General features: G+C 49.6%; 3 protein-coding genes and 1 long non-coding RNA gene across 4 annotated transcripts; all 4 read left to right on the plus strand.

Annotated features, from left to right (window-relative positions):
- The first annotated feature begins 25587 nt into the window (after positions 1 to 25587).
- FSTL1 (follistatin like 1) lies at positions 25588 to 73303 on the plus strand. The gene is made up of 11 exons (XM_034074149.1): positions 25588 to 25718; positions 25819 to 25878; positions 61324 to 61428; positions 62635 to 62764; positions 63224 to 63256; positions 64865 to 64995; positions 67163 to 67281; positions 68032 to 68144; positions 69295 to 69405; positions 71079 to 71176; positions 71404 to 73303. The coding sequence occupies exons 1-11, from the start codon at positions 25716 to 25718 to the stop codon at positions 71446 to 71448; spliced, it is 948 nt and encodes a 315-aa protein (XP_033930040.1). The 5' UTR covers positions 25588 to 25715; the 3' UTR covers positions 71449 to 73303.
- A 3261-nt stretch (positions 73304 to 76564) lies between these two features.
- LRRC58 (leucine rich repeat containing 58) lies at positions 76565 to 90330 on the plus strand. Its single transcript, XM_034060010.1, has 4 exons — positions 76565 to 77096; positions 84911 to 85039; positions 86291 to 86568; positions 87954 to 90330. Exons 1-4 carry the CDS (start codon positions 76603 to 76605, stop codon positions 88160 to 88162), a joined length of 1110 nt encoding a protein of 369 aa, XP_033915901.1. The 5' UTR covers positions 76565 to 76602; the 3' UTR covers positions 88163 to 90330.
- Positions 90331 to 100355: 10025 nt separating this feature from the next.
- LOC117438978 (uncharacterized) lies at positions 100356 to 107491 on the plus strand. The gene is made up of 4 exons (XR_004551120.1): positions 100356 to 100413; positions 105437 to 105439; positions 106107 to 106252; positions 107351 to 107491. It is a non-coding gene; the product is annotated as an uncharacterized lncRNA (long non-coding RNA).
- Positions 107492 to 107649: 158 nt separating this feature from the next.
- Positions 107650 to 122983, plus strand: GPR156 (G protein-coupled receptor 156). The gene is made up of 9 exons (XM_034060109.1): positions 107650 to 107754; positions 110089 to 110225; positions 112407 to 112542; positions 113691 to 113801; positions 114429 to 114554; positions 115004 to 115099; positions 118263 to 118499; positions 120282 to 120440; positions 120946 to 122983. The coding sequence occupies exons 1-9, from the start codon at positions 107650 to 107652 to the stop codon at positions 122131 to 122133; spliced, it is 2295 nt and encodes a 764-aa protein (XP_033916000.1). The 3' UTR covers positions 122134 to 122983.
- Positions 122984 to 123833: the final 850 nt, after the last annotated feature.

The raw sequence follows: 123833 nt of genomic DNA on the forward strand, positions 1-123833 counted from the left end.
GAGGAGGTCAGCTGTGCCCTTTCTGCTGCAAAATCTCCACTGCTGAATGCTCCCCTCCTTCATCTTCCTTTGCACAGAGAGTTAGATGCAGATCACAGTGTGTCATGCCGGGACTCAGTGTGTGGAGTAAGAAGAGGATAGAGAGAGGGCAGTAATTCCTAAGCAGCAGGTACCTGGGTCTGTTTCCTTATCAGTACAGTGGAATGGTATCACTAGCTATAGTTGGATACAGTAGACCTGCTGACTTTGAAAGGACTTTCCAAGTGAAAACTCCCCTTTTCTGCCTTACCCTCAGCATTTCAGCAGCATGGAGCAAAAGAGCAAGGACAGCTTTCAGCACAAGGGACTTCTGGGCCCTGGTTTTGATTTTCAGCTCAAGCAAACCCAGGACTTGTTGCTTGGCATAACTCTTGTTACTGATGCTGGAGGGACACGAAACATGTTCATATATATCTGAAAAGGTCTCCATATCACTGTGGCTGCAAAGATATGAAGCAGAGCTCTCTGTACTTGTACATTTTGGAGGTTATGAGGATGTTCTGTTGTGAAGAGCTCAAGAGAGCTTAGGTATGCACATAGCAGTCTGTGAAATGATTAAAACAGCTCATGTAAAAAGACTATATGGTCAGTCACACCTCAAATTAATTGCCAGAGAAGGCTGGTGCAATAGTCTGTTAGCTGGGAAATGATTTCTTTAGCTCCATGCTCAGGAGGCTGCTCAGCTCACAAAACCCAGTGGACTTGGGAAGATTGGTTTCAAACGATAAAATAATAGATTGAGATTTATGTTGTAGGTGTCCCACAGAAAGGAGCAAAGTGCAATCATGGGCTTCTTTTTTCTTCACCAAGTGTGTTAAAAGACTGAAAACTGTTGCCTTGTTGGTGTAGTATTTTGTTCTGCTTAATTTTGCTGCCAGGTGGGAATGCAAAGCCTGAAGTTCCATTAACTTGGTAGAGGTTTTGCTGAAGCTTCTGCGGTGAAAGAGTAATGGTGTCAGATCTGAACTGAAAGGCTAGCAAAACGTAGCTATTCCCATGATGGCTTGCCATTGGATCTGAACTGTTTTAACATAAACAAAAATCATTTTAACAGATTGATAGCAATAGAAATGACTTCTCAATGGAAATCTCAATGGAAATAGTGTAGTATGTTTGTGGTAACGCTACTCATTTTTGTGTTGCCCATAGAAAGTTCAAGAAAACAAAAAGCAGGAAATCCAGAATTGGAGGAGGACTTTCAGCTTCTCCTTTTGTACAAGGAGCAAAAGCTATTCTTGCCCTTTGGAAGCAACTTTTAAGGATCCGGAACTACTAGAAAGGAATGCTTCCAGTTTCCATGTTATCCTTCAGTTTTGATAGATTTTTGTTTGTGGCCTGTATTTTGGCACATGCAGTCAGTACGTTAATCCCTTCAATTATTTGTGTATTATTTTGTGATAGATTTGGAGCCAGCCTTTCCCACCCAAACATACATCTGGCTTATGTAGTTTCAACTTGCAAAGAGGTAACTAGATATCAAAATACTGCCTGGTTTGCTGGTCCCCACAGAACCATAGCAACGATGCTGTAGCAAAACACAGAGCATGTCTGTGTCTCCTTGCAGCTGATGGGGAATCAGGATTGTGTATAAGATGCTCCTGCTGTGTGGAGTGGAGGACTGCAGGCAGCAGACTGTGACTGAGAGGGTTTTGTGTCTGAGAGGTAACATGGCTGATGGTTCTGCTACCTTAGACTATGTTTACTTGCAGTGCCTGCTTCAGCCACACAAAACCACCCCTTCTAGTGCCAGACCAGTCACTCACAGGCAGTCTGTTGCACATGAGACATTAGAAAGTAGCTTAATAAACAGTACCATTCGTTCCAGGAAGAGTCCTGCGTTTCCTATAGTGCCCTATAGACTATATGCTCCTATAGACTCCTGTATTTGTGTTCGAATTACCTACACGGAGACAGCAGGAACAGGAAGTCCTTGTCTCACTGAGGTTTAAATTCATGCTCTTTAGCCGATGTTGCAAAGTTGTGTCATCTTCTCACTCTAGAAGAACACTTTCAATTTCTGAAAGAAACTTCACACTTCTTTCTGGCCATTTTCACCTGCTTCAGCTGTGAAAAGGCAAAGAGTAGATTGGGAACATCAGGTTCAGTTCCTTGCCCTGCTGAAAATTCCCTTTGTGGTGCTCGGGAAATTGTTTGCTCTTGCTGTGACTTGGTTGCTGATCTGTGATACAGCATATTACTAACCAATCTCCTGGCGTGCAGGGAGCGAAAGTACATGGCTCAGTTACTATAGCAATGAGACCCTGAATTCAGGAGTGTGTTTTCGTGGGCACAGTGCTAGACATCCAGAGCAGTCCTCAGTGCTCTGCAAAGCCCTGCACAGGCCTGGCTGCTGCCTCATCTCACCCCTTTCTCTCAGCAGATGTGTGTGCAATGCAGCCAGCTGCATCAGAAGCACATCATGTCTTGCAAGAGCAAGGTAGCAGAGTCCAGCCAGGCTGTTGCTGCCTCATACATGCAGAACAGGATGGGACAGGGGAGAGAAGACATCAGGGAATTACTTTGGTCTGTGGGAGAAAAAGAGAGAGAACAGGAGGACCTCAGAGGAGAAGAAGGTAACAAAGAAATGTTACTAAAGAAGGTTTATGTTTAAAGCAAAGCTAGGCTGCCCTACACACCCATTCCCTTTGCACTCCGTGCTGCTCTGGGGATGCACCCAAGCTTCTGCAGAAGTGGCTGACTGTTGAAAGTCTTCATCAGGCTTGAACATGAGTTTAGAGAGGGGAACTGTCTTGGCTCCTCTGTCACTTGCATCCTGAACATTTCCATTCTCTGCACCATGTGGTTCCAGCACAGGGACCTTGAGAGAGCTGGCATCCACCTGCCTGGACTGTCACATCCACATGGGCAGGCAGGCAGGCTTGTCTCTAAGGGTGAAATACCTCCTTTTCCAAGGCTCCCTTTTGCACTGTAACAGGGTGGTGAAGAGGGGTGTGCAATGCCTAGAGAGCCCCAGGCAGCTTGGCTGGAGGAAAGGTAAAAGATACAGCTGCTCTGTGCTTCCATCTCGTGTCTGACTCTGCACTGCAGGGGTGGACTTAGCAGAAGTGAGGGATGGAGTGCATCAGCAGAGGTTGGTGAAGAAGTCTGCAAAAGGTCTTCTCCTCCTGTGCATGAGCAGCTCTTCACCTCCCTGAGAGCAGAGTAGGGCAGAACTTTTGTTTCAACAGCCTGTACTGACTAGGAGGGAAAAGGTAGCATTTGAAGGAAAAAGAAATGTTTTTGGAGCTGCTCCTTGTTTCAAACAGGCCAGCCTGTTTCCAGTCTTACACAACCACTTTGTTCAGAAGGCTGGGACATTTTCCTTGTCCAGGAGGAAGCTGAGACACGTCAATTTGCAACTAGTGCTTGGCATGTGGTTTTGCTGTTGCACACAGAAGAATGAATGAAATCAGCTTTGGGCTTCCAGATCTCATAGCATGGCAGCCAGGGATATTTATTCTGCCTTCCCTGTGCTAAGCAGTGCTGGTTGGCACAGACACCCCCCTATGGTTTAGGTTTTAAGGTGAGTTGGTTTTCTTTTAAATATGTTGCAAGAAAAGGATGTGTTTGCTGTTATAGCCTGCTTTCTGGGGCACAGCTTGCCCTTGGCCAAGTGCACTGGGTTGCCATGCAGTCAGAGTTCCTGCACAAGTGCACCAGGTTTGGCCAGCTGTGTTGGCAGAGGTTTTGTCTATGCTAGTAAATCTGAACATCTGCATGGATTAATGGTTAATGTGGTCCTTGGTCATGTTTAGGCCTGTGCCAATCAGTATCAGCCTAGAAAAGGCCTGGGCACGGTTTGAGTAAGAGCTTGTGAAGGGACAGTTCCAATTTATTTATTCAGGAACCAATTAACCCTGAGTTTGGTCTCAGTTGCTGTTCACATAAGAGCCCCCTGAACAGGTCTGGCATAAACCCCAGGATTCACTTTTAAGCCTCTGAAGAACATATTGCATGAGTATAGGTAGCACCTCTCTTGGTATTTGACAATGTCTGTGGGCATATCAGCAGGCAAGAGGGGTTTGGCCATAGCCATCCTATTCTGGTGGAGCATTTAGGTGGCTCAGCATGACTCACACCATTCCCCTCAGCACCTGGACCTCTCATCCTGTTTTAGTTAATAACAGGTGCAACCAGATATGGAGTGGACAATTGCTGGTCTAGAGCAGTGGCAAAGACAACAGCTCCTGGGTAGTCCTGCTGCTACCAGAGACACAACCCATTCATGCATGGAGGGGTGGTAAAGGCCTTTGTTTACTCACACACAGGCAGCATTGGGGCCAATGCAGGAGACTTGTCTGCCCGCCACACAGCAGTTTGCTGCAGGTCTCATTTCACCCTATAGCACCAGGATGGCAATTTCTGTGATGGATTTTTGGGAAGATACTTCTTTTTCATTTCCCATTTGGCCTCACCAGTGCAGATGTAAGTCTCTATGCATCAGACTCTTCATGGCCTAAACAGAGATAAGTTTACACAGGTGACATTTCAACACAAACAAAATCTGAGGAGATGATAGGATTAATGTTCACATGAAGGCAGCAGGGGCTGCTGAGCCTCTCAATGAGAAGATCAGGTTAAGAAAACCAGCTCTGCTTCTCCCAATTAGAAAAATTCAGTTGAGCAAGCCTGCAAGGATGGCAGAGATTCAAGCATAGCAAATGTTCTTGCTATTGCCTGGCCTCAGCTCACTTATACCCTTAATAAATAGCGCAGCCTGGAGAAGAGGCTGGTGGCAAGGAGCAGAGGCAGATGCTATAGCTGGTAGAGTGCCAGCCCCAGCACTGAGTTGGATGTCCCTGGCTGTGGTAAGGAAGCAGGCAGGAGGAGAGCCAGGGTTGAGCTGCTGCTGTAGGACAGCTCTCTTTCTACTACCACTGTCTTTCTCAGACTCACTGAACGTAGTCGATGAGCAGAGCTGATGTTTGTTCTGCTCCCACCTGCTCTTTGCAGAGCTTTCAGTGGCAAATCCAGTTATAAAAGCCTGATAATGCTTCACAAAATTAGCTCCCAAATGCTCTGGGGCAGCTGCCAAAGGGAGAGTTTCACCTCAAAGAGTGGTACAAAGCTGCCAAGAAGAGGGGTGGGATTGCTACATATCTACAACATATGGGCACATTGGCCATAGGCTTCCTTGACCCAGAGTGGATGCAGTCAGCTCTCTGCTCCCTGCAGAAAACCATAGCCTGGGTTATGTCCTCTGGGCAGTATCCAGCCCAACAAGCTTTTGGTTTTCAGTTTGGTTTCTGAGATATTGGTGACATATAACCAGAGCTACCTTCATCTCTACCTTCTATGAAAAGAGGTGTTTTGAAAGACTCCTTGCCATCTACAACAAGCATTACTGTCTTCTCCTTTCATATCTTGCCCATGGCATGGTCCAGTGATCTGATCTCCACCTGCACAATGGAAACACAGGTGCTTTGCTATGAATGTCAAGGCTGAAGCTACAACCACAGTATTCCTCCAGTTCCTCCAAGCTAGTGATAAGGGCTAAACTTAAGCAAGCAGACCATGTAATCTCACAAAAAAGCTTTTTCTCTCAAACTAACTGGTGTGGATGTACAGCAAGCTGGCCAATCTTCACAGCCCACATACTTTTCAGATAGCTATTTGGCTTCCATCGTCCATCAAATGAATGTATTGAAGCAGATGAGATTGTCCCAGATTTACACAGGTAGGAATGAAAGCATTGGGATTTTCAGATGAGTAAAGTGACTTTGTGTTTTCAGATCAATCTGCCAGACAGTGACAGATGCAGTGGAGAGAAAGCAAGTTTTATACTGGGATGTCACTACACAAATCAACTGAACTCAAGATTATAAGAGCAAAGCAATAGAAAGGAGTTTGAGAAGGGAGAGAAAGGGTAAGTCATTTCTTCAGTCTGTGTACAGACTTTTATTAATGTGGTATTGAAAAGAAGTGCTATTCTCCCCTCCCTTTGTAATGTCCTTTGCACAAAACCTTAAGGAAAAATTGCTTTGGCTCTGTCAACATGGAAATTGCTTCTGCTTTTGGTCAGAACCGGCACTGGTGGCACTGGGCACTCGAGGTTTCTTGTTGCACATCTGTCCAGCCCCATGACACATTCTGGCTGTGTGGGTCCTTGATTGCCTCTTGAGACCTAAGGGGGGACCTGCACAGGTACCCATGGTGATACAGAGGTGTAGGTGATAGTAGATGACCCTTCTGTTACCATGGCTCTGCTATGGAAAAAGCTACTCAGTAGAAGACCATGAGATGGGGGCAGGAGCATGGTAGGAGTGTGATCCTCATCTGCTGGATCAGGCCTCTGAGTGATGGAAACTTTTCTCACTGCAGCCTTTGAATGTCACCTCCATCTAGCTGTACCAACCCTGCTCCCTCCTGGGGCACAATCCAGTCAGCAGGAGGGCTTTGGCCTGTGCAGATTTTGCTGTTTCCTCAAACAGAGCAAAACCTCTCTCCTTCAGCTCCCTGGCTGAAAGGATCTCCTGGCCAGCACAATCACATTTACATGAAGCCTGCTGCCAGCTTTGCTATATTGGTCTGGGACAGAGAGTGGGCTGAGGGTAAATGACACTCTCAGAGATAGAGCTTTGCCAGGAAAACTTTCAGCTTGGCTTAGTCTTAACAGCTGCTGTTCTGATGCTTTATCTCTGGCTATTATTAGTTTGCCTTTGCAATAGACAGACCCATACCTTTCTCATGAATAATTTGCAATTTGCCAAGTTCAGAGTGCACATTTTAATTAACTCAGTGTTTGCTCGAAAGAAAATGATATTGCTGCACTTTCATTTCATAATGCAAGTAATACTCGCTGAGTGTTCACTCCTGACCTGCAAGGCCTCATGTTTAAAACAAGCTGGGAGGCGGTGGGGGAAGAAAGGCATTTTTTGGCAAGGAAACTGCTGCCTTCAGGCTATTAATGCATCTTAATCCTGAGCAGAAGATGAAATCACTTTGGGCAGGTGCCAAGCAATACAATGACTTTCCTCTGATTTCAGGGAGTTCTTCCTCAACAGCCTTTTCTGCATGAAGTAAGAGCCATGCTTCTAGGGTTTCATTCTGCTCTCACTTTACACTCATTGTATACCCCTATCAAGGCAGTGTCCCAGCAGAGTTTCCCCACATTAACAAAAGAAAAGCAAACCTCATTGGTCCTTTTATTTATTATCTGTATTATCATCCAGGGCCCATATTTACTGGTGCTGACACTGGACTTTGTGCTTGCAGAGCCAGAGGGCACATTTTTTATTCTGATTGTGCTTTTGAGCAAAATTACCTTTAAACTGCATCATTTGCCAGTCCCCTGATAGTGTTACTCAGCAAGAAAGATGTCTGAACCTCTCCCTGCAAGGCTGAGGACCCATGATAGTCATTGAGCTGCTCAAAGAAGCCAAATAGCATGCCCTTGTTGCTGATTTGTCCCAAGGTGTATAGTCCTGTTTAGCTCCCCTGGTGCTGCAGTGCTGACAAAATGGGCTGTTCCAATTCTCTTCTCCTGCTCCTCTGGGTGCTTCTGGCCATCTCTTATTCCCCCACATGGACCTGACACACAAGGCTGCAGGATGATTCAGATCAGCTCACTTATCTAACTGGAAATTAACCCAGGAAAACATCTGTGATGCTGGTCTGAGTGGCTACCCAGATGTGCAATGATGGGGAGAGGTGCAGGAGCAGGAGGGATTCAGTTGCTGGCAGCTAACACTCAAATGTCCTCCAAGTAGTAGCTGGTATGATGCTGGCTGTCTCCTTAATGCAGGCAAACCCACAGGCATTGCACAAAGGGGAGAAAGACGGGAGGGGAAGGAACAGAAGAGAGCAAAAGAGGTGAGCTGGAGCCTAATGAGTTGTGGGCAGTGGGGACTGGTGAGGAACTTAGTGATGGACAGGAGACAAAATGAGCTCAGAGGGAAAGGACTGGAAGGGAGCAGTGCACAAATAGTGGGGGTGGTGATGAGGTGGTAGTCTGGTGGGGAAAAAGTGCTAAAGAAGGCATCCAGAGCATAACAAAAGTGTGAACAGACGGATGTGATGGGGAATGGATGCTGCTCCCTGCAGGCCTGATCCTGACCCTGACTTGCTGACTCTCCTCCGCAGATGCCCCTCCTGCTCCCTGCCACAGAGTGAGAAAGGCTGGAGTGAAGGAGAGCTTTGATGGGTGCTCCTGCAGAGGGGGAAGCACTGTCTGCAAGGGCAGAGGATGAGAGCAGGGTCCTGGGGGGATGGAGGGTGTGACCAGAGCTCTGGAGGGGAACAGCACACACGTGGAAGCTCTCCAAAGGAAAGCATTTCTGCACAAACACAAATGATACAGGAGAACAGACAAACTGGGCAGGATGAGGCTATAAGGAAAACTCTGCTTTGACAGGAATGATGTGATGAAGGAGAAGGTCTTAGCAGGGTCAAACCAGAAAGAGGCACAAAGAAAATTAGTGATGAAGAGTCATTTAGTACTTGAATGGAGGGTGCTCAGAGAGCACAGGCTTCTAGAAGAATGTGGGGGAGTGGTACCTCATCAAGTGGAGAGGCAGGGACAGCTGAGTGCCATAGGCATTGCTGAGAGAGGAAGGAGGAAGCGGAGGGCCTGAGCTACATCCAGCAGTTCAAGTGAAGCAGAGGTACGTCAGTGAGACGCTGGTGCAATGCATTGCACTGCGCAAAGCAACAGGCAGACCTAGCTCTTGGGAGTGCAGGTGAGAGCTTGTCACTCGAGCAGATGGAAAGGTACCTGGCTCTACCCACACGTGTGACTGCAGAGCACCTCCGAGGACAGCAATTCAGCAGCAGTAGCACTGCTGTCTTCCCTGGCACGGCACAGAGCAAGAGGAAAGCAGTGAGGCATCACTCATTCTGGTAACATGACCTAGGAGACATGCTGCTGACAGTGGATTTTCTTATCAGGGCACAGGGCAGCCACCACCCTATGAGGGACTAATGGAGAAGCATGGCCTGATCCACTCCCTGAACACCACCACAAGACTAGCAAGATACAAAGACCTGCATTTGGCACAACAGGGAAATGCAGTGTTTCATGCAGGTATGCGTCAGCATGTCAAGTATCTCCAGTTCTGTGCTATAGAAATGACAGCAAAACTTGTCCTGGGACCAAAAGCCTTCACATCCTGAAATGTGGTAAAAAATCTTAAGGCCTGTCTCATGGTAGAGAAAATCAAATGCTTTCCTGGATTTTGGAGGCATGGAATGGAGTAGCAAACACACACCTCAGCAGCAGCTTCTCAGGCTCCTAAGTGTACTCTACCCCTTCTAGGGTTTTGGTGAGCAGCTCCAGACCCACTGCCTGGTCAGAGCTTCTGAGGAAAAAAGAGCTGGAAGAAGCTTTTATGGAGGATCCCCTGGATAGCCCTGCTCAGATGCTTTCATGGGGTGTCTGTCCGCCTCCTTAGCCTGGGAACTGCTTTTGAGTCATGGTTCTTCCATGCTTTGTCCCTGCCTGAGCTGTGCCACGGCCATGTTCACACCAGGCTGGTACCACAGTGATAGGAGCCCTGACCTTGCCTTGGGGTCTCAACCCCCTGAGCTTGCCTCATCACTTTGGGTGTTGCTGCTCCCTGCTATGGTTTCAATGCAGCTGCCTGGCTGGGGCAGGGGCACTTGTCCAGCAGTGGAGCTGTGCTGCAGTGGAGGATAATGGGGGATTTCTTCTCTGCTGCAAGGGAATCAAATATGTAGGAGCTGAGGATAACATCCCAGGATCCCTTGGGATTCCTTTGCCAGCACAACCCCTCCCTGCAAGAGAGCAGCAGCTGCCTGAGACTATGAACCTAGGGGCACACACACCATAGCATTCACCACAAGACTCAAAAAGGATTGGGAAGCAGAACCTGTGCCACAGCTAAAGACTCTACTGAGCAAGTGGAGGAAGCACTCAAAATCACAGGGAAGGAGAGAAACAGAGCTGTATGGAGAATTTATAGCTGTATAGACTGTTGGGACACAAAGAAAGCAATATGAGACAACATTGCTCTTTACACACCCAAGATGAGATCACCCATCCACTCTCTGCAGCACTAAACACTCCATCTGGGCACTAGCAGTTCAGCCTGGGCCAAGAAAGCAGGATGTTAAAGACTTTAAGAAGACAGCATTCTAAGTGTCTGTCCTAGAGATATGCCCCAAAAGATTCACGAAATAACACAAAGCCAGTGAAGAATGGAGTCACTGTGGATGACAGGACAGACCCAGAGAAAAACGTGACCAAAAAACCCCATAGCATTGCATACAAGCAGCAGAGAGCACAGCCTATAACTGAGTCACAGCAAAATGCAAATCCACACAGAGGAACTGAATGATTTTGCCCACACTGCAGGAAGAAGAGACATTGGATTTGGTTCAAAATAAAGCAAGCAGCTAATGAACAGTAACTTCCCTCTGGAAGTCAGCAACTGCACAAGGAATATTGACATACCCATCAAGATTTATACCATGAGCAACGTGAATGCACAGCTATGAACTGGGGAAGAGTATAAATGAGGAAGGCAAAGGAAACCTTGAACAAGACCTCCAAAGCAGTTGCTTTGCAATGAGGCTAAATCAGCAAAAGCAAGGAAAATACCATGGCAGGCAGTTAAAGCAATAGGAAGGAGCTCTGGTAATGTATGGATGAACTGAAGCCAATGCTGCAAAACTGTATTCCTAGAAAAACACTTCACTGTTGGGTGGACATCAGGGTTTTCTCTGGCACATACTGGACCACAAGCTAACATTGCAAGTGATTCACAGTCCCATAGCAGATGTTCTTCACAAGCCTTATGCTCCTGTACCACCGAGTCATTAGCATGTAATTCCAAAGCTAGAAAGATTCAAGTTGAAAGGGAAAATATAATCAGGAGAAGACAACTTGTTCTAGTGTGAGCTGCTTTCTTGACGTTTCTTACAGAATAGGAGAAAAAGAAGAGAAGGAGCTTGAGGAAGAAATCCATAGTGATAGAAATCCATAGAAATCCAACACACAACAGTGTCTACAAAGAAGTTATCAGAAACAGCAAGAGGAGCAGAGTATGGGATGTGCTGGATTTAAAAGGAAGCAAGGAGAGCAGAGTGACCTGCACAAGTATAACAAGGTCCCTTGGCTATCGCAGACTTCTGGAATGAGAAAAACATTGTCTGCAGAGGAAAAAAACAAGGCAAGGAGAAACAGGAATTCTTAGCACAACAGATACAGAGGACCTGAAAAAGATGGGTAAAGGGCATTTTTCTATGGCCCTTTATCAAAAGGAAGTGAAAGAGACCATAGTTTTTGGGCACAGTGTGAAAGCACATGTCATTGTTGGTCAAACAGAAACAGCACTGCAAGAGATGAATCATGTTTGTGTTATTGGCAGCAACTGACAATTGATGCACTCACTAGAAGAGCCTACTTAGCACAGAGCATTGTTAGAAGGTAGGTTTTGTTTAGCTACAGCGTTAGCTAAGGAAGGCAACATTTACATTTATTACAGATAAAGCCAGTGGGGTGAGATGGTTCAGAAGTCCCTGGGAATACAAGTGCTGTCTGTGTGATTAATGTGTTGGGGGGTGGGTGGCGTGAGGAGCTGGGAGCCAGCTATGGATGGAGACACACACAGAGGTGTTGTACTGCTGATACTTGTTATCATATACAAGTTCTGAGCTGCCCTGTATTGTCACCAGAAGGTAGGCTGTTCATACCACAAGGGATGTGCTTGCTAAATGATACAGTATGGCACAAATGGAATAGCAAGCTCTTTGTCTTCTGTCCACTACCTCCTCCAGCTGCCCTTTACTTGAATCAAATGGCACCACATGTGATGTCTGAGCTTTTTTCCATTTGTAGATGTAAAGATGGAGAGATGAATTTTAAGAGATAACTCAGCAAGAGATTCTGGGATCTTGTTTCCTCTTGTTTGTGTACATGTGTGTGTCTGTAGAGATAAACTGAGCCCTGGGGTGGGAGGGAGGCTTGAAACGTGGACTTAATTAAATGCTGATCACTGTACCGTGTACCACCCTGGCCAAACCCCAGCTGTAAAATGCTGGCTGCTGAAGCAAATCTCAGTCCTGCTGCTTGTCATGTTCTATAGCTGCACGTACAGAATCAGAGAACAACCTGGGTGAGAATAGACTTATGGAGGTCTCAAATCCAACCACTATGAACAAACCCAGGTCCCTCAGCTTCTTCTTAAAGTGCTCCAGATCCCTGATCTCGGTGGACCCCGCTCAGTATATCAGTATTGCTCATGCCCTGGGAAGACCAGAAATGGAAACAATGCTCCAGATGCAGCCTCATGAGTGTTAAAAGAAGGGAAATAATCCCTTCCCTTGGCTCGCTCCCTTGCTTCTGCAGTCCACTCTTGATTTGGCCTCCACAGCTGCTGAGCTTCACTTCTGAGTCTTGTTCAACTAGTAGTCTTCTGGCAGCCTAAGGCCTTTTCCTGCAGAGGTGATTGCTAGGCAGGCAGCAGCCAGCCTGCACTGGGAATGGGGCTGTGCAAGCAGTGCAGAACTTTGCATTTGTCACTGCTGGACTTCACAAGGTTTCTGCCAACCCACTTCTTCAGCTTATCTGGATACTGGATGGCAGCACTGCCCTCCAGCATAGCCACCACTTCTCCAAGTTTGATACCATCTATGAACACTCTTCAAGGTGTTCTTTGCCTCCCTTTCCTCCTGTAGGTGAGGATGTTAAATGGCAGTGGTACCAATATTGGCCCTGTGAGGAAAGTTACTCAGAACTCGCCTCCTATTAGACTTTGGTGTGTTGACCTGTGCACTTTGAGCTCGCTTGTCCAGCCTGTTTTTCACTCACTTGGTAGTCCATTCATCCAGTCCATACCACCCCTTGCTGGCTACAAGGATGCTATGGGCCAATGTTCTAGTAACCCAACACTTCATTTCAGTGGGGGAGAAGTACACACGCAGCTAGACATCAGCCATCAAAGAGTTTTCCTGTATCACATTTGGCCACATCTTCTCTGCTGGCAATAGGTCAGCTGGACCAAAACTCTCTGGAAAGTGGCAGAGTGAGACACAGGGCCACAAGTTGCACATGGCAGTAAAACTGTCAGGAGTTATGGCAATTGGCCAGAGCCACAAGCTGTGCTCTGCCAGTCACAGATGGAAAATGGAAATCTGTGACGTTTTGTACTTCGACCCAAAATGTGAACAGATTTTCATGGGGCCACATTTCCCTCCCTTCTTTGTGGACACTGCCAGATTTCATCGTCTTGGTGCAACACTGCAAGTACCACAGAAAAGGAAAGTCACAAAAGGACATGGGAGAGGCCTTTTTATTCTATCTTAAAGAAAGTGCCAGGCTGCCAAGAATTAGGGGTGTGAATTCCTCTATGAAACCAAAGGAATCAGGATATACTTTTCAGCCAGGGTTCACTGGTTAGCTGTAGCCCAGAAAGACTGGTATTTGTGCTGATAAATCTAAACAGTTTCATAAGGGGTCTGATATGGTCAGACAAGGATCTGAAGGGAAAAAGAAACAAAGAGATGGCTGCTCTCTCTCATCTGAAGTCCTTGCTTCAGCTCCCTGAATTTCTACTCCTTTCTGGAATAGTTGGGAAAACAAGCTGCACTCCTCAAACTATTCTTTTCCCAAGCCCCTTTTCAGAAAGCAAGGATGCTATTTCTGTAAGAACTTGAAAGGAAATACATGTCTGAGACGGAGAACAAGAATGGAACATTTCAGTACAAACAAACGGTGAACGTTTGGCAGCTGGGAGCTGACAGGGGTTTGTAACACGCTGCAACAGAGGGGTTGTCTTGTTGGCTCTACCAACAGTCAGCTTTCTAAGGAAAAAACCCACGTGCCTGTTGGAATGTGTTTTCTCTTGCAGAGACTGCTCCAAAAGGCTGTTACAGTGCAGACGGAGCAGTTATTTTGTTCAGATGGAGTCTAGCATGTTCCCAAAAGATGTCTGTCCCCTCCTTCTCTTCCTTTCCCTTGCCCCAGCCTTGGCCAAACTCCTCAGCCACAACTTTTTTCTTCCTCCTGCTGTACTCAGCCCTGCCAGCTCCAGCTCACTTCCTTCTGCCTTTATTTTACTGAGATCAGCCTTGCCAGCAGTGTGGAAAGGCAAACAAATGGCTTTAGCTCGTGTTTTCTGTACTCTACAGGGCTGTGATATGATGGGAAGCTTTGGTGCAACCTTACCTGCCCATCAGGAAGGTCAGGGCTGTTAATTACTATCATTAGGAATGCAAGACTGCAACCACCTGGTTTCACAGCCTTTCCTATCTCCCATCAGGAAATGACCCAGGGATGTACATTTCTCCACAGATCATCTATTGCTTTTCCCAAGGATACAAAGCTGTGTGTCTTAAAGGAGTTTTGCTTTATTAGGTTTCCATACACAGACACTAAAATGAGGCATTTCCACTACAGAGCAGTACTTTTGTTTCAAAGGTAACCCACCATGAGAAGATAAAATGAAACTGTGTCAGAGGAGGAACACAGTGTCCATATCTCCATGTCATCACATCAGCTGAGAGCCATTCAAATGACCTTCACACTCCCAGCATGCTGGGTGAGTGCATGGGTACCAGAGCTGATCTTCATAGGTTTGGATGGGGGTAGCAACGTTAATTTCTTTATGGGGTGGATGAGTTTGTCCTTGTGATTCCCAGATGGAGGCAGGGGACCTGTTAGTTCTGTGCTCTTATGATGCTTTTGTCAGTTGCCCAAACAGCTTGAAAAGGAAACGTATTCACCTGCAATGCAGAACAGAGTGGCAAGGACCAGATGGGAAGAAAAGGGGTTATTCTGGGACAAGCCTCCTGGGTCTGAAACAGGGAGAAGGCTTGTGGATGGCAAAGGGTGGTCAGGGATATGTAGGAGAGGAACAATAAGATCTAGATTAGTGGGGTTGATCAGACTGGGAGTGGGGAGACAGCGAGAAGCAGGTGAGGTAGAGTGGCTGAGGAAAGAGACTGGGAAGGGTGGGTGACTGGGCAAGGAGCTGGAGGAGGGAGCCTGGGAGTGAGAGATGGATGTCTGGGGGAATGCCAGGGAGAAAGGGGAGACTGCTCCTCAAGGCTGAAGGCAGGAGTGTGCTTTGGGGGCCAAGTGAAGAAAACAAGCAGGGAGTGATTCTGAGGAGTGAAGAGAGGGATGAGGAGCCAGCCCTGGGTACAGGAAGGACCAGGACAAGGTAGGAATGAAGGACTCAGACTGGGAAGGTAGGGCTGGGTTACACTGTCACTAGCAGTGGCTGGGCAACAGCCACCATTCTACTGCCCACCAGCCTTGGTGGGACATGTTGTCAGCACATGGCAGCATCCTCTCCTCCTGCTGATCCCTTACAGAGCCTGTCACTCCCTGTTGGTAAGGGCTTCACCCTCACCAGTGTTTGTGGTGGATATCCATCTGATTCCATGGTGTGGGGGGTTGTTGTTGCTGTTGGTTTGGGTTGGGTTTGAAGGTTTTATTACTTTGTTGTTTTGGAAGATAGGACAGATCAGAATCTTGCCTAGTTGAGATGTTTGAACCATCAGGACATGGAAAGTGATTTCAGATTGTCCCTTGCATTGCAATCAAACTCCAAGTGATCGCCTCACACACCAGCTGCTCTTCAGGAGCTCCATGGGTTCTACCAGCCCATATACTGTGACCTCAATTAGGACACCCCTGCTCCCTACTTCCCTTTCTCTCCCCCTTTTTTGGGCTGATATTTGTCTCCTCTGGGTGACGTGTTCACCTCCTCCCGGAGCAGGTACATCAGGAGACATCTGTGTGTGCTTACTGTATGGGCTAACCACGGGCAGCTCCCAAGCTATAACCTGTACCTGCGGTGATTGCAGTGTGCCCTCTGCTGTCCTGCTGTCCCTGCAGTCCAGTGTCTCTGAGATGTACAGAAGCTGAGGCTCTGCCCAGAAGCAAAAGCATCCCTGACCCCCCTGCCCTCATACAGCCTCAGTCAGCGGTGTCCTCCCCAAATGAGGGAGCTGCCAGGGAAGGTGCTCTGCAAACGGCTTTGCAAGGGCTGTACCTCCAGGCTATGCCCTATGGAGCTCAGTGGGTATCAGCTTGGCTCTCCTGCATGTGCACTGTGCAAGCTGTAGGGAGACCAAGACCCCAACCCTGCACTTTTTGGACAGGGAGCAGAGATGAAGACATTGAAATGTAAAGAAACACAGTTTATTCTACGAGAAGAGTCCCAAGCAGGCGGGTCATGTGTGATCTGGTTGTTCACTGCTCTCTTAGCCCTCCCACTGAAGGACAGATAAACTTTGTTTAGTTCTTTCCTTCCCATGGCTGCTGTTACCTCATCTGTCTTCACACTCTCTGCTGCATTCCCCCAGATCTGCCTCATGGTTCTTTCAAACATCAGTATTTCCTTTTGGCTTTACCCCTTCTTTTCCCTATTTCCTGTTCTTCCTTCTTGGTTGCAACAGCCAATGTCTCTCATTGTGCATCCCATATCTCCTTAAACATATATGAACTGACAAATGACCTATCGCCTCTGTACCAGCGTGTGTCATCCGTTCAGAACAGATTCCACACAGGCTGTGTTTCTTGGCAGCCAAGGAAAAATCATCATTGCTTTGGGGAAAATCTCTGATCTTTGCTCTGCCCCAACAATGTAACTAAGTTGGGTTTAATTTTGTTTACCCTGCTCTTCCAGTATAATGCTTGCAAGAAAAGAAAGAATAAGATATGACCCCTAAAGGGGAAGGAGAATCAGCCAAGTGAAGCAGTGCACCATTCATCTCAGCTAAATTTGTCAGGGTTTTCTGCTGTTGCTGTAGTTGTGCTCAAAAAGAACAAAAAAAGCCCTTAGGCCTTGAACCAACCTTTTGCTTGATCAGAGCAGGAGAACAGGAGCAGGAGGTGGCTCTGTGCAGTCAAATGCCTGTTTAACCACTATTGATGAAAGAAATGCAAGTGGAGGAATTTGTAGGAAAGAATGAATGTGGTTAGTTATGCATTTTCAGTCAGCATTTTAGGGTATTTTTTTAGGTTTGTAGCAAGTTTACACCATTAATGACTGAATACAAAATTATATAATGAGTGTGACTCTTAATTTGTAGCCATAGCCTAAATTCAAGCTAATTCCTGATGTCAAGTAGACTGTAATGCCAGAGTCTTCAGCAGTGATGCTTGGAGAAATTTCAGGAAAGGATTCCAAGGACCAGAATGGCAAAGTTATGTGAAGATGCAGAAAGCAGCTTTGTGTGTTCTTTAGATGGGCCCTCCTGGCTTGGTGACCCCCTCTGCAGCTGAGCTCAATGGGACAGGGAGTGTTACAGAGCCAAGTCTGATGCCATTCATTCCAGTAGCTGGTTTCTGGTTGCCAGAAGGGACTTGCTTGGGTCTGTGCAGTAAGTAGGTGGTCCAGCTCCATACATGTGGTTCCCCCCAGCAGAGGATGATGCTTTGAGGCAGGGAAAGAAGAATGCAAACATAAAGCCTCACTTGAGTTTTCCTTCCCTTCCTCCAACCCCCTTCACTACTGTTCTACAGTGGGGACAATCTGAGCCCCAGACAGAGGGGACTCACAATATATGAGTAGGTCTCAAGAGTGCAACACAAAGGCCCTTTGTGCTGTACACTGTGGAGTTGATCATCACAGTCATCTCCCACCAGCCCCAGAACCAATTCCGCACAGTGTGATTATACCTCATCAAAGTCACCAAGCTGTTTAAATGTCCGACCAGTACAGTGAGCCTCCTCCCACCACTAGCATCATTTTTAGCTCCCTTGCTGAGGATGCTTCAGGCTGGGTGGTCCCAGCAACACCCTGCAGCACTTTTCAGTCTTGTCAGCAAGCCTGCAATAGGGTCCTTTCTTCTGAGCTCTTGGCTTTGTTTCCCAGCCTGTTACAGGAGTCCTGTGGAAAATGATCTGGAGGACAAGAGGCAGCTCTGATAATGGGAAACGTCTGGGAGGGATTGGAACATTGGCTTGTAATACCCGGACAAAACTGCCTCATTCAGAAACAGGATGGGGGGAAGCACGCAGAACAAAGATCGTATTTCAGTTCATGAAATGAACACGTGATGTTTTCTCTGGAATGCCTCCCTGACAAACGGGCCCACATTTTCCAGGGACCATAGCTTTTATTTAGGCTCAGACAAGGCCAGAAATGGCTGAAAAGTATGTAAATTCACAGCTTATGTTAATTTGTCATTTCCAGGCTCGACACTAACTCAGAGCCAGGCCATTGCTAGCTTTGTGTTTCCTGGGGAGTGGGACAGTAGGAGAAGCCTCAAACACCCCCATCCCAAAGCTGCTGGCCAGCTTTTGTGTATACCATGTATAGCTTTCCATAGGGACAGAGGTACAAAGCATGGCTCCATTCAGACTGGCCTGCATCACCCGTCTGCACTTCTCCCAACAGACTGGGATAGGTACCCACAGGAGCTAAAACTGCCAAGCCAGATGTTTCTGTCTGGAGCAGATGACTTCACACATTGCTCACTGGAGGTGGATGCAAGCTTGGGAAAGAAACTGGAGGTCTAGGTTCAGTGGAGACATTTTATTCAGCATTTTGGGCTCTACCGGAGGTATTGCTAAATGGCTGCATCTCTTGCTATGGGAACTCCTGGACATAGGCATTTAAATGGGTTCAAAGGTTCACATCCAGTAAAACAGGCTCCATTTCTAAAGGTGGGAGTGCTCTAGTGTTACAAGTCAATGAACTTGTAAGTGTCAATTATCCAGCTGGGATTTTGGAAGGAGATGCTGCACTTCCACCACACATCTGTTCCCTCCCAGTACTGTGCGGGCCCCTCTGAATCTGTGACATCTGGAACCTGCCTGTCCCCCTTTCCAAGCTCTCTGATGGTGCTTTTGTTAATGTCTTGCTTTGCTCATACCCCCCAGTCTGTTGCTATGCCAGAAAGGTATCTCTCACCTCTTTTGCCTCACCACCTAACATAGGTCAGTGGTCTCTGCAGCACTACACTGGCCCAGAGAAGTCCATATGACATCCAAGCTAGCCCACCTCACTCTTCCAGTTTCCATTCTCCTGGGATAACTAATCCAGTTTGCAATGAGAACTTCTTATCCACTTTGCCTCCAGTCACTAGCATTTCCAATCCAAAACCTTTTTCTCACAGAGGCTGAAAGCAGTGACCTTTTCCTTTGGATTGGCTTTGTTTACAGCTATTTATCCTCTTCCCTCATGTAAAAGGCCTGGCATCCATCCTGACCCACAGAGACAGCTTGGCTGCAGCAATTAACCACCAACATGTTCAAATACGGATGTCTAAGGTCAGGCACTATCTCCATACTTTGAACCTAATGCAGCCAGATTTGCAGGAGCTCAGCAACTGAACTTGCCAGCCTCTGTGGTGGAGCTGAGCGTGCTTAGCATCTTCTCAGGAGTGATAGCTCTGGCTGAAGGCACACATTGCACCTCTGTATGCAGCATTGGTTTCCACTGCCTAGCACAGGCCTGGGAAGGGAACATCTGATTTCATAGCATTGCTAAGCAATGACAGGAGCTCGTCTCTCGGGTTAGCTGGGTTTACTGACACATTGCACATTTTCTTGCTTAACAGCATCGCTTCTCATTTTCTAAGAGTCCCTGAGCTAATGTTTGTGTCCTAGATCAGCTGTCCAAACTTCCACTGCCAACTCCTAAGCTTTCTCATAGACACCAGAACAGCCGTCCTGAATGTGTGTACTTGACATTGCAACAGCCTAGTAAAGCTGTGGAACCTCTGGCCTGCTCTCACAGACCCCTGGTGACTCACGGAGCTGCTGTTCCACTGACCCAGGCATGACTCACACAACTCAAACACAATTTGGGCAGCAAAATTCCTGAACGCCTTCTAGCAAGCATCCCAGGCTCTGCCAAGGGCTGGGACAAGAGGCTCAGTGTTCATTGCTAGCGTTCATTGCATGTTCATTGCTAGCGAGTTGCTCATCCTGGAAGGATGAGAAATAGCCAGCAAAATTATTCCAAGTGTGGCTAGGAGAACTCAGGAGCTTCTGTGCTCTGAACCATATGCCTGACCTGCACGGTTCGGGAGAGACTTTGGTATATGTTGTGTATTTTGTAAGGATAAGGAGTGGGTAACTATGGGATCATAGAATCATAGAATAGTTTGGGTTGGAAAGCACCTTGACAGGTCTAGTCCAACCCCCTGCAAAGAGCAGGGACATCTTCAGCTAGGTCAGGTTGCCCAGAACCACATCCAGGCCTTGAATGTCTCCAGGGATTGCGCATCCACCACCTCTCTGTGCAACCTGTGCCAGTGTTTTGTTACCCTCACTGTAAAATAATCAGTGTGAGTTCCAGGTGTACTCTGACAGTCCTGTAACAGTGATGAGAGCCAGGATCTGCTGCAGCAATTGTTTGAATGGATTTGTGGCAGCCTGAGGTGCACTCAGCTTCCATCATGAGCAGCCATGGACACATTATGCAGGTTAGGAGACACCCCCAGAAAGATCTGCTCTGCAGAGGGTTACCTCAGAGGTCTCTGAGCTCCCATCTCTCATAGATGGCTTGCATGGTGCTGAGGCACACAAAAGCATTCTCACAAAACCCCCTTGCATCTCACCAGACTCATTAGTTCTATGTCCATGGCCTCCCTTCCATACAGCTGCACATGCCCCAGCATCTCCTGTGATGCTCATATTAACCCAGGTGCAACCCAGACCTGTTGCCTCAGCTGTGGGAGATCTGATAGACCTTTTTCAGCAGCCCCTTTAGTCTGAAGAAGCTGATTTCCTCCCCAGCAGACACTTTTTCAACAAGCTCTGAAGCATCCTCCTCCAGAGGCTCTTCCTATGCACTTCTGGCACTTGGCTCTGACTTGGTAGTCAAGAGCTGTGGGCCCCACAGCCAAGCCACAACCTTTGGTTGGTGAAGAGAGAGCACCTGCTTCCTTACAGCAGGGTGGCAGGCACTGGAATGCCTCTGGGAAATTTGGCTGGATATTGAATTCAAACAAGAAGCTTGTCCCTGTGTGACGACAGCAATTGAGAGGTGAGACAAGTGAGTGGCGTGTGGAACACTTGTGTTTTGTTGCGATATAATTGGTAGCTTATAATGGCCTGTGCCTGAGCTGGAGACATCCTGGGTTGATTTCCTGCTCCATTCATGAACACAAGTCCCCTACTGTTTCAGCTGATGGAGGAAGTGCTCTTAATTGTGTGAATCGGGATTTGCCAGTGGCGGATAACGGCCCTCTCCACAGCAGTAATGTCTGGGGATGGGGTGCCTGGGCTCATGGCATGGAACACAGCAGAGCCAAGTACATCTCTGTAGCTCAGTGATGCAGAAAGACAAAGCAGCTGAAATTTCCTCCAGTGACAGAAGAGTCCTGGGTTTGACTTTGTGCTCTGCTAGAAGTGACCTCAGCAACTTCCCAGTGAAGGTGTCTGCACAATGAGGGAGATAATGAGGAAGGAAGTGGGAAGCAGTAATGATCGCTTCCTCACTTACAGAGAATCATGTCATGTTGAACAGTATGTGTTAAAGTGTGTGCTATGAAGTGCATGTGACACTAGCAGGTGTGGAGGCAAGTTCTCTCTGCCTAGAAGTGTGTCTCCATGGCAGTATGTCCCTGTGGTTTAGCATTACACACTGGGAAATCCATCTTACAATTTGTGCAGGCCCATTCAGATGCCTGTACGGTGGACAACTGACCTCACCTTGATGCCAAGGTGATCCCAAGACTTATTCTGCCAGGCTCCTGCAGTGGCCTGTTGCATTATCAGACCTATCTCTGAAGGGCTTTCTGTGGTCAGACTCAAATCCAGCATGTTGTGGCAGTGGCATATAGGCTAGGACCCCACAGAATAAATGTGGGTGCTAGTGACTCCTCATTTGGACGGAATAAGGTTCCTGCTTGGCTAAGCAGATAAGCCACATTTCTTCTTCACTAAGGTAGATGTGCCAGGCAGTCTCCATGAATGACAGCCAGCACCTATACAATGGTGGAGGCACACACCTGGAAGCTGGAATGGCTCTTATTCCCCGTGAAGGTGGAGGGTGGCCTTTTAAATGCCAGCAGGGGCCATGGGATGGTCACCACTCTGTGCTTGGCCATCCAGACAGATTTTTACCTGGTTGTCCTGTGCACGCCATGTGATGGCATTCAAGGTGGTCTTCCTCAGGGTGCACTTTTCACCTTTGTCACAGTTGGATGCCCCAGGATTCACAAATTAGCTGAAACCAACTGTACCTGCAAGTTTCTGATAGCTGGCAACAATTTAGAGCAGTGTGACCTTCACACAGAATTTATTGCAAGCAGGAGGGGATGGGCAGACAAGGAGTATCCCAAGCTGGCAGATGTGTGGGAACCAGTGCCTCCAAACTAACTGATAACGAACAGGATGGTAAGAAATAATTCACCCATTAGAAGGATGGAAAGAAATAATTCACTCTTGTTAGTAAGGCTACTAAATTCTGTTATCACACCACAGACTTACAACACAAACAGTTCCCTATCTTAGACATAAGTTAAGTTAAACATATCTTAACCCTATGTTTTCCAGGCACTTGCTTTCCTTATATCCATCCCACATGAGCTGAACCACCTCAGCTACAACCTTAACACATTTGCTATTCAGAAATAATAACCTGCCTCCTGATTCTGCCAAATAATGTTGCTGCACATCTTCAGTGGGATGGATTATTGCTCTGTCAGGAAGGCCACTTGCCAAACAACTTGGTTTCTTGAATTGTCACCTAAAATGCAGGGCAGGCAGGGCTGTCACTGGCTTCAGCCCAACGCTGCAAGCACGACCCCATCCCTTAGGGCTGATGTTTCATATGGCAGGGGGCAGGGAGGAGGCATGAAGGATGTGGGTGGTGGATAGGAGTGAGGTAATGTGGAGAGGGTGATATCATGGTATAGCCACAAGGGCTGGGTGAAGGCTTAAGAAGTAATTTATTGGCATGTGTTTAGCCTTGTTTCCCTAGGAAATGAGGCTTATACAATCACTTTGGATGCACATGTGTACAATGCTGTAATAAGGGAGAGGCTGTGGCTCCAGAGTAACCCTCATGAGGCACTGGAGAGTCCAGGGGAGTGATGTTGACAGTGCCTCAAGAATAGAGAAAGCTTCAGCTGGAGCCTGCACATTATTAAACACAGGAATGTATCCACCCATGAGATGTACACTTGCATGAGCCTGGGTTTCATTTGCTTTGCTTCTCAGGCAATGGCTTGTTACTGAACTTCAGTTGTGTGGTCACTTGGGCTTATGTATGTGTGTGTATCTCACTATTTGTAATCCCAGATGTGTAGCAAAATGCTTGGTTTAGAGGTACCAGTGACTGGAAAGTAAGCATCAGCAGAAATGAAATACTGATGTATGTAACAGAATAACATCTCCTCTGTAGAGCAATGATTCCCAATTTCTTTGGCCCACCAGAGCATTGCAACCTTCAAAATTTCAGGCAAGCATCATTCACCCTTATAATGAAGCTTTTAGCTAAAAGTGTTTTTATGATACTACTTAGGTTGTGCAGCCAGCAATGATGAATTATCATACCCATTAAGTCCACAGCTTGAAACCACAACTGTAAATGCATCTGCTTTCCCCTTATTCTAGTACTTCTGATTCAAGCTCCCTGTTATGGGTCCATCATAAGACAGCAGATTCCTGGCAGATGTATTTCTAATGCACTCAGGTTATACAAACTGCTCCTTTGCAGTTTATGGTTTTACACTTGAAAGTTTGGCATGAAAGTGAACAGTTTGTCAGGTGTCATGTATTTGGTTACGTGTGCCTTTGTGCACAGTGCTAAGAGTCTGGTGGCTGTGCTGAGATTGTTTTGTGCTGCCTGTGACAGAAGAGATAACACACTTTTTCCCTGCCTTGATAAGTTTCCTGACATGGCAGACATCCACACTCACAAACAACTCTGGCTCTATCATTGTCTTCATCTTTCCAGCAACAGGCTAAGGACTGTTCTCCCCAGTCTATCAAAGATACTCAGGTCTCATCTGCACACAGAAGTTGTACCTGATTTAAGGGGGTAGCTGGGATGGGTAGCATGGGAGATGCTTTTTGGTTTTCAACTCTACACATTTCCATGTGATTGATAAAAACTAACTTGAAGACATATGCTTTTGTGTACCTGAATGCCAGCGCAGATTTAATCCTTCACCTTGTGTTCCATATTTGGTCCTTTGAGTACACTGAAGAAGCCCCATGCTCATGGTGACCTACATAATCCAGAACAGTGGCTAATCATGATTGCATCTGATGACTGCACATGGAATCAGGGAGGTAATGCGGGAGCTGGGAGACCCCTGCTAGCACTCTGTTCCCAAGAGTGGTATAAGTCACATTTACCTTCTGCAAATAGACAGCCTCCTTGTATAGCACCACTTGCACAGAGCTGGGCATCAAGAGGCATAAATAGATTCCTCTTTAAAAACATATTTATCACTTACCACTTGTTATCTCTTTTTTCTTATCATGGCACTTGCATCAGGATGAATCTGGGTGAGCCTGATCCCGCGATGCTTCTGCTAACTACAGGCCAGCTGAGTTCAGCCATAATTCTGCCTGCACTGTGTCGTGAGGCAGTGCAATCAGTGACTCCAAACCAAAGAGGCACATTGGGAAGGATCAAAAGACAATGAAAAGCACCAGTGTCTGGTACCCAGACAGCAGCAGAACTTGCTGGGGAGGATGCTTTATAAATGCCAAATTAGTAACAGTAATCCTAAAACCAAAACAGAGCGAGGAAGCAGAGCCTGAGGAAGCACAGAGAAATGGCACAGCCGCCAGGAACAGACCAAATGTGGGCTGATCTAGGACAACTCTTTCCCACAGTTTTCTCCTTCCGGCAGGATGCTGGAATAATCTTTGGTCTTGGGGAAGGATGAGGGGACACACATGAGGATCTCAGGGTGCCTGCCTGCTTTGAGGGCACAGAATAAAGCAGGGCAAGAAGATAGATGGCTGACGGGCATGCCTGGTTACAGCGTGAGATGGTTTTTCAAAGCCAGCAATGTCATTTTGGTTATAACCAACCTCGAAACTCGAGGAAAAGCCCTTGGCAACTGGTGTCATGGCATTGCTTGCTCCAACAGAGATGTCTGTATGTGCTCGGGACACTCAGTCTCTTCGCATTCTTAGATCCTGCCTTCAAGCTACCGGCCGCTTCAGAAATGCGGAGATGGAAGAGATGAAACAAGAGGATCACAGGCATTTATACACAAATGAGCTCCACGGGACGTTTGCGCTGGGATTTCATCCCTTTGTGCCTGGCACAACACCCCGGCTGCCTGTTCCGCTTAGCTAACACCATTTGGATCCTAACGCATATGTGTTTAAATCCTCATTATTAACCTCCCCGCATCCCGACACAGATGACACCTGTGGCCGCGGCCGGGATTCCAGCGTGTCTCAGGTCCGGAGCACGGCGGCAGCGGCTTTCTACAGGTAAACACCTCGTGCCTCAGTTTACCCCCTTGGATGACAACGGAGGGGGGGGCTGCAGTCCCTCACCATCTCCTGCCCGTGCGGAGCGGCTGGGACAAGGCACCAGACCCCCTTCAAAGGCCTCCGAGGAGCCCGGCGACGGACACCGAGCGGCGGCCGCCCCCTCCCGGCGTGCGGCCCGGGGAGGAGCCGGCCCCGGGGCGGGGGTCGGGCCGGGGGTGGAGCCGCAGGCTGGCGGGTCGAGGTGTGGGGGAGCCCTCCCCTTTCCTTCCCGAGTGAGCCGGAGACGGGGAAGGCGCCTCCGCAACTCCTCCTGCCCCATCGCTGCCGCCCGCCCGTCCGCAGCATGGTGAGCGCGTCCGTCTGTCCGTCCGTCCGTCTGCCCCACGGGAAGTTTGTGGGCCCCGGTCCGGCCGCGCTCACCGCCCCCCGCTCCCTTCTCTTTGCAGATCTGGAGAACTCTGGCGCTGCTGTGCGCGCTGCTGGCCGCCGCCCGCCTGCGAGCAGAGGTATGCGGGGCCCCGACGGGACGGGCTCCGGGGGCAGCGGGGGGCTCCTTCTGGAGCTTTCCACCGCGCCCACCTCCCGGCGGCACAGCCGAGCGGGGAGGGGGGAGCGGGGAAAGTAGCGGCCGGGGCGGGAGGGAAGTTGCGGGTCCCTCCGTTGGGGCGACGGGAACGGGCCGGACCCATCCCTCCCACCCCCCTTTTCTTTTCTTCCTTCCTTCCCCCCAGCCTGCGGTCCCCTGGGCAGCCGCTTTCCCCTCCCTCCCGCTCCTTCTTCTCTCTTTTTCCCCTTTCTTTTACTGCAATGACATTGAAAACCATTGAAAGCCCCCAACTCGCAACACCCGCCCCCCCCTCCGCCACCCCCTGCTCTGTTGACAGAGAATAAACGGTGCCTGAATTCCTGTTGCGGCGGCCTCCGAAAAAGTGAGGTCAGAAACAAAATATTTGGTAATTACGGCAAGGGAAATGTGGAAGTGATTTGAGGAGAATGAACTCAAGCTGGGCTGGGGAGGGAGGCCGAGCCTGCCTGCGGGGGAAGTGGTCCCACTCATCCTCCCCGCCTGCCTTTTTCCTCCCTACATGTTTCTCCCAGATGGCGAGACCCACCCTAGAACATCACAGTTTGGCTCTGCACAGGGAAAAAAATGCATAAACACATCTGATTTCCTCCAAACGCTTCCCTCTGTCTCTGCCTCCCACCCGTGGACTGTGCTGTCCGGGTTGTGGCAAACGGGGGTGGGTTTGGGGTGAAGCCCATCGCTGTTGCTCTGTCCCCATAAGCAAAGCTCATCTGAGAACTCCCCACAACTGCCAGCCACTCGCTGAAGGGATGGACAGTGTGAGCGCTGGGGCACGTGAGGGGTGGAGGTGAGACAGGGCAGGTGAGAGGTACCACTGTCAAGCTGTAGCTCCAATCACAGCTATTGTGACAGCCAAGAGGGTGGAACGGAGCTGCGGTATGGGCTGGCATTTCACATCTGCCTCTACATGATAATATTGTAATGTGCTTTCTTCCCAAGGCGTGACATACTTACACTGTCAGCATTTCCATGCATCCTCTCAGCACTGTCCTGAAAAAGCCAGATCAGTTTTATTAATTTTCTTAGGGACCCTAAATAAGCCTTAACCTGTTCTGGGCAATGTACAGCAAAACCTCTGTAGGAAGGAAGGGCACAGCAGTACATCCCTAAAATACATGATAGTAACAGCTAAGCAGTGATGGCACTCATCTGAGTAAACCATGTTGGAATCAATAGACCAGAGAAACTTAGCCCTTGATTTCTGATTTCACAAGTGCCATCACATTATGTTAACAGTCAAAGTGCTAAATCCTGGTTTTTGCCTAATGTAACTCCAATTTGGAGTGCCTGGATGGCTTCCCAAGTGTAAGTACTGTCATGTCTCCCTGCCTCCTCTGCAAACTGGAAGTGAGGAAAAACGTACAGCCATCAGTGTTCAAAACTAGGTTCTAAAGGCCGGTTCATGCTGGTTAAATGAATGATTTGACTGTACAGGGGTAATGGTCCTGGTGTCAAACAATGAACGTTTTGGTTCAGTTCCAGTCTTAAGTTCAGCAGAACTTTGATAGTGATGGCTGAGGTTTGGGTCTGGTTTCAGAGGAAGCTGACACCTCAGGCAACTTTTGTTCAGGGTTCAGTTTGATTCCTTGTTGCCAGTAGCTGCCAAGTGGTGAACATCAGTTCACAGGCAGTGTCCCACCCTGTGGGGTATCTACACCTTCTAGGGAGTGGGCTGTGCTTGAAGGTGAGCTGCTTGCTAATTCAGAGACAGCTTTGGTGGTTGCCCCTTTCTAAATGTTTCTTGTTACCACTCTCTGCATCACTGGCATTTAGTAAGATTAGTGTGGCATTTCCCTGTGGTTTTCCTTCTTCCACAGTTCAGAAGTGATAACCTCTCTCTTTCTTCTGTTTCTGCTGCAGTTTGCACTTTGTGCCTTTCAGTATGTTCAGAATATTAACACTGAGCCTTGAGCTTCTAATCCTTTTGTCGGCTGAAGTACATCTGAACTGTACTGGGGGTTTTTGTACAACACATTTCTACAACGTTGTTAGGTGCATAATTAGAGTCTTTAAAGAAAGAAAGAAATTGCTTCAGTAAATGTTCCTGGCATGACTTTGTGCAGACTGGAAAATCTGAGACGTGCCAAAACTTGGGAGCTTTTCTTGGCCTGGTTCGGTAACAGTCGCAAGAGCAATAGACGGTGAACTGTACTCCTCGGATGGAAGCCAGCCCCAGCTTCAGACAGCCCTTTTTTATGTCTTTCTTCCTGGGTCACACTCTCAATGAGGCAACCATTCACTCATATTAATAGGGATGCTACAGAGGTGAGGATGCTTGTGTTCTCAGCTGGGGCTTCCAGAAGCAGATGGAGTGATTCAGGGGAAGCATCCATCACTACAGGGGAAAAGGGAACAGCTCAAAATGTCTGATGAATGTATTAGAATTTAATCAGTTGTTCACATCCTGATGGAATAAGTTACCTAGTTAACAGTGGAGGGGAGTCTTGTGGCTGTTTGACCATGTCTGTGAGGTCTGAAGGGGGGTGTGCAGAAGCACTGGTGGTACCACTGCAATTAGACCAGCATCCTTACACGTCCCACGGGGTTCCTTATTTCAAAATAAGAGTGTGGAGTTTTCTTTCATTTTAGCTTCAACCTGAATCAGAATCATCAAGGAAGTTATATTCACCATGAATTTCAGATGCTAGCAGAGAGGTTTGTGCCAGTAGGAATATATTGGTACAGGCTGTGGGCGGAAGTCCTTCCCTGAATCCAGCCTTGCCAAGAGGAGTGGTCAGTGCCCTGGCCTGCCCTCTGCTTCTTGCCTTTTCTCACTGTTCAAATTAATCTCTGGCACCTGTAGCTGTTCTCCTGAAGTATCCTTAACCCATTTCTGGCCAAACAAGCCAGCCTTTGGAAAAAGATACATAGGCAGTTTTGGCTAAAAAGGGCTAGAGAACAGCTAGAGGCTCTCCTCTTGTGAGCAGATCTGCTGACAGATCTTAGGGGGCTGTAACCCCCAAGCAGTGTGGGGATGAGAAGCATGTGGAGGCAGGTTTATGTATAACCTTTTCTAACAGCACAGTGTTTGCAGTGCCTGCGTCTGTTGCAACCCTGGGATTAATATTTTTCACCCCACCAATTTGTGTAACTTGCATGTGAAAAGCTAAAAAAGGGATGTTATGGAGGGAGAGAAAAGACAAAGGCTTTGGTTAAGTTTTGTTTGCTTAACTCACCTGAGCACTTCCCCTACATGGAACTTGGCTGCTTTTGCATGTAGGGAAGGCAGCAGTCGACCTCTTCCCAGACCTCTGCCCCTTCTGCCAGCATAGCCCTTGTATACCCCAGGAGGGATGGAGCTGGGAGTTCAGCTGGTCTTCATAAAGCCTGGTGTGCTTCCTCCCTCCTGGTGGGCTGTTCACACAGGCTGGCCAGGATCACCAGCTTGCTTGGGTTAAACTTTTCCTGTGTTCTTGCCACTCAGAACTGCTGTCTTAATAAATAAAACTGAGTAAATTAAAGTTGAGATCCTGATGTAGCTGCATTTGGCCCCAAAACCATCAGTGTAAGAAGGGTCCATTTGCCTTTGAAAATTAGCAATAAGAGACTTTGTGGATGGTTCAGACCTCTCACTGGTATTTTGTGCATGGCAGTGAAAGAAAAGGCAGTGTGGTGCCAATCATGTGGGTTACTTGGGCAGGTTTTATTATGCACTGGCTTTGTGCAGTAAACCCCAACAGTCACGTGTAACCCACTAATGTAATAAAGCCGACTTCCCAGAGCTAGTCTAGCAGACACATCTTTAGTAGAAGGAAAAACTGCATCATTTTTCTCCTTGAGCTGTTTTTGGAGTGATAGGCATCTTCCTCCTTAGAATCCTGCCCTGGAGTGCCAGACCAGGCATTGCTGGAGTTGTGTCTCAGGGCGATAAGAGTACTTTAAATGGGGAAACAGGGGAAAAAATGACTACCCAGGGCGCCCAGAAAAATCTCATCTGTGCAAAGCCTGTTTTTCAAAGCATGTGCATTACCATCAAGGCAGCTGCAGATAGTCCTGGATCAGTGTCTGGGAGATGAACTGAGCGCTTTTGTCCAAGGCATCTCAGTTGAGGCCGAAGGCACTGGCCCAATGCCCTGTGTATGAGCTCTTAAACAACCTTCTCAGCTGTTTGGAGGGGACCGTAACCCCCGAGCACCATGTGTGGCAGCAGCTCTGGAGCAGAAGGGATGTCACATAGCACATACATGTGCATGGCACCCTGATGCTGCTCCTGCGGTGGAGCTGCTGTTGGATCCGAGCTGCTCTGTGCAAGTGTGCTTTAAGTGAGTGAATGACTTTATCTGCCAGAGTGCAAATTCCTTGCCAGTAATTAACAGGGGGCTGCTGCTGGGGGCTGCCTGGGGGGCAGCTCCTCTCCCAGCACAGGATAGGGCTGCCTGAGCATCTCCTGTTGCATTTTCAAGCTGTTCTTATTGGTACAGCTGCTTACCCATCAGGAGGCACTGGGGCACCTTTGATCTTTCTTGCGTGGTGTTACATGAGCTGGGGAATGTTTCTCTTTGTACAGAAGAGGGTTTGTCACAAACCTCAGCCAGATGTGTCTTTCTGGGCTTATGAGACTCCTTTCAACCAGACTGTGTTTCTGCCACATACCCTGTGAGACAGATGAGATTGGTTCACAGAAATGCCTTCTTTAGCTGGGTTGCATCTATCTCGCAGGAGGGTTGGCTTCTGCTCTAGTGTGGTATCTAAGCTAATCTGTGCATAACCAGTGTTGTCTCTTGAGTACAGCAAAAGAAAAGAGCAGACGGCTGTTGTGCTGTGAAGCATGCTTCCTTCCAGAGCTGTGTCTGAGTGGCAGGCATGAGGTTATATACATCCAGACCTTCCCAGAGGCTGTAGATTTTGCCATAGCTTGGTGTGTACTTGGGTGTGAGCTGCTAGGAGCAGGGGCTTGTTTGCTCTTGGCTCTGAGTGCAATTCAGGCATTGCAGCAGGAAGTTAAACAACTGATAAGCAGACCTGGAGGCTTCGGCACTGTAGTAAAGCACAGATAACTGTAGTGACTGCATGGCATTTTCTTACTGCTTGCTTTCAAGTGTGCTCCGGTTCTGAGTTTGAAGACACCAGCCAGCAGTAAGGAGCGACTGTGTCCCTTCTGTGCAAACCATCAACCTCCAAGTGAAGTTTACAGAGCTCCTGTGAAATCCTAACTATCTACTCTATGCCTTGGCTCTCTCTCTTATTCCACTGTCCCTCTTGGTTTTGACACTGGGTCTGTGGTTGTTTGGGGAATGGATGAGATGTAGGCTGCCTGGGAGAGATGAAGAAAAGCAAGCTCATGCTCCAGTCTGCATACATGGGATTTCTTGAGATACCCATATCTTGTTTGGAGTGCATCAAGGGGTCCATAACCTGGAAACAATTTGGAGTCTCCTCTTGGACCAACACATTTGGGGTGGATGACTAGGGAGGGATTTGGTATCTCTGGCTCAGCTGTAGGTGGATCCCACGTTTCCACTGTTTGACAGTTAAGCAAATATTTTGGCAGAAGAAACTGAACACTGCTTGAAGACTGGGATCTGGTTTTTGTCACAGTGGGGAGAGTGTGCCAGTTCTGCTGTGCTTCTGAGGAAGATAGCCAGTGCACCAGGAAAACCAGGAGGTCAACAAGAAAAACTTGTTGGAACCCATCTCATTCATCTCTGCATGAGCATTGCAGGGTGGCTCTCTGTACAGTGTTCCCCTTGGCTATACCCTGTCAATTACTGTCCCAGAGATGCACCTCTAACCACTTTCTCTATTGTACACTATGTAAGGAACCCCAGAGCAACCAGCTTTTCTTGTTCCTTCCCCTTTATCCATCCCTCATTTAATTCTGCAGCTTTGTTACACAGCAGTGAAGCTGTAAGCATATGGATTTGCATTTGTTTGGGGTTTTTTTCCTCTTGATTGTATTGCTGTAGGGGGCCTCACAATGCAAAGAGCACCAAACCAGCTTGAAGGAACAATGGAGAGAAATGGATAAAACCACCAAGGCAAAGCAGCTGAGTTCCATTGATAGGAGAGGATTTGCACACCTCGTGCTCCAAGCGTGGAAGGACCAGTTGGACTGTTGTTTGTCACCTGCTGCTGGTTGTCCCTAGCCAATACATGTTCTTCCTGGTGCCATCCCTGATTCTTGCTCAGAGTCCTGAAATAGCATCAAGAGGCCTTGGGAATATGGATGCTGGTGGAACTTTCCATGCTTAATCAGTTTTCCCCCACAATGAAAGGTTTCATGAAACAGTGATAGCTTCCAAGATTGTATATTAGCCATAGTCCATGTCTTTGTTTCTTTATCTGTGAGGAGACCTAGAGAGGTAGTAGAAGGACTTGCTGCAGACGTACTTGTGGCAGGAGTAAGACTCAAACAGTCTTCTCAGACCTTCCACATCAGGGGAGAAGCGGTTGTTAGAATCTCTGCTGGAGAGGTGTACTGGTGAACCTTGTCTTAACACAGGGGCCCATGAGTTGGGTGCCCCTGCCTGCTTCTTCGTCATCACCCTGCTGCCAGAGCAAGGTAATTTGAGGCTCAAGCATCAGAGCAACAGAACAAGAAGTTTCTGTCCATCCACCAGGACAGACAGAAGTGAGAGCATTCAGTAGGTGCTGTCGGGGTGTAGTTCTGACAGCAGAGTCTGCTGCCGTTCTCCTGATGGTGGAACAGTGCTGGGGCTGGGCAGGCTGGACTCCATGCTAGAGCAGCCTCTGCTATTTGAGTGCTGGTAAGCTTAGCCGAAGCCAAGAGCTTTCTTTCTGCATGATGTAAGTCTGCATATGTACTCCTTGCTGCTCTGGGACTTTCTTTTCCCTCCTACATTTTGGCCACTTTTTCATGTTTATGTTTGAGAAAGCTGAAGTATGAGGGATTGGAATTGTCTTGAATGGAGGAAGTGGTTTCCTCAGGGAATTCTTGCTATGTCTGGATTGTTTTGTTGTCTGGGTGAGTAAAATTCCTCAGGGATAACCGAAAGGGTTGTGACCCAGCTCTGGTCTGCAGCTCATGCATTCAAACCCAGGGCTCTGGAAGATTAAGGTGGCAGGGGACCAAGCATTCATGTTGAAGGCATTGCCTTCAACTTGGCAGAAAAGCTGCGGTATTCCTCTCTGAGGACAGCGGGTTTGCTCTGTGTGATGCAAGCCCCTGGGGTATTCCAGCCCCTGGATGAAGAATGCCATGTGAGTACTATCAGCCTGCATTTCTTCAGGCAGTGCTCCCCTTCTCCAGTTGCCCTGTGGACAGAAGATGGAAAAGTCAGGTTGCACAGAGGCTTCATTTCTCATGTCCCCAGGACTCAGGCCTAGACTTTCAGGAGGGCAAGAGGCCCTTTGTTCACCTGAGAGGTGTATGCGGGAAGATGTGCACACGCTTGCAGGATGATTCTGCAGCCCATGTGTTTTGCCACACTTTTCAGAGGGGCTAATGGTAAACATGATGATGCTTTTCCAGCTCATTCAGAGCATTCCCCTTTAGAAAAACAGGCTGGTTCTTCTGCAGCATATCTCTACATGCCCTAGGATTAATAGCTGCTTGTACAAACCATAGCCATTAGTGTCTTGTCATATCTAGTTTTACACATACCCTGTCTTCTTGTTCTGTGAAAAATGAAACCATGCTCTGGAGTATCTCAGCGTCAGTAGGTTTATCTTCATGGTCCTGTCCTGTGAGCAAGTACACCATTAATCTTTTTATTCTGTCCCAATGGTCCTAATTCCACATCCACATTCAGTGGTAATCAGTGCCTTCCCCATACACTTAGCTCCACCCTGTGCACATAGCTGGCTTATGGCATCCCTCGGGTCTGTGCTTAACCCGCCTCTTTTAATCTCCTTGTAGCTCACTTCCTCTGTCTCAGCAGAACATTTTTCCCTGGTTGCCTAAAGAAATGGAGCCTTATGTTCTTTTATTCTCTGTCGGTGTGTTTGAACCTCCTCAAATAACTTGTAAACCCAACAGCCAGTTTCCACCATGTTTAGCAAAGTATATTTATTTCCTACAAGATACTATTAAGTTCTGTAAAAACAGACACTGGGGTAGTTACTGCCCTACCTAAGGGAGAAGCTCCAGCGTGTGATCAGCTTTTACTACATACCAGAGAAGTGTTTTATGAGTGTTCCCTTTGTAGTTCATACCTTCATAGTCACCACATGCAATCAGCTTCAAGACAGGAGTCTGTGGGAAGCAGCTTGTAGAATAGTTTGTTGTTGCTTGGCTTTGTACTTTACAGCTTGTCCTACCCTCTGTGGTGTTCAGACCTGTGTGCAGGCCCTGGGAAGGTGTTGTGGAGGAAACTGAGCCAAAGCATGGTTAATTATGGGGCACAAAACTTGGTTTGTTTTACCTTGTGTGCACATACACACAGAGAGTCACCTTACTCAGCCCTGTTAGGAAGCACTTGCCAGTAACTCCTGCAGCCCAGGCCTGCAATGGGGAAGTGGAGAATGCAGCAACATTTGGGGGCAGTGGGTGTTCTGGATCCTACTGGGTAAGTGTTGAATCTCACTGTGGTACAGGAGGAGCCTGGAAGCACAGTGTCAAGTGTGATGCCTGGGCTGTTCCTAGCCTGGTGCATGTGAAAACCAAAAGAGATAGGAGAACAGCTGGGTGCTAATTCCTCCTCACAAATCACTGCCAAGCTCTTCTGCAATGCAGGAGCACCCATCCAGATGCTGGGGTCAGGCCATCCTGGCTGCAGATCCAAGGTCAGTAGTAAACCAGTGTTAACCAGAGACAACTGTTGGGGGTTTTGGTAGTTATTTATTTGTGGTGGGGTTTTGGCAGGGTGTTAGGGACTAAAGAGAACTCTGAGCATATGTGGTTCAAACACCGTCAGAGCCTGCAGGCATCAAGAAAATGCAAACAGACTCTTCTCTCCAGACTTACTTGTTCTCACCCTTAGTATCATACTATGATTTGTACGTAGGCTTTAGGCAAGGCACCCAATTCCTCTAAACTGTGTTGTACGCATCTGTAAAATAAGGATAATGATGGTGCTGTGCCTCTCAGAAGGGGTTATGAAGCTGAATGCATTTCTGGTATGAAGAGTTTATAAAAGCTTCTCCTATAGAAGGTGCAGCAGCATTGGAGAGGGTCATTATTCTTATCAACAATGATAACAGCAGTAAGGAAAAGGGAGATAAAATATGGGCCAGAATTGCTGTGTGATGCAGCAGTTTCTTGGCAGGCAGTAAAAATGTGCAAAAAAAGGACTTGTCTAGGACACGTTTAAGATTTGAGATGATGGCCCACAGATGGGAAGCAAGAGATGGTTGCATGTTTTTATGGAGCCTGAGGAAGAGAGGAGGTGCAAGGTTGGGAGAGCTGGGGTGTCTCTCAGTGGGGATTGCATTTCTGGGGTGTGTTTGCTTTCAGGGCAAGCAGCAAGCATCTCTCTGGTCCTTTGTATCTCGGAGGAGGCACAGTGGAGATGTGTGGTAAGGGGAGCACGTGATATCGTGGCAGTGTAGATTTGCTTGTGAGCTATATGCTCTACTTCAGTAGAGGATATTACATGGGACATAGTCACTTGCTTCTCTGACAGAGGTCTGCCAGAGGTTGACAGGGGAAAGAAGATGGGTTAGTGATTTCCATTGGTTGTCATGGTAACTAATAGAAATCACTTTTGTGTGTGTGTGGCTCTGGTATATGAAGATGTTTGTTACAACAACCAGGAAGCGTTCGCTCTCTCCCCACCTTTTTCACCCTTTTTTTGCAATTTAGCTGCTGACTTTTGCAATTAGACAGTACATTGTTACCAGATATAGGGATGTTATACAGATATTTTTGAATGCTGTGAAGTATGTCCTGGGGATAAGCATCTGGACTGGGTCCGTGTATTCAGCCACTTCCCACTCAGAGACCTTCTGTAAGGCACCTGCATGAACATCTTACCAAGAGGCCTAAAAGTAGGTGCCCACATTGACAGGTAGCCTGAGTGTACTGTTTTTCCTGTAAATTATAAGCAGATGGTTAAGTTACTCTGAAAAAGTTCAAGTTTAATGGAAGGAGGATGATAATGTCAGTTTATCAGCCAGTGAGTTATCAGGCTTACTGACATAGTGACAGTAAAGAGCTTGGAGAATTTCAGAATAGATGTGTGGGTGAGACACAGTGTATTATTACTATTTCATGTAAACAGCAGCCTGTCTTGTCACTAGAAATATGGCTAACAACTCCACTGACACTAAAAGGTGCAGCTTTCCCTACAGATTAGTAGATGGTGAGGCCAGAAGGAGCTATTGTGCTTTACTTCTGCCCTCTTGTGTAATACAGCCCATATTTCCATCTTTTTCTAACATCTAGTCTTGATAAAAGCAATTATCATGAATGGAAAATACCAGTGTGTTTGGTATGTTGCTGCAGTGGTTAATTACCCATGTGCTGTTATACCTCATTTATGGACTGCATTTGTCTGTAGGTTTGATCTCCAGATGCTGAATTTTGTGTTTAATCCACTGAACAGAAGAAGCCTTTATTACCACATCTGTGCCCCACCATTGTAACTGTGGCCTGCAACAAGGTCCACTCTCAGTCTTGTCTTTGGCAAACTGAACAGTCTGAGCTCCCCAAACCATCCCCTGATAAAGTATGTCTCCTAATCCCCCACTCAGTAGTGGGTCTCCACATACTGCATCCCCTTTCCCAGTCTGTTAGTGCTCTCTTACCATGTAATGACAGGGCATCCCCAAGTGCTGTCACTGGGAATCTGTACATCCTTGGGCAATAAAAGCTGTAAAAAGAAGGAAGACAAAACCAATGTGAGCCTTAATGTATTATTAGGGAGTTCACATATGTTAATGCACACACCTGGTGAGGTTGTCAGAAGAGGAGTCTTACCCCTGGTAAGCACTTGTGCTGCAGTTGTTGCCAGATAAAGCCTTGTTTTCGAGTTCTGTATAGTACACACTTACAGGTCAGTATTTAGAGGCTTCTCAGCTCTCTTGACCCCACAGGAGAGATTTGACTGGGCTGGGGACCGGAAGATGCATGCTCAGCACAGCTCATCCCCTGTAGTGGGCAGAGGGCCACACTGCAGCACTTGAGCCAGCTGGAGCCTGTCCTCTGGCAGGCAGCTTTAGCTGAACCCAGCTTGAGCTTGTGCACTCCCCACCCAGTGCCCTGGGCGCAGGGTCCCTGCCATTGCAGGGTTCTTTACATCAGTCCAGTTGGCTGACAGCCTCTTGGGCCATTCAAGCGCATGGGCTCCCAGGGTGGGGAGGGAGCTAGCATAGTCTGCTAATGCAGTAGCAAGGAAATGTGTGGTCTCTTGCATGCCTGCACTTGAAACATCTCAACCAGGCACAAGAGCTGCTAATGAGTGCACTACTGACATGGGTGAGCATGTCTCCGTGCACTCTGAAGGCAGCACATCGTGTTGGTGCTCTGATTTCTGTGATTTTTCTCGCAGCAGAGATTGATGGATGAACTTGGTTTTGCCTTGAGAGAGAGCTCCCTCTGATATCAGGGGCTGAGTCTATTTCTAGGTGTGATTTGGTTTGTTTTACACACAGGCATCCATCCTGGAACTGAGGAGGGCACAAAGAACATGCAGGCTGCTCTGACTCTAGACAACTCAAGCTATCATCCATGAAACTCACACTAGATACAGTTAGGTGCAAGCAGAACCATGGGCAGGGTAGTGTCATGGAACAACTACAGTGGTTGGCAAAGCGGTGGGGATGGGCTTACCTGGCAGGACTTGCAAGGCTCAGTTTTGCTTCCTGCAGATTTCCTGTAGTACTGGACAAGCCACTGAAACCCAGGGCACTGAAGACAGATAGTCTGAGGTTCATGGAGTACAGGGGAGACAGTCTCCTAAATGGTGACAGGGATCTGGGTGCAAGTACTTCAAGGTGGGTGTTTTGGTGGAACCCAAGGATCCTCCTGGTCCTACATGCATGCATGAGGTTCCTAAAGGAGAGCTTGCTACCCCATGACTGCATTTAGGTGATAATGTGGTGCAGTTCATGCCTGCCCTTGGGAAGCAACGATTTCACACAGCGGTGAAGACTGTGCAGACAGCTCCCTGCTTTCAGACCTAGGGCTGTTCACTGAGCCAGCAGCTGTTCACAGCAGTCCCAGATCTGTTCCTTTCAGCCTCTGTCCTGTGCAGCAGCATTTTGTGTCCCTAGGAGGTTGCTGAAAGCATCAGGATGTCTTGGGGAGCAGTGCCCATGCTTGCATCATTATTTTTTATATGATATAGTTGTTGAAAGCCAGGCACACTGTGTACTGCTGGCTGCTGTCCCAGCATTAGTGCAGTCTGATCTCTTCAATTGCATGATTTCCAGCAGGGAAGTGGGGAGGGGGCAAATTATAATGTCTTGGCTCAGATGGAGCTATAAAACTCAGGTAAGATGAAGAAATACAATGAAGTCCATGCATGGAGCACGCAAAAGTAAAGCGTGTGTCTCTTGAACTATTAGTGTGTTTGGTGATGTATGAGAAGGGGAAGAAATGTCAGTATTTAATGGGGTCCCTATGCCGGGGCTGTGCTGCTATCCTGGTGTTTGGATGATATGAGGCTCATGAAAATCAGTTGCGTTTTGCTATAACAGAGGACTTGGAGAATTAAACTTGGGGCAGTTGAGGTGCTTTGTGACCCTGGGCATCTGCTCCCCCCTTTGGCTGGATTTGCCATCATGCTGCAGGGATGACCAACTGGTCACAAAGAGTGACTTGCTTATGGTGTGGCGTGTATTGACAACAGAACTTGGGTCAGCTTTGCTGTGGTGGATGGAGCAGTGAACTGCAGCATGTCAAGAGCTGCTTCACAACCAGTCTGGATACCTTAGCTGTAGAGCGAATATTCATTCCTAGAGAGGAGAAAGAAGCAGCCAGAAGCCACAGACAAGTGTCCCTTGTAGACACTTGATTTTCATCTGCACCCTGGACTTGATGTTGCTGATTGCAGCATTAAAGGCTTCTTGTATGCACGATTACTGTTGGGATAAGGCTGTGTTTATGTGCCGATTTCACAGGGTACCAAGCCAAGAGCAAGTAACAGTTGTATGGTAAGGGTGGTACACACAGGAAATAAGAATCCATGTCAAGGCTCTATGAATGACAAGCTCTTACAGATCAGCACAGATACAGTACGCACTCATGTTAACAGTAAGATACTTAGCCTCTCTGTAGTCAAAGCTGTTTTCTTCTGAGCACGCTGAAGGGACTAGCACATTGAAGACCACTTACAGTGCAAGTAGGAACATCCAGCCAGGAGCTGGATATGTGTAGGCTTTGATAAAGACTTTAGATGTTGTGACTGCAGTAAATCTTTCACTGCTGGCTAAGATTATTTACCTTATCTTGCTTTTGCCATAGGCTGAAGGAGCACATGCTTCCCATTCCTTCCGCTCCATGAGATGAGTTTCTAGAGCTGGTATCTTGGGCTGTGTGTCTCACCTGAAGTGTCCTCGCCCCCACAGGGTCTGGGAGTTTGGCAGGGAAGGACTGGGGCTTGCGAGTTTTATTCTAGGAGGGCTGCTAATGCTGCAATAAGAAGGTTTGGGGGCTTTTTTGGGGGTATTGGGTTTTCTTGGGGCTAGGGAGTGATATTTGAAATGAATTAACAAACAAGCAAACCCCAGAACTACCTGAGCTAACACACATTACTGGGGAGCTGAAGAAGTATCATTTGTTTTCTTTGGAAAACAAACCAAGAGGTTTTACTCCAAGCCTGAAGTTCAGTGTTTTGTTATTGAGCCTTCCATTGCACAGTATTGCACTTCCCACAATTGCCAGTCCTCTGGGTGGCCTGCAGCACCCGACGTCTGTTTATTGTGGCTCAGTACATTGCCTACTACTTCTGAAACCATGTGGGCTGGAACAGATCCCGTTCCATTTGCTCTAGGCTGCATGCTTGTACAGGTAGCATCTAGTGCAGCTTTGTTCAGCAGGGCAAGTACCCGTACATGAGAATGATTTCCACACATACACAGTGATATGTACTTAGGCAGTTTGTTCCCAGTATTCAAAAGGCTACCACTGATTTCCTGGTGTGCTGAGGTCACAGCCAGCTCTAGGAATACATTTTAATGAAAGCTTTGGGTGTGTGAATTTCCTGGGGTTTCTTACATCTTTGTTGAAAAAGAAAACCAATTGTCCCTTCTGAGCTTCCTATCTTAATTTCTGCTGACACATGCCATTTACCACTGCAATCTCTGCGCAGGAGAAGAGGGGCTGCTTACATTAGGACTTGTAAAAATAGACTGCTTATACATTCAGGCAATGTGATTCCTGGAGCCAAGCCCAGGACAGGGGAGGGCAGTGTCAGAAGTGCAGGTCTTAGGGTCAGAAGAGCACTCTGCTTCCTTATACCTGGTTCTAGCTGGAGGTGATGGAGGATGCTCCTACACTTAGAGCAGGCTCTGGGCTAGCGGGGAGTGAGCAGTGGTGCTAACTCCTGCAAACCTGGCCTTGTCTTTTGTGCCTGCAGTTCCCTTCCCCAGGGCAGCAGGCAGCCAAACCAGGCTTTCCAACAGCAAAGGATGCAAAAGAGAGGCACTGCAGCATCTTCTGTAGAATAAACATCTTTCATAAGTTCTTTAGCCCATTATCTGCCCATTTTCTTTCAAGACTCTTCTAAGCCTTTCACAGCAAGGGAGACATTTTGTTCTGTTCTTGTCTGCTCTTCCCTTCCTTGGCTCTACAGCTGCGAGTCTGCGATCTCACTGAAAACCGATGATCATCAGCACTCCAGACCGATCCGCTGGGCTGCAGGCTGTAGTGGCTGAGACACAAGCATGTATTTCTTTCTGCTGACTTTATTAGAGGAGCAATAAATCCTGGCTGGCCGACAAGGTGGACAGCCAAGGCTGGCAGACAGCTGTGCAAGCTAATGTCTTAAACTGCTGCGGCTGGGTTTGCCAGAGGCAGCCTTCCGAAACCCTCAGTCTGAACCCCTCAGTTTCACGTCTGCTGGAGTTCAGTTTTTCCCCTCTGAAGGTAAGGGCCAAAATCCCCTGGTCTGCTCAGGGTGCTGCGAGGGTTATGTCCTTCACCTCCCCAATGCAACCCTTAACTCTGCACATGGGCGTTGGTAATAACAGTGCAGCAGAGGCACAGGCTGTCCTGTGCTTAACTGAAACTGCAAAAATAGTGCTGCCTTCTCTTCATTTTCATGCCATATTCATTAAATGGGAATTTTTCTGTCAAAACCTAAACTGGTTTATGCTGCATTAAACAAGGGAAATTTGCCAAGTGTTTTATGCTTGTTTAACTTATAGTATGTCCAAAGTCAGTGTGCTCCCCTTGACTTTGATTTGATTTGGACATAAAGCGTGTAAACCACCAAGTTTCAGCTTGCCACAGACATGTATAGTATAGAGGATAGTTTCAGACAGCATTAGGTGGGTGTTCGGGGCTGGGCTTCCAGTGAGGCTGAAGGCTTTTGTTTCCCTTCCATACCATAAAGTGTTTCCATCATCAATGAACATCACACTTCTGGGGGCAACATTTTGCCTTGGCAGACTGGGTAGTTTTCAAGCAAGGTTAGAGGGAGGCATGCATGGGGAACCTCTGTGGTGGTGAAAGCATCGGTAGGGTTGTGTTTGCATCACAGATAGTCCCTTTGATTAGGGAGGCTTAGCAAAAATTCCTGATGTCTGCCTTCTTGCTGTTATATGGGAAAAGAGATACACACAAAACCTGTGACCGTTGAATGAGCGAGCAGAAGAACCCCATGGAGATAACCTGTTCCTAAGCCAACAGAGCTGCCTTTCGTAATTGGAAGTCTGTTGTCTGTGCAGAGATCTTGGCTTCTGCTGCCACTATCAACTTTCAGGTTTCTGGGACGTTTCCCAAGGTCTGGCACAATCACCTTCACTGCTCAGGGAGGAACGGCTGCTCTGCAGGTACCGCTTACTTCTGCATGAGGCACTGCCTTGTTTATCTTGCTCCACCACCTTTGTTTGCCTTGGATGCCCCCCATCCCATGCTCCTGAGCTCCAGGGTGTAAATCTACTGACAGCAGCTCCAGCTGCCATGAACAATTAATTTCTCTGCTGCTTGGGTGGCTGCTGCTTGGGTGATCAGTGGCACTTGGAGGCAGTGCCTTGAGTTGGCAAGACCCAGCCGCCCAGAAGGACCCTTCTAGGAGGTGGCAACACACAATAGTGGGATGCTATCCCACTGCTGGTGAGGAAGAGACTTGGGACCTGTAGTGTTGAGTTCTGGCTATGGATGGTTTGGCAGTCCTCAAGACTGTTTGCCTCTGGTACAGAGTATTTGTAATTGCATTTTGTCATCTGCTGCATCATCTATCTCAGCCCATTAGAGCATTTGCTGGTTAATTACTTAAGCTGTCATCAAACCGCTGTAAGGTAGGCTGTTACTCCATCTCTCCTGCTACAGACAAAACCATGAAGATGAAGCCTTGAGGCTATTACCTCAGGTGATCTTCATGCTCTGTCTAGAGATGTGGCTCCATACTGCTGAGAGCACAAGGCTGTGCTTCTATCTTGAGAAAAGATAAAGAAAAAAGCAGCTGAAGGTCAGAGATGAGTTGGGAGCTGCCTGTGTGCTTGGCCCTTGGATCCACATCCCTTCCTCACCGAGAGACTGAAAGGGAGAGCAGTTTCATCAGTGGAGCAGCAGTAGATCAGCCACCTTCACAGGCAAAGGGTTTGTAGTACCGGTGCATTCAGACTGGTGCTGGTATTCATCAGACTCTGATCTGGATCCCACCGTGCAGCTGGCTTGATGAGGGAACATACAACACACGGAGACCTACTGGCAAAGGATCCAGGTCCCACACTGGGATCTAGCTCTAGGGGATGATGATGCTGTGCCTGCCCTGCCCTCTTCTCTCTAGTCTCAGTTGTGTCTGGAGCCTGCCTCTACTATGCAAAACATCTGCTGATTCAGTTCTCCAACCTTGTACTATTTGTCCTAAATGACCCTTTCCTTGTGGCATCAGCCCTGCTGGCTGCAATGACTGATGACCTGCAAGGGAGATGGAGCCCCCTGCTTTTCACTTCCTTTCTCCATGCTGTTTCTCTGTGCTGTTTCTCCATGCTGTGCCCCAAGCAGCAGCTGCCTGTGGAATCCTGCAGTCCCAGAAGAGAGCTTGTTTGGTCGTCATGCTCAGCTAGTGTTTGGGCAGTGTTATCAGGCTCTGTGAGCTGCAAGAGGAAGGATTGCTCTTAGCAGGGACTGAAGTTTCAGAAGTAATCAGGCAGTGAAAAGGTCAGTAGTTGTGTGTAAGCTGGTGATTTCCACAGACCCACGCTTGCTACAGCCTTTGGAGACATGGCTCTGTTGCGGTTCAAGCTCCCCTTAAACAAGAAGCATGAGGGTGACTCTCCCACCAAATCCAGGCTCTTGCAGAGGTGCTGAGGACTGCTGTGCTCTCTAAGCATGACAGCTTTACAGTTCATCAGGCACAGACAGAACAACTTCATCTTGTTCTCAGAAACCACTGACATTTCCCTGTTGACACTTCAAAAAGGAAAAGGCAGCCTGAGGCAAGCACCTGGCATGGAAAACTTCAGCCTGAGCAGTTCAGTGCTAGCAAAGTTCTCAGCAACAGCAAAGATCAGTTCATAAGGGGAAGCATTAGGCTGCTTTTAAGCATCCTGATGCTACCTGTTCCACCCATTATGTGGGGTGACACCTTGGCTCCTGTGAATCAGCTCACTCCACTGCTCTCCCTTTCTGTGAAGATCTTCAGAGAAGGTCAGGCCAAAACAATTGGCTGTTACTACATTTCCCATTGTGGTGCTTGACTCCTTGCTGATTGTACCTGAAATTCTGCCATGGCTTTGGCAATGCCTGCATTCATAAGTGAAAATGCATGGGGTGGTTTGCTGACTGAGCCCAAGTGAGACAGTGACCCTCACCTATGCTCTTCAACTCTTATCTCCTAGTTAGAGTGGCTGTGTGTGAATTACTTCGTGATTACCAGTGGTATGTGCTAACCCCCAAACTGTGTCTGAGCTTGCAGACCACAATGGTGGCCCTGCTCCCATTTCAATAGCATGGATAATTTGTGTGCCTGGGATTTCCCTGCTGGAGCCTGGCACTCTTGAATTTCCTGGGGTAAGTGCAGGCTCTGAACCTCATCACTCTGTGCCCATCCCATACCCACCAATACCCTCCAGTTGCCCTTTCTGCCTGGTGTTCAGGGAAGGGGTTGCTCTCATCCATCCATGGCTTTTCCTGTTGCCTGGGGGTATTCCTGTCAACGGCTGAACTTCAGGCAGCTTTGCTGGGATTAGCCCAGACATGGAGGATTACTGTGATATCTGTTAGGAATTCACTTCATTTAGCACTCTAAACCCTTTCTCCTTACTCCTGGATTTATAGTCTTAGCTATTGCTAATGAGTTTGTTAGAAGCACCGGTACGGTGATGAGCTAATACTGATGAATTGATATAGTTTGATGCATGTCATGGAGGAGTCTCAGGACAGCCACATCCTCTAGTTATTGGTGACACAACTGCAAGTAGTGTAGGGGCAAAATCTTGTGTGGTTCAGTTTTGTGTCCGCACCACAAAATCTCTTCTGCATATCTGAGCAGTGGAGATCTGTGCAGTAAAACACATGTCCCATGAAAGCTGCTCCTTCTGTCTCTGCATGTAAAATGCCTTCACCAGCAGCTTTAAGGACAATGCTGCATTGCTCAGATGTTTAATACTGTAGAACTTGTCTTAGGAAATAATATAATTGTATTTTTTTATAACAAAGCCATTATGCTGTCAAAAGCTGAGCTTTCCTTTGCAGTAGACAGCAGCCAGCAGAGGTTGCTGGGAAAAGAATGTGCTTAGTGCTTTTAGCTAAATTTTTTACTAGCAGGAAAAATGGAATGAAAACAAAATGAATTTATAATGAAATGTATTTATTTCTGGGCTCTCCTATTGTGCTGCTGTTTGCTTGCTTTGGGGGCATTGAGAGCTGATTAGCAGCCCTGGAGAGAGAAACCCATTATTTACCCAAAAAGCAGCCAAGAGCGGAGAGGCAACAATGCAGCCTGCCTCCCTCCCTCCCTTTCTCTCTATTCCATCATCCACATCCCTCCCGCATTCCCAAAACAAGCCTCGAGTTTGTCCTGAAGGCATCATTCTTCATCTGTGAGAAGGCATTTGTGTGGTCTGCTGCCTTCTGCTGGTGGAGATGCCAACAGAAGCAGAGGACTTGCTGGAGGCTTCCAGTTCCTCACAGTCGGGTCCCTGTGCTGGCAAGGAGCGTGGGATGCCTTCCCGCACCACGGGAGGTGAAGTGATGCTGTGGGTACCAACCCCTCTGTGCTTAAGCAGCCTTCTGGGAAGCAGGGTCTCAAGGGCTGTTGGAGGAATGATGAGGAGGAGGAGCTTGTGGCCCGCCTAAGAGACTGCAAAAGGCTGCACAAAAAGGATTGTTTCTTTCCATGGGACTTAAAGGTAGGGGAACAAAGCAGGAGAGCCAGATGTGAGCTGGCCTGTGGCAGCATCTCTACCCTCCTTCTCCTCCCTCTCCCCAGCAATCGGTCCTGAGCCCTCCACATGCCTTGTCCCCACGAGTGCTTAAGTACATGATGAGATCCCAAGCATCCACAGCAATTGTTGCCTGCAGCATGATGGTTTTAATTGCAGGTTTACAGGCAATTACAACCCAGGTTAAACATAGCCCTGGTTTACGGGAGAGGGTTTAAAATGCTGCCTTTTGTCTTTGGGCTGCCCAATTTGATAACAGCATGGCTAATAATGGATATCATCTCCAGAGCAGTAGGGGACTTGATTCTGGAGGGGTCTGCTCCCTCTCTGACACAGAACTAAAGCTGTCTTACATTGGGAGCTGCTCTTCTGTTCATTCCTAGGCTAATTCAATTCAGAGCAAATCCCTTCAACCTTCTGTCTGCATCCCTAATCTTGTGTGTCAGTTCTTGTGTGAAGGATTCTTTTTCCCTGGAAGGAACAGGAATTTGGTGGTCAGGGCTTACTGTCCTGACTGTAATCTTTCCTAGGCTTGCATTGTAGCAAAATACATTACATTCACTTTTGAAACATTTTGGTTTTGCCCTCTTCTGGCCATAAAGTGGTGTTAAACTGCATATTTTCACCCTTGGTTTGGCCTGTCCCTCAAATTTCCACTGTAATGGAAGGTTTTTGGCTCCCATGCTGCTGTAAAAGTGTTGATAACAGTGAAAATGGGGATTACTTTGATGAAAGAGCATTATTTATTAAGACAGACGTCTGTTACTGCTGTTTTCCTTCCTTATGCCAGGGTGGGACAAGGGAATGAAATGTCAGGGAGGGAAGTGTGCTTTTTAAGTTACAGAATTCCTATACTTTAATTTAAAGTGTAGAATTTATTCCTATGCCAGTATGAATAAACGTGTACGAGTTGGCCATGAATACAGACAGCCTTGACAATAGGGAAAGGCTTATAACTGAGACCAGGCTTTCAATGGGTGTGAGACAGGCAAAAAATAACAACCTTTGATCAGCATCACGTAAGGAGTTACATGCAGAGGGAGCATTGGCAGCAATGGAGATGGACTTGGAGGCTCAAGAGGTGCTTCTCAGCCCTGTGTGCTTCCTACATGTGTGTGATCCCATTGGGAGCTTTGTGGTGTCACTTAAAGGTAAGTGTTAGGGTTGTTGGAGATCACAGGACCAGTGAGTTGGGAAATCAGGCAAGGAAAAGTCCCCTGGACAGGGAGGGAGGGGGTGCCAGAGTGTGGTGGTGAGGGGGGCACAGTCAGACCTGTCTCTGTGGCTTATGTTTCAGCAGCAAGTGGTGGCACCCAGGCTTTTCTCAGTCTCCAGGGTGACTTCTGAGCAACAAATAAGATGAAAGCTTTCATTTCTCACCTCTCTTGAGAGAATGCAGGCACGATGGCCAAGGGATCATGGCTGCAAAAGAAAAGGGGGGGGGATATCCACTTAAAGTTTCCTTTTGACCAAAAGAACCAAGCCCCAGATTCTTGCTCCATATTACTCCAAAACATTAGAAAGGATTCAAAGACTGTGACTTCCAAAACACTTTGGGAAAGCTGAAGGTTCCACCAGTACAAAGTTACGTGAATACAAATTAATGGGGGGGGTAAAAGGCAAATCTTCAGTTTGACAACACAGAGCACTGGGAGCTGCTGGCAGCTGGAGGAAGTTCAGTGCTAACCAACAGAAGGTCTGGCACTCAGAGTGAATTTAAACAGCCAGTGGACAGCAGGAAGGGTTATGTAGCAGAGAGGCACCCCAGAGGACTGAGTTCATTGCCAGGAGCATCTTTGTTGAAGCTCCACGTTGCAGTGGTGGTGTGAAAGGGATGCAGCAGATCTCTCCTGTGGACCGGTGTGTTTGCTGCACCTACCTGGGGCTCCTTTATCCATGACAAGGTTGGAGGTAGGAAGGATGGTGCCAGGGGGGCCGAGGCTCAGCAGTGCTGGGGTGTGGGGCAGAGCTGTGGGTTCTGTTGGTGATCAGGCAGATGGCACAAAGCTCCTGTTCGTTGGGCTGTGATGTCTGTGAGGTGATGTGGAAGGGAGCCATTTGACCGCCCATGTGGTGTGAAACAAGAGTGATCATTGTCCTGGGGAGGTGTGGGGAGAAAGAACCCCTCTAAAGAGGGCACTCAAAAAGAGCCACTTCTTTACTCCATCTTCCCTTACTGGCTGTAATCTGTGTTGTGTGCATATGGCAGTGGTGAACCTTACATGCTCACAGAGAAAGTGCATGCAGTTAATTCAGCCCACCTCTGGGTCATGACAGGGGAGGGAAATAGGGGAGCAGTTGCCTCAAACCATATGATACCCACAAACAGCATGAACATTGCTTCTCAGGCATTCAAAACAGGGACAGGCCAGCTCCAGCAACAGGGACTCCCTCACACCACAAAATGGGAATAATGGCCAGGTAAGGAAGTCTCACAGTTTTCTAAGCAGTCCCCAGCCTGAGTCTGTTGGTGGGCCTCTGGTTTGCTAGCGTGAAGCAATGAGGGCATCATTATCCCCCCAGGATGGGGAGTTTCACCCCTCATTTCAAAGAGGCTGAGATTTTTCCTGTTGGATCTAGCTGGTTTGGTCATTTCTCCCCATTCTTCAGTGTGTTGTGGGTTTCTGCAACAGCCCAGTGCTTTCAATCCCTTGTCTTGCTGGCTGAGGCAGGGAGTGCTGCAGCCACCAGCCAGGCTCTGAGCTTATCTCTGCCAGCAGCCTGTGCCGCAGGCTGGTGTGATCCTTGGGAACTGCCTTCAGCTCTCCTGATGTGCCAGCTTCACCCTGCCAGGGGGAAGGTGTGGGTTTGGAGGGCCAAAAGGAAGGGAGCAGAAAGAAAGAAGCCAGAAGCAGGGAGGCCCCTTCTCTTGTTGGTTGTGAGGGTTAAGGCTGAGCTCCTGCACCAGTGCCAGAATTTAAGTGGGAACCACTGGTGGGGACAGTATGTTGGACTGAACCCCTGCCAGACCACTGGCAGACTCTGCCTTTGGCATCTCAATGAGGCTGAGACTGCGAGCAAGCTTATCTCCAGTGGTTGGGGTTGGGGCTTTGTTCTGGCTTGTGCAGAAGATGGGGCACATGCAGATGTGTGCATTGCAGCCCCCCAAGATCTTGCTGGCTGCGGCAGTGTTGCACAAATCCTGATGTTTCTCTCCAAGACCATAAATGCTCTTCGGGTTTCCTTGCTATAACACACATTCCCAGTGGTGATGCTTCATGTGCTATGTGTGTAACACTCTATGGGAGCCATGAGGAGGGACAAAGGAGAGGAGAAACATACGTTGTTGTTAAGCAGGTTTGCGTGCAGATAGCACCTTACCGTCTACTTTTTGCCCTGTGTCTCCTTAAGGCTGTGGTAGCCCTTAGGGGAAGCAGATGAGCTGCCTTGTTTTCTGCTGGGCTAGAAGGGAGCACCAGGGCATCACTGCTGGCCCCAAAGCACAGAGGGGTTTGTGCTGGGACCTTGCAAGCATGAGTTTGCCCTCTCCCAGCCATGCACCCACAGCCACTTCGAGGGAAGCCTGTGACCCAGGAATGCATCAGGGCATCTGTGTGTGCTCTCAGCCTTTCATCTTGGACATGTGGCCTGGGCAGGCCACAGGGCAGAAAGCAAAACATCCTGGGAAGAGCTCAAGAGGTGTTAGAGAACAGTTTGTGCTTTTGGAGGTGATTCAAGCAGTGATCCCTCTTCTAGGAATGAGGGCCCTGGGAGCTGTGGAGAGCCTCAGGGTCACTAGCACAGCTTGGAGCCCTCTCCTTCTAGACCAGGGCTTTACTGAAGTTCATAGGAAGTTCCTGACACCTTGCTACTGTCTCCAGAGCAATGAGAAAAGACAGGCAAGCGCTTGTGTTGTCATCATTGCATCTGGCTGGCACTGGTTGCCTGCCCTTAGTGATTTGGAGCCAGATAGTCTACCGAAGTTCAAAAGCCCCTTTTTTAAGTAGTGCAGTGATGCGTTCAGGTAGGTCCTTTGTGCCTCTGCAATCTGAGTCACCTCTGGCTGTGTGTATATCAACAAGAGCAAGTCTCTTGAAGTTGCCCATCATGGAATGAAACCTTGGGAACAGGACCCAGGTACCCCCTCTCCAGCTGTAGGCAGTGGTGTGTTGTCTCCGCATGAGTCCTGTGTACTCTCTGCTTCTCAAGGCGAGCCTGAGCATCTCTGCACCATAGTGCAGATGTCAGGCTCCTGTTTGGGCTTCTGCATGCAGACCTCCTGACACCCGTTAGCTTGCCAGGTAGTGGTGGGTGCCAGCGGGGGGAGGAATGTTCTCCACAGAGAACTCAGCCAGGAGACAGGCACAGGCTCCTCAGGACTGAAGGATGAGAAGTGATGGGATAGGACTGAGTGTTTAAGAGGGGACCCTGTTCCCCGAACCGGGCACACAATTCCACATAGTTCTGGTCAACCTCAAATTGCATTTCTTAGTGAATTAGCTCTGTCTGTCTGGGAAATGTGTCCCAGCCTTATTTAGGAATGACAGGAAATCAATAATCACTTCTCTTGTTTCTTAATCATGGAACTGCCTTTAGGCTGCAAATGCTGTCAGCCTGGCACAGGGGCCATGGCGTGATAAGGAGAGCTCTGCTTTGGGAGAGGTGTGGGTGACTGATTCTGCTTCCCTGAGACTGCGTGCATGGATATGGGACATGCCACTTCTAATGAGCACAGCAGAGGTTATTCACTACTCAATTATGCTTCCCCTTCATCTTATATACTGCTCCACTCCTGTGAGAGGGAACATAGCTGTAATAGGTGTATCGTGAGAGCAACAGATTGTAAGCTGACAGGTTCAGGGGGTGTCAGGGAAATACCATCCATCCTCCTCACTGATAGCCCACACAGCATAGTTTATTTCCTGTTCCCTTTCTGTTTATGCTGGGTTAAATCAGGAACGAGACAGGGGACCCGTGAGGACACACCAGCATAAGCACAAACAGCTTGCCTAATAAAAAGCCTTAGTATTTGGCCAAGCATTGGGTGAGAGTGGGTTCAGCACCAGCTGCAAAGAGCAGTGCAGGGGCAGTGATGCTGATAGCCTCGGGCAATACCCATCCTTGGGGCATCCATAGAAGGCTGAAAACCCCCAGACTTGGGAAGTTTTCTTCTTTCCTCCCAGCTGTGGCAGTTACCATAGTGACTGGATTTTATAATGTGTTTCATAGTGATGATACCAATTTTCTCATGGCCTTCTCACCTTATCAGAGCTTCCTCTGGGCTATCTCAGTGAAGAGGTCAGCCATCAAGTCAGAGACTCACAGCATTCTCCCTGTCACAGAGGGAAGCCTCTTCAGGATAGGTGTGAAATGGCTTTAGTTCCACATAGGGACTGTTTCAGTGCTGGTGCCTGAGCTGGAGGCTTTCTGGGGGATAACAGGGGCAGCAGGAGTTGGAAAGAAGTAGCTGGTTGTCACTCAGGGGTCACAGTTCCCCTTGTGCTGGGGCACTTCTGTTCTCTGGTCCTGGTGTGGGGCTGCAGGGTGACTGCCCTTGCAGTTTAGTGGGATTCATTTGTTGCTGATGTGATGTTTCTGAGACCAGAGAAGAACATGTGCCCATTTCTCCTGCTAGTCTGCTTGCTTGTGCAGCCCCCTCCATGTTCCTCTCCCAGACAGGATATTCACCTAGTTTTCACAGCAGTGTTTTTCCTCTCCTCTTTCCAGTACAGATGTGTAGGGACATCCTCTTCTGCCAGTTGTCAGGTCTCCAGGAGTAGAAGCTAAGGTTACAAGAACCTGGAGAGCTTTCTTCGCATCTTCACCTCCTCCTGAACTCCTGGTTTGCATTTTGAAGGTAGTAGTGTGACAGAGCTTTGGCAGTCTAGCCTTCAGCACCCTCTGCCTACAGGGATATAGTTTGACCTTGGATGGAGCTGTGCCTTGCTAGCAGTTGTACAACTGATAAGCAGGCTCCAGGTTAGTTCTTCAGCCTTCCAAACGTCTCCCCTCTTGCAGGATTCTTCACTTCTATTTTCAGGTTTCCCCATTAGTCTGATAACCGTTCCTGACTGTGTGTTTCAGGAAGGGAATACTCTGTCAATACTGCAGGCCAAGAAAAGCTGTCTAGACAAAATAATGCCTAATAATGGGGTTAATTCTGACCTTTCCTCTCTGTTGCCACCTATGTAAAAGGGGTCTAATGATTTTTCATGAGACACAAGGATGCTCAGGAGTCTGGAGCATCTCTCCTATGAGGAGATACTGTGGGAGCTGGGTCTGTTTAGTGTAGAGAAGAGCAGACTGAGAGGGGATCTCATCAGTACAGATCAGTATCTCAAAGGCAGGTGCCAGCAGGATGGTGCCAGACTCTTCTCAGCAGTGCCCAGCGACAGGACAAGGAGCAATAGCCATAAACTAAAACACAACAAGTTTCACCTCAACATGAGGAAGAACTTCTTTACACTGAGGCTGGCAGAGCCCTGGCACAGGCTGCTCAGGGGGGTTGTGGGGTCTCCTCTCTGGAGATATTCATACCCCACTATGGACACATTCCTGTGTGAGCTGCTCTGGGTGGCCCTGCCTTGGCAGGGGTTGGAGCTGGTGATCTCCAGAGGTCCCTTCCAACCTAAATGATTCTGTGATTCACATAGTAAAGAAGCTTCAGAGGAAAGGAGTGACTGTGACAGAGAGCACTGTCCTCTGGGGTCTCGCTCTTGCGGAGCCATCTCCAGCAGAACCATTGGGTGGAGCAGCCTCGAAGCTGCTTTTCATTAGCACGGAGCTGAGCAAACCCTTGACCAAGGCCAGAGGATGGGAAGTACAAAACTGGCTTATGTCCAGTTCTGTTCTCACCCTCCCTCCCACTCAGAGGCTGATTGAGTGCTTCCCTCCAATTGCATAGCGATTTCCATTGCTTTCTTGTGATGTGCTGTGGTAGAAAGGGAGGGTAGAGAAGGACCAAGGGGCAGAGCTGGGAAGAGGGATCATCAAATCCATTGCATTAGCGATGGGAACGAAACTACTGAGATCTCTTGTGCAAGAAGCCAGAGGCTTCTGGTAAACCTCAGCATTTCCTGCACACTGCATTCCTCTTGTGTATCCAGTTACTGGAAGAGGTGAGAAGATGCCATAGGGTTGTAAATCCTAACTTGCCTCCAGCTGCTCAGCTCACTTCTCCCTTCGCTCTGTTGGAGCCAGGTGGTGGCTGAGCAATGTGCCAGCTTTGGATCCTATTCAGGAATAAATCATCCCAGCTGGCTGGAAAAAGAGGCAACAAAACTTACTGCCAGGACCAGTAAAATCCACAGGACTTCGAGTGTGGGAAATGAGTGGATGAAGGATGGAAAAAGAGGGATTGCCATGACACAGAACTGTGGGTCACTACCGATTCAGGGGCTGAAAGGGAACATTTGAGGTTGTATCTGGCATGAACCATCTCAGATTGGGTAATGAGGTGCAGGCTGCTGAGCGAGTGCACCCCAAAATGAAGCAGATAATCTCAGGACTCTGGGGCTATATGGACTTGGACTCTTGTGTCCTGCAGGAGGAGGAACATGCCTTTGGGAGAATAACCTTCCTTTTACCGCTGAGCCCGGGTGTGCTTGGAGGAGAGAGGTGGTGGCATTGCCTTTAATTGTGAGGAGCAGTGTGTAATCAACAGCTCTGCTCTGGTCTGGAGGCCAGGGACAGTGCTTCACTTCTGCCTGCCTGCCCTCAGGAGGAACTCCTCCTCATCCTTCTCCTTCACACCCTCCTGTTTGCTAGGGCTTCCTCTGGCTGCTCCAAAAGTGCTATGACTTGTCTTATGTGCTACCCACATGAAGAACATCCCCCCTCCTGTTGGAATTCAGGAGTCACAAACAGTCTTGGTTTTATTCTCATGCTTTAAACAGAACAGGATGGAGAGTTGCAGTTCCCAGAAGCACAGCTGTGGCGAAACAGAGCCTGGTCCAGGGAACTCGGGATCTGGGAAGGAGGGTCATGCCCCAAGGAGGAGTGTGACTCTTGTATCAGACTGCAAAGTGGTCCTGGCTCCAGACCAGGGAACTGCTGTGTTCTGGTCACTCTTGAGCAAATCCCTTCCCTCAGGCCTTTCTTTCCCAGTCTGTCCCCTAAGGAGGATGACACCAGTCGCATCCCACAAGTCCTGTGGGACTGACTTTGTTTAGGTCCTTTCATGTGCACTGAGATCCTTCCCTGTGCACCAGAGTTATTTTCTTACCCAAATACAACGTGATTATCTGGATTCCTCCCTGGAGAGCTGTGGTGCAGCAGCAGCAGCACCTCCTCTTCTCCTGTGGGACTGGCTCTGCCCTGCTCACAGCTGAAGCTGCTCCAGCTGGTTTGGTATGTGCAAATCAGGCTCTGATCTCCTGTCTCTGTGCCTTGCCTGGAGCCAGCACTAGCAAGAAGGTTCCTGATGGCTGCGGAGGAGCTGGCAGCTTCACTGCATGATGCAGCAGGAGGGGATCAAGCCCCTTCTTCCAGAAGTGCCACAGGGAAGAGTGCTAAGAGACAGTGCAGGCTGGGGCCATTGCACTTGTGAGGCTGTGAGTGTGAAGAGGGGTTTTGGGGGAGCAGCAGAGTGGGGCTGCAGCAGGGAGAGCGCTGCCAGACACAAGCTCCCTTCCTTACAGCAGCCGTTTTCCAGACTTGTTTGCAGTAGAGATTTCCTCTTCCCCAGACTCTCAAGTCATTGTTCCCCTTATGGGGCCTCACCAGTCATTGCCTTGTGGTGGAAACTATGAGGTTGTGGGGGCCAGAGCACAGACATTCCTTCCAGCTTAAAAGAGTCCTCACGCAGCAGAGCCCCCGAGAGAGCTGTTCCTGGCTCCGTAACTGTGAGCAGCATCACACTGCACTGGAGATCAGCTGTTTGGCAGATGCCTTTCTCCTCTCGGTTAGGTTGTGGGGAGAAAAGCCTCTTTCCTCTCAATTTGTGCTTCCCTTTCCTTGCAGCACCAGGTTCTGCCTGCTCACTATAGGACATGAGGTAGCCCAGGCTGATGAGCTAGGGCTGCAGTCCCTGTCAGGGCATCAGGCCATGTAGCCACTGGGGTCAGTGGGGAGGCAGAGCTGCCTGTATCCACCCCAGCCTCTGCAGGGTAATACTGCCAAGCAGTCTTCTTTTTTCTGTAGCAGTAGTAGCATCAATCACAGAATGGTTTGGGTTGGAAGGGGCCTGCAAGGCTCATCTAGTCCAGCCCCCTGCAATGAACAGGGACATCTTCAGCCAGGTCAGGTTGCCCAGAACCACATCCAGCCTGGCTTTGAATCTCCATCTCCCTGATAGACCCATGGACAAATTCCCCCAGGCAGGCTTCCCCAAGCAATGTTGTTTTTCCATGGCCCCATCAGAGGTCACAGAGATTGCTTAGAGCCTCAGTGCTCTTCTGCTCAGTGCTCTGCTATGATGGGTACAGTCAGTTCATGACTAAGCAGCCAGCAAGGCAGGAGGGAATGCACACAAAGGGGTGAGGTACGGGTTTTGTAGAGGGACCTTCCTCTGGCCTCTGGGAGTTGTAGGTCTCTTCCTCTCTTGCCTGTCTCTGCATCCAGGTTTTCTAGGAGCACACCCTGATTCCCAGTGTGGCCAGAAATGAATGCTTTGGTTTGTTTCCCATTAGTGCAAGTCAGCTGCCAATAAATACTCATTTCTTAAGCATTCAGAAGCCTTTAAGGAGTTGCATTTAGTGAGCCAGTCCTGGATGTCAGCTGAGAATAGGAAGAGATACAGGGAAAGATTTGGGAAGGGGGAAAGGGTGGTGACTGATGTCTGGGTGTGTGGATTGATAGACTGGGCATGTGCTCCTCTATGACAGCATCCCGTGGGGAGCACGGCAGCTCCCGGCACTGTGTCGGGATGGCTGAACTTGGTGGTGGAAGCTCTGAGGGATGGATGAAAGCAAAAGAGATGGGATCTGTTCTCCAACACAAGGAGCTGGGGAGGGAACACAGCATGGGGCAGCTGGAATGAGGACCTGCCCCCAGCGCTGCAAGCAGCAGCCTGCTGGGCCAGAGAGGTGTTTTGTGGGGCTCTGCAAAGGAATTGCAGCTTGGTTCCCTTAGGAAGCAAAGCCATGTCAGCAGGCTGGCTGTGCCTGTCTGCCCGCCCCTGGCCTCCAGTGAGTCCTCCATCTCTCAGCCTGTTTTCCGCCCCAGCTGATAAGGCAGTGGAGGCCTCCCAGATAATGGGGTTTTGTGACTCCAGGTGACTGGTTTAATGAGAGGGGCCTGCAAAGCCCCCCTGAGAATGGAGTCTATCCGCTGCCCTGTAACTAGCTGACAACAGGCTGTGCAGAGAGAGCTGCTGGAAACTGGGCTTCATTAGTTCTGCTGCTTGCAGGATGTCTGTGGGATGTGGGGGAGGAGGAATCCTGAAGTGTTAATGGCACTGGACCTCTCTGCATCCAGCACAGACCTCATGCTGACATCTTTCAGACAGGAGATTGTTGGCATTGGGAGCACTGTCAAATGCGTTTGGTCACAGGCTCCTGGGGTGTCCAGCACTGATCCAAACTTAGCCTGGCAAGCATCTTTTCCTTTTTAACTAACTAGCATGGGGACAGCCTGTTTCCAAGCCTTCTGAACTGCCCATCCATAGCTTTGCTGGTCTGAGGGGCAGGATGTGTACCATGTGCCTCCCAGAGGGAAAGGGGAGCTCCAGAGAGTGCCACTCTGGGACCAGAACAGAGGAAGGGTGCAACTGATGATCCAGCAACCTCTGATAGTAGGTATCCTTCCAGAGTAGAGGATATGGATCATTCCACAGCCCATTGTACATCCTGATAGTAGTGATGTATTGGGAGGTAGATTTTACTGGAGAGCTGAACTGGGAATCAGATGGGTTCAGTCCCTACATGCTGGGCTTATCTCCATCTTACTTTGACAACTGCAAATTAAACCTTCTAAGTCAGACCTAAAAGTAATTTCTGTAATGTCCTAAGGCAAGACAGCCCTAAGGAAGAGAAATTACAGTGTTCACCTATTTATGGCAAACCCAGCATCGCGGGTGCCAGCTTGGTTCATGCTCATCTGTTGTTTACACTGTTGCCACGTTTCCACCCTGTCACACCAGTGCGTCCTCGGATGCAGGGAGCTGCCACAGGAATTGGGTCAGGCTTGTGAGGAGGGACAAGCACTTTCCTTGTTAGTTACAAACCAGAACAATGGCACAAACAGAGCAGGAGGTGCGTGGCTGCCTGCCCATGTGTGCCCTCTGGTGAACCTGGACCTGCTCTCCCCAGGCCTCTATGGGAGAGCACACTGCTGAAAGAGCTGCTTTACCCAGAGGAGCACTTGGGCACTGGAATGAGATGCAGAAGCCAAATCCTTTCTCAGTGCCATCACTGCCCTGCGCTGCTGCCCAGCCCTCTCTGTTTGGATACTGCTGCACAACACAGCTTCTCCCTCAGAGCCACACAACAGGAGAGGAGAGAGGTTTGGGAGTCAGGAATCACAGCTTCGTATCTCTGCTTTCTGCATCACTGACCTATCACCTTGTGTCTGCAACTGAAGAAATCATTGCCAAGACAACGGCTGAACGCAGAGCTGGGGTTTGTGCCTGGAGCTTGGGTTGGTTTAGGAATGTGCAGGCAGTTGCTGTTCCCAGGTGGCACCTTGGCACATTCAGAGACCCTTTCTATCCCTGCTCCTGTGTCAGTCACGGCAGGGAACAGGCAGAAGAGATGTGGACAGGAAGACATAGGAAGGACTGCCTGAAATAGAGCTGCAAGCTCATGTCTGCCTGGCTGTGTGGAGGAAGTCTGTTGTGAATTGCACTGGTATATCTGAAGTCTTTGTCCCTGCTTTTACTGCTGCCTTCTCTGAGGTGTGAGAACCTGTGCAAGTCTTGCAACCCTGGGCATCATTTTGCTGCCCTTTAGTTTTGTCTGTGGTGCTCAAGTTTCTATGATACGTGGTATTGCCTCCTGGAGAAGCTTTCAGCACATCAGCTGTAGAGCACTTTGATTTCCTTGCGCATCAGGCAGGCAAGAATGCAAAGCCTTGATTTTACACGAACAGTGCTGAGTGCTAGGTGAGGGATCAGTTCATCTTACACGTATGCAAAACCTGATGCCAAAAGAGGAGAAGGAAGTTGCTGTGGATAGCAGAAAAGCTGTTCTCTCTTGTCAGCAGAAGCAAGGTGGCAGGTAGTATTTCTCCAATGCAGTGTGGGCTGCTGAGGAAAATGCTTTTGAGATCACCAAGAGGAGATGTGGTACAGGAGAACATGCAAAAGGCAATGTGAGGGGTTGTTCTCAAGGACATGAACTCCCCACCTTGGAGCAGGGCTCTATTCCCAGAGCACAGGTAATGGCAGAGATCCCTGCTGCTCCGCACTGTGCTCATGCAGTCCCAGCAGCGTGGAGCAGGCAGGGCAGCTCGCAGGACCTCGGCACCCCATGCACACCCCACAAGGCACCATGTGTTGCCGTGTAGAGCCACACCACAGGCAGGGGCTTGGAAGTGCTACCAGCATCTGCATGTACACTGTGTTGGGGTCCAGCTCCTTAGTGCCTGTTGCTGCTGGAGAGGAGAAGCTGCCTAATTTTAGCTCCCCACCTTGAGGCCCTGCATTGCTGGTTTCCATGGTGATCCCTCACCAGCTTTCTTGCCTGCGGGTGCTTGTCTCTGGTTTTCCTCCTTGCTCCTTGGGAAGCAACAGCTGAGGCAGAAGTGGTGCATGCAGCTTGCTGCACTGTCAGGTCAGAGCTGCTTGGCACTTGCATGCATGACCCCTTCATCCATGGGGTTGTGCTTCCCAGAAAGCAGTGTACATTCCCGTTCTCATCCATCAGGCAGGCTGGGCTGTGCACACCTGATGCTGGTGCTGCCTGCCTGCCATCAGTTTCCGTGCCCTCAGCTCTATGGTCTTTGCCCAAGAAGATGCCTGGGGTGGTTGTGTCCCTGTGGAGGCTGTAGGGTGAAGAGTCAGGAATGTGCCGTGGCAGAGGCTCCGGTGTCCAGGCATTCCTGCCCTGGGTTCTGTGGGCAGCAGAGGAGTAATTGAACAGGGAGAGCCTGGGCAGCTCGCCCGAGGCAGAAGAAAGGACCTGCCTCGTTGTGTCTTCGGTGTAGATGCCCTGTGCAGCAGCCCATAATGATTCTCTGCTCTTTCCCTCCAATCACACTGTGCATGGGGACAAGTGACACTTCCCAATTCCAGAGTGACAGGAAAGGCAATAGCAGCTCGCAGGGAAGATCTGGTGAAAACCCCATGATTCCAGCCTGCAAATCCTGGAACTCATATAAGGATAATGACACTGGAACACTGTGGAGTCTTGTGTGTGTGTGATCTTGCACTTAAACCTTTGCAGTTTGTATGTTCAAACTTTCACATGGTAGCTGCAAGGACAAGCTATTTCATATTGTAGTGGCAGCTGCCAGCCCTGCTTACTCAGGTCACTCCAGCAGATGGAGCTTTATAAAGAGCAAATGTGATGAGGTCCAAGCTAAGATCAGAATGTCTGTCACAACGAATTCATCAGCCTGGTACCCAGAGAATCGGGAGTGAAGATAAAGCCTCATTCACAGGCGCCTGCTGTGTTCATCCATTCATCCACCACTGTCTCTGTTACACTCCCAGTTACAGGAGACTTGGGCATTCACTGGGAAGGCAGCTGGGAGCTGGTAGAGAGAGCTTGCAGCCACCTCAAAGCCAAGTGGCTGTACCGAATGATAGCAGTGGCAACTGGTAACTTCATCTGTGTGCAGGCTGCTGGACAGAAGTGGTTCCTGGCTCTTGCAGGAGGCAAAGGCAGGGTGTGCAGCAGCAAAGGAGCACACCTTGACCTGCAAAGCAACCACAATGGGTCAGGGAGCCAGTGCAGAGTGGGGTAGGTGTAGGGTAGGAGAGGTGATATCTGCTGAAGGAAGGAGGTGAGGGTCTCGGGGGTTTTGGGAGTGGGGCATGTGAGTATAAGGGACTATGGTTCATAGGTTGTCGATGGAGAAAGTGCAGCACCCAGCTTGCTAGCTCCTGCCATGGTTGCTGCTGCTGGGAAGGAGGATGAGCAGGCTGGGTCTGAGTAACCTGGGCCAAAGCGAGAGGGCAGGTAAGCTGAGTAAAGCATTCCTTCCTTTCCCTTGAAAAGCCCCAGGGTGTGAAGATATCTCTAACCCACTGTCAGCCTAGGACAGCTTAAGGCAGCAAGAAGGATCAAACAGCAAACCATATGGCTTTGATTAACAAGATAACAAAGAGTATCATGGCCTTGTAGCCTGGCAGGAGGCAGGTTGTCTTCAGAGGCTGTACTCGTGGTGAACCTTGCCCAGGTCCCAGTGACAGAGCTGTGGGATGGCTCCTGGGCTCTGGTACTACTGGAGAGCTGTGGATGCAGGATGGCTACATCTTGGGCCTGGTTTCCAGCGAGCTGATGTGGGGACAAGAGTCTTGCAAGCTGAGCTGGGTCCCTGCACATGCTTGCTGAGACCGGCCGGTGGTAGCAGTGCCTTTAAATCTCTGCCCGGGAGGCTGGAGCCAGTTTTGGCACCGATGGGCAAGGCTGAGAGCTTGCGGCTGGCTGTCCTGCCTGGCCATGGGTAAGGAGAGGCAGAGTACTGCCATCTATTGCCAGGCACCTGGATTACAGACCGTGCTCAAAGCTGTGACTGGGTCTTTTCTGGTCCTCGGCTCAGCCTTCTTGGGCTTGATGACTGCGCAGTAGGCCAGCAGACAGAATACTCTGAAGACCAGGGCAAGTGGTCACTCAGTGGATGATCTGTCACTGTGGGCAGTTCAGTGAAGATGTTGACTCGCTGTGAAATTGTGGTTTAAAAGCAAAACCAACAACAAAACAAGAAAATGAGGGTAAAGAAGCAATAGGAGAAAAAACATGCTCAGGGTTTGTTGTGTTGTGTATGATAATGTGTGCTCCTTGGCAAATCCTGCTCCTTTTTGATCACCTACTTTCCAAAGTGTATCGTGAACATACATACCAAAAATGAGCAGAGGTTAAGAATAATGCTCAGATGCAAAGGTGAAAAACCTTTGTTTATTGTGGGATTATTGTCTATAAGTGGGATTGACCGATCCCACTGATTCTTTTACTTTCCACAGTCCTCTCTCTCTGAAACAGAGCTGTTGAGGAAGCCAGTTGGCCTGAACCAAACACTTAATGTACAGGTGGAAAATGTTAGATGAAATGAGAGTTACAAAGAAAATGAATGACAAAGCAGGGAATTAAACCAAGGTCTGCAAAGTGTAAACCCCTGGAACCATCTTCTCTGTTAAAGTCTAACAAGAGGAAAAGAGATTAAACTGACTGAAGTAAATGGGGGTTTTATTGACAATGTGGTTAACCTGTAGCATCTTCCTTCCTGGGTGGCATTGGTTTGGGAATGCAGGAAAAGGGTGACAGTTAAGTGAACAAGAATACTTGTGATTTACTTTGGCTGGGAGAAAACTGTAAAGAGTATAAATTATGCTGCAGGGCATAAGTCAGCTGCTGGCTGTCAGGGACAAGGAAGACATTGTCTCATGAGAAGGTAACTGTGTAATCATCTATGAGAGTGTTTCTTCCTTTGAAGTGTTTAATATTGACCAGTGAAAGCAAGATAATGGATCATACAGGGTTATTTTTGTGATGGGGGCATCATCTGATGCCTGATGGCAGTTTCTTCTGCCTGTTTGGTATCGCACCTTTCTTCAGGGTTATAGTCACCATCTTCTTAAACGTCTCAAGCAGAGATGTCTCTGCTCCCTCCCCGTCATGGAAACAGTTTGAAGTCCTTGACATAGGCAAGTTATTCTTGCCATTTGTGCTTGACTTTCTCTTGCTTATAATTGCTCCAGTTCCCCTGGGTGATTTTCTGGGAATGACCTCAAGGAAGCCCTCATTCTTGTGTCTGCTCCTGGTTATTGACTGAGCTGTCCACCTATTGCACTCAAGTCTCTTTCTGTAATCTTGTTAAGTGTGTTATTTGTTTTAAGCTGTGTTGCTGCTTTTCTGGGTAACTTAATGTATTTTAATAACTTAATAGTAACTTAAGTAACTTAATGTGTCTCTTACTTTGTATCTTGCAGGAAGAGCCAAGGAGCAAATCCAAGATCTGTGCCAATGTCTTCTGTGGAGCTGGGCGGGAGTGTGCAGTGACTGAGAAGGCAGAGCCAACCTGCCTCTGCATTGAGGTACAGGCACAGCACGGGGTCTGCATCTGGGCCCATCACCCCCAGCCTGAGTTCTGATTGCTGGAAGGATCCCATGATGAGATGAGGCTGTTTTGGAGCAGCTGCAGATTCACAGTGGCTCTTCAAACAGCAGGGCCTTTCCCAGTGTGGTGCAGAGGAAGAGCCCTGTAGGGTGGATAATGCCTTGCAGCTTGTGCAACTGCCCACTGTCTTTACACACAGGAGACTTGGCTGGAGGTCTTTTGTTGGGAAAGCTCAGTAGGGTATTGATATGCAGCTGGCTTTGGAGAGCGCTCTAGGGAGTGGTCTGCAAGCTCCAAGACTCCCCCACCCCTTGCTGGCATTCTGTTTGAGGAGCTTACAAGGACCCTACTAAAAACCAGCCTTTGTAAAATGGCAATAACTGTGGTAGAGTGCTGTGAGGATGAATAGCTTCATCCAGCAGGGAGCCGGGGACCACAAGAAGAGTCTTTCCCAGCTGTAGAGACACAGTGTCTCCCTGCTCCGCTCTGCCCCAAGCTTTCAAACCTCCTGCCTGGCTCCTGGGAATGGGCATGTGGCTGTTTCTGCTCTCGCTTCCCCCCCAAGCGTGCAGCTCTGATGTGGCCAGCCTGGGCACTGGAGGCTGAAATGCCACGTTGGCAGGAGGAGAGTCTGTTACTGTGGGTAGGCTTGGCCACAGTGAAAGGCACAGGAGAGAGAAGCTCACAGCCTGAACAGTGGCACTGATGAACTCTCCCACTGCTGTAGGCTCTGCTGTTTGCTCGTGGCTGATGGCTTATTCTGCATCTGGATGCAGAAAGGTGGAGCACAGTCTACAAAGAGATGCTGAGCTGAGCAAGCAGAGGTGCACGGATCAGGCTCACAGAAGCACCTCCAAATAGGTCCATGGCACACAGAGCAGCAGCTGCAGGGTTATGCTCACTGTTTGTCCTGGGCACTGATTTCTTTGCTGGGTTCTGCTTTAAGGGAGGCTCCTGTCATGGTGGTGATGACCATGGAGGCTGGGATGAAGCAAAGCCTTAGAACCCACACCAGCAGACTTCCTATGTGGGTTTTTCTAGATGGGTGCATTCAGCCTGTCCAAACACCAAGGGGGCTGTGCCACGGGCTTCTGTTGAGTTGGGCTGGTTCTGGGACTCACCTGTCTCCTTCTAGCTCTCATGGAAAGGCAGTAAAATGTTGTCTTCTCTGTCTCTCTCACAGAAATGCAAACCTCACAAGAGGCCTGTGTGCGGTAGCAATGGCAAGACCTACCTGAACCACTGTGAGCTGCACCGTGATGCTTGCCTCACTGGCTCCAAAATCCAGGTGGATTACGATGGCCACTGTAAAGGTAATCCCAGCACTGAGGGCCAGCTACACTCTAAGGGAAGGAAAGTCAGAAGCCAAGCATGATGACAAAGCAAGGCAGAGGCCTTGCTAGCTAGAACCTTGTCCCACAGTTGCTGAATGGAATATACAGGGCAAGCCTGGGAATGACAGTAAGGTTCAAACAGAAGTCCATATCACCAGGCAAGTTTGTGGTGTTGAAGTATGCCTGAAGTCAAGCTGTGAAATCAGGTCTGGTGATAGATAGTAACCAGAGTCAGGCACAGGGCAGTGACTGCCAAGCAAGTCCATAGTGGTTCAGTCTATAGCAGGTCTGAGATCAAGGTGGGAAGACCAGGGCTTAGATCAACAGGATCTATGGCAGGTACAGGAATGGTTGCAACAGAGCTGGAACCCAGGTGGGAAGAGCTTTGTACTGTTTCATGTTGCACCAGAAATGTCCTCTTTGTCTTTCCATTAACAGAGAAGAAGTCTGAGAATCCAGCTGCAAGTCCAGGTAAGAAGCCATCTCCTTTCTGGCCGGGGCCTCTGTATGCATTTGGAGAAAGAGACAGGGAGGAATGTCTGCAGAGCTCTGAAAAGTCATATCTCTGCACTAGCTGTAGCAGAGTCCAAGCTGATAGAAGAGCTGAAATATAATTGCCCAGCTCTTTACTCCTGGATAACCTTTATAAGAGTTAATACATCTATATTAACTCTTATACAGGATGACCTGTATAAGAGTTTATGCAACTCCTGGGCTTTTCACTGTGCTGGCGTGTCTCAGGGACTCAGCATGGACAGGGTGGAGTGAAACCCAGTTTGCCTTTGGGGACACAAGCTGTGCTTGTCACCTAGCCTGAGGGAAGAAGCACTCTTTCACCTGCTTCACTGGGGATTTAAGACACGGTAGCTGTGGAGCTCTTGTCTTCAACTGCAAAAGCATTCTTTTAGAAGGAGGCTTTGCTTTAGGAGTGATTAACTGATGGGTACAATGGCAGAGAGGCAGCACTAGATAACGAATGGGACATTGTCAGGGGAGTCAGGAGGTACAGCTGGACTGCCTTTTCCATCAGCCAACAAGATGATCTTAATGGGCTTTTCCAGCCTAAGTGATTCTATGATAAGTCTCTGATTCCCTGTGCCTGATTTCTCCCCTTATGAATTGCCATGTGTACTTAGACTGTGGATTTTGGAGCTGTGCCCTGTCCATCAGAGAAGGCCCTTTTCCCATCTATGGCCATGTGAGTGCAGGAGCTGTATAATCATCAACTCCCTAGGATAGATGAGAGCAAACCCTTCAACAAGCTTAAGGGAAAGGACCATGTTAGAGCATGGCCACCACTTTAAAGTGGTTTGAAGGAAGTTCAAAATAAAACATGGAGAATGTCTACTTGTTTTATTTTCTATTTATTTTCTATTTCTCCATCTGGTTTTCATCTGATTGTACTCACTGGATTCAGAAGGAGATCCTTAGTGTGACATGTATGCATACTGATTCCCATTCCGGCTCCACTGACAACTCACAGAAGCCAGATCTAGGCTTTCAGTGTTGCTTTAAATGCATGGTTTGGTACTAGCACACAAAGTGATGCCCACCTAAATAAACCTGTGACTGGAGAGGGCTGTGAACAAGCCAAACTTGACCCCCTTCTCATTTCCAATCAGAGTGGGCAAGTCTTGGGCTTTGAAGAGATTAAATCTCCTCAGACTGAAGGCCCTGCAGTTCAAGCTTGCTCAGTCTAGTCCTTGCTGCTGCAGAGGATAGAGGGTTTGGTGTTTGGTGGCTGACGGCCGAATGCCTGTTCTGTACAACATCGGGAAGCCTGGGCACAACGATGAGTCAGCTCTGGGTTGTTCTTCCACAGGCTTCAGGGACAGGAAGGCAGAAGGGCTTTGGCAGGAGTGTTGTTTTGTGGCCTTGCCACATGGTGTCACCCACAGCCCATCTGCTGCTCAGCACATGGCACCTGGGCTTTGATCCGGGAGTGGAGCATCTCCCAGGTGGACACAGGGCCTGCAGACTGCCATCAAGGCTGGCTTTGGTTTTCGAGTCATGGTAGCACTGCAAGCTTCACTCCTCTCACCTTTGCTTTTTCTTCTGCTACACCTTCTCCCATCACAGTTGTCTGCTACCAGTCGGACAGGGATGAGCTCCGTCGCCGCGTCATCCAGTGGCTGGAAGCTGAGATTATCCCTGATGGCTGGTTTTCCAAGGGCAGCAACTACAGTGAAGTCCTGGACAAGTATTTCAAGGCAAGTAGAGCAGCACTTGCCTTGGTAGCCAGAGAACATCTCTTGCCCTGTCACTGCAAAACAGCTGCCATTCCCCCCTACCCAACATTCTCTAGTGTGTGATCTGCCAGTCAAGCTGGGGTCCAGAGAGGTTCTGTATGTCCTACAGCATGATGTGTTACAGCAGCAGCTGCTGACAGAGCATCCCTGCATCCTGGTGTCTGACCTGCCTGGGAGAAAAGGAGGGTAGGCCAGGTGTGCTGTGGCAGGGGAGATTAAAACTGATCTTGGGGGACAAAAGGTAGCCAGAGGAAGAAAAGCTAAGTGAAAGTGTTGGAAATGCATGTGGAAGGAGCAGGAACCTGGGGAAAGGGTCCTTTGTTCCACACAGTTCCAAGGCCATGTTGAGGTGAGGATAGGGGATGCTGGAAAGCTTCAAGGGGAATATTTGCTTGCAAGGAGTATGGCCCAGTTGTGGCTAAGAGCTGGCAGCTCCCTAGTGCTCTGCAGAGAGAGAGGAGCTGCCTGTAAGTGTCAAGCCCTGCAATAATCCCATTCCTCTTCCCTCCTTTGTGTCAGTTTGGCCCTCAGCCCATCCCCACCCCTTTTGTGATCAGCAGATCGCATGCTTCTCCTATGCTGCTGCCACATGCACTGCTTCATCCCTCCCTCTCATGCCTGGCTCCTGATAAAGACTTCAGAGCATTCAGGATGGAGCTGGAGGATCAGGTGGGGAAAGGGGAAGAGTGTTTAAATCATAAGCTGTTGACAGCGAGAGATTAATGATGCCTGACAGGAGTTCACACTGCAAGCAAATTTGCCATGACAGTGGCACCCTCTGGTGAGACAGAGGAGCTGCTCCCTGTGCCCCAGGGAGTATCTTTGCCTTTGTAGCCATTAACGCTGCTCTGTGTATGGAAACCTGCTTGTGGCCCACTGTGTCAGACACCCCAACCGGCATTTGTGTTGCCAGTGTGGGTTTGCTCTGCCCAGCCATGGGTTAATGCCCACTCTGCTAATGGCCTGACTCCTGCCCTGCAGGTAATAAACACTGGAGGCAGAAAGATGACTTGAGGCTTTTCCCTCTTCTTGATGGGCAGGTCTGTAGATGCAGTATTAAGCTGTTTCCCTCCTGGAAGCCTGACTTGTGTGGATCACTGGGATGCAGGTTGTCCAGCAGGCAGGCTGGACCTGGAAGGATGTTACTTTAAGAGGAATGAGGCTGGTAGTGGGAAGTTGCTCTGTTCTGGAGAGTCAAGATGTGTGGGGGGAGACACATAAGTGCAGACCATAGCACTGAAAGGCAAGAAAACCAGCTTAACTGAGTTGGATCAGTAAGAGAACCACAGCCACTTTCACAAGCAATAGTGGCTTCAGCTACTCCCAGTAGAAGCTGACGTGTTAGTGGAGCAGTTACACAGCCAGCAATGCACAGAATCATTTTCCTAGCCCTACATATGAACCACATGGAGATAACAACAGGCAGTGTCTCTCCCAGCATCCCTGGAAGCACTGCATGAGGAGCCAAGGCAGGCAGCAGAAATTAGCCAACTGCAATCTGTGTGCAGAACTCATTTTCCCCTCACTGCAGTGCAGCTGTTTCTATGCACTGTACTGCGTGGTGACCTCTCCATACACGAAGGCAAAATGCAATTACTTCTTTGGGAGTACAGCCAGGATTTCAGGGTTAAGAATCCTGCTCTTCAGTGCCAGGAGTCCTGTCAGGACCTGAAGAAGTTGGTGGCAAGGTGCTGTGCTGGTGCTTTAAATTGTTCCTTCTTTAGGATCAGCAAAAAATTGCTTCCTGTGATTTTCCCTTCTGGCACTGTCAGAGTCCAGGCACCGCTTTGGATTTACACATACGGGGAAGCTGACACCTCCTTGAATGCAACTGGTCTGCTTTAAGGCAGGAGGTGTATAAGAAGGCTAAGAGGTGGCTGGAACAAAGAGGAGAAATAGGGTTAGAGCCATAAATCAAACAGCAGGAGGTGAATGAGAGGCAGTGTAGCTGATTGGTGAGAGCAATGTCTCCCGGTTCTGATGCTAGTATGGATATGTTGCTGCTTTTCTCTGAGCCTCTGTGCAAAACAGGGATGATTCGATCAGTTTCACTAAGCTAGGAGGGAGAAGGAAGGGGTACCCTGAACTGATAATTCAGACCCTCTTACATCTTCCTCTTTCCCTGCAGAGCTTTGACAATGGTGATTCTCGCTTGGACTCCACTGAATTCTTGAAGTTTGTGGAACAGAATGAGACTGCTGTCAACATCACCACCTACATGGACCAGGAGACCAACAAGCTGCTCAGGTCAGGGTGCCAGGAGGGCCAGTGGGACAGACATGGTAGAAGGGACATGAAGAAAACCCCCTTACAGAAAGTCATATCAGTTAGGGCTTGCACTAACAAAGGTAACTCCATATGAAGTGGCTTTTCACTTAATTAGCTATGAATAGCACCACAAAGAGCAGTCCCACCCCTACCCTTCCCATTAGGCTCATATTCCAGCCCTCTCCTGCCTTAAATCTGGTAGGTGTGCAAACAGAAGGTGAGTTGGGGAGCAGAAAAATTGTCCTCTCTTTTATTTCCTAATAAATTACTTCTGCAGTGGACTTCACTCACCTTTTGCCTGATAGTTAGATTCAGTGCAAGGAAGGAAACCCAGCTCATTGGCAGCCTGCAGTTAGAGCACATGTAAATGCAGTTTGAGAGGCTTCCCTTTTTCTATGTGTGTGCCACTGTGTGCAAGACAATGAGGAGAACAGGCTGCTTGTGGTTATGCTGTGCTTGCATCTCTGCTCATGTGACAGCACATCAATGTCAACAGAGTCCTGTTCCTGCTGTTCTGAATATCCCCCCACTTCCCATCCCTTCAGCAGAGTATTTTGTGGCTATTTTTCTTTAGTCTGTATCCAGTGAGCTTTCCTTACAGAGCCACTTCTGCCAGGCAGCTCAAGCCTGTGTAGTTCCTGGTTTTACTCCTGTCCACACTGAAGCCAGTAGAGCAGGGAAAAGCCTAGTCCAGCCCTGTGTGGAACGTGCCTCTGTGTTTCCTTTCAGGGGACTCTGCGTCGATGCCCTCATCGAGCTGTCAGATGAAAATGCTGACTGGAAGCTCAGCTTCAATGAATTCCTCAAGTGCCTCAGCCCATCCTTCAACCCACCAGAGAAAAGTAGGAACATCTCACACTGGGGAACCAAGTGGTCCTGGGTGGGGGGGAAGAGGGAAGAGAGACCAGCTTTGGGCCAAACATCAGATGCTGTAATTCTGCTGCGAGAGACTATGTTGATACATGCGTACCTCTGATCCAACAGCACCCCTTGCCCATGCATTGTCAAAGTACTGCTTTTTCTGTTTCAGAGCTCCCACAGCTCTTGTGACGAAAAAGGTTTGGATTTTAGAAGCAAGGGTATAGGTCAAATGGATATGGTATGCTTGTATTCAATAGTGCAGAGATAAATGATGTGAGGAGTTCATGTCTGGGTAACTGAGGAAAGTCTGACCAGACCAAAGTCCTGCTATGTACTGCCTCTCACACAGACAGAGCCTCCCTGATGAACATCTCAAAGTTCATTATCCTTCCCAGTCCTGCTTAGTGCCACAGTTCACGTGGAAGCACCTGACCAGGCGTGCCTAGGCATTCATCTGATTGTCTCCTCAGGGGGTGCTGGTTCAAAGGTACATTTACATCCCACTACAGGATGCAGTGGAGGAGCAGAGACTGTGCTTCCTAGGGATTATGAAGTTGAACCCTCTGTTGCCTATTTCAGTAGGAAGCGAGAGATGATTCTTCCCAAGAAGAATCATCAGCTGGTTTTTGCTTAACACTCTATGGGCCCTTGAGTGCTTTGAGGCCTTGACTTAAACATACACAAGAGCTGTCAGAGGAAATGTGAGCTGAAATGAGCAGTAATTTTTTTCCTTCCTTTCTCAGGACAATACAAATCATTTCCCTAACTTCTTCCCACCCGGAACAGAAATTGTTCCAGAGGAACCAGAACTTTCACTCTGGGGGCTCTTCTATATCATAACAAACAAGGAGATTCAAACAAATCCAATACTGAGATTTCACTTGGAATTGAGAAACTGAAAGGTGTTCTTTTGAAGGAGCAAAATTAACTGTTTGACTTCCCCTAATTATTTTTGGCCAATTGCACACATCAAACTCAGCGTGATTTTCATCATTAGGAAACTTTGGGTGGTTAGGGAAAGGAAAGCCTCCTCCAAAACCTCACTCTTCTCTCTCAAGGCATCTCCAAAGTACGTTGTCTTTAGCGTGCTTGCTGTCTCACAACCACTGCCCTTGTTTTGTGCCTCTCTAGAGTGTGCCCTGGAAGATGAATCCTATGAGGATGGAGCAGAGACCCAGGTGGAATGCAACCGCTGCGTCTGTGCCTGTGGGAACTGGGTGTGCACTGCGATGACATGCGAGGGTCTGTATGCTCTCACACTGCCTTTGGTTTTGTACAAAAGGCATTTTTGCTTTCTGTCTTTCTGAGAGCACCAGCTACCCAGGTTGAGTCTCTCTCCAGCTTTTCCTCAGCTTCAATATGGGTGGCTTCTGCATCACCCTCCCATGCTCCACATTGGCTAAACCCAAGCTGGTTCTGTTCTAGAGGTCAGAAAGTGTGTAACTGGCATGGGGGCAGTGCTGCTGGTGTTGGTAGTGTGGGTTTGGTGGTGTGAAAATTCAGCACCTAGTCTTTCAGATAAGCTGCTCTGCATCCAGCTGGCCTGGGGCATGCACAGACCAAATAGGTCACTGTTTGCAACCAGACAAATAAGGTGTGAGCAAGTTAGCTTTTGTGTGTATCCTCACTGTGCCTGTGTTTATGGTATCTGTAGAGCAGGAGCTAGGGGTCCTGTCTTGCCTCAAAGGGAAGATAGGAGACTTCATCCAGCAATGCCAAGAAAGCACTTCTTGCCATAAAAACTGTAGAAGAAAGTAATGGTGATGGAGATGAAGGGAGGTGATGTTTGTGGCAGGGCAGGGTTCTTTGTCAGCTCTTCCTTTGGAAGACCCTTCTTAAACTTTCACAGCCCTGTTACGATTGAGAGAAGTCCTGGAGGGGGTGTGAGCAACAGCTCTCTGCTTTGCCTTCTCACAGATGGTCCTGGGCCAGTGGAAAGCCTTGGGAAATATCCAGGTTCTTTCAAGGAGCCACATTCACCATCCCAGCACTGTGCTGTGTTTTTCTGGCCTCCTTCCCTAGAACTAGGCCTTTGCATGAGCTTTGTTTTCAGTGCTGTGTGGGAGCTGTCAGCAGTCTATAGTCAGTAGCTTGGGCAGAGTAGGAGAGGGGGAACAGCAGTAAGTATGTACAGGGGTTCTTTTATCATTATCTTGGCTTCTGCAGTAGAGGCTTCCAGGTGACCTCAGCTCAGGCTTGGCTGTGGCAGTAGGAGCTCACCTCAAAAAGATAGTTGTAATTAATACTTACAGAGCTGCCAGAGGAGCTGTGGGCAGGTTTCAGAGGTTAAGCAACTGAATGAGAGGCTCTTTTTGTTGCCTCCCCAGAAACAACCTTCAGAGTTGCTATGCAACACTGGGTGTTGATGCCTGCTTTGTTCCCTGCATCCATGGTGGGAGCATACAATGGAACAATTCCTTGACTTTATGCCCATGTCAGAGCAGCAAAGAGCTTAGAGGCTATTGTTAGAGGGATAATGAAACCAAAGAATCAGATCAGATACATCAGCAAGTTGCATCTTCTCTGAGCAAAATTACCTCCTCATTAGGCATCAGTTGTTGTACTGGGGTAGCACTGACCTTCCATTTATTGCCTACAAGAGGCCAAGATGTTTGAACTAATTACAGGTGCTTCTTTTAAGCAATAGTCAGTCTCTTCCTTATGGTTTTATTATTTATGGGAGGGAAAGATGGGGACAGACTGGATATCCAGGTACGGAAGTCCCAGGCAGCCACAAAGCCCATTACATTAGCCCATTCTCTTTCTAAGAAGCCAACCCATGGCTTCCTCCAGCAAAGCCTTCCTAAGCTTGGGGTATTCTGTAGCAAACCTGCCTCTTTTTGTTCTACGTGGTTCAGCCTCTGAAATTAGCATCCTTTATTTGTGATAATGATAAACTCTGTTTCTGTTTGCAGGGAAGAATGAGAAGGTGACTGCTCAGAGACAGAGACCTGATGAAGACTTGACTGAGGAGGAGCTGGCTAGATACATTCAGGAACTGCAGAAGCATCAGGTTAGCATGAGGCTGGGAAGGTCTGCTTGCACTAAGTCTCTCCTCGCTAGAGGGGTTCCCTCTGCTTCTATCACTTAGGGACTTTTGGTGCCTATGGGGACAAATACAGGTGTGAGGCTTTAAGGTATAAGCCAGTGTTGGCACCGCTTGTGGATGGACTGAAGGTTTCAGTGCACTGCCAGCTCCTGGTCAGTGCAGAGGTTCACTTTTGTGCTCTCCTTCTCTAGGAGACAGCCGAGAAGACCAAGAGAATGAGCACCAAGGAGATGTAAGGGGCCTCCACAGCGGAGGAGCCAGGAGGATGGGCCCAACCTGCCACCGTTCCTCCAGTGCTGATCTCAGTATGCACAAGCATCTGCTACAGTTGCCCAGTCACAGATATTTACATTGTATAGCGATGGGTTATTTGTTTTGTAATACACAGAGAATGGGGCCAGGAAAGGGGAGCAGAGCCCAACTGTTCAGGGAGCTTCATTGCTGGGGCCTGGGAGGGAAGGCTGGGAGGGACTTACGGCAGCCTCTGGGACCCTTTCCCAGAGCAGACAGCTGCTCCCTCCAAGAACCAAGAGGGATTTCTTGTTCCCCTGGATCTGGGGAAAGGACGGAGGTCAGTGCTGGATGGAAAAGGGCGTCTTCAATTGTCAACACCAGCCTTGGCTTCAGAAATACAGGCCTGGTAGTTCTGTGGCTGAGCACATATGCTGCAGGGCATCATTAGCCAAGGACCTTGCCCTGCTTGTCCTCCCCTTTGGTTCGAGCTCCTCAAAGCTGGTCAGCCTGGTGTGACACCTGGAAGACGTGGTGCCATGCTGCTGGCATGGCTCCAGCATGTTCCTCCTTGCTTTCCACCACTGTCCCCAGCAGCTCCTCCAGTACACTGTGGGCTCCAACACAACATGGTTCCTTTTGACCTCATCTCACTCTTACTCTCCCTACCCCCTCCTTAGAGGTGCTATCATTTGTTTTTTCCTTAGCACATTCACATTCTGACTCCCCCTTTTGTTGTGTTTTGGGTTTTTTATTACTTTATTTCCTATGGTAGTAATCCAGCTTTTATATGTTTTGTAGCTGTAGATCTTTCAAGAAAACCCAGCCTGTGGGTTTTTGTTATTGACAGTGCTGTAATGCCCATGCACAGTTTGTATCTCAGTGCACTCAGCCACCGCCAACACCATGAGCAGCTTGTCAGCCCTGCACTACAGAGTATTTCTCAGCTGGGGACACCAATGTCCCTCATCGGGATGAAGAGATAGGGCTGGGTGTAATTAGTTTCACCAGGCACGTATTGACACTGCAGCATTCTAGCTCTTGCTCCCTTAGCTAGCATTGACTGTGTGCTCAAAGTCCATGCTCATGCCTCTCTAAATTGCCCAAAGGGAAGTGCCAGGCACTCTAGACACAGAGGGAACAGGCAATCCCATTAGTTGGGTAACTTAAAAGACTTAAAACTACATAGAAAACTGTTTAGTTGGGGTCTGGGCTCTTAGCCATCATCTTGGGCTTTCCATCTCCCTCTGAGGCAAAGCAGCAGCATTTTTCTTTGATTCCAGGTCTGAGATTGAAGTCAGGGCTGGAAGCCTCATTACTGACACATATCAGACCATCTTTGATCACCATCATACCTCTCCATGGGTTTTTGTCTGACCTGTTTCTCAGCATTGGTCCTATATATAAGTGAAATGCTGTTTCGTTGACAATCACCTCTGTAGCCTCAAGCCCAGGTGATTTCCTCCTGCTGTTGTCAAATGTACTTCATATGCTCACACACCTCAACATTCAATTCCATGTTCCCTTCGTGCCCTGCTGTGCATCCCAAGCAGTTGCAGGTACCCCAAGATGACTGCTTGTAACTTCCATCTTCCTGTTTGTGAGCAACCTCAGCAGTTGTTGCCAGTTGTCTTGCAGTCCCTGGTGCTTACTCAAGTGAAACTCCACTTGCATCTGCAGAAGAATGTTCTGCTTGAGTGAAGATCAGCAGGACTCTTGTCCCAACCTCCCTGTGTTCGCACAGTGCTTTCTTTGGAAAGGAAGAATGAGCTGGTACCTAGCAAGTGTAGGAAAAGAAGAATGCTTCATCCCTCCTGGGGTCTTGCCCATGAGCCAGATTTATTAAAGGCTCTCTGGTCTCTGAGCTGTTTCCATTATGTGAACCCAGAGAATTTCCATGTTTCCAATGAGAATCATAACCTACCCCACCATGCTCAGAGGTTTTGGCATAATACAGAGGGGAGCTGGTTCTTTTCCCATGAGGGTATGGGTTTGTGAAGCTGTCACCTGGGAAGGTAGGAGAACAAGTCCACAGAAGCTGAGGGTGATGTGGACAATGCTGTGCTGGGATGGAGTCATTGTCTGTTTCTGTGGGACTGGAGGAAGTGGGCGTTGGAATAAGAACATCCATCAGCCATACCCTCTCTCCTCCCTGACAGCATGAGCAAAAGAGCTTTATGTGCTGGATCTGAAGTCACAGGAACATTGATAATAACCATTTTTGCTTTATTCCTACCCTGCTCTGAAAGGTAGGTCGTGCCTCCCAACTCACTTCCTTCCAGCTTGGATCATTAAAGTGCCTTAGAGAAAACACAACAGCTTGCCTTAAAGGCTTTCCCTGGATGGGGATAACACCTTACTGTCCAGTCAGGAATATCTCCAACTGCAAGAACCAGAGCAGGTGCAGGAAGGGGAGGATAGTCCATGGCTGAAGAGCTGCTGTAGGCTGCATTATGTGATACGTTGTCTAGTCCCCTTCCTGTCCCCTGTGGATATGTGTTCTGAGGATGGCTGCTGGGGGCAGCTGGAGGGGTGGGTGCTGCAGTTAAGGTTTACAGAGGTTTTACTTGCACTGAAGGCAGAGGGATGGGCTGGCTGAGCTCTCTGACAAGCCATGCCACATATCCTGGGGGATGCAGGGCAGGAGTACAGCAAACAGAAAGTGCTGCTGCCCGCTGAGCCGTTTCATCTTTGAGCCCTCAAAGGGAAGCGCAGCTGTGGAAAGTGATGCCAGTTCCAAGGGCTGTGGTACCCAAAGGGGATGGAAGCATCTCTTGGGCTGCCATTAGGTGAGCGAGGCCCAGCCTGTACCCTGCTGCCTTCAGCAGGGTGACTTGGCTGCTAGGGAAAGAAGTGCAGGGTTCTGCCCTCTGGGACAGTGGCTGTACAGACTGCAAGGGGCAGGGAAGGCTTTGGGTTTTGTTTTCTTTCCCAAAAGCCAAATTTAAGCCACAAACAAGCAAATCCCACTCCTCCCTCTATGTTCCCTCCTGTTTGTGTGTGAAGTTTATCAGTATTCTGTAGGTTTCCTTAGTGCACTTATTTTACTTGATTTTGTAATTTGTTTGAAGCGGGGGGTTGGATATTACTGCCAAATAAATGAAACACAACTTAAAAAAGAACACGTGTTTTGGATCCTTTGTCTAAACCACCTTCTTCCTTTTCCTTAAAAAACAATCAGTTGTCTTTTTGCACATTTATACATGGATCTCAATGTGCCTGACAAGTGTGAGACACAACCCTCTGTTTTATAGCTGGGGAAACTGAGGTAGAGCAGAGAGAAGTGGAGAGTTGCCATTGTGCGGTGAGCCAGCAGTGGAAATAAAGTGACTTCTGCTGCTATAAGCTCTTGTGTGTAGTCCAGCAGAAGAGATGCCTGCATTCGTTTCACTTGGCATGCTCTGTCCAAATATGCTTTAAACCAAAACTAAACAACCCAAATATTGCCTCTTGTGTATTACTTTTCATACCACATGGCTGCGAGTGCCACCTGAGCTGGGACATTCCCTGTCCATTCACTGCAAAGCAGGTCTGCTTTATTACTTAAACTTGTGCTGCTGGAATTTCCCAGGATTTGAAGGAGGAACGAAAGGAAGTGTCAGCCATGAATTTAACTAGATAGCACCATAAATACTTCACCTTGTGCGTCAAGCATATGTACTGAGGTTAAATGATTCTGGGATGGGAGGAGGTAGAGCAAAAAGTCTGTTGCCCACTGCTAGCAGAGGCCTGGCAAAACTCTGTTTATAGAGTTAAGCCCATCTGAGTATTAGCTGCACTATAGCTACACTTAACCACTTCAAAGTTCTCCATCCCTGGTATCTTCAGGCTGAGAAAGAGGCTGTTTAAGTGGTTGATGGAGCCTCTGAACTGCATTTGTATGGTATTTATTAACTTTAATTCCGAAGATAGGAGCAAAGTGAGCTATAATCAGACTGTGATTGATCTGAGGTGAATCAGTTCACAGGGCACAACTCTGGGACAACACAGGCTTTAAGTACTGTGGAAGACAAGAGCAAAATCCAGATGACGTGGCTTCCATAAACCCTCCACAATCTATCCCGATCCAGCAGAAATAGAGCACCCTTCATACAGTGGGCAAAAGGACACTCAAATTACTGGTACAGTGTCTAACAAGCAATCTCTGGGTGCATGCACATCAGGGTTACATCTGCGAACCCATAGAGACTTAGGAAAGACATGGATCAAGTCAAACAGAAGGTGACCAGGTCATTCCCACCACTCCAGCACAAGGAAACGAGGCTGTTCCTTAAGCCGGACTTTGTCAGGCCAAAAGTTCCCTCTGGCTGTGAATGTTCCTGTGGTCACCCCACGCTGCTGCTGCTTTTCCCAGTGCCTGATTACTCATTACACCGCAGCCAGCCTGCGTCCCGAGGGCAAGGAATTAACGTCTCCCATCTCGGGTCGCTTGTTTGTGTATGGAACAACCAGGGTCAGCTCCGTGATTTAAGTGTCTTTCCAGAGCCCTGGCTCTAGATTGAAGCTGTCTTTCCCCATCCAAGATATACACCAACGTGCTTTGGGGGAGTATTGGCTCCACCAGCACCTTAAGGACCAAAGCAGACAAACCTTGGACAAAACACTGGGACAGGCAGCACCTTTCCTTCGGGCTCTGAGGCTGACATGAGGAACGGGACTGTTTAATGCTGCAGTTGGAGGGACTCGGAGCTTTACCCTCACCCGCCTGCAGCGAGCCTGCCGTGAAACCCTGCAGGGAGCAGGTGCCGTTTCCATGCCCCCAGCCGGGTCTCCGGCAGAACGGATGGAAATGGTCCAGCTCCATGCCTGGGATGCAAATGGGATGGAAAACGGCCCCATGAGGCTGTAACGGTGACGGGGGCCAGGAACGGTAACAGGCTCCGCCGCGACCCGGGGCTGTACAAACACTGCCCCCTATGCTCGTTCCGGGGCCGCCGCAGGACTCCCCCTTTCCCTGCCGCCCGCCGCCGGGAGCCCCGCAACCTGCATGACGATCAGGGTCCGCTCACGCCTCCGCGGGGGGCGCGCCCGGGATCGAGCATATGACCGTGTAGTTGCGAGGGGCAGGAGGGCTTATTCAGGTTCCGGGGCGGGACGGGGCGGAGCTCGCAGCGGGAGCCCCGTGGTGACGCACGGGGGTTGCGGTCGGTGCGGGTGGGATGGCGGCGGCGGACGGAGCGGCCCCGCAGCCGGAGACCCCGCGGCGAGGCCCGGCGGGGGGCGGCGAGGAGGAGACGGCGGAGGTGGAGCTGGCGGCGGAGCTGGCGGCTCGGCGCAGCCCCGGGGCCCGGCGGTTGGTGCTGTCGCCGCGGCGGCTGTCGGGCCCGCTGCCCGCTGGGCTGTCGCACTGGTTCCCGGCCCTGGAGGTGCTGGACGTGAGCGGGACGGGGCTGGCGGAGCTGGGCGAGGAGCTGCTGGCCCTGCCGCGACTCCACACGCTCCTGGCCAAGAACAACCGGCTCGGTGGGCCCGGCTCCCTGCCCAAGAGGCTGGGGCAGGCCCCGCTCGGCCGCTGCCTCCGCGTCCTCAACTTCAGCGGGAACCGGTTCGCTGAGGTGCCGCCCGGCCTGCTGGAGCTCCGCGGGCTGCAGAGCCTCAGCCTCGGGGGGAACCGGCTCCATGGCATCCCGCCGGACATCCAGGAGCTCCGCAGGTGAGGGCAGGGGCCGGGGGGGAGAGGGGACGGGGAAAGCTCCGGTGGCTGCAGTGCAGACCCGGCCGGATCACGGTGCCCAAGAGCGGGGCACGGCCCGCTGCGGGCCCGCTTGGAGAGCGAGCTCCGGGCAGGATCAGGTGTCTGTAGGCACTGCTGCTGCTGCTAACGAGGCTCTTCCTATTCAATAGATGGAGTTGCCAAAGCTCAGAGCCGCTCTTCAGGCAGATGACAGAGCCTTGGGTGCCATGGTTTAGTGTGAGGCGTCCCTGCCCATTGCAGGGGGGTGGAACTGGATCATCTTAAGGTCCTTTCTAACCCTAACTATTATGTGATTCTATGACAGCCCTTCTGCACTCAGAGAATCTCTGTCAGGATTTCCTAGGCCTTGGGCTGCCCTGGAGCAGGGCAGGCTTTCCTAATGACAGTGGTTGGTATGGGTGTTGACATGCAGAAGGTGCTCCCTGGCTTTGCTTGAATATGCATCCCCAGGCAAGAGTAAAATTAAAGCCCTGGTCTCATGCAGCTCATGGCTGCACAATGGACTGCAGAGAATAACAATCTGATTATGGCTTATGTGAACAATAGAGCCTTTCTGCTGACACAGCTCCAGTGTCAACAGGGTGCTTGCAGGCATGGTTGGGTTTTGTTGTGTTTCTTTCCGCCTGTACAGCTCATGTAGGTCTGACAGAGGAGCTGACAGGTTGGAAGCATAGATCCCTGTGCTCAGGTGCACGTCTGCCCTGGTGCTGGATCAAACCATTGCAGGTCAATGACATAGAAACCTAGGGTGAATCCCAGCAGTTAGGAACATTGGTGGGCATGGGAACAGGTCTTAGGCAGACAAGGTACTGACTGCTCGTGTTGACCTGGGGTAAGTACTTCTGTAGTCTGCAGTCTTTCTGGGCAGGCCAGAGGCCACGTTCTGATGCATCTGTTACACACAAGCATCTCAGTATGTTCTGGTGGTTGCTCAGTCCTCGGACTAGCCCCTGTGTGGCTCTGTGCTAGGACTTTCTTCACTCCAGCTCTTTGCCAAGGACCTTGCCAGAGACAGTCTCTGTTGCACCAGCTCCAGCGACCTTGACCCCAGGTAGCTGATGGCTCAGCAGAGCTGTGTCCTGTGGAAGCACAGGATGTATGTGGGGTGCTGTCTGCCATGGCCCTACATGGAAGGTACCAGAACTGTTTCAGTACTGACAGAAAATGCTTTTTGTCCACTGCAGTATTATACAATTGGATGTGTGGCTTTTGCCCATGTGGCACAGCATGCACCTGCTGAGGGTCTGGAGCAAGTCTAAATTAAGTTGCGTTTTGGAGATGCTGTGAGGTATTTTGGGTGCTAGTGAGTGCCTGTGTCCTTCCTCATAGAGTAGGGATGTGTCCTGCATTGAGGCTCTCATGAGGAGGAGGAACCTCTGCATCTTCTCTGTTCTGGAGCAGTTGCTTCAGGGGTAATGAAGGAAATGAGAACACTGGCATCAACTTCACAGGAGAGGAGGCCAATGGAGGAGGGCAGTTGTATGTAGGAGATGATCCACATTGCCTCCATAGCATGCCTGGTAGCAGTCAGGATGTTGCAGCCACCTGTGAGGCAGATGCTCCCTGCTGCTGCTCTGCATGCTCTCATCTGTAGTTGGGGTTTCTCTCATTTCTTCTCCCCCCTGACCCCTCGTTGCCAAGAAAAGAAGCCTCAGCCCTGCTCTTTGTTATGCTGCTGACCCCGGGAAGGTAGCCTTGTGTGTACCTGTCACAGTACTGCCACTTGATTACTCTGCTTTGTTCCTCTGGCCTGCCCTGAAGCAGGGCTCCTGTTTGTCCTGTCCTGCAGCTTCCCTTGGGCAGGTCATGCTTGAACCCAAGAAGGACAGTTCTGACAGGGTGAATGTGGACAAGGCTATTGAGTTGTTTATCGTTATAAAGTGATGTGTCAGGCAGGAAAACTAGACTAGACTCAGGTTGTGTCTGCTGCCCACGTAAGCACTGCTAACTCATTGAACTTCTGCTAATGTGTCACCATAATATAATTGAACTTTAGCTCAAGATAGCGAATCCATGTGCCACCAGGATGACCAGCTTCTTTACCACTGTGCCATGGGTGTCTCTTCTGTATCTGGGCTGCTTAAGTAACAAAAGGGAGCACACTTGCTTTCCAGAGCTGGGAGAAAACAGTCATTTATAATATAATACTCCTCCAGAGGTTATCCTGAACCTGCACATCAGGAGCCAGATACCAGTGACCTGACACCCTTACCAAAAGGACAGTAAATTCCTGGAGAGAAACTGCTGCCAGACCCAGCTCCCTCCCACCTGCCAACAAGAGAGGTGTCCTCAGGGTGAGCATACACAGTGTTGGAAGTGGGTAAAACAAACCTGAGCAGAGCCAGCTCTTGTGGCAGGGCAACTTGGGGACATCTCTGGGCTGGGAGGTGGGACCTGGTGTTGGAGCTTCTATTAACCTCTCTCAGGCTGCAAGTATCCATCTCTCTGTTGCAGGCAAGCCAAGACTTTGAGCTTTTTTCCATGCAGAACGTCCCATAAAAGAAATTGTTGTCATGTTTTGTGGTGTCTGAGGCCACAGAGGAATGCAGGCAGCACTTTGACCCGACACGTTCCTCCTGCTGGTACTTAGAGTTCCTGAGGCCAGCAGTTCTCTTCCCGTGACCCTGGCAGCTTCCCTGTTGCTCCAGTCACTGATTACAGAGCAGAGTGGTAGAGATCTAGAAACATTTCTTATGTTTCCAGGGAATGTCTGAGCTCTGATGAGGTCTCACTGATAACAAAGCTTCATGTCTTTCCTATGCACTCTGTCATTTCCTGTTGTCCTTTTTGAAGGGGTAGCAGATCAGTTTTAGGCCATGAATACAGCAAGTAAGGAGTCTACAGGGTGAACTTGAAACACCAGAAAGCTGATGAGTCTGAATCTGCTAAAAGGGAAGGAATGTGCTGGCAGCTACAAATGCAAAGGCTGTGGGATGAGAGGTGGGTAGCATGTGCTGTCATTCACATGAAGATAATAAATCCACACATTTGCAGCAAGCTGGGGTCAGGAATTTTGTGCAAGAACTGTTCCCTATCATGTTCTTAGTGATTTGGCAAGTTAATGAACAGTGATAAGAACCACAGCCAGTCCTGCTGCCGTCTTGTACTCCTTCCAGCTTAAGCCACCTGCCCTATCCTTGCCCACACAGGTCTTTGAGTGCACTGCAAGATCCTGCATGGAAAGCAAGTGCCTTTCACCTGATTGTCATTTATCTCCTAGGCCGTTGTAAAAGAGCCACCTATAGGTGTTCTGATGCTTGAAGCTTCCTTGCCATGGCTTCATAAGGGGATAGTCATGTTTGCTCTTGTGATGGCAGCAGGATGATGCTGACCATAGCATGCTGGCACCAAGGATGAATAGCAGTGCTTTTTCCTCCTGATTCCACTGTAAGTGTCTAGGGTGACCAGCAACAGCCTTTTACCTTTCTGAGAAAGGTAAGTGTGGGCCCTGCTGAGGGCTTCTTGTCAGTCATGTTAAGGCTGTGCCCACCACCCCAGTCACTGTCAGCTAGCAGTGTCAGTACAGTGCAGCACCACTGGCTGTTGCTGTGAATGTAGAGTAGAAAGTGCATCAGATGAGATGTTCTCGCCCTGTTTGCATTGCTTTCCTGTTGTCAGAAAAAAGATTAATTTAGCATAGGTAGACCTGGCACTTTTTCTGGAAATCTCCTTCCAGCATTGACCTTGCTGGGTTTTCCATATGAACTGTTATGGTCAGTCACTCTCAGACTCAATCCACAGCCCCCAGCAGCTCCTGAACTGTAATCTACATGGACATCCCACTGCTGCCTTAGTTCTGCGTCTCCTTCCTCTGCTGTTCCAGCTGGGGATGTGTTAAGGGGCAGTGTGTGTTGTAGCTGAAATGTGGTCGTCTGCTTCAGATGATTCTGGACAAAATTTGTTTGGCAAGTCTGGTAAAATACAGCCCTGATCTCCACTGTCCAACTATGGCTTTTGGCTTAAGGGTGAATGGACTGCTCAGTGTGCACACTTGGGGAGATGTCTTGCAAGTGTCCCCCGTAAAGGGGAAAGTTCTCAAGAACTTAGCAAAATGCATGTCCTCATGTGAATTTGGAGCTCAGTCTTACTCTTGTAGTGAATGCTCTCACGCTCAGGAGAGCACCAGGAACAGGCAGAAACAGCTTGGAGGAGAGCCAGGCTCTTCCCAGGCATCTGCCATGCATGCTTCTTTCCTCCTTGCTTGGGTTCCTCTAGTAAAGCCCAGTTGTGCAAGGGCTGGGATCAAAGGCCTTAAATGCCTAACTGGATTCATCCAAGTTTGTGTGAAGGCTTAGATGCAATGAAAACCAGAGTATTTGCTTTTATTCGTGGGTAGCATTATGCATGTTAGACAAGCATACACTTAAGAACGGCTGTTCCAGTGTGGGAACAACGGCGAGTGAAGCTATGATAAAGATGGAGCATTAGGAAATCTGCTGCCTCCCTTTTTCTACTCCTCTTCAAACGTTTTGCAAATAGTTTTCAGACTGTTTGATCTCAAATTTGCCTGTCAGCAAAGGCTCTGCCGCTCTCTCCCATCGCAGAACAGGGTTAACAGGAGTGTATTGTGGGCTGCTTTTCAAATGCCTCCCTTGCCTCAGCCTCAAAACTGCCCTGGAAATTTCTTGCTAAGAAGTTTATCTTAAAAAGACCTGGAGCACTTCCAGGCTCTGGTGTTTCTTTTAGGTTACCTATGTAGATGCAGCTGTTTGATGTCAGCTGTTAAGTTTTATCCAAAGAAGCATCTGTGGGGAAACAGGGTGGATTGAAAATTGGAGTATGTTCTGTGCCAGAAGACATTCTCCCCTTGAAACACGACTATGAAAGTGTTGTGGTAACTGATAGCCTTTCAAAAGTCCCTCTAGTGCTCAGTGAGCTCTTCTTATCTACTGTTATGGGGCTTTTCCATTTGGTTTGGGGTATAGGGTGACCTTTAAACCTTAAGAACAAACTCAAACGAGAGCATAAAGTCACTTGGCATGTTAAACTTTGTTGCCACCACCTGAATTGACTGAGCATTTTCCCACCCCCTTCCTGTATGTGAAAGGGTTTTCACTGCCACCCTGCAGCCCAGTGGTGTGAAATCCCTCACTAGAGAGGAGCAACACATGATGGGCTTGGACTGCTGGTTGCTGCTTGGCAGCAGGGTAGTACTGGCTGAGTGCTGGCCTGCTGGATGTGAGGCTGAAAGGGACCCTGGCCTTTCACTAGTGTATTTGTAAACTTTGCTAAAGGCAGGAGGGAAAGTGTCAGCCCCCCTTAGTTCCTGTGTCAGATGGGGGTTTGGTGGTGGTTTGGGGCTGGGTGGTTTTGTTGAGTTGGATTTTATTAGTGTTTGTCCCCTCCTGACTAATTCAACCAGAGCATGTGTTTCAGGTTGGAAGGACATCATTTATTCTAGCCTCAAAATAGGAACTGTGCTTACATTCATCTGAGGCTGGCTGCTCTCTGGCTTTTCTAAGTTCCTGCACTGTGGAAAGTAGATCAAAATCCCAGCTCTCCCTCTGTGTACAGAGTGATGCATGGTACCTTAGCCGGCTGCTCCAAATGGCTATACAGATTAATGATTGTCAGAAGAGCTGAGTCTTGGTGTGAAAGGTTAGTTGGGAATAGTCACTGAGCTCATTCCCATCTCTGCTATCTCTTGTGAAGAACTGGTAATGTTGGCACATGCCTCCTTGCAGGCTCTCAGTGAGGAGGGCAGAACTCAGCACTGCTCTTGCTGTCTTACCGAGCAGCAAACTGCCCCTGAGCAGGGCAGCTCAGGACCAGCATTGCCTTGGCTGTAGGTGCAGGCTTAGCACAGCATAGAAGTCAGGCCAGGAGCACAAGAGCTGGGAATTAACTGTGGCCCCAGTGGTGTAGTCAGTGCTCACTACAAAAGGGTTGTGTCTCTTGAAAATCCTTGCCTGTGTCATGATTAGCTTTGCTTGGATGATTCTTGATGCTTTACTTTGATGCAGAAATGACTGTTGTTAACTTCTCTGGTTTGCTCAGCCAGGACTAGAATAGACCCTTCTTACTAGCAAATTGTGTTTTGGGGGACCAGAGTTAGATTTTTTTTCTGCCTACTGCCTTCAGTGGAAGCTATAACAATACCTTTACTGTATGTACAATAAGTTTCTGTATAGTTTCAAAACCTCCTCCCTATGCTTTGTAAATAAATTTGCCTTCTAATTCATATCTTAAGTTGATGTTGGAAATGCTGAATTTGCTGGACTAGACTGGGCCCAGTGAGTTGCTGACCTCAGGAAGGTGATGCAGGAGACAGGTAAAAAGAAAGCACTTTTTGAGGAGTCCTTTGTTGCCACTGAAGAAGTTACCTTTTGTGATGGATTCTTAGTTAGAGACAGATCACAGTCTGATGTTGGGGCTTTATAACCTAGGTAGTGTAACTGACTGCTCTCATTGCAAGGAATGGATCTGAAAGCCCTCCTCAGTTTGTTGGCAGTGGTTTTGCACACTTGGTTTGTGCCATAAGCTGCTCTTGAAACTTCTGCATTTCACACTTTGCAATGAATTTCAGAACATCTTTTACTGCATGTGTTTGTATGCAGGGTGGCTCCATGGGCATTGTTGCCTTCAAACACAGAGGGTGAAGAGTTAATGATTCACTTTTCCTAGGAAGTGGAAGTTTTTACGTATCTCGCCCTTGTTTAAACATTGAAATCCACGTTACTGAAGTTTTCTTGCCCAACAGTTTTTAGTGTGGGTTCCAGCAGTGGCATGGAGTTAAAGTATGCCTAGGAATTGTATGGTCAGCAGTTCAGTCCCTAATGAGAGCCAAGCGGCCTAAATCCACCTTTGGAAACAATGGAGGTCGAAGGAGGAATTCTGGTTGGAACTCAGGGCTTTGTTAGGGGATCAGAACTTAATTAAAACTAATCTGCCCTTGGCATGCTCTGTGCACAGCAGCCTTCCTGCTGCCCCCCTCACCTGCAGGCTCTGTAGGGACGAGGGGCTGCTTTGGGGCAGTGGGGTTTTGGTGAAGTTTTCTTCCAGCATGCTTCTGTGTTCAGAATAACCTGCAGGGCTGCTGCTCCACTGGAGCTCTCAGCTGAGCAAGTACAGTTGCTTCCTTTCATATCGTCAGATTTAGTTGAAAAAAGCTAATGGCTTTGGTAGCTTTGGTCCCCATGACTGCAGTGTAGTGAAATCAGTCTACCTGAGGAATTGCACACATGTTCTTGTGTGACTTAGATGCACACTGTGCACTCCTGCAGCTGTGGTGTTAGCAGTGTGTGAATTGCATCAAAGCAAGACTGGCTGCCTCTGACTTTGCTGAGAGGTTGCAGTTAATTGCTGAGCAGTTTATCCCATAGAGAGCAAGCAGCACTTGTGCAGGGCCAGGGTTTTCAGGGAGAGCCACTGCTCTCTTGCTTTGCTCCTGCTGAAACTGAGGACTCCCATGGGCTGCAGCAGGAGCTGCATCAGTGCTGCAAACCCTGTGCATGCAGCCTGTCCTTCCTTAGGAGCAGGAGCTTTGCATTTGGTGTAGGAATACAGAGTTGTTTGGTGCCTACCTACAGATGTAATGGTGACTGCAGGAGGCTGGAGGTAAATCTCAACATTATCTCTTGTGAAGCAGAGGCTCTGTTGTGATTTTGATGTGCAGTTGAGGTATTTTGCCTTTTTCCCCTCAGCATGTTATCTCATACATAGTCATCTGTAAGTTTTCTTGAGTATGTGCAAGGGATGAGAAGATCTGATGTTCAGTTCAACTGGAAATGACCTTAATGAAATAATGCAGCGTTTTATCTTCTCTCTTTCAGTTTAGAGTTTCTATACCTTGGAGGGAACTTCATCACTTCAATTCCACCTGAATTAGCAAACCTGCCTTCTCTAAGCTACCTAGTTCTGTGTGACAACAAGATCCAGAGCATTCCACCTCAGCTGGCACAGTGAGTATTTACTGTCCTCAGCCACCAGCTGTAATGAACTTCTGCATGTGTGGATAAAAGCATCTGGGAGGACCTCTTTGTTCTTCAGTTTGGTATTGTGACTAGGCTTGAACAAGAAGATCCTTAGCAGTGCACTGCAGGCAGACCAGGAATATGTAACATGGAAATCTGCATCATAGGGTTATGGAAAAAAAGTGTCACCAAGTGTCTGCTTTAAGGGGAATTAATAGATTTGTACAGGGAGCCTTGAGAAGTGCCTGGGCAGCTCATGCTACATTCTGAGTATTCTTAGTGATGAATGCTTGGTCTGTCTTGTCTTTCACCCAGAGCCTTTTTGTGTGAGCCTCTGTGTTGTCCCACTCCTTGTGTCCTTCCTTTAGGATCTCAGAATGTTTTAGTGGTTGTTAAATCCTACAGCACAGCTCTAGGGGATAAGTTATTGCTGTATCTCTTCCATAATGGGAGAAGGAGAACACTGCAAACTCTGTACAAGTAGCCTAAAATGGCAGATGAAGAGTTCAGTGCATAGCTGTAACCACAAGAGCTATTCAGTGCCAGCATGGAGTTTGGATTTTGATGTTGTAATGGGATTACTCTCGATGTACAGTGTTCTGTTGTCTTGTACGGGTTAGAGAGCATCCCTGGATTATGTGCTGGAGCATTGCTTTGTGCTTCCTGAGGGAGGAGAAAACCTCCTCCAAAACCCAAACCTGTGCTTGTCACCAGTGCTGATGCTAACCTGGGCTGACCTTGCTTAGCTTTTTTGCTCTGGCACAGGGAGATGCAGCCACAAAGAGTGAAAACATGGGGGTTTCCAGGGCTGGCTGCCTACCAGCAGGCATCTTGTAACGCATGACTGAAGGCAGGTGACTTACTCCAAGTGTTGCATGGAACTGTTCCTGATGCATGCACTGGGTGCAAGGAAACATTATGTCCCCTGAAAGCTCTTGGTTTGTATACTTCTGTTCTGTGCTACCTCTTTTAGGAGATGTGTGTGAGGAGTACTGAGGGGAACAGCAGCATATTTAGGACTGTTTCTTTAACAGGCATTTGGAATGAGCCATGTTTTCATGGGCATTGTGTGTGCTGGAGTAACACCAGCTCTTTTGCCATGAAGTTATGCTTTATAAGTAAGAAAAGCCAAGGAAAAAGAAATTTATGGGAGAGAGGAGAGTGATCAGGTCTGTGTAGTGCAGTTTTGGAATGATTTTGCTTGCACATCTTGACTGGGTATCCATCTCCATCCTTCAGGCTGCATTCCCTGCGCTCCCTTAGCCTGCACAACAACCTGCTGACGTACCTTCCTCGAGAGATCCTTAACCTGGTTCATCTGGAGGAGCTGAGCTTGCGTGGGAACCCGCTGGTGGTTCGCTTTGTCCGTGACCTGACCTACAACCCCCCAAGCCTTCAGGAGCTGGCTGGGCGCACCATTAAAACTCGCAATGTTCCCTATGCTCCCAGCGACCTTCCAGAGAACCTTGTCCGGTACCTGAGCCTGGCCAGCAATTGTCCCAATCCTAAATGCGGGGGTAAGTTCACTGCTCTGCTTCCTCATGGGTTTCCTTTCCCTGTGACTTGCCATGACTGTACCAGCACAGTCAGGTTAGATGTGTTGTTGCATCCGGCTGTATTTCGTTGGCTCCAGGGCTGCTGCAAACTTGTCTTTAAGGAACTTTGCTCACTTGGGACCGATGTTCAGAGCTGCAGTTCTGGTTTACTGTATTTGCATGGGAATGTGAGACAGTGTTTGTGGCGGAGTCTTCACGGCTCATCCCAACACTCCACTGTGCTTTTATGGTCTGAAGTTTCCAATCCGCCTGCCCTGAAATAGCTCAAAGTAGTGGGCAGGAGAGCTGTTACAAGTGCTCTTGCTGAACGAGAATGGAAAAGAGAAGAGAGGCTGGAGTGCTTGGCAGTTACTAAAAGCAACTTCTTTAGCTCTTGCTTGGATCTACTAGAGTGTAGTTCCTGGAAGGAGAGGACTTCATAGAAAAGCCTGCAATGCTTGGTTTAATTTAGCTTAATGCTTCATCTTTAAGCAGAGTAAATGATCTGCACATTTAGCCCTTAGAAGATTAAGGAAAAAAAGTCATTAATTAGTACCTACCCTGCAGTCATATGCAGGCTGTTATCTTTTACAGGACAATATTAAAGCGTTCTCCATAAGCCAAGATGGAAGGGCTGGAACTTGTGTTGGAGGGGGAAGCAGTGTTTCCTTTATTAGGGTTTTGCACAGCTGGGATAACAGTGGGTTGGTTTTGCACTGTTCCCCTTGTCCTTACGAACTAGCACAGTAGTGCAGTGCTTGCTCTGGCACTGCAGGAGAAAAGCTTATTCAGAGCAGCTGGGACTTAAAACACCACTGGAAGCTTCTGAAAACCTCAGTGTCTACAATCAGTTGCTGTGACAGGAGGAGAAGGTAATCCTGTGTTACAGCAGCACTGTTGCTGTGGAAAGGAGCATCCAAACTCAGCATGGTAACCACTCAAGCAGGACGAAGGCAGAGCCATGAAGGTCTGTCTGTCTGTGAATGCAGTTTGGTAGCTGCTAGAAGAGGTTTTACAAGTTTGTAAATATCATGGATGAATGAATTTGACACAGAAGGAGCTTTTTTAATTCCCAGCCTGAGATTTCTGCCTAATGGTAGGAAAGCAGTGCCAGATTCCTGGGAAGTAGCTGCCTTGTGTCTGTTCATGCAGAGTGTGCCATTCTGAACCACCTACCAAATACATGTGTACAGGATTGTTTTCTAACTAAGAAAACAAATCCATAGGTGCCCAGGTCCCCTCTTCCTCCAATACCCAATGTGCTCCTACCTCCAGTGCAGTGTCCATTAAATCCTAATGTAAAGCATCACAACCACCGCTCTCTGCACAGGGCCTCATGTGTTGTCTCTGTTCCTCTGCCCCTGTAGGTGTCTACTTTGACAGCTGTGTCAGACAGATCAAGTTCGTTGACTTCTGTGGGAAGTACCGGCTCCCGCTGATGCACTACCTGTGTTCCCCGGAGTGCTCCTCACCCTGCAGCTCTGCCTCCCAGAGCTCCACTTCCCAGAGCGAGTCCGACTCCGAGGATGAAGCCAGCGTCGCTGCCCGCAGGATGCAGAAAGTCCTCCTGGGATAACGGGAAGGAAAACGTGTCTGAAAAGCAATAATGGACCAGCAAAGCGTGAGCCTCTGGTCTGAAGGGCTCATGAGAAACTGTCCTCAAGTTTATGTAAGGGGCAGAGTATCTTAGCAAGCCTAGGCTTGCTTGGTGCAGTGCTGCTTAGGAGAACTAACTTGGTGGCATACTGCCTGTAGGGTGCCTGGGGTTGCCAGAAACAGCTCCTGTCTGGGAGACTGCTCCCCCCTCTCCCTTGTACAGGCTGGGGGGAGGGGGTTGTTCTCACTGGCAGATTGAGAAAGGTTTTAATACCTGACACTTCACTGGATTTGAGTCATCCTGCAGAGCAAAGGAGACTCTCCGGAGCTCTTAGCACTGTGGTAAATCAGAAGCAGGCTAATGATGCCATGTGAGTATGTATGGACCCCAGTGTTTTATATAGCATTTTGATTCTTTGCTGTCTCCTTCAATTTCAGTCACAGGTTTCACACCCATCCACTAAAAATGGGAACTGGGTTTTTTCAGGAGTAGGCTTTTCCAGACTCTGGTTACTCTGCCTTTGCTTAGAGGTGTAGGGTTTCTGTGCTGTTAAAGACGTTACAGCCCTCAGAGAGCTGAGACACCTTTTTTAATCCCTTCTTATACCAAGCTGCTCTTAGTGTTTCCTCCTAACTGTATTTGTCATTCCCTCCCTCTGTCTCTTCCCATTACACCTGAAGCATTGCTGTCTTTATGGTGCCTTTAGAAAACAGACAGGTTGTCCTGTTGAGACTTGGTATTACTTCACACTTGTGGCCATACATGCCTGTGCGAGTGACCAGGTGTGATGCTCTGTATCGTGTTTTTGAGTCTCAGCTTACTGGAGCAAATCTGCATTTATATCTGTGAATTGCAGGAAAGGTGTTGATTGCCATTTCTTGTTTCTGAACAGCCATGTCCCCCTGCTGCAGCCAGCTCTGCTATGCTTGGTACAGTTACTTTCTGTGCTTAAGATTATCTGCTTAAAGTAGGCAGCAGCTTAATGAATTGGAAGTACTGAGAGAGGTGCAGTGGAGAATGCTTTGGGGGTTCTTTTCTTACAACGTGAGAGGAAAAGCCGTTAGGGAGGCTGAGCTGCGTTGTCTGAACACCTTGCATGAGGTGGTTTTGAAACCTCTTCCTTATTTATTTGTTTGCATTTGCTCTTGTTATAATAGCTTTGGCAGCCTGTTGGATGTTCAGATAGCACATTCGGTTATCTTAAACTGTGTTTAAAGTACCAAGAAACAGCTTATAAAACACCATGAATTGACAGGTATCTGTAAATCTTTATGGGGCTGCTGTATGTTTTGCTCAGTGAGAGCTGCCCTTTTATTAATACTTCATGGCAGACAGTCCTCTTGATGCAGTTTCAGATAGAGCAAATGCAACTGTGCCTTTGAATGCATGAGCAGAGCAAACACATTGTGCTGAGAAGCTCAATGAACAAGAGCAGCTTTCCTTCACCCACTTTGGCCCTATGGGGGAAATTAAAACCCTGTGCTGCTCTCCTGTATTCAGAAAACAGATGTGCCTATTTGAATATCTTATGGCAGCTCTGTGTTAATGCTCCTGTTTAATTATATTTGACACTTTATATGTTAAAGCACTTTGATAATTCTACTCTTTGTAAGTAGCTTTAGTGATTTATTTTTTGTTTTAATTAGACTCCAGTTTTTCCTTTCATGTGACCTGAAGAACAAGGTCCATGAAACTTTGTATGTTCCAGTCTGTCTCGGTGTGCAGGTTGAGCTTCTTGCCTTGCATTTCCTTGTCAGCACTGCTCATTTCCCTGGAAATGGAACTGGAATTTGAAAGAAGTGATCTGGTTATAGAACAGCACCTCATCCGTTAGTAATCATTGCAACTCAGTCTGAAGATTTCCCACATGCACAGATCCATCCACAAGGAACTCAACTGCACATGTGCATGCTTTGTGCCTTTCCAAATAACTTTCCAAGTATCTTTTTAAGCCACGGTAGGGTGGATATGCAAAGCAACTGGATGTCACTTTAGCAAATTCCATGAGGTTTGCTTGGGAAGAAGATCCCACAGGTTTTGAGAGGAACTGACTGCATGCTGGTAGTTAAATTGGGATCCAGCAAGTGGCCTGTGTTTTGTTCTTCATCTCCTCTTTCAGATGCTTTTTCCTGTCCCAAATGAATGTGGTTGTGGTTGTACTGGTGCTGAAGGGCAGTAAACTGATTGCAGAGCCTCAGTGTTAAATTGGCTGCTGGTCCAGCAGTAGTGAGCAGCTGAGTTGATCGAGAGCTTCGCTCTTCTGCCAGCAAAAGTGAGCCACATGAGTCGAGATCTCAAGATCTTTTGAGCTCAGGACCACGAGGTGCCACCTTCTCCTTAGCAGCAGCTGGCTTGGAATCATGTCATTTTTCACTTCACCACAGTTCCTGTTGCACAGCAGCACTTGTGTGTGTGACGGGTTAAGACCAGTGGTTGGTTCTAAGTTAGCTTGATTCTTAAGTGCATTCTCTTTTCTAACTGAACAAGCCTTCCATTTCTGCCCCAATTCTAACAGGGCTAACATTTGTTTTGTCACAGCTTTTTCACTGTAGCCAGGTCAACACTTGACAGCTCATGCAGCTGATATCTCTGTGCATTTTTAGGCTTGATGAGAGTCTCTTAAAAACTTTATATATATTCCTGAATAGAGCTACCAGGTTTTTGCTGCTGGACTTTAAAGTGCAATTCAAGTAAGTCAGAATTTAAAGCAATCAAGGAATTGTAAGGAAAACTGGATGGAGGGATGGGTTTTTCTCTCTCAGAAGTGGATTCAAAAGGACAAAGGATGCAGGTTTGTACTGTAGTGCCTAAGACACTGAGCCCCTGGGAGGCCAGTTTTCCAGCAGTTGTTAGCCCCAAAGACTGGAAAATGTACTGGGCAATAAAACAGGTGAGACACAACTTGAAAAGACATTGATGGATGGGAAGGACTGGTTCCTACCATCCCCTTCTCAGGGGTCCTGAGAAGTAGGCAGGGGTTTTGCTCTTTTGGTCAGTTTTAAATGGAGTTCAGTTCTTACAGATGCCTTTCCAAGTGAAGCCTTCAGTCAGTGTTTTGGTATCAGTCCCCTTGTTGCTACAGCAGCCCAGCACGTCCAGCTTTTGAAGCTGTTCTTAAGCTGAGACCCAAGTGTGTGGAGCAGAATTGTTCATTCCTTCTTCCCTGCGGGGCCTGGGACCTGCTGGCATTCATCCTGCCCTGCTATCATGCTGCCAATGGGAGCTGCTGGTGTGATTCTGAATGCAGGTACTTCATGTGAACAGTGGGGTCATGTTAGAAAGAAGCAAAATACCAATTTGACTGGAAGCAACTTACACAAGTTGCCAATTCTTTTCTGTTTCTCATTCTTTGGTAAGAGGTGAGACTTGAGGAAGTCAGTAATGAATATTTAAACATGCTCTGAAGTGGCCAGATGCAGTTTTTCATGAGCTTCTGTTCTGGTCATTTTAAGTCTTTGAAATCTTGTGTTGAATTATAATTGGGGGGTGGGGAGGGAGGGAAGAACCATCTCCTTTTTGTTCCTTACTCTTGTTGCAATAATGAATGCAAGGAATTTAATCCAATGTAAGTAATGAATTCCTGCAATGTGTCTGTGTTACCCAGTTCAAAGACCTATTTTAATGCATCTTACTCACACCATGCCCTCCCTCCCCAACTGAAGATACTTCAAACAGACTACTTCAGAATGCACACTAATGCAGCAGTAACTCTAGCTTGGACACCCTTCTATTGATGATTTCATCTGCCTGTCTGACCAGAGGATTGATCTTTTACTGACCTGAACATTAAGGGTAGAAAGGGTTCTCGTTGAATTATCATCATGAGCATTTGTTTTAGGGAGTCTTAAAGTGCCTTATATTTTGACCAGTCTATTTTGCTAGGAATGTCTGAATGTAGACGATCTCTAACGGTATTTCATTATGAGCTGTAAAACAAATTGCAAACACTAAACCAAAAATGTTATTTCTACGGTTGTCTGTCTGTTATTTGCTGACATCTGGACCCTGGTATTGCTGCAGGCAATTGTTCACATTGAAAGTGGGGTTATCCATAGGTGGGGAACATGTGAGATTCAACCTGTGCTGTGTGAAGGCAAGAGTAGGTGAGGCTTCCGAATGGACTGCTGAAGCTATTGGCTTCTGGGGCCCACATGCAAGAGGGAAGTGTATGCTACAGACCATTCCCTGCTTTACTTCTGGTGTAGCATGGCAGAAATGTGCTCCATGGTTTACAGGTAGAAATAACTCAAAGGGAAGATAAAGGCACAAACAGGAGAAGGCAGGAGTGTGATGGAGTCTGAGCAATGTGAATCACCACTTCTGAACTTCTTGTTCCCCTTTTAATATGCTAACCCTGAAACCTCCAAATGACTTTGTGAGTGTTAATTTTCTGATCATGGTAACAGGCTCATGTGTTCCATTTCTCCTGTAATCCTGTGTTTCCTCCTACATCCTGAAGAGTTTTTGTGATCTATTGCCAAAATGTTTCAGATCCTGCTGTGCAATTACCAGCTGTCAGTGCAGACATGTGGTGTATTGGAAAATGGGACAGTGGGAAACTAGAATTACTTGATATTAGCTTCAGCAGGAGCTATTTCAGAGATGGTTCAGCTTCATATGTAATGTAAAACCTCGAGTTATGCAGCAGCCCCATTTCAAGGAGCATAAAGTTCCAAGGAATGCAGTGATTTTTGCCTGTAATAACCAGGGTGAGAATATTCTTGCCTTGTTTGTTAACTCATTTAAAGATACCCTTTTCTGTGCCACTTTAATACCTTCCTTATATTCAGAAACAAAACCATGGAAGTGCTGGTTCAGAGGAGCTTGAAATGAAACTTGAGCTATGTAGGTGCCTGAAGCAGATGCTCAGATTGGCATTTCAGACTCATGCAGAATTGCACAGCTCTAGAAGAGAGCATTATGTTGATGCTTTGGAAGTACATGTTCATAAAGTAGAGACACACATTGGGTGCAGAGCTGGCCATGGGAAGTGAGGGACCTGACACTTCCCTTAACAGTACCCCCTGCTTCAAACACACCGGGTGTTGTTATGGAGGTGAGAGGAGCATTGCCTCAACCCAGCACTTTGCTTCTGCTGCTGAAAGGGACTTGCTGGAAGCCTTTAAAACATCCCTTGCATTTCTATAACCCAGCGCCCTAAACCAGACCCAAGTGCTTGGCAGTGGTGGTTTTGATCTTCGCATCGACACTGCAGCATGTTTCCAAAGGGGGTTCCTGGTTCCTCAGGTATTTGCAGTTAAATTGCACCTTTTTGTTTGTTTTTCTTTCTTTAAAGCAGCCGTGAGCCTTCCACCGAGAGATAGAATCATGAAAGGCCTTGCAGAAAACCCCATAGGACCGGGCTCGTCGAAACACGTTTCAAAACGGTCCAGGAATGTCTGAATCTTCACATTGGCCTTTCCCAACTCGCAGCCCCATCTGGCTGCCTTGCGCTGTGAAAACCTGTTCCGAGATGACCCTTTGCTATGGTTTGTAGGGAAAGCGCACCCCAAAGCCTGGGCACCTGGCCATGGCTCAGCCCTGATCCCAAGCGCAGCCTTCCAAGCATCCTGCCTAGAAACACCTCATAGTGATTTTAGGGAAGGAACATCTGGTGTGTATGTGGAGGGGAGAAGCATGGCCTTAGGAGGCAAAAGCATTCCTTGATCGAATGCTGACGTACTTCAGCCTGGTCACAGCACTGGGTATTTCCATCCCTCACTCTGAGGTCTCCATAGCTCTAGACCACAAGGAAGAACACTGCTGTGGAGCATGCCCAGGAGCATCTCGTTTGCTTCTCCATCTCTCGATAAAGGGCTGTGGGTATCTTAGCCCTATTCATGTGGAGGTTCAAAGTATGTGTGCTGGTTTATTGCTGTAAATTTGGCCTTCATTAACAGTGGCTGGCAAAGCCCTGATGGGTGCATTCCCGCTCCTGTGTTCCCCACTTCAAGCATAGGATTGTGGCTACTGGATTCCCCCCAGGAAAGAGAGCAAAGGCAGGAGGAGCACCTCCCAGGGCCAGCATGTTCCTGTGGCAAGGAGGAGCCTGAGCTTGTCCTTGTTTACTGGCACCAGTTGCATGTAGATGCCCCTCTGCAATGCCATGTGCACAGCAGGGGGTTAGCAGGGCTTGTCTTCCATCAACAGCATGGAAAAACATGTGTGCAGTGTGCAAGGGAAGGGGAGTTACTGCAGTTGCTGCTGCTGTCCCAAAAGGCAGCTCCAGAGAGCTGGCTGGGCTGCTAGCAAGGATGGTGGAAGTTCACATCCCTGGTGGTGTGGGGAAGGCACAGGCCGGTGGCAAAGAGAGGCCCAATTGAGGTCCCTTTGCTATGATGCAGTTGAGCTTTTACATCCATAAGGTCATTTATGGGGCTTGGAGCAACCTGGTCTAATGGAAGGTGTCCCTGCCCCTACCATGAGTTGGAACTGGATGAGCTTTAAGGTCGTTTCCATCCCAAACCCTTCTATGATTCTATGTGCTCAAGCAGTTGTTCCTTCGGATGTTGCACATCCATAGAAGCTGCTGCAAAGGCACACTTGAGACAATGGCTCTGCTTTTAAATTTGCTTGTGCAGCTTTTACAATGAGTAAGAACCAGTTGTTGTCTTGCCAGGCTTGTGTCTGCCCTGCCTCTCAGTTGTCATTCCTCCTATCCCTGCTCCACTCCTTCCATTACCCTCAGCTGAGGAACCCCTGGCGTACAGCAACCTTGTGACCTATCTGAAAGCATCCACCCTAAAACTGGTAGTGCTTAATGTTGCTCAGCCACTGTTAGTCAAGTCCTAAAGGACCTATTCTTTCTGCAGGATGTGCTTGTCCTCCCCACCAGGTAAGCTCATTGTCCAACATCTTGTGTTGATGCCCTAAATGGGTGTTATCCTGGGAACACAGGAATTCCACAGCAACCTTCCCTTCAGCTGCCTTTCCATTGCCAGGCTAGTCACCATCTCTGCACTTGCTGCTCTTTGGGCATAGAGGTCTTCTGACCTGGGATGTTTCTTAGAGGTATTTGCAGCCAGGGGCTTGTTTTGGGTTCCTTCAGCTCTCTTTTTACCCTCCCACCTGCCCCAGTTCCTCCTTTGAGCTCCAGTTTACTGAATTATTCTTGATAATACAGATATCAAAATGGGGATGGTGGAAAACTTCCTTTTCCTGACCCTGTTTTCCATAAGCCTTTGTCTCAAGTCACCAATGCTGCCCCAGTGAAAGTCAGGGCTTTGCACTAATTTAGCAGATGGATTCAGCTTTTCAGCATCACTGACCTATCTTTAGGCCTCCACACAGCATCCCTCTCTTCTCTTGTCAGTCTCTTTTGCATAAGGATTTTTCCTATGGTCTGTGTTCCAGGGTAGCCCGTTCAGGATGGATGTGGGAACCTCCTCATTCAGCATGCTCCCACAAGCCACAGAAACAAACAGTGAGTGATGAATGTGTCCCACTGACATACTCCACACCGTCGTCAGGCTTAGGCTGAAGTCTTTGGCTCTATGGACACCCATGAGCAAGGGTTCTGCTTGACTGTGGGGATCTGGAAACAGGGATGTGCAGCCTTTTCCTGGCCACAGAGTGCTTAGCAGCCAGGGAGCCAAGTCCCAGGCCCCTGCTGTAACATGGAACCACCTTAAAAGAAGGTGCTCCTTTGTCTTTCCAGCTCTCACAAGGAAAAATGCTTCAGCTGTGGCAGTTAGGGCCAGAAATGGGATTCTGTTGTGCACTGTGTGTGCATTAATAGAAAGGGCCTTGGTTTTGTTGTTATTCTCTATTGTTAGAAAGAAAAACACCTTCACTGTGCCAGGTTGGAGAAGGAACATGGTGAAAAACTGAGGTGAGATCATTCTGTGGCTTCGCACAGTGTAGTCACGCACTGCTACAATGGAAGGAAGCCATCATTTACCAGCTGTTACTGAGCAGATGGGCACAGCTGAAACATGGCCCCATTGCAGGCTATTGTTTCCCTACCAAATCCTAAGAGGCTGAGGTACCTCCTAGGGGACAACTAATTGTTATCAGGGTTAAGTGCTGCTGGTGGTGCCCTCGGAAGGGTTGGTGGTTCAGGCTAGCATCAAAGGAGCTGGATGCTTCCTCTGGGCTCCAGGTTATGATAGACCTTTAATAAAGATCCTACACTGAGACTTGGTATGAAGGGGAAGATAGGGCAGGCTTAGTGACTGCGGCTGGCATGGCTGGTCCTGTACCTAAAATGAGCTTAGTTCCTGGTATCCTGTGCCAGCACACACTTGGGCTTGGGCAAAGCCCAGCTAGTCCCTCAGCAGCTCAGTCCTCTGAAGTGTAGCATCCACGTGTGGTCTTTCACTGAAGCACCATCAACCCTTGGAGGACATTGGTCGTTCACTCACCAGAAAATGGGCATTGATGAAAACCAAGTTTGCAATGGAAAATGCACACAGAGAAAACAAGCAGCAGAAAAACACTTCTTGTTTCCACATTTTCAATGTTATGGTAGAGAAAACATCATTCCTTGGGCAGCTCAGTCGAGGATAGCAAGAGATTGTTCAGGACTTCATGAGCCTTGGAAAAGTAGAAGAAAATCCAAGTGTTCATCTCAAAGGTCCTGTTCCTGTGAGCTGCAGGAGAGGATAGGAACTGCTGGAGGTCAAAGCAGTGGCTGGTATTTGTTGAGAGGCTGCATAGTGTGGGGCATTCAGCCCTAGTCCATGGGGCTGGAGTGGTGCTATGGGATGGTCCATGTGTCCAAAGCCTCACAGCCTGCGAAGGGCAGGATGTTTTCCATGAGCCCTGCACAGAGAATCTTCAAACAGGCAAAGGCTTCAACAATTCAAGCTAAGTGGGTATGTGAAAAGAAGAAAATAACCAATTGTTTAAACTCCAGAATAAGAAACTTGGTCAATAAGAGGAAAAAGTGGGAAAAAAATCACTTTTAATAATGAATTGGGTAAAACTGGTATTGCCAGTGTGGCCAGATGCTGTCTTCAATGGAGACGTTACAGCTATGGGCTACCGCATGCTGAGAAGGGAGATAGTGAGAGACATAAGGACGGTGCTTTATGCTAATGGCATCATTACCTGCTGTCGAATGAGGGGTAATATGGAGCAGCCTGGATGTAGATCAATGTGCTAATGAGCAAAGCCCAAGAGGGAGCACTGTGTGTGTGTAAGTGCCTGCCTGCCCTGCCAAGCGAGGCTCAGGACCCATGTTTCTCTGCAGGCTCATTCCCAACGTGTGAAAACTGTATTTGCATGGAGCATTTAATTCCAGGCTGCATCTGTGGAGATTGCCTGCAGGCCACAGCCGAGTCCCATTGAGTTCCTAAGTGTGCTGGATGATGATTTCCCAGCAGAGGATGCATCCATCCAGCACATGGCATCTCCCTTTCGGATTCATGGTGATGGGTAAAGAGGACTTCATCACTGAGCTGCCAGCAGTTGTCTTGTTGCAATCAGTGTGAGAAAAGTGAGGACAACCATAGGCAGTTGTATATGGAGCTGGATTCTCAAAGAGACTCCTCTTCCCCAAACTGAGGAGAGCACAAATAGCAGTTTGTCCTGGAGGAAACACATAACTTTAATGATGTTTGACTGCAAAGTGAGCTGCTTAAGCAGAGGTTAGCAGCTGACCAAAAGCTGTAGTTAGAATAGAGACTGGGTTTGATGTGCAACACTCCTGAGGATTGACAGTGTGTATGTGTTAGATGGGCTGAAACCTGCTGCTCACCAGACCCCAGAAGAGAGGTTTTCCTGCTAATGACAGCAAGCAGGGGGTCTGATTCCACAACAATGAGCTCCAGGCCCACTTGTTTCAACAGCAGACTTGAAGTAAACATGGAATCATTGTATGCACCTTGGAGCAAATGACGTGGGCCATGCATCCAAAAGGAGGTGCTATGTCCCAGGCAGCCACAGCTCCAAGGAGGATCCAGCAAGTATAATGTGTGAATAGCTCCACACAGGATGAATTTGGTGCTGGGGATGAAGAGAGAGTGGAGCAGTGAAGAGGTGTGAGTGGATGGTTTACCCTTCCATTCAGGCAATGGTGTGATGGACACCGAGCCCCTCGGGGTAGCTCTGCAGTCTAACTTCTCAACAGGATGTTTGAAAAGGGATGGAATGAACCAAGTCAAGACAGAGAAAACCACATGGGCTTTCTGCCCTCGCTCCTGCCTTTCCAGACCCCTGCTCCTGCCTATCCCACAGCACCAATCCTTCCTTGGTGCGTACGTGTGGTACAGCACACGCATTCCTGCCTCCAGGGATAACACCCTGGCATTCTCCTGGAGTCATCTGACAGTGCCAAGTGAACACTGGAGGGACACTGCAGAACTTGGAGGGCTGCAGAGCTCTCCAGAAGGAGGTGCACACATCCAGCACTGTGGCAGTGGAGTCAATGCCCCAGAGCTTTGGTTTCTTTGCTAAACCCAGGAGCAAAACCAAAGCATGTACAAAGTGGCAATTCCTTGTTACTGCTGTTTACAAGGAGCTTAGGAATAACATGAGACAGTGGGGTAACTCAGGTGCTTTGCTTTGGGAGCATTGGGAGGAAGCAGGAATAAAGGCAGCTACCTCCTGCTTCTGTATGAACAGTCCAGCTTCCCACTTCACTCCCTCCCTACCATGAGATGTTTTGGTTTGTGATCCTGGTTTTACGCAGGTGGAGACCAGATTGGTAAGTCCAGGCTAAGAGCCTGCATGGTTTAAAAGAGATTACAGCACATTTCCATGGGTATGGGAGACCTTCATCCCAGCCACTGTGAGCTGCGGGTGCTCTGTGCCTCTGCAAACCAGGGTGCTGCTTCCAGTGCCAAAACAGAGAATCAATCCATGTTGGGGTCTTCAGTTTCAGAATGCTGGCACCAGGTCTCTGAAGGCTTTCTGAGGGGCTTTTCCATTCTCCTTTGAGCACGGCAGTAAGAAGGTTCCTTCCTCCTCCACCTGCTCCAGACATGGCCCTCTGCCCCACCAGCAGCTCAGGGCTGACCACTGACACGTCTGCCTTCATCATGCACTGGTGCCCAGGCTGGAAGGTGCCTTCTGGTTTGTCAGACTCCCTGAGGACATCCCTCAGCTTCAGAAGAGGATGGGAGAAGGGAGTGCACGGGTCCTTTCTCACCTGGGATCACAGTCAGATCTAGCAGAGGGGGTAGAGCTGCTGCCACAGATGGAGGCTGCAAACTGGATGCTTTTACTGGGCTGGGGAACTAAAGGGTCTGTGTGTTTCTGATGGCACTGGGTGGCACAATACATCCAACAGGGCAGTGCGAGCTTCCCTATTCCCGTCTGGACTCAGGTTGTGTCTGCTCCATGGCTCTGCAAGCCTGGGAATGGGTAGGAGTGAAAACTTAGCACTGTTCATGCCAAGGCCTGGCAGTGTCAGATAATGAGGTAAACAGAAGGGTATAAAGAGAGCAAACCTGCAAGGCCTTGCGCCTTACCACAAATGACCCTTTCCAGTAGTGCCTGGTGCTGTGCTGCAGGCAGGGAGAGAAGCTTTGGTGCTGGAGCAGAGCTGTTGGCTTGCAGAGCTGGGGGAGACAATCCGGTTACATTGAGTGGATGTCTTGAGGCCGTCAGGGCCGTGGGAGGGCAATGGGCGGCATGGGGATGCCGAGAGGTGGTGGGTTTGTCCGCATGACACTGAGTGTTGCTCATGCCGACATACCTATTGCAGTAGTCACGTTGGCTACCCCTAGCCCTGGGGCTGCACAAGCAGGTCATGGAGCACAAGGCTGTGCTTACTCGTGTTTACTCACCTTCTCCAGCCGGTTTTGCCACAGATGTGGGGTTTTTGTGCTGCCTCAGCTGCAGGCAGCGCCGGAGCCAGATGCCTTATTACCAGCGGGGCCAGCGACAGGAGATGGGCACAGCCGTGTGCCGGCGGGACAGTCCACGGGGATAACGGGCTGCGGCTGCGGTGTCAGGTCAGACGGGGCCGGAGGGCTGCTGGGCTGCGGGTCCCGCTGTGTCCGGCTCTGGGACAGGCGGTGTTTGGGGAAGGGGTGCGCGGAGCCGGGGCCATGACTCCCAGCGGCTCTGGTCCGGGTTAGGGCCGAGCAGCCCCGTCCCCGTTGGAGGCGCTGGAGCCGCCCCCGTCCGGGCCGATCCGATCCGCTCCGATCCGGGGCGCTGCGGGGCGGTGGCGAGCACGGAGCCCCGGGAGCCGCGCCCCGCTCCGCCCCGTCCCGCTCCGCCCCACCGGGCCGCTCGGAGGCAGCCGCCCGCAGGTCCGCGCACGGGCGCAGTCCCTAAAGGTGGGTCGGGGGGTCCGATGGGGAGCAGGGGGCTGGTAGCGGTGTATGGGGCTGCCCCGCTCCCCACATCCAGCTGCGAGGCCGTGGGGCTGGGCTGTCAGAGCGCGGAGGGGCACCCCGAGGCCCCCCGCCCCGCGGTGGGGTCAGCGGTGGGGGGAAGGCCGGGGTTGGGAGCGCGTTTTGGGGATGGAGCCCGTTCGCTGGCTCGGAGGTGGCCGCAGCGCACCCCTGAGCTCGGAATGGTGGTGGGTTCTCTCTAGGAAATACAGTCCTACAAGCTGCAGGAGCGGGAGGCTGCCGGCACTTTGCAGTGGGAAAGGGGCGTCTGGCAGGGTGAAAAGATGGGGACTTGCAGCGCTGGTTGGTTTGTCCTAAGGAAGCTGCTGCTGGGCAGGCTGCGTGTCTTGTGGAGTTCAGTTTGGGGAGAAGTAAGGTTGCAACCAACCCCGCAGTGTAACTGCCTGTTTGTGCGGAGAGGGACCCGGGTGCCCCTTCAGTGCTGGATCCACAGTCCTGCCCCAGCTACTAGGGGTGACAGCCCCTGGGGGGCACTCCTGGACCCGACACTTGCTCCTCTGCTGCTGGAGTTGAGCATCACACAGCACCCAGGGGCTTGGCTGTGTCCCGGGGGGTGGCTCATGAAGCCTTCACCCAGCCCTGGTTTTTCCGCTGCCCCACAGGTGCTCTGCAGCCTGAGAGGGGCAGGGAGGAGGCCAAGGAAACCGGATCGCTGGTAACCGGGAGCTGTCAGGGTTGAGTTGCAGCTGCCGCTTCTTATGCATCCTTGATGTCGCTGCCGCATCGCGGGGCACTGTGTGCGCCTCTCCTATTGCAGACCCTGGGCTTGCACAGTTCAAGTGCTTCCCACTCATCCAGGCTCGGTCATGCCTCCTACTCTGGAGCTGCAGCTCTCAACCCCTGAGCAAGCCTCTGCTGTCTGCAGGGAGTCCTGCCAGGCAAACCCTGTGGAATGCTTGGTGAGGCCCTGCCCCTTGATGGGGCTTTGCCCAGCACCGGGTTGAGAAGCAGGAGCAGGGGACCACTGGGTGCAGTCACTGCGGTAGCAGGGAGGTGAGCTAGATGAGCTGTGGGCATCTCTGGTCCTCAGAGCCTCCAGTCAAATCTGTCTCCTAGGGGGAAATGCTCTTCACTGCTCTATCAATGGGGGCAAGGTGGAAGAGCTGCAGGGCTCTGTTCTGCCTCCTCTGACAGGGATTAGAGTCCCAAAATCCTGACAAATTAAAAAGAGGAGAGAAATGATGCCAGCCTGGCTCGGGTCAGCAGCTGTCCCTATGCTTAGGGCTGTGGGGCTCTGCAACCCCATAGGCCATCCTATCCTGCCCATGAAAACACAGCACGCTGGTGCTGCGAAGGCTGCGAGGGGACGGTGTCTGATTGCATGAGGGTTCCTGCCAGCTTTGGAAGGGGAGAGCTCTCGAGGGCACAGGCTCCATCTGAAATGTGATTTCATGAACACACTCCCTTCTGTGGCCTCTTCCTCCCCTGCATCTGATAGCTCTGCAGCCGACAGCTTCAGGGGGGCTGAGCTGCTGCTTTGTAATTAAGCCATACACACCTCAACCACAGGGGAGATCTCTCCTGTAAATCAAAACACTAAATCGTCAGGCTCCTTTACCTCTCATGCTGTTTAACGTGCTGCAGTTCATCAGGCAAACACCCTAAAGGCAGAGGGAGCTGATGGGTGCGAGGGATGCCGGGGCTGCCAGCAGCAGCGCCTGGGGCAGAGCTGTGTCTCCGAGCAGTGGGTTGGGGCAGATGCACAAAGCAGAAGGTAGCAGTATTCCATGGGAACGGCCTGGGAAAAGGCAGTGTTTTGACGGAGGGAATGCCTGCGGTGGATGGGAGAAGAGAGGATTGTATAGGCAATGGGAACAACATGGATGGGCAGGGACCCCAGGCTCTGAGCAAGGAGACCTGTTGATGCTGCACTAGGACACTGACAGTGCCTTGAATCAGTGTCCTGGTAGGCAAGTCACACAGCTGCAGCAAGGTGTCTGCAGCATCCCTGTGCTATGGCATCCTTGTTCTGCAACAAGGTGCCAGCTTCCTTGGGCAGGGATACAGGAGTGATCCCTGGCAGGGATGCAGGTGTAACCAGCTCTGCAGCCAGGGGCTCACTGCTTGCCCCACAGCAACTACCAGGGATGGCAATTCATGAAGTGGATGCTTGAGGGTTTTCATGTATCTTCTCTTTGGGAGCATGGGGGGCAGGAGCTGTGCTTCTGTGGGCACAGGGCATGGTGGCCAAGCAGTTTTCCAGCATGGAAATGGCTCCAGGGATCTGGCTCACCTCCCCATCAGCTCTGGTCGTGTTCCTCTTCTCTGCTCCCCTGGTCCTCTGGTGTTGCCTCTCAGTTTTCCTTCCTTTGAGCATCTCCAGTCTGTTCTGTCTCTGTTCCTTGCGTGTCTACCATTGTATAGTAATTAAGATTAGAGAGTTAAAAGCCTTATCAGCTCCCTAGTGGGAGACCTGTGAGTCAGCTCCTTGCAGGACCACGTGGCAGTTCAAAACAGTCATGGCTTTCTTTGCATGGAGGTTTCTGTGAACTTAAAACATAACCCAATGAATTGAAAGGAGCCAGGAGGGAGTTTAACAAAGTTAAGAGTAGGGGCAGAGCTAAATGTGCCAGCTTGGTGCCATCCTCCTGAGCTATAGGGGACAGACACACGGCTCTGGGGCAATCGATAAGGTTGGTGTTCAGAAACTATTGCCTTCAAGATCCTGGGAGATGCTGTCTGAAATGGAGAGGAGGCTTCAAAACAGCATCTTGCTCCAGTCAACATGAAATTCCAGGTTTCAGTCTCCTGATGAGCTGCCTGTGCAATGGGAGACAAAAGCATCTTGTCCTGCATCTGCTGCCTTTGCATGCAGCAAGGTCCTGCAGCTCCTGGTGGTGATCACCCCTACCCTGGACATGGGTCCTGAGTGAGAGCATAGCCAGGAACACTGCTTGGGTGGGAAGATGCCTCCATTTGGACCCTGTGATTTGTCCCATAGTGTTGCTCTGCCTGATGGGGATGAAGATACCTGAGAGGCCTGGAGGTGGCTCTGGCAATCCCATGAGGAAGAGCATGGCACAGTCCCTGTGAAGCAGGGTGACAACATTGCAGCTCCCCAGTGTTCCCAAGCTTTGGGACTGTATAAACCAGGTTTTAGGATTACATAAGCACAGTTTCCTGGTTTTCTTTCCTTTTGTGTTTGCAGGGGAAAGTGACAACGTCAATGCTGAAGCTTTACATGTAAATTAACAATAAGCTTCAGATACACTGTGCATTTTAACTCCTGATTTTCAACTGGCTCTGGTGGGGGGGTTGCAGTAAGTCTGGCTTGGGATTTTTTGGATCGCCTTGGGGTTGGCAATATTGCAGGTTTCTCAGGTCAAACAAGAAGGGATCTTGTTGGACAAGAAGAGCAGAGGCTGTCTCAGAAGCGCCAGCATCTTCTGAATTGCAAAACCCCATCTCGTGTCATTCATCTCGCTGAACAGTTATCCAGAGGTTGCTGGTTTAAGTGTGTGTGCCCTGGCATCCGAATAGCAGCCCACCAGAACACCTCCATCTACCATCAGCAGTGGTAGTAACAGCACAGATGGGTGAGCTGAGGTCCTCCTGCTCCCCTCCTGAGGTGGCAGGAGTGGTTCTGCTCTGTGCACATCACTCCTTCCCCTCCTGCTTGTTCTCTGTCTCTCTGTTGCAGCTGGTCACACAATTGTCTTCTTAACAGATGTGCTTCTCCAGATGTGTTCTGCTCTTCCCTTGCAGAGGTTTACATGTACCATTGCTCTGCCAGAGCTGCTATGACCAGACAGGATCATGAAAACTGGCACATTTCTGAATGCAGTTGTTCTGTTGTCTGTGATAGGGCATCTTCTGTTCTCCACCAAGCTCTGACATCACCTTGTTCTTTGGGAAGAAGTCTCTCTTTCAGTGCTACACCAAAAGGAACTGGTTGGGGTGAAATGTGCATTCTGCCTGCTCTGGGCCCATACACACTGCATCAGTTTTTCAGCCTCTGCAAGTTGTGGGGTTTTTTCCTCTGTTATTTCAAAAGAAAGGTCTTGAAGGAAAGAAGGAACTTTCAGAAAGTCAAGATGTACATTTAGACATCATCAACTGCATCTCTTTTGAGGGGTATTTATGCAGTTTGCATTACCAGTTGCTCAGCAGTGGTAGGTAAGTAATCTTGAGTCTTGAAGGAGCTAAAGAAAAAGGTTTTCCAGCCCTGAAGACCAACCATTGAGATGTCCATGAATTGCTTTTATCTGAATATTGGTTTTAACAGTCAGCACTTCCTTTTTGTGTTAGAAGGTGATGGTGCTATATGCATATGGCCCAGTCACTTGCTTCCTATCAGCTTCAGGCTTGTTGGATCATGGCCACATGCACACCGATGCTCAGCCATGGCCGTATACTAGCCACTATGACCCAGCCAGTCAGCAGATGCAATACACAAAGACCAAGGGAGGCAAGGGGAGGAGAGCAAGGCAAGCAGAGCTGAGCAAGGCTTTCACTTCACCAGACATATGTCTGCTCCCATGGTGTGTGCAGGCTGTCAGAAACTGCTCTCTTGGTGTTCCCTCGTGTCTGCTGTTTGAAAACCAAACAACAGTAAACTGCACTGACAGTCGGCATCACTCTCTGGCTTCCCTTTTCCCTCTGTGATGGACAGGCTAACAGGAGGTGTTAATGCCCTTTCAAAGAGCTGAAATTACCCAAATGGGAGCCTAATGTTTCTGGAGTGAGAAACACACAAAAGGAGAACAAACTTCTGCTGGGTGATGGAGGGATTGAGAGCTGCCCTCTGCAGGTCTTGGGATACTGGTGAACAAAAGACTGGATGTGACCTGGTTTCAGTGGGTGCTTGAGCCCAGAAACCATCCCTGTGCTGGGCTGCATCAAAAGGAGCGTGAGCAGCAGGTGGAAGGAGGGGATGCTCCCCCTCTGCTCTCACAGGACCCCCTCTGCAGTCCTGCATCTGGCTCTGGGGTCCCCAGCACCAGAGGACGTGGAGCTGTTGAAGTGAGTGCAGAGGAGGCCATGGAGATGCTGCAAGGGCTGGAGCAGCTCTGCTCTGAAGCCAGGCTGAGAGAGCTGGGCTGGGGCAGCCTGGAGAAGAGAAGGCTCCAGAAGTGATTTACCAGAACTGTTGTGTGTTTTGGCCTTCAAAACAACCCAAAACCCAACAAGTCTCTGTCCTCAAGAGACCCCACATCTTAAACATGTGTTTTCTTACCTGTGTTGCTGTCTGTCCCCCCCAGTCATTGCCCACCTCACTCTGAAGGGCAGTGACCCCCTCTCCCCAGCACTTGTCCCCCTTGGATGCTCTCCAGGCCATGGAGCAGCATTCCTGCTGGCTGGAAATGCCAGTTGCCTTGTGGCAACAGCCACACTAATGCTTGCATTGTTGCATACTAATGAGTGCTAATTGGCCTGGTTATCAATGTTGTGTGGGAGCCGTTAGCACCATGTCTCCATCAGCTGTGTACACCTCACCTGATGGCTCAGCCTGAGGGATGAAGGGAATGGGAACCCCAAGAAGGTGTCCCTGCTTGGAGGGGGAAAACATCACCACGGTTTGCTACAAGCCAGAAGGAGAGAGGGGGGCTTGATGGAGAGGGCTCTTGAGAACAGCCTCTATCATGCATGTGGGTAATGTGTGACTGTGTTTGCAGGTGTTGAGCTGATCTCATCGGGGGTAGTCCTGGTGCAGGCAGGACAGCATCCAGACCCACAGCACACCAGGGCTTCTGCCAGAGGAAGAGTTGTGGTTGTTGCTGCTCTGCTCATTGTGGACGTGGGGTCTGCTGAGCTGGGACTTGTAAGTGACCTCTTTAAAACTCAGAATCTGTTTGCACCAGCTGGGAATAGCACCTTTAGCTTTTCTGGCATTTGAATCCTGATGATTATCTCCCATGAAAATCAGCAAGTTTCAGACCAGGTCCCGGTGACCACACTTCATTTGTATTCACTCCTTCTTTGTTCATGTAATGACAGGAGTTTTTCCAAAGGAAGGACTTGTAAGGAGAGGGGATCAAAATGTTGGGCTCAGCAGCAGCGAAGGATGGAGCAGTGGCCAGGAGCAGGGTGTGAGCACAAGGGATGCTCAGCTGGGATGCAGCCCGGAGGAGCACGAGATGGATATGTTTTTCCCTCCTACCAGTTGTTAGGAGCAAATAGGGAATGAGCTATTACGCTTCCTCCCCAGCTGCTAACGACGGGAGACTTGCTTATGGTCGTGCACTGGAAGCTAATTAAAACCAGTGACAATGGTAATTGAGTAAGGATGCTTGAGGATAAGTATGACCTCATGTCTAAAATGGTAATGAGGCCTATTAAAATCCCCACCAGAAAGAGAAATGAAAGAGGGAACAGAGGCGAAGGTGGTGCGAGGGGAGCGGGAGCAGGCAGGGACAATCCCTTGGCAGCCGGAGCGCCGGGAGGGATGGGGAGCACGGAGGTGCCAGGCTTTTAAATCTCCTTAATAAAGAGCCTGCTCCTCAGCTGGCTGGGCTGCTGCCTGGGCCACGTCAGCCAAAACCCTGTGGTACGTGTGTAATTCAAGTGCCTTCCTCCCCTGCTCACCCAGGTCTGGGTGTAGGTCCCATTAAGTGACAGCAACACTTGTTGCTGTTTGTTGTTGTCTTCACTTGCTGGTTCTTTGCCTGAAGAAGTGAACGTGCCAGGAAAAGGCAGCAGCTGTTGGCATGGGAGAGACCTGTGGAGATAGGTCCTGGAATCCCACTGGTGGGGGGGATGGATTGCATCAGGCAATCAAGCTGCATCAGGCTTGGGATGCCAGGTGCCAAGTCCAGCTCGGACCAGCACTTGTCCCCCTTGGATGCTCTCTGGTTTGGGGTCCTCAGTTGGGGTGTAGGGGCCAGGGGCTGCTGTGACCCTGCTGTGTGTTGCTCTGCAGGGTGGTACACGAGGCTTGGGATGCCACCGTGCTCCATGGGAATGTGCACCCTGTGCTGACCCCCCTCGCTGCAGAGGACACCCCGAGGGACAGCGGGAGGTGGGTGCTCCCTGCCCTGGCTCTGGATGTGCACTGCATCAGTTGGGGTAAGCTCAGCTCCAGGCTGCTGGACCCCTTCCTTTCACCCTGCTGATGGGGGGATGTGGTACACACCAAAGGCTTCCTCCTGTTGGAGAAAGCTGACCCCTGTCTTTCTGGCAGGGGTGAAGGTACGGCTGGATGACGGCTGAGGATGTGCTATGGAGCCAGGATTCAACTGCTCTCAGCTCTGCAATGGCAGCTCCAGTTTTGGCAGCCAGGAGCAGCATCAGCGGGCGCTGCAGGAGCTCTGCACTGTCACAGTGGTACGTACGGAGGCAGGAGAGTGCTCTTGGCAGAGGTTTGCTCTGCAAGGAGTGGGTTTGGGTGGAGGGATGGAGAGGGGGGCACAGCTGTCCAGCCACAGGCAGCATGCTGTCACCTCCTGGGATGGCCTCCAACACAAGCACTGTCTAGATGACACCCAGCAGTTAGCCAGAAGGTGAGGAAGCAGCCACAACAGCCAAGTTGTGTCAAGCAACCCTCCCATGCATTGCCCAGCGTGACAGCCACTTAGGAGTGGCCTGGGATGCTTCCTCTGCCCTTCACCTTTCCCATCCCCTGGAACTTCAAAGTGCCTTTCAAATATGAATAGAGCTGGATTTAATTAAAAGTCATCATCTATAATAAGTGCTACCTCCCCCTACCACTAAGCCAGTAGAAATGACGCTGGGATGCACTTAGTTGCAGTTGGCTCTGCATGAGGCTGCTGGATGGACCAGCAAGGCTTGGCCCGCCTGGTTCTCCACCATGTTCAGCAGGACCATGGGCCTTTAATTAGAAGACCATAAGCTGCTTGGCTCCTCTGGCTCAGGCAGCTGCCTTGCAATTAATATTCCCCCTGCTAGGGCCAGGATTTACTCAGCTCAGTGGCAAACAAAGCGCTCCATCAACTTCAAGTAGGATCAACATCCAGGGAAACAGTGGTTGAGGGGGGACAGGAGGTATGTGTTTGCAAAGGAAAGGTGGAAACCACAGAGGTGTTTCTGATGCTTGGGTGGTTCCTGGGAAAAGGGTGCAGTAGTGCTTTCAGCAGTGGCCAGAGCTGGAAAGATGCTGCTGGTGGATGCAGTTGGGAGTGAAGTGTGGGAGCACTGGGATGCCAAGTCTGCCCTGCTCATCTTAGTGGCAAAAGCCAGGTGTTATTCATGGGCTTGACCAGGGAGGACACAGAAACAGGATGACATTACAGTCTTGTACCAGCCCTGAGCAGCCCCATCAGCTCCGGGCAGGAGGGAAGATAGATTCTAGGTATTTCACAGCAGGTCCTGGTGTAAGGGGAAGGAGACCAACCTGTCCGACCACCTCCACTATGTGGTGTGGTCTTCATTTCCCAGAGAGCCAGAAGACCCCAGGGAATGGGGACAGGAGGTGGGGAGCAGTTTGCAGCAGAGAGATGAATCCCCAGTGATCCCAGCAAAGCAGGGCTGTATCCCAGCACAGCACAGCAGCAGCAGCTCTTGGCTGTGTGTATCCCAGCCTTACCCCGAGACCAGAGCAGCCTGTGGGCTGGCAAGGGCCGCCCGTGCTCACGTGGCAGTGACACGGTTTTGATTTGAGAGTTACGTGTTGGCTTTAATTCCCCAGGCTGTGCCATGTTCTTGCTTACTCAGAGGAAAAGGAGCTCAGCTGGGGAAGGGGAGACAAGGAATTGGCTTCAAACAACTGTCTGACTTCTTCCTGCAGATTAGTTTCTAGCAAGGCTGGAAGCAGAAACAGCTCAGACCTTGAGGGGAGAACTGGAAGTTTGGGGCAATGGCAGCTGTCAGGGAAACAGCCTCCTGCCATAGAAATTGTATGCAGGTGAACGGGAATACCTGAGAAAACACCAGAGAAGTTAGTGAGGAGGTGTGTGACAGCTCAGTCCCTGTCATCTTCCTTCCCCTTGAAGGGAAGTTAAGTAAAAGTAATACTTTACTGTGTGTGAGCCAACCCACACATGCAGACCCTGTTAAAATGCTGGAGTATTTTCAATCCACAGCGGAAATGGATTTCTTGTTTCACACGGGATCATTTTATGCAGCCTATGTTAACAGGCAGTATTTTAAATGGAGATGTACAACCACAAGGTCACCTGCATGCAAGGAGTGAGCTGCCTCCATCACACCTGTGCTGGGAGTGTCCCTCAGAAGCCAGTTTTCAGGTGTTGTGCACCAAGGACCAGCAGGAGAGCTGGAGCCCAGCCCTGTGTGTCACTGGCCAACACAGCTGACAAACACTGTCCCACTCCCTTCCCTGTGCCGCTGGCTCCTGGTCGTGTCTCCCAGCAGGCTGGGTACCAGTGGTGTGTAGGGATGAGGGTGGGAGCCAAGGATGAACTCCCCAGTTCCCAAAGCAGTGCTCTACAAACCAGGGTCTTCATCCAGAGAAAAGTACAGAACTGCTGCCTGTTTTCCCCTCTCCCATGACCAGGGCTGCCTGAGGTTTCTGAGTCACTTGTATGGCTTCCTTATGGATTTGGCTAGTTAAGATGAGGGCTCCAGGTCTGCCCTCTCCTCCTGTGCACTCAGCAAGTGGCACAGCTTGCTTCCAGTCTACACACAGCTCACTGGCCCTGGTCTGGTACAGTGGTGTCAGCAATGTCCTCTTCCCTCCTGCAGACATCTTCTGACCGCAGTGGGAAGAGCTCCCCATCCTTCTTTGCTGCTCTTCTGGGAATTGTGTGGACATTCCTGACTGGAGGAGTCCTGCTGGCACTCTTCTTTCTTGTCTTCACCATTCGCTTCAGGAAGAACAGGTAAGGGCTTCCCCTTCCTGCTGTGAGCTGGAGCAGTGGGGTTGGGCTCCTTCAGGACTGGGCTCTGAGCTGATGGCCAGGAGGGTACAAGACTGAGGGAGCAGCATGGGGCAAGCAAGGGCAATTCCAGGGATACTGCAGCCTTCTCCATCACACCCAGTGTTGATCACTGGTGGAGACAATCCTGCTCGGACTGCTCCCTTCCTCCCAAAGGCAGGGAGCTGTGGATAAGAGAGTGCATGGATGCCCTCCGGTTTGGCACAGGCAGCAGTGTATGGTCTCATCCCAAAGATGCCATTCAATCAAACCATCAACAGGACTGAGCAGAGAGACCTGGTCTCTTTCTCCACTTCACAGTCCTGGGAGCATCAGTTTGAGCATCATAGCTCCATGAACAAAGCCGTCATGCTCTCCACAGTGTGCACGTCCTTCCTGCTGTTGGGCCACTTGGGCCACAGCTTGGTGGTTGTCCATATTGGTGGGGAACATGATCCCCATCGGTAAGAGAAGCTGGTGTTGAAGTGCAGCCTTTCCCTGGTATTGTTCAGTCTGTAGAAAGGATGTAAAGGATGTAAAAACTCCCACTCCCCTGAATGCAGCATAAATGAAGCAGAAGGCTCTGCAGAACTGCCTCAGCCAGCACTTAGCCTTCCTCAGCAATTCTGGATGTCCCTCCTGCTTTCTTGCCACGTTCTCCCCAGCTTCACTGGTCTCTTGGTCTCTCAACTACTTCTTCCCCCCTGAGACACATCCCTTTTCCAAGCTTGACCTCGAAGAGCCTTTGTGCTCCATGTGCTGCTGTTGTGCACAGGGATGTGCATCTGTCTGCAGGCTGGGCTGCTGCCGTTTCAGTGCTCTGGTTGAGTTAATGTTCCTCCTAACCACCATGCATTCAGGAAGGTCCTGCTCCTAAGGGTTACTATTGAGCCCTATGACCTGCATTGTGGCCTCAAGCACTTGATTTACTGAAGCACAGTGGTGATGGGTTTGGTGACCATCTTAACTGATGACCACATTATTGAGGCCCCTGCAGATATTCCCAGAGCAAGCTGTAATGAATGTGTGTTATTTATTTGCACTGTAGCAAATAAATACTGGTCTGTCTACTGAACCTGGGAGGGCAAAGGAGGCCTTATTCAGTGTGCAGCTGAGAGGGTGAACTGATGAGTATCTTTCCAAGGGGCTGAGTCACAGTGAGGAAGGCAGGGGAAGGAGAGAGCCAGGTTGAGTCCCAGGCTCTGTGTCTATGAGGCTGCAAGCCAGGAAGGAGCACAAGGGTAAAGAAATGCAATGACTTAGCAGCAGAAGGGATGGAGCTACAAAGGGGATGGCAGGAGCTACAGCTTTCACTTGATGGGCTTGCTGGAGAAGGGTAACAGGTCGAGAGAGATTGGTGGGTCGATTCTCCCCTCCCTGAGTACAGTTACAGGATTATGAGTGATGGGGTGAAATTACAGAGGGGAAGCTGTAACCTGAACAGTGCTGGCAGCTTCCTGACATTGAGGCTGTGCTGAGGGTGGAAGTATCTCCTCCAAGGAAGGAGCAGTGGGAAGAGCGTGTTCCTGCAGCCATTTGTAGCTGCTGTATCCAAAGCTTACTGTTGGGGATGGTCACCCTGGCTGCTTTGGTGAGGATTTCCCATTTCTGCTCCTTTACAGCAGAGGACAGTGGAGGGAGATGTTGGCCTTGAATCACGGGGGGCAAAACTGGGCACTGTGCTGTGTGCCACCTGCATGGCCATGGCACATTGCTTCCCCTGGCTCTGTGCCGCTGTGGGGATGTGTGGCCACATTATTTTGTCCATACAGACACCAGCTTAAACTGCCTCAGGGATGCTTTTCTGTGCCACAGAACCATGAAAGGGGTAGAGGTGCCATGGGGCAAGCCTGATGTCTGTTTGCTTTGGGGAGAAGGGATCTTGCTGGCCTATAGTAGTGGGGTAGGGCAAAATGAATGCTTTAAGGAGAGTGAAGCCCTCCTTAAAGGGGAGGATAGAGTATGTCCCATGGAGCAATGGCTGAGCTTCTGGAGGAGGGAAGTGTGAAGAGCAGGGCCTGGGAGGAAACAGTGTGTCAGCATCCCTTATGGCCATCATCATCCCTGTAAGGGGACCTTCCCCCTGTGCTGTCAGGTCATGACACTCACTAACTATCACCACCTTCCCTGCTTTGTTTCCTGGAGGATCGTGAAGATGTCCAGCCCCAATCTGAACATTGTGACCCTGCTGGGCAGTGGCTTGACTTACACTAGTGCTTACCTCTTTGGGATTCCAGAGCAGAGCCTGACATCCGGAGACGCGGTGGAAAAGCTTATTCAGGTGAGTGAGAGGTTTGGTGGAATGGGTGCCTTCATACATGCACACATGTGCATGTACATACATGCTCACACATGCTCTGTCTTGGCTGCAGCCTGTCACCACCTTGCTGCTGGGCACATTTGGCTTTCCATATACACAAAACACAACTGGATACTTCCCATCTGAATGGCCTTTGCTGTTCATGCAAGCCCCAGCTGCAGGTGTGATTCATGGCTACACAGCAGATCTCGGTCAGAACACTGCCCTGTGTGATGAGCCCCTGTGTGCTGGCCTGGGGCAGCCACCCTGCACACAGAGAGAGAGCAGCCCCTGCTGCCCTGCTCGGCCTCTGGGCTTAGGAGAATCAATGGAGGTGACATTTATGGGTGCTGGGACCCTCCGTGACCCTGCTGCTCTCCAGCTGCCTGCCTCTCTGACAAGGATGAGCCTCTCACGGTGGGGAGGAGAAGGCAGCAGCAGGAATGCCTGTGGAGGAATGGAATCACAGGATGGTTTGGGTTGGAAGGGACCTTCAAAGCTCCTCTGGTGCTGCCCCCCTGCAATGATCAGGGACATGTTCAACTAGATCAGGTTGCCCAGAACCACATCCAGCCTGGCCTTGAATGTCTCCAGGGATGGAGCATTCGCCACCTCTCTGAGCAACCTGTGCCAGTGTTTTATCACCATCACTGCAAAGAATTCTCTCCTCACATCCAGTCTGAATCTCCCCTCTTTTAGTTTAAAACCATCACTGCTCATCCTGTCACAACAGGCCCTGCTACAAAGTCTCTCCCCATCTTTCTCATAGACCCCTTTTAAGGCTGCAATAAGGTCTCCCCAGAGTCTTCTCCAGCTGAACAACCCCAACTCTCAGCCTTCCCTCACAGCAGAGCTGCTCCATCCCTCTGATCATTTCTGTGTCCCTCCTCTGGACCCTCTCCAGCAGGTCCATGTCACTGAGGACACAAAGCTGGATGCAGGTGGGGTCTCACCAGAGCAGAGCAGAGCAGCACTATGCACCTCTTCATTCATTCCACCCTATGGTCAGTGGGTGATGTGATGTGACCCTCCGGGAGGCCACAGGCACTTGTACACCCATGTTTACTGCACCCAGGGTGGGAGGGTGTCCCTGTGAGCTGCCCCCTCAGTCCCTCTCTCTGCCCCGGCAGGTTCGGCTCTGCCTGCTCTGCGTGGGGACCTCGCTGGTGTTCGGCCCTGTCCTGGGCAAGAGCTGGAGGCTCTACAGGGTGTTCACCCAGCGGGTGCCGGACAAGCGGGTGGTGAGTACACAGCACCCGGGGGGGGCACTGGTGAGCCCCACACCGGTGTGGGGTAGCAGGGAACAGCAGCATGTGATGAGGATGGGTGCCACTGTCACATTGCTGGTATGAATTTGTGCTAGGTATGAATTGTGTGTAACAGTGCCTGTACAGCTTCTGGTGGCCACTTTCCAACAGTGAAGAAATCAAGTGTCAGATGAAAGGTGAGATGAGAAGTGGGTACCAACAAGCACTCCCATTCCTGAGGCACCAGGATCTGTGATACACTTGCAAAGTTATAACCCTACCAGCTTTTTTTCTCCACTCTTTTGGTCTCTGCTTGTGATATGAGGGTAGGGAATGATGCTCTTGTTTTGGGGAGCTGTTTTCTGTCATAGCATTTACCAGCTACCTCCAGCATCGGAGGGATGTTGGTTAGCCTGGTTAGGTCTCCAAGAGTTTGGGTGCTTGAGACAGAGATCCTGTGGCTGACTCGGATACAGGTGAGCCACTGGACTCCACTCTGGGAGAAGCATTAGGATGGATGTATCCCTTGGAAGAAATAACCAGAAAGAGACCCAAGGGGATGGAGGTTGTTGGTGCCTATTTGCCCCCGACAGTAGCATTTACTTCTTGCATTGTTTGCAGATTATCAAAGACCTCCAGCTGCTGGCGATGGTGGCAGCATTGGTGCTGGCGGATGCTGTGCTGCTCTTGACGTGGGTATTCTCTGATCCAGTCCAGTGCTTCCGAAGCCTCAGTGTCTCGCTCCGGGTAAGAGGATGAGGACAGACAGTGGAGGGTTGCCCTGTGTCCTGTCTGATCTCTCTGCACTAAGTCAGTGGGTGGTCGGGTGTTTGGAGATGCTGTTTGAAAACATAGAGAGAAGAACAAGCCAGAAAGCCTTCTGGGTGCTCTGGGCTGGGTTTGTGTCCTGTGTATTGCAGAGGTGAGGGTCTGCTGCAGAATTTCCAGGCCTGTGCATGTCACCTGTGTGACACAGGAGAGGTCCATGGCCTCTGCAGATGCTTGAGAGAAAAGCTCAACCAGCCCTTTTGGCAGCAGAGGGCCCAGATGTTCCTCTCTTTAATCCCCCTGGCAGCACCAGCTTTGGCTGTTCCTTTACAGAGCAGACCTGCTTGGATGTGTCTCTGGCTCAGGCTCTGTGCCTGCTGCCAGCCCAGGGCAGCAGCCTTCACTCCTGCCTTCCCCTTGCCTCCTAGGCGACAGAGAAAGGCATGACCTGCTCAGTGAGCCGGGTGCAGTCCTGCGCATCCCTTTATTCCGACCTTTGGCTCGTTCTCATTCTAGGGTTTAAGGTATGTAACCTCTTTATTGATTCTCCCATTGTATCTCTCCCAGCCTCACAGCCTAAACTGTTTAGCAGTGTTCGTAGTTTCACTGCCTCCCTAAGCTACATGCCTACTGCAGATTCCAGCTACTCCTGTTCATCTCGGAAGCCCTCCCATCTCCAGTCCTTCCCACATGAATGTTTTCTTCCATTCCCTTGTAAAAGCTGTGAGCCACTTGTGCCTTGCTTCACTATCTCTTCCACATACACTGTGCCCATACTGACTGTTCAGTTCTCTCCCTGCAACTCCCCCATGCCCCATCCATCTCCCTTCTTAAACTTATATCCTACTGTTTTCTAAAGCACGCTTTTTCCATAAGGCATCAGGTGTTTGTCCACTGCAGAGATGCACTCTGTGGCTCAGCCCCTGAGTCCTCTGACTCCAACTCAGGGAGGTGCTGATGACAAGTGCTTGGTGCCTACCCATACAGGATGTGTATCAGCTAAATTATACCACTGAGGTACACTTTCACTGATGTAGCTCTGCTCGTGGCCATTCTTATTCCAGGAGTTATGTGCACTGATGTAACTATGTAGGTATAATTACTGCTGTAATTATCTGTGGTCTCATGTGTCCTGGGTTGGCAGAGGCTGGATGCGTTTCAGAGAGCTGATGTTGACGAAGCTTGTGAGATCACAGCCTTTCTTTGGGAATGGCTCCATCTCTGCCTGCAGTACAGGCAGTTCCTTTCTGACTCAGTGTAAAATAGAATCACAGAATGGTTTGGGTTGGAAAGGACCTTAAGATCATCCAGTCCCAACCCCCTGCCATGGGCAGGGATGCCTCACCCTAGACCATGTCACCCAAGGCTCTGCCCAACCTGGCCTTGAACACTGCAAGGGATGGAGCACTTTCCACTTCTGTGGGCACCCTGTTGCAGCACCTCACCACCCTCACAGTAAAGAACTTCTTCCTTATCTCTAACCTGAACTTCCCCTGTTTCAGTTTGAACCCATCACCCCTTGTCCTATTGCTGCAGTCCCTGATGAAGAGTCCCTCTCCAGCATCCTTGTAGCCCATTGACCATCTACCCAAAATTGTACAAAAAAGAACAGAGACTTCATGAAATGACCAAGTCCTTTTCCCCACTACACTTCATTTCAAATACATTAGTCTAGCCTGCCCTTTAAAGTCCTTGTGTGCTAGGGACTGCAGGCATTCCCTGGCTTTTGATGCTGTGTCTTCACCTCTCATTTTGTCCCCAGTTTGTGTTAGGGTTTGGACAGGTAATGCTTTCACCTACAGCTCCTACAAACTGCTTTTTGGAATCAAACATCCCCATTGCCGGTCCCAGGTACTCTTCATTAGTGTTGTGTTGAACCTGATCCTACTGGAGTTGTTTCTTTAGTGGTTTCTCTGGAGTTAATCTGGATTTACACTCATGTGAGAGTAGGCTCCATCTCGGTGTGTAGATAGCACTTCTTAGCTTCCACAGCATTAATATGCTCAGCCCTTTGTGAAACCACTCTGTTTATTATCCTGGTTTTCCTGGCCCAGAGCAATGAACAGAAACGATTGGCCAAGGACATGCCTGGAATTAGGAACCAAGTTCTCTGCTCAGGATTAAAACAAACAAACAAACAAACACTTAGTGCTGTGCTCACTGAGAGCCCTGGTTCACCAGGCAGCAGTGCTGTTGTCTGTGTCCCAGATAGGTTATATGAATTTTAATGTGACTTTGGTGCTGGATGTTTTCTTGCTCAAGGATTAAGAGCTGGCTTGTCTTTGGCCATGTACTTGGAGGTGTGCCATGGTGAACATGGTTAGGATCCAGTGTGGATCCCATGAAGCAGGGATGGGCATCAGCCTAGTTTCCAGTGAGGCACATCTTGCTACTACAACCTCCCTCAGGAATTCATGGTGCTCTCAAGTTGGGAGTCTCACCAAAGACCATGGACATGAACCTCTTTTGCCTGGAACCTCTTTTGCCTCCAGACCCTATCCCTGGCAGTGGCCATTGTGGTCATCAAGCAGTCACAGCATGGAGGGGTCCAGAAGGATCTACAGAACGTTTGCACCACAGGTCACAAAGCTCTACTTGGTGCCCAAATAGCAATTCACATCTCTTAGTAAAAGACCAACTGTTGAACTTACTGGGTAGCACAGGAGTGATGTAGGGGTCATCTTCCCTGTATTCTGGGTCCTTGCAGGAGCAGGGATTTTGTTAGATGGCCGGGTTGGACAGAGCCTTGGGTGACATGGTCTAGCATGAGGTGTCCCTGCCCATGGCAGGGGTTGGAACTGGATGATCTTAAGGTCCTTTCCAACCCAAACCATTATATGATTCTATGATTCCTAAGGCAAACCATGCCTTGCACTACAGAGGCAGGCAAAAAATACTTGGCATTTCCTGACAGTGTGCCCTGGGAAAGGAGGGATTCATCCTGCTGGGTGGTTTAATCCCAGGCACGCTGGAATGGTGCATATGTGGGACACTTGAGGGGCAGTGTGGCAAGGAAGTCTACTCTGAAACAGCTGACCTGCACCAAGGGAGAGAGGGCTTCTGTGTACAGTGCACTTCTCTAGCCCCTGTCACTGCTACTAGGGTCAGACAGGAAACAGCCAAGGGAAGGGAGAAGGATTGCACCTGGGAGTTTCCTGGATTTCTATTTAAAGAGGAACCAAGTACATCCTCTTCCCTCCAGTCTAAACCTCCGCTTCTTCTGCCTTGCTTCTTCCTGAACGTCCTTCTGAATGTCCTTCCTGCTCCCTCAGAGGTATGTGTTGTTCCTTGATGGCACCGCTGCATCCCCACAGGGATCTCTGTCTCTTGTCTTTGCTGCTCCTGCTCCAGGCTGCCCACATCTTGCCTCTCCCAGCCATGCCCTGCTCTATGGCATCACCTTCAGACCTCACCCTCAGCTCCTCATGCCCCTTAGTTGGGACCCCCAGGGCCTGCCAGCACCTTCACTCCTCCTTTCCCCCCCAGCCCCACTTCTGACCCACAGCAGCACGTGGGGCGTTTGCTGCAGCGTCACCACCACGCACTGAAGGGCTGCATTATAGATCAAAGAGCGTTAATGAGGATGGTGCTGAGTGTATCTGAGCTCACCGTGCTCAGCAGGACATGGGAGTTGGCACCATCAGGCTGTAATTTTCCATACTCTGGAAACCTCTTTTCTGCTTCCAGAGCATCCTCCTGCTGTACGGGACCTACTTGGCCGGTCTGACCGACAACGTCAGCTCCCCGCCAGTCAACCAGTCCTTGACGCTCATCGTTGGGGTCAACCTCGTTTTCCTGGCTGCCAGCACTGTCTGCTTAGTTCACCGCTTCTTCCGTGCCTGGCACAACTTGCTGTTTGGTTTTACCTCTGGAGGCATCTTTGTGTGTACAACCACCATCAACTGCTTCATCTTTGTCCCTCAGGTATGCTGTCACCTGTGTCCCACCTCCTGCCTGGACACAGGCACGGGTTTGGACACTGAGAACTGCACCCATGTGGCCTATGTTTCTGCTTCTTTCCCCACATGTCTGGGCTCACCTGCAAACCTCATCCTCCAAGCCCCTCATGCCTTTGCTTCCCCAGGCAGGTCCCTTGAGTCTCCAAGAAGTGCAGGGGCATTACGGAGGGGATGCTCAGAAACCCATCCTGCACTAGTGTGCCATGGGTAGCAGCCACACAGAGGGCACATGAGGAGGCAAAGCAGCTGCTGCCCTCCTCCTCCTCTATGTGGGCAGTGGGATCTGTCCTTCATACAGCTGTCTTCTCATACCCCATGCATTCACTCCCACCAAGTGCAGGGATAGCACCAGGCTCTGGCCATTCAGATGGCCTAGCCAGGCTCAGAGTCTTTGTGGCTGGTGATCCCCAAGGAAGGCTGTCCCCTCTGCTCTTGGAGAAGGAAGCTGGGGTTTGGCACAAGGGAGGAGGAGGACACAGAGGGGTTTGAAGGAAGCCTTTTGTGGTGTGGTGAGGCTCTCCTGCTTCCTGTGTCCTCCAGGAGCAGCCTGATGTCTGGCCACAACATTAGTGGGAAAAATGCTTCCATTGTTACAGGGAGAGGAAACAGTTGTTTACTCAGTTTAATGTTTGGAGGGATGTTTGGGCTCAAGGAAATGAGGTGAGAAAAGGAGGAAGAGGTAAAGCTGAAGAAAGAGCACATCTGTGTAAGAGAGGGTTTGGGGGATCTCAGGGATGTGTATAAATACTGATGGGGGTGGAGCAGGGAAAGGGGAGTCAGGCTGTTCTCAATGGTGTGCACTGATGGGACAGGGAATGAAGGACACAGGAAATTCTATTTAAACATCAGAAAACCTTTTTGCTTTGGGTTTGTTTTGGTTTGATTTTGTTCTGTGGAAGTTGCAAAGCACTGGAGCAGGTTGCCCAGAGAGGTTGTGGGGTCTCCATCCTTGGAGGTATTCAAGACCCAGCTGGAATTGGTCCTGGGCATCCTGCTCCAGCTGGCCCTGCTTGAGCAGGTTGGTTGGACTAGATGATGTCCAGAGGTCCCCTCCTATCTCAGCTGGTGCAGTTTAACTGCAGGGTCCCAACCGACTGGATGAGCAGCCCTTGGGAGCAGGATCCAAACCTCCCCTGACAAACACTGTGCCTGCTGGTGATGCTCTGTCAAGTGTGAGGCCTCTCGAAGCGAGGGCAGAGGAGCTGAGGAGCTGTTCTTGCACTCTGCCTGTGCCATTTTCCTGCTGTAGCCTGGGGGCCTTGAGCATTTTATTTAACTTGGATCGTTTAATTCATCAGCTTATTTTTCCTAATGAGCTTGCTCCTCTATTGCTCATCAGAGATCAATAAGCAGCTGGAGCTGGGCTGCGCAAGGCAGACACTAGATGAGAAAGCACATCCTGAGCATTGCTGGTTTTCAGCTTGTCACGGGTGATTCGGGGATGAGGAGGTGTGTGTGACAGTCTTTGTTTGTCACAGAGTCAGGGAGAGGGCTTTAAACAGTGTGCTCAGAGGATGCAGCGCAGCCACTGACCCTCTCTGTTAAGGGACAGGGTAGGGCTCGGATGGGAGGCTCCCAGTGTCCCTGCCGTGTCTCTCGCCGCCTGTATCTGCTCCTCCATCACACCCTGCCTTTGTCTTCCGCTCTCCATCCCTTTGTCTCCTCGGCGCTGGAGCTGCGCCTGCCTCCCTCCGCGTCGGCAGGGGCTGTGCATGCCGCACGGATAACGCCCTCCTCTTCTCCCCAGCTCAGGCAGTGGAAAGCCTTTGAAGAAGAAAGCCAAACCATGAGCCACATGGCTAAATACTTCAGCAGCCCCAGCAGGAGCTGCCGCTCGGTGTACAGCGAGGAGCAGCTCTACCAGCTCATAGGGGAGAAAAACTCCATGAAGCGGCTGCTCACCGAGGTACCTCCCCCAGCCCCACCGGCTTCTCCCCTTCCCTGTTGTAGGTTGAAGGCTTTAAAGGGCAATCCCCCTCTGGCTTCTTCCCTCCTGAGGGGAGGAGCTGCTTGGTTTTGTCACAGCGCCCTGCACCCCAAAGCACCAAAACATGAGCATAATCTAAAGGGTTTCAAGTTAAAAACCAACCATCACATGGGGAGAAGAGCAGGAGAGCCTGGTTCCCACAGCCCACTCAGAACTGGTTAATTTAGAGGGAGGTGCTCTGTCTACAGCCTCCTGCTCTGCCTGCCCTACACGGCCAGGAGCAGCCCGGCTCATAGAGCTGTCGGTCCCAGTGCACCCACAGGCTTCCTGTACCCACATCTGGGGGGGTCTGGGGGGCTCCATGGGAGGATGAGGTCGCACACGCTGGCAGTGGGGCTCTGGCAGAGCAGGGTGATGGGTTTCTGTTCTGTGCCCTCTGCCTGCTCCGTGCTTGATGCTCGATGGGGATGTGTCTTTGACGCAGAAAAACGCCGTGATCGAGAGCCTGCAGGAGCAAGTGAGCAGCGCCAAGGAGAAGCTGATGAGGCTGATGTCGGCGGAGAGCGGCTGCAACCCCGGTGTGATGCCGCCAGCTCCCTGCACTGGGAGCACAGGGCAGTGTGGGGATGTGCGCGGTGACTGCTGCCCCCCGGCTCCGGAGCTGGATGGATGGCAGCCCCCCTGCTTGCTGGGTACATCACCTCTTGGCAGCAATGCCCAGGACCTCCAGAAACACGTGGGCCATGGGAGCCATGAGCCTGTTTGCTCTCGGGTGATGGGTTTTGACAACAGGGATGAAGTGGAATGTGGCCTGGAAGATGTCCAGCAGTGCAGGACAGCCATGGGACACCCTTCGGAGCAGCTACCAGACCAGGGCATCTCGGCTGGGGTGGCCTGGGAGTCGGCCCCCAAAGTCAGCTATGTGAGCAGTGAGAAGCTGCGGGAAATCCTGCAAGACCTGAGCCTGGATGGCAAAACCTGCAGCCCAGCATTACCTGTGGGTGTCCCACATGGCAGCCAGGGCCCCCCAGGAGAGCAGGAAGGAATGTGGGGTGCCCAGGAGGGCTACCAGGGCAGCCACACACCCTTCAGCCCCTACCTGGCGAGACGGCGGCGGAGGATCCCACTGTCCCCTGTCTCTGCCCACTGCCATGGACACGTGTCCCCTTGTGCCACATGTGGGGGGAAGGAGGCGAGCGTTTGGGGCTGTGGGGAGTCAGCACATATCCCCTTGGGGAGGGAAGGGGAGATGGGTGGCAGAGGGCTCCTGCACCCGCCAGCACCATCCCCTCCAGCCACCCCTGGGGAGCCCTGTCCCCAGCCAGAGGGATGGCCTGGATGGCCGGAATCCCAGGGATCTTCATTGTGCATCCTTCGGGAGCAGCGGCGGCGGCAGGGCACCCTAAGGGGAACCACTGAGCCCTCCCTGCGCTCCCTGTACTATTACCCGGACTCGGACTCCAGCAGCAGCAGCTCCGAGGAGATGTTCCACGGCTGCCACCGGCCCTGCTGTGAGGTCTGCTTCCAGAGCCCGCGCGGCTCCCTGGGCAGCAGCACGGACACGGACACGGACACAGAGGCCAGCAGCTGCACGGGCCACCGGACACAGCAGCAGAGCGGGCCCCAGCCCGTGGTGAACTTCAAAGAGGATCTGAAACCCACCTTTGTGTGATGGGGAGCAGCCCTGCCCCGCAGGCAAGTGCCCTCCATCCCCTGGAACACCACTCGTCTTCCTGTGTGCCTCTGAAGGATGAGTTTTGTGCTGGCATCTGGGGTTGGGAATAAAGCTTGCCCTGCTCAGATTGCAGTGTCAGCCCCAGCCTGGTCAGTGGTAACTGCAAACCGTGTTTGGCTGAGGAGTGGTTGGCACTGGTTTTGTCCTGGCTACTCTGGCCACCTCCCTGCACCCCACAGATACCCAGCACGAGTCCATCCTAGTGCTGGCAGTGCAAAGAAGGGCAGGGTGCCTGGGAGAGCCCAACCTTCATCACCTCAGAGGGCTTTCCCCAGTGCAGTGGGGAAACAGCATCGTGTGCCAGAACCATGCGTGGCTTCTTGCACACCACAGACAGATGGAGGACTCCTTTCCCCCAGGCTGGTGATGCAGAGCCTCCCACCAGCATCACAGCCCGCTGGAGATGGGAGATGCACGGACACCAGAAGCAGCTGCAGGCTCACCTGGGGTGTGCTGCTCCCTGGCAAAGCAAGGACCTCGTCAGCAGGCTTTCAGGGATGGGGCTTTTAGTAGCATCTGAATGAGGAAATGGAGTCCAAAGGTGATGTCCCTGGAGGTGTCTTTGCATTTTGTGTAGTTGCACAGTTGTAGGTGAGACTCTGGTCAGAGCTGAAGGGAAAAACAGGCTAGCGAATGTAAGAGAGGATCTGAAAAGGTTCTTCTTGGGTTGTTTTATTCTGCCTTGTGTTTTTGCCCTTTGTGTTTGTATGGATCTGGAATGAGGTTTGTTTAAATTAATATGGTCTGCTTAATTTTTATCTTAGAAATATCGAGAACAGTAAATCCAGTGTGCCTGCTTTTGGGGGGGTATTTGTGAAGCATTTCAGGATATCATTGCCTCCACAGAAGTTCAGGATGCTGAGACCTGACACATGGGGAGCATAACAAACCCTCTGGAGAAAGGCTTTGTTAAAAGGGCAGGTGATGGAGGAATCCCAAGCCCAGTTTTGAATGATGTCCTCTCCTACATGATGGTGAAATCCCTCACTGACAGGTCTGGCTGCAGTGAAATACATTGACTGGGGTCCCCTAATTCTTCAGGGCAAACCTGCAGCACGGGCTGGAGACAGAGAAGCCCAGGCAGGGTGTGAGGAAGGTGGAAGAGCTGCTGTGGTCCCAGCAGAAGGGTGGGCTGCCCTTACTGATGAGGAGGGATGCTGAACAAGGTAGGAGCAGGGCAGGGTGGGGGTGAGCTTAGAAAGACATGGCACATCCTGCCTCTCCACAGCACTTTCTTGTGTACTCCCCAAAAGCAGTGTTAACCATCTGAGTCCACCCTGTGCCACACCAACACTGCAGAGCTTGTGTAGAGCTAGGAAGCACCATATCCCCTGATCCCATGGGAGCAGGAGCACCCTGTGAGCATGCATGTCTGGGGCCCCCAACTCAAGAGGGAGATGGGCTTGTTGGAATAAGTCCTGAAGAGGGCCATGAAGATGCTCCAATGGCTGGAGCACCTTTCCTATGGAGACAAGCTGAGTTGGGGTTATTCAGCCTGGAGAAGGCTCCAGGGAGGTCTTAGAGCAGCTTCCAGGGCCTAAAGAGGGGTCTAAAAGAAAGCTGGAGAGAGGCTTTGGACAAGGGCATGTAGGGAAAGCAAAAGGGGGAATGGCTTTAACCTGACAGGGGGGAGATTG

The sequence above is a fragment of the Melopsittacus undulatus genome, chromosome 2, assembly GCF_012275295.1.
Source record: "Melopsittacus undulatus isolate bMelUnd1 chromosome 2, bMelUnd1.mat.Z, whole genome shotgun sequence".
Classification (NCBI taxonomy): Eukaryota; Metazoa; Chordata; class Aves; order Psittaciformes; family Psittaculidae; genus Melopsittacus; species Melopsittacus undulatus.

Excerpts from the sequence above, each read along its gene's own strand:
- FSTL1 (XM_034074149.1), top strand. Across the intron at positions 63,257-64,864 it reads GAATCCAGCTGCAAGTCCAG|TTGTCTGCTACCAGTCGGAC; the intron begins GTAAGAAGCCAT and ends CTCCCATCACAG. Across the intron at positions 67,282-68,031 it reads GAGACCAACAAGCTGCTCAG|GGGACTCTGCGTCGATGCCC; the intron begins GTCAGGGTGCCA and ends GTTTCCTTTCAG.
- LRRC58 (XM_034060010.1), top strand. The coding sequence starts at position 76,603 with ATGGCGGCGGCGGACGGAGCGGCCCCGCAGCCGGAGACCCCGCGGCGA. Across the intron at positions 77,097-84,910 it reads GACATCCAGGAGCTCCGCAG|TTTAGAGTTTCTATACCTTG; the intron begins GTGAGGGCAGGG and ends TCTCTCTTTCAG. Across the intron at positions 86,569-87,953 it reads TCCCAATCCTAAATGCGGGG|GTGTCTACTTTGACAGCTGT; the intron begins GTAAGTTCACTG and ends CTGCCCCTGTAG.
- GPR156 (XM_034060109.1), top strand. The coding sequence starts at position 107,650 with ATGGAGCCAGGATTCAACTGCTCTCAGCTCTGCAATGGCAGCTCCAGT. Across the intron at positions 112,543-113,690 it reads CGGTGGAAAAGCTTATTCAG|GTTCGGCTCTGCCTGCTCTG; the intron begins GTGAGTGAGAGG and ends CTGCCCCGGCAG. Across the intron at positions 118,500-120,281 it reads GCTTCATCTTTGTCCCTCAG|CTCAGGCAGTGGAAAGCCTT; the intron begins GTATGCTGTCAC and ends TCTTCTCCCCAG.